At 38.2% G+C, this 144,179-nt stretch overlaps 6 protein-coding genes across 11 annotated transcripts in view; 5 read left to right on the top strand and 1 right to left on the bottom strand.

Moving 5' to 3' along the window:
- Positions 1 to 2,171: 2,171 nt before the first annotated feature.
- rnf165a (ring finger protein 165a) lies at positions 2,172 to 22,055 on the top strand. Its single transcript, XM_053479224.1, has 8 exons — positions 2,172 to 2,300; positions 14,260 to 14,449; positions 14,547 to 14,672; positions 14,770 to 14,896; positions 15,156 to 15,260; positions 15,349 to 15,444; positions 15,549 to 15,652; positions 18,647 to 22,055. Exons 1-8 carry the CDS (start codon positions 2,240 to 2,242, stop codon positions 18,762 to 18,764), a joined length of 927 nt encoding a protein of 308 aa, XP_053335199.1. The 5' UTR covers positions 2,172 to 2,239; the 3' UTR covers positions 18,765 to 22,055.
- Positions 22,056 to 24,143: 2,088 nt separating this feature from the next.
- Positions 24,144 to 32,557, top strand: si:ch211-166e11.5 (sterile alpha motif domain-containing protein 3). Of its 5 annotated transcripts, XM_053478064.1 has the most exons (8): positions 24,144 to 24,185; positions 24,316 to 25,266; positions 25,890 to 25,946; positions 26,800 to 26,894; positions 28,360 to 29,423; positions 29,518 to 29,673; positions 31,671 to 31,760; positions 31,844 to 32,557. In XM_053478064.1, exons 5-8 carry the CDS (start codon positions 28,368 to 28,370, stop codon positions 32,132 to 32,134), a joined length of 1,593 nt encoding a protein of 530 aa, XP_053334039.1. In that variant the 5' UTR covers positions 24,144 to 24,185; positions 24,316 to 25,266; positions 25,890 to 25,946; positions 26,800 to 26,894; positions 28,360 to 28,367; the 3' UTR covers positions 32,135 to 32,557. The 5 variants fall into 5 exon arrangements, with proteins under 5 accessions (XP_053334039.1, XP_053334037.1, XP_053334038.1 ...); XM_053478062.1 differs by lacking the exon at positions 26,800 to 26,894; XM_053478063.1 differs by lacking the exons at positions 24,144 to 24,185; positions 26,800 to 26,894 and having other exon boundaries at positions 24,285 to 25,266.
- Positions 32,558 to 34,844: 2,287 nt separating this feature from the next.
- On the bottom strand, positions 34,845 to 38,173 carry LOC128507769 (beta-1,3-galactosyltransferase 9; the record flags this gene model as incomplete). The annotated part of the gene is made up of 2 exons (XM_053478860.1): positions 34,845 to 35,936; positions 38,069 to 38,173. Coding segments are annotated over 2 exons (1,197 nt in total), but the record flags the coding sequence as incomplete, so codon positions are not given.
- Positions 38,174 to 40,640: 2,467 nt separating this feature from the next.
- On the top strand, positions 40,641 to 94,528 carry kcnt1a (potassium sodium-activated channel subfamily T member 1a). The gene is made up of 31 exons (XM_053478522.1): positions 40,641 to 40,717; positions 46,487 to 46,642; positions 51,743 to 51,822; positions 52,712 to 52,814; positions 53,601 to 53,642; positions 53,792 to 53,840; positions 53,943 to 54,002; positions 57,356 to 57,430; positions 57,523 to 57,606; positions 62,425 to 62,519; positions 63,641 to 63,824; positions 65,415 to 65,579; positions 67,167 to 67,303; positions 67,885 to 67,948; positions 68,573 to 68,681; positions 68,960 to 69,068; positions 72,025 to 72,174; positions 73,470 to 73,705; positions 76,321 to 76,531; positions 78,002 to 78,107; positions 80,668 to 80,840; positions 87,305 to 87,376; positions 89,397 to 89,531; positions 89,621 to 89,732; positions 89,914 to 90,015; positions 91,562 to 91,645; positions 92,162 to 92,290; positions 92,824 to 93,142; positions 93,299 to 93,361; positions 94,194 to 94,278; positions 94,459 to 94,528. Exons 1-31 carry the CDS (start codon positions 40,641 to 40,643, stop codon positions 94,526 to 94,528), a joined length of 3,636 nt encoding a protein of 1,211 aa, XP_053334497.1.
- A 24,774-nt stretch (positions 94,529 to 119,302) lies between these two features.
- notch1a (notch receptor 1a) lies at positions 119,303 to 140,825 on the top strand. The gene is made up of 34 exons (XM_053478469.1): positions 119,303 to 119,517; positions 121,421 to 121,493; positions 124,838 to 125,100; positions 125,540 to 125,878; positions 126,239 to 126,361; positions 126,868 to 127,101; positions 127,202 to 127,357; positions 127,538 to 127,723; positions 127,834 to 127,947; positions 128,108 to 128,221; positions 128,328 to 128,561; positions 128,644 to 128,754; positions 129,652 to 129,844; positions 129,924 to 130,069; positions 130,159 to 130,272; positions 130,667 to 130,786; positions 130,903 to 131,055; positions 131,185 to 131,413; positions 131,541 to 131,742; positions 132,361 to 132,514; positions 132,647 to 132,831; positions 133,163 to 133,295; positions 133,431 to 133,688; positions 133,832 to 133,944; positions 134,111 to 134,685; positions 135,017 to 135,442; positions 135,658 to 135,806; positions 135,898 to 136,108; positions 136,341 to 136,422; positions 136,720 to 136,882; positions 137,147 to 137,427; positions 137,924 to 138,071; positions 138,338 to 138,435; positions 138,610 to 140,825. Exons 1-34 carry the CDS (start codon positions 119,463 to 119,465, stop codon positions 139,723 to 139,725), a joined length of 7,251 nt encoding a protein of 2,416 aa, XP_053334444.1. The 5' UTR covers positions 119,303 to 119,462; the 3' UTR covers positions 139,726 to 140,825.
- Positions 140,826 to 143,052: 2,227 nt separating this feature from the next.
- camsap1a (calmodulin regulated spectrin-associated protein 1a) overlaps positions 143,053 to 144,179 on the top strand; it is a 36,824-nt gene continuing 35,697 nt past the window's right edge. For both annotated transcript variants that reach the window (XM_053479190.1, XM_053479191.1), the window contains exon 1: positions 143,053 to 143,361. The gene's annotated coding sequence lies outside the window, so the exon portion shown is untranslated. The remainder of the gene's footprint in view (positions 143,362 to 144,179) is intronic.

Raw genomic sequence — 144,179 nt, forward strand, 5'->3', positions numbered from 1 at the left:
GTGTAGCAGAGGATTCTATAAAGAAATAAATGTGGTTTTACTCTTTACAATGTGGTTATTCTGCACAATCAAGTCCCAGTTTGACTTGAACACCTCTCATAATTATATCAGCTAATGGAACTGCTATTAGCAAAGAACCAAAACCTACCACAAATTGGTCTTTTTTAAAATTGTGTGTTAAATTAAAAAACACACACACACACAAATGGCCAAAGGTAATTATGATAGGTTCTTCACATTTCATTTTGGAAAAATAGCAAAATGGTAAGACTGTTGCAAAATGGAATTGCTTAATTATTACTAGGTATAATTACACATCTGAAGCTACAGCATACGCAGAAATTTAGCAATAAAGTTAATTCATTTTGTTCCTAGGTAATTATGTTTTAGTACAGTATCACTGTGTATGTGTGTGTTTGGTGGGGGTTGAGCACCATGTGTTGCGTCTGGCAGAAGGAACAGAAGGAGCAGAGATAATCAGACCTCTGTGTGTGTGTGTGTGTGTGTGTGTGTGTGTGTGTGTGTGTGTGTGTAAGAGAATGGGGGATGGGCAAAAGGTGCCATATGGGTTTTGCTGCGGTCAGGGAAGACCACCACTCAGATTTCCTTAGGACATTTCAGTTTCAACAGGCTTCTTATATGCACTTTCAACAGGCTTCTTATATTTCACTTTTTTACAGTTAATATACATTCACATTATACATTGTGTGACTGTGACCATACCTAACTGCCATCTCTCCTCTTCTTCTCTTTCCCCCCCTCTTTCTTTTTCCTCTCTCCTCCTGTCCCCCCCTTTCACTCTTTCTCTCTCTCTCTGTCGAGCTACACATGTCGTTCCTGAGCTGCCAGTGATCCAGACTCCCTCTGCCCTCCGGACCTGTCTGACCCATCCTGGTGCCCCGCTTCTGGCTGAAGATCTCGTCACATGGATGCCCCGTGTGTCTCTCTGGGATGCGTCTGGTGTCTGGGAATGATTCTCTCTACCTAGAAAATGGTTCTGGCCTTGACTGTTGGCAACTGTTTCTCTGGGGACTTGACAGTTCGATAGTTCATGACTGGAACTTCTTACAAGTCTACCTGGGTCTTCAATAACTACCTGGACTCCATATTAACATCAATTAACATCAGCTATTATAGCTGAACTGCCTCCCACCCTACACACTGTATAAATGCAGATCATTTACTGCTTTTTGTTTCACCCAAATGAGGATGGGTTCCCTCTTGAGTCTGGTTCCTCTCAAGGTTTCTTCCTCTTACCATCTCAGGGAGTTTTTCCTTGCCACTGTCGCCCTCGGCTTGCTCACCAGGGACAAACTGACCATTTTGATTCATACAAATTCACATTTCATACAAACCTAAATAATTCTTTTGACTATGTAAAGCTGCTTTGCGGCAATGAAAATTGCTAAAAGCGCTATACAAATAAAATTGAATTGAATTGAATTGAACTTTCAGCTGCATAAAATAAATAGCAATAGATACACACCACTTAAAATAATTTTCACTAGTCCACTGAAAATTAACTTCATCCTGAGCAAATTGGCTCTAGATTTTTTTATTTATTCGCATCCACTTGAGATGAGAGCATTTCTGTCTATTTTCACCCCACCTGTCAGGCACTGAACAAAGCTGAAGATGATCCATTGTTAAGTCTTGTGAACCCTTCCTTTTTTATTAGGGATGGGATATTCCATTAAGACTGATCACTTTTGACACTATCTTCTCTCTTTCAGGTCCTTGTATTTAAAGTAATATAATAGCCTTTTTGTCATTAAGCGCTGATTATAATTGAATCACTTGTTGTTGACTGACAGTAGGTCCTTCAGTATTCTTTTAACCCACACGCAGCTGACGTCATTCACACTAACACGCTGTATTTTTGGCTCTGTGGCTATTTCAACAACACACTCACTGCGCTGTCCGGCAGCAAAAGACGCAATTGGCTGAAACCGAAGCTGCCGGAAGTAAACCCTGGCTTCTGATTGGCGCTCGCTGCCTTTGTGCGCGCGAGCAGCTGCTTCTTTCGGCTGCAGTATGTGGAGCGCTCGAGCTGAATGACTGCAGAGACGGCCAGGGGAATCTGATGATTCTGATTGGCTGGGGCTGGGGTTCCAGAAGACGCGAACGTGCTCGTTGATTGGTCGATGCTCTCTTTGTGCGCGCGGCGTCTCGGCAGCTGCGTTTTGAATGGTCCTGCGTTTGAGGAGCTTGAAGGCGTCCATGGGAGAAAGGAGTCAGGATGGTGTTAGTTCATGTCGGATATCTGGTTCTTCCCGTGTTTGGTTCAGTAAGAAGCAGAGGTATTGTTATGTTTTATTTATTTATTTTATTATTACCATTACCACTACTAACACTCTTATTAAAGAAAGCGCCGAAACGAGCTAGCTAACGACAGCGGCCAAATCCGAAACGGCTGTCTTCTCCCTATTCCAGTGCACTACATAGGGTATGAGGAAAGCGGCGTGTAAACCCTACTTAGTACACTAATTAGTCAACCATTCGGGATTCGAACATTACACTGGCGAAAAAGATGAGGCACGTCGGCTAACATTAGCAGAAGGTTGTTGGTTTTAGCATCTCTAGCCAACAATGGCAAAGTCGATTTGCTCTAAACAACGCATTACATTGTTGTAAAATTATACTGTAGACATGCAAAAGCATTCCAAATCTGATCTGATTCCGTGCTTTCATTTTGATCTCCAAGGCTATAAAACACTGCACTGCGCATCTTTGTGTCCCAGCTGCAGTTTACGCTTTACTGGTTGTTTATTAGAAATAAATCACCATTTTTCGTTTTAGGTTAAATTCTGGTCATTATGCAATATTAAAACACTGAGCACCGCGACCAGGTTGCCCTTAAAACCCCACCATGTAGAGGCTCTTTTATACACAAACCCGCACAAGACTCAGCTGTACACGGAGTGTACACATGCATTCATTATAGCAGCTATATCCTTTTCTTTTCTTTTTTTAAGGGAGACAAGACACAATAGAATATGAATCAATACTCCACGTGCAGGATCTGTGCTGTTTTTCTAATAATAATAATATGATGTACATACTGTACAGGTCATGCAGTAGCATTTCATTGTGCTTGTGTTTTCTGTTTTCTTGTTTTTTTACCCTTCCTTGTTCCATAGTCCGGAGGCCTTCTCTACATGCCGCATCACTCCAGTTCCCCTCTCTCTCTCTCTCTCTCTCTCTCTCTCTCTTCCCCCCCCCCTCTTCCATTGTGTAGCTATAGCGATCGCCTCTCTGCCTGTGTTCTGCCTTCCTCTGCCTCCATCCCCTCTTTCCATCCGAAGACGACATTGGCATTACAAAAAAAAAAAATTATCCCCCCAAAAAACAAAACAAAAAAATAAAACCAACCTTCTTCCCACTCATCCAGTATCCTTCTGTGTGCGACTGCCGAATAACACACTCCTTTCTCTTCTTTTTAAGAAGACACTACCTGTCTTGGTTTCGAAACTGTCATTGTTAATGATAACCCATTGTAGCGGTCTACAAATATCATTGTGATTGTCCCTTTTTTTTTGTTCCCCTCAGAAACAGCATATAAATTTACATCTTTTTATCAGCCTGTAAATTTCTGTGAAGTGGATGTGGTCGTTTCTTGTCCTGAGTAAACTGGCGTTTAATTCTTTCAAATATCTCATAAGTCAAAGGCTCGCATTAATTCCTTTCATCCAGACTTCCAGATACTTATACAATGCCAAGGTCTGCCATCTTAGCCTGTCTTAAGAGATTTGAACTTGAACCTTCCTGTCACAAGCACTGAGTGGTATGGACTGAGCTTTAGCTGTTTGTGTTAAAAAAACACCACACAGGCATATTTTTAACCTTGAACAAGTCTTTGGCTCGTAGTTCCAAATCAGATAAAGCGTTAAGTGGATGTGTGGCTATGTTTACATTATCAGCCTAAAGTGACTAATTTTTTTTAATTTATATATATATATATATATATATATATATATATATATATATATTATTTTTTTTTTTTTTTATTCTAATGTGAGACAGATCTGATTTATTTTTTTTTTTTCTAAAAGCACAATTCTGTTGTTTTTCAGATCGGAATCACTTTAATATGTGGTCCTAGATCGGATATATATTTGACTTGAATGAGAATCAGAGCAGATCAGAATTCATGCAACGTTTTACCTCTATGTGTCCATGGGGCGCTCAGTGACGTCAGGCAGCACCAGCACCGTGGGGATTTTATAGCAGTGTTAGTAACAGCTGCTAAAACAACTAAAGCTTTCTTTCTTCCTCTTGACCTCAACAAATACAGCCGACTGACTGCTTGCCGTTCTCCAGGGCCAAATCCCAAGCATATTTGTTTAATAAAATTGCACTGTTGCATTGTTGAAAATGAACGAGTGGTCACATAAACTTGTGACATATTTTGACCCAGACAGCATGAGCATTGATGATGTTTTAGAGGACAGATGTGTCCATGTTAGAGACGGAGGGAAGTCACTTGTAATTGTGAATGTCAACTGTCATGACCTGCAAATCAGATCTGACTAAAAAATTCGGAATTAAGCGATAGGCTTGTAATGTGAATGTAGCCTATGTTAAATGAAAGTGATCTGTTAAATGTTCACAATGACCCAAAAGCCAACATTCTTTGTAGTTCAGTCTTTTCACTTTAATTTCTTTTTCACCCAACAGAATTAAAGTTGAAAAATTCCGACTTTGTTGCAAATCCATAAAGCATGAGTGATTAAATTTATAATGTTTTAAAAGATCATCATGTCATATGTAAAAATACAAAGCTCAACCAAGTAGTCAGTCATCATGCTTTGTGGTTAGAATAGAAGCATGAGACTGTACATAACGGTAGATATACAGATATGTCAGGGAGAGTTTCCAGTGGCAGAAAACGTAATGTAATAATAAAAAATAGTCAGCACCTCATAACCAATAGGAGTCAAGGTTTCTGCAACATTAAGCGGAAAATGTCTAATAAAGAACCCATAGCCACTGGATTTCATTACAATTCTTGGTGTAGTGTCCTAGACTGTCCTAGTCAGCAGCAACAAAGCAGAATTTATGATTTATTTTTAAAAGGCAGCATCACATATATAATTTACAGCCAACTGTCACTTTTATTATGTTCAGACCGCTGCACCATGAGAAAAAAATGCAGGTATATGTATCATAAAAATCATCAAAAATGAGATTACATGAAAAGACTTTTAAAAACAGGAAGTGTTCAAATTAAAGGTCTTGATTACAGGTTTCCTTAATCACTTTTTTTTTTTAAATTAAAATTTCTGTTTAGCCTTGCATTAGTGTTCCTAGCGCCTCAAGCTCGGTCACAGCGAACGCCATCCACATCACAGGAATCCCTAAAACTGCACTGCTGTAGAAATCTTCCTAGAGTTCTGAAATGTCTTTATTTCCTTGGTTGTGGTTCTTGGCTTTCTGTTTGTGTATTAGGCTTTTCAGTGCATGTTCATGTTTATTTTTCATTACTTTTTTTTCTTTTGACATTTGAACAGCAAATTCCAATGTATCTTTGTGTAGAGATGTCCTGCTGTACTGATATGTGCTGTAGCATACACATCTACCCATTGGATGCTGCTTCTGTTGTTTTAACCTTACAGAGCATGATTGGCTCTTCTGTTTATTTGCATGGTAAAGTTCTTATTATTATTCGTATCACATGGTTCCACTCATACTAATATTTTCCAATAAAGACTGTAGTTTTTTTCCTTAACCTTCAGTGTGTTCTTTGCTGATTTTCATCTGACCTCCCTTCAAATCCCACCCCTTTCCAGTTATTTGGCCTCTTTGGCCCCTCCCTCCAAGATTCATTTGTCGGCTTCTTTCACTTGCCAAGCTGAATCATGGGAAACTTACTGTCACAAATACATAGGCGATCCGTTCACATCCACTTAGTCCACAAACATCTCCATTTGCATCTGTCTCTTTTATTTCCTTAGTTTATCTCCCTATTTCTGTCCTCAGCAAGCACATGATCCTTTAAACTTACAGAGATGGCTGAAATGTTTGGATGCTTTATTTCCAAAGTTAAAGATAATTTTAAATTTTATACATTTAGATCTAGAAATTTTTCTTTATTATCAAAAGTAAAAAAAGATTTATTTCAGCAAAATTTGGTTCAATAGTGTTCATAATAGATGGGAAACATTTTAACATTTTATAGTGTTAAAACCTGGAACTGAAATGGACCTAACTGGGTTTATACCTTATATTGCAAAAAGGAAAAAAAAAAAAAAGTTGTGATTGATCACATATGGTTGATTGTGTTCACCCCTGTTGCTGTGAAGCACCCTAAGTTAGTTTAAGTGCAACCCTTAAATGTCACATCAGAAGTGACTTACAATCTTAATATTTAGAAATCATTTTTTCTTAAAGAAAAAACTTAAACAGTGATGTAAAGACCCTGAAGTTCTCAAAAATATTTTATGACGGAGCTTTAGAAAAAAAAAAAGTTTTATTATAAGCTAATCCTAACAATATTCATTTTGTAAAAAGGGTAATAATGTGGCAGAACTGTTACCATGCTTGGCCTAGACAGGTAATTTCTCAAATATCAGTGATGGAGTATGGAGGGCATTAGACAGAAGCAAACAAGAGACCAATGTGATTCTAAATATGATGCTACCATCACCATGCTTCAAAGCCAAAAAGATTAATTTTGGTCAGACCAGAGAATCTGTCTACGTGTAGGCGGAGTATCCAAAAGGCTTTTTGGCAAACTCTTGTAAAGGTTTCATATGACTTGCTAATTTGCCATTAAGCCCAGCTTTGTGAAGTGTCCAGGTTATGATTATTCCATGAACACAACTTTCCATCTAGGATGTCATTCTTTGCAGTTCCAACAAAGTTACTCTTGGCCCCTTGTTGATTGTCTTACTAATACCCCCCTTGCATCAGCACTGTCATTTCACAGACTATGTCCTCCAGGCATACTTAAAAAAAATTAAATAGTGGGTTTATTGAGGCTTTGTGAGAAGGCTGGGATTTTTGAATAACCAAACATTAACTGGGATCTGACAACTACAATTTCTTTTCTTTTTTTTATTGTGTGAATGCTTATGCAAGTTGTATTTTGCATAACAGTAGCATGTCCTTTAATGAGATGTGATCACCTAAACAAACAGCATCATGAATACCAAGGTGCTATCAAAAGAAAACAAAATTCTGGATATGTCCATCAGGGTTTGGGTAAAACAAATTTCCTAAAGTTTAATAAGTGACAGCCAATAGGCCAATTTTAAAGCTTATTACGATTTCACCACCTTGCTTTACGTTACTCCTTGTGGTGTTCTGAGGGTGATGACTATTACTGGGTTTCTGTCAATTAATTAAATTCAATTAATAAATAATGTTTTTGTTTCATCATACCACAGATTTCACACTCCTAAGAGTATATTGTACAGTACACCCTGGACAGGGTGCCAATGCATCGCAGGGCACACACACAAACACTCACTCACACACCCATTCACACACTACGGGCAATTTGGGAACGCCAATTAGCCTAACCTGCATATCTTTGGACTGTGCACAATAATACACACAAAGTAAAAAAAATATACATAGAGCATAATATTTGGCTGAAAGACTCATAGCACATTTTACCTTTTGCAGATGAATTTATTCTCAGTCTTCTGATAGAATTCTTGGTAGATATTTAATTTAACCTCTTCAATTTGTTGGCTTCCTGACAAAGACCCATTTTTAAAGCACAGTCTAAAATGTTCAATAGTGTTAGAGCTGTAGGAGTACTCAATTTTGTTCAAGTGTCAACTCTCTAACTGACAATTAAAAATTATGTTGAATTGTTAGGTAGTTTTCCTGCTTCATTATTCCATCCATTTTGTGTAATACACCAGTTCTCCTGGCAGAAAAACAGCCCCAAAGCATGACCATGCTTAACAGCCATTGCAGTGTTTTTGGGGTTGAATACCTAACCTTCACCCCTCCAAACATATAGTACTGAGCAAAAGTTTTGAACCACCTCTTATTCCTTTGTATTTCGCTTCTAAAGAACCAGGCTTTCTGGTATTTTTATTGAAGTCTTCAGGCTCTCTTACGGAACCTCACTCAGTCATCTTCTATACCGCTTTATCCTGTATTCAGTTTAACTGAGACCTGGAGCCTATCCCAGGAGGCTTAGGGCAAGAGGCAGGGTACACACTGGACAGGGTGCCAATCCATTGCAGGGCACACACACTACAGGCAATTTGGGAACGCCAATAAGCCTAACCTGTATATCTTTGGACTGTGAGAGGAACCTTACATAACCTTTTTTGCTTTTATTTTGGGCCTTTTTTTTTTTTTTGGCTCTCATTCTTCAGTCCATTCCCTGTATCGACCACTTTCAAAGGAATGTTTTTGTTAAGCCAAACATTGACCAATCAAACAATCTTTTAAGCATAAAAAAACAAACCATCTAACCTAAGGCTTGAATGCTAATGCTGAGTGGGTGGAACAGATGAGGGACTGGTACCATAATACATTTTTTTCCATTTCTTTAATTTAATCTACATCATGTAATTTAATTTATTAAGAATAAATGAGGGTTAGCTTTAGACTTTTGCACTGTCCTGGCCCTTTGGTTAAAACTTTGTCCAGAAGGCTTTTTCACTGTGCTTGTGGTCAGCGACAGTAGGCTCAACAGATGAATGAATAAAGAAATGCCCTAATTACTAGAGTAAAGACAATATGACAGTATTTACAGCATAATAAATAAATGCTCTTTTTAACTGTATTTTAAGACATGGTATGTCTGATACAAGCATTGTGTTACATTATCTCTAAATCCAAGTTCACTTCTTAAAATCTGAAGTGGTTCATAAAGATTTCTACCCTGAATCTTCATTATAAATTTAAAAAAATAATAAAATTAAAACATTAATCTGATGTTCCAATACATAAAGTCCTGTAGAGAAGTACTGCTCATGTACTCATGTGACTGGTTTGCAGATAAATACTTATAAACAAGGTGTATATGTATGTTCACCAAAGACTTTAATCAATTCCATAATAGTAATATCAGTATTACTATTATGGAATTGTATTAGGCCTACTATTAATATTTTTAACCAAAATAGAACCACATAATACTGAGGTCATCATTAAATTATAAAAAATATAATATAAATTGTACATATAAATTAAATATAAAAATATATAGGTGAAGATGTCTTTTCATAGGTATTCTGAAATATGGATATTAAGAACAATATTATTTCAACTTAAGAAGCATACAGGTTTTTGTAAAATAATGTGAAACATCAAATATATATTTTATATTGTAATGAAATTTAATTTTAAGCAAAACTTAAAATACCTACAGTATTATGTAATACTTACCATAATCCTGCTAAATTTTTCTAAATTCAGTTTGCACCACATCCATGTATAATAAAGGTCTACCAGCAAATGATTGCATTCCAACTTTTAAACATGCGAGTTCAAGCAGGTAAGTTTTTTGTTGTTGTTTGTCATTTCTGTCTATACTATATATTAATTATTATTCATTCTGTTATTTTTTCCCTTAATCCTTGTGTACATATGGGAATATGGGAATATACAGTAGTTAAAAGTACTGTAGTGACTGTTAGCAACAAAGAAAAAAAAAGAAAGAAAGAAAAAGCTGCATCGCCTGGCCAAAAATGAGTCTAACATTTTGTTGCATCACTGTTAGCTTTAATTATGGTATACATTTGCCATGGCATTGTTTCAAAAACCTTATGCACGGTCACTGACCACTCTGGAATAAGGTCAATCTGGACTCATCAGACCACATGACCTTTAATCAGCCTGCTAGACAGAACAAATATTGGACTTTGGAGAACTGTAAAGTCTCACTATGACGTGGTTTTCTTATGACCACTCAGCAGTTTAGTCCCAACTTCAAGTGTTTAAATAAGCTTGCTTTTTTCAACCACATTTCTTTCAATAAGATGACTGTCGAGCTTCCAGGTTTTAACAACGTGATGGACACTTCTTATCTCAATTCCAGTTATGTCAGCACATTTTTGTTCTTGTTGCATGATGCAGGCCAACAATCTGACTCTTCTGAAACACACTGAATACATCATCTGACATGGTTGTTTAAGAAATGAGAAGCTACTTACTACATCCATTATTGTTAAAAGAACTGTTGCCAAATAAAACATTTATCACAACTATAATTATCTAATCAAAGGCTCTTAACTTTAAGCTTATTTAAATCCAAGTTGTGCCCTTTCTGGTCAGGCAGTGTAGTGTACGTTTTCAAAAATGTGATTATCAATATGTGCACTAAATGCACATATCTATAACCTATGCACATTTAATATACAGTTATAATAAGTTATATTTTCATTTTGTTTTATTAAAAATGTAAAACTCTCATGTTGTAGACTTATTGTATGTAAAGTGAAATATTTCAAGTTTTCGTTCGTTTTAATTATAATAACTTACAGGTCATCAAAATTAAAAATCTAGTGTCTTAAAATATTTTATTATTAGCTAAGATAAAAAAAAAAACAGTAGAGAAATCCTGAAGTTGCTTTGATAGCCTTTAGATCAGGGTGTTTCTCATATTTCCTCTTGATGATAGAGATTCTCTGTGAGGTAAGTTTGCTGACCAGTCAAGCACATGGTCAGCAAGCCAGTTAGCACTCTGAGCAGGTGCTAAGTCTTAGTGAAAAAGTAAGTAATTGGCTCCATAAAGCTGGTCAGCAAGCAGAAGCATTAAAGCCGCTGACATCTTATAGACAGCTGCTTTGACTGACTTTCAACTAGATTAAACACAGTGGACCAACACTGGCAGATAACATTATCAATTATCACTGACTGAGTAAACTTCACAGTTGACTTCTGTGTCTCTACACTGGAAAGAATACTTTGGACTGCTGAGTAATGGTCCAGTTCTATTTCCCCTTAGCCCACGTAGGATGCCTCTGATGTGCATCTTCTCCTACCATACACTTCCCTTCCAGTCAACTTTCTGGTAACATGCTTCAGTATAGCACTTCTGTAAACAGTCAGCCCTTTTAGCAATGACTTTCTGTGGCTTACCCACCTTGTGGAGGTTTTAGATGATCGTGTCCTGGGACAACTGTCAAGTCAGTAGTGTTCCCCATAAATGTACTGAATTCTAAAAAGATCATAATAATGCTGTATAGATAGTAATTTACTTAAACTTAAAATTATATATTATAATATTTACAGTTTTTGGTTTTTATGAGCTGCAAGCTGAAATCATCAAAAAAAAAAATGTGTGAAATACACTGCCCAGACCAAAATGATGTCACCACCTGGATTTAACTAAACAAATGGGTAAGATGATTTCAATAAATAATAATTGCAGTAATTAATGTTTCAGCTGGCAACAAGGTATTTAACCCTAATTGATGCAGTGAGTAGCTTCTCATTTAATGTATTCCGTGGTCATGGCAAAAAAGTTACTCTGTTTTAGAAGGATCAAGTTATTGGCCTGCATCAAGCAAAGAAAACAACTAAGGAGATTGCTGAGACTACTAAAATTGGTTTGAACTGTTCATTGTATTATTACAACCTGGAAAGATAGAAATGTGGTCTGATTTTTATTTATTTATTTTTAAGTTATCTCTATCAGCGATCACTTATACAGTTTGTTTACAATTTTATTTAACCAAATGTTTAACAGTGAAAGTTCAAGCATTTCCACATGCATCATGCAAAGAAAGCTCGAGGGATTGGGACTAAACAGCTGTGTAAAGAAGAAAACCATTGAGGATATTTGGGTAAAAAACTTTAATTTGCTAAGGACTGCTTTTACCCTGTTTCAAAGTAATTGGTGCATCGAAGTAATAAAAGAGGCGGAAGAGGTGAACTAAGGCATCCATCATGCCTAGTGCCTATTGCACAAGCATGCTGGGGGCAGTGTTATGATCTGAGGTTGTTTCTGTTGATAAGGTCTAGGTTCAGCTGCGTTATGTACCCAAAATGAGATGCACTGACTTCTTGACTATAGTACTTTTTTCTTTTCTGATGGCATCAGGATATTTGAAGATGTCAGGATTCATCTAGCTCAAATTATGATTGTGTAGTTCATGGACCTTGAGACCTGATTTTCTCACATGGATTGACCACTAAGTCCAGACCTTAACTGCATTAAGAATCTTTGGGATGTGCTGGAAATCTTGCATCATAATAAAAGCAAGTTGAATATGCTTATGAAATTGATGCCACGGCATGCCATAATTAAAGCAAAGGGTGATCAGATGAAATAATAACATTTGTGACCTTTTTTTTGTCCGGGCAGTGTATTTTACCTCATATATAATTAATCAAGAATCTCGTTTCACTTTTTGAAATTTAGTTATGATTAAATTAATTTTTTCATGATATAAATTTTTTTCAAGATGCACTGTAGCCTTAATTTATGTTAAATGCAAAATTGACTTAGTCAGGAGTTCTGTGGTCTACAGTCACACTTCAGTTAATGCATTTAAACATGAAACTGGATTTAAGCAACCATATTCCTGATTAGGCAACTGTAATAATTATTAAAAATGAGCCTTCATGTGTTACTATTATTTATGAAATAAAGGTAATTAAGAAAGTAACAGTGTATTAGTATGATCTTATAATATGACTGAAATTGAAAATTAAGTCATGACCTCTGTTTTATCAAAAACCTCTGTTTTATTCTCAAACCTCAACTTTTACACATCAATTTTAAACATGCCAATTAGCTGTTAGTGGCAACTTCTAATTTTAAATCGAGTATAGCCTAGTATTTCACAGAAAAATGTGCGAGTCGTATGCAAAGCTAATAGTAACTTAAAGCAACAGCTGCAAAACCATATGCTTTGTTGACCCTTCCCCCTCTCCCCTTTTTCCTTTTAGTCTGTCTCTCATTCTTCCTTCACCTGTTTCCTGCTGTCTGACTCACACTTACAGCTACTTTTAAAGAAGGACGGATTAATAAATGGTTAATTAATTAGATAGACTACTAGACAAATGACACTCAAATTTGCTGCCCACTGTCATGTTTACAAGTGGCCAGACACTTAATTTGTTAGTTCAATGCATTTATATGAAACAGATACATACATTAATTCTTTTAATAGACAGCAGACTATGTAGCCTTAATCCATATCCTAATAGTAGTAGTGGACCATTTGATATACAGTAGAATAAGCAGCCTTGAAAAAAAAGGATTTTCATGAGAAAATATATTATTGTGTCTGACTAGCGCATTTATTATCTATTGATCAGACCATGGTAGAATTATGTGTTTAGCGTAGTTGTTACATATTAACAGCATGCAGTGGACTTTTGTATATCAGCCACCCATAAGCACCAATTAATCCACTAAAGTCTCGTTCATTGTGAGACTGTAGACTTTTCCAGCAGATGCATGTGCTATAGTTACAGCATTACCACCATGAGGCATGTACAAACCAAATAAAAAAAAAAAGTTCTCTAAAGGTCATTAGGAAGGGTTTATTTTCCTTATTTGGATGTTAAAATTTAATGTATATTTGGAAACTAAGTTTTTGTAAGCACCCGGCCTAGTAATTTGTTCATTCCTAATCAAAGATGATTAATACATTTAATAAAAAAAAATACATAAAAGTATATACTTTTAAATTATATGCAAGTATGGTAAATTTATAAATGTTTGCATCTGAGGTGCTAAAATTAAGCCATTCTTGTATAATAGCCAACACTAAACTATTCCCACATTAGCATGCAGCAAAGCTAAGATTGTTTAGAATTGTAAAACATTTTTATTAATAATAATAATACCAAATTGGGATATTTATAAACTCATGATACTCAAAAAAATGCAATAAAAATCAAATCAGCCCCCGGGCAACATAATAATACCATGATACACCTCATGATTCTCATTACTGCTCGTTAGTGGGATTTACAGGTCCACAATTTAGTCTGGGCTCACATTGGAATTATGTCTCTTTCTTAAAGAGTAATTTGCACAACACACGCAAACTCTGCTCTGTATCTGTTTATTTGTAAATCTGTGTCAGATCTCTTCAAACATGACTAAATCACATCTTTACTTTTCTTATGCTTAAAACTGTGGATGATAAATACTTTTATGATGGAAGGAATAAAGTATAGCTTGAGTCCTTATGTATTAATGGTAGATGGATAGATCAAGAACCTGATAAAATTTGAGACACCTGGAGGCACACCGTTTCTGAAAATGTCTGTGCTCTTAGAACTCCTTTCTGTATTATTCATCTCCAAATGTTTTTTTTTTATGTACAGGTACTCATTTCAGCAGGCACCAACACAGCCATGCTACATCCTGCCGACATTTCCATCTGGCCACACCCCTTCCTACCGAGTTCCCACCAACTGGCCTTGCGGCACCACAGTACCAGGAGGTCCCACCCACTTTCCTACCTCAGGCCTTACAGCAGCAATACCTCATACAGCAGCAGCTACTGCAGCGCAGGTACACACACCATCACAGAAGCCTTTATTATACAGTCTGTGTACACACACACATATATATTATAAAAAATAGTAATGTAATTATATAATTTTGCCAGACGCACACAAGAACGTGTTCCTCTCAACACACATCGGTTACGCCCAGGATATGATTATTCTCCACCCATGCACATTCCTCAGCCAATCACACAACAGCCCAGATATCTGGCAGAGGGCACAGACTGGTGAGTTTTAGACAAATGTGTGTATATAATTACAAGCTCTGATGACTAAGGAGCTCTGGTCCACACTTATTTCTTTTAATTTTTGTCTTTTTGTCAGGGATTTGAGCGTGGATGCAGGTTTGTCCCATCAGTACTCGCTGCAGCAGATTCCACAGCCGTACCAGCACTACTTAGCCTCTCCTAGAATGCACCACTTTCCCCGGAATACTTCATCTACGCAAGTGGTGAGCATTAGTGTGTGTATATGAGAAACGCAAGTGGGTGTGAAAGGACTCATAAGTGTTACTGTATTTGTATACAAATGTACAGTATGAGGGCATATTCATCAGATGGAAGTAGTGTAAAATACATTGCTTTTACTTAGGGTATTTACAGTTACAGTTAGAGGTTTACATTACCCTTCATGAACATGAATTTCATGGCAATATTGGGATTGGGGGGGTGCTTATTTCTCTTTTGGTTGACCATGACCTGTTTATGCAGGTTGTTCATGAGGTTAGGAATTATCCATATCCCCAGCTGCATCTACTGGCTTTGCAGAGTTTAAGTCCCAGCCGACATGCTTCTGCTGTACGAGAAAGTTATGAGGTAACACAACTACACATGTACCTTATTTGACACATTTTACAGTTTAATTAAAATAAAAAATGCATTCACTAATAAATGCATGTGTTAGGAGTTGCTTCAGCTGGAGGATCGGTTGGGCAGCGTGAGCCGAGGTGCCATCCAGACCACCATTGAGAGGTTTACCTTCCCTCACAAGTACAAAAAGGTACACACATACACACATTTTGCAAAGAAATGTACAAATATACATAAATCTAAAACTTTTTCCTAATCGTTGATGTTCCCATATCTGTACCATTCTGTTTGCAGCGAAAGCCGTTGGAGATGAAGCTGTGTGATGATGATGAGGAGTCTGACGTAGATGAGAAATGCACCATCTGTCTCTCCATGCTGGAGGATGGCGAGGACGTCAGGTATGAAGTATACTCCTGGGATAGTAAATTGTCTAACTCGCATACTACAGTTAGCACAATCATACTTGATGCTAAATTTATTTTACTACAGTATTTCTTGTTTTTTTTTTAAATCCCATCAAATTCACATCAATGCCAGATGAAGCTGGACACAACCATGCTAATTGGTCTTACATTAATCAGCACAAAACAAACCAGATGTAACCTGTTCCATTTTAATGACAGTGACTTTTCAGCACTGCAGAAATACTTTCAGTCTCTGATGAGCTAAGCTTCAAAACAGCTTTTGCTTAAGTCAAACTAAGTTTAAATAAAGATGAACTTTATGAACTATATATATTTATATGTATTATACATATAATACATATGAATGAATAAAGGTGTGGAGTGTTTTAAAGCAGTTGAAAAGATATAAATTTTAAAGGTGGATGTTAGCAGGGCTGTGATGCAACCTTAGGCATTAGGGATTGATGGTTCATGAACGATTCGTTATTTTTGAACAAGTCTTTAACGTGACTCGGAAGAACGAATAGTCTCAGAGTGATTTGTTTATTTTCTACTAGGCGCGCATGCGCAAAGCATCGCAAAACCTGCGTAGCTTAAGTACAGGAAACAGAAACTAGTATTACCTTTGAGTCTTTTGGTCCGGACCGTTCGTTCTTTTGTCACGTGACTTCCATAGACGCTATGCAGTGCGGTAGATTCAAAATAACGAACGACGCAGACTAGAAGATAGGAGAGGTAAGCCGCTTATTCTGTTTATCATGTATAATAAGCTACATTGTAATATTTTCATTACAGGAACTATAGCCAAAATATGTATGTAGACGTGTTGTGGCGATGTTTATTGAACATGTAACATTTTATTTTATTTCTGATCAAAAGAACGAAATTACTCAAAAAAAAAAAACATTTGTTCATTTTGATGAACGAGATTCAAAGAACCGAGTCACTAAAATGATTCAAACTTCCCATCACTAGGCATGAGGGTGCATCATGAGTGCCTATGTCAGTGGTTCTCAAAGTGTGGGGCGCGCCCCACTAGTGGGGAATACAGACATGACAGGTGGGGCGCAATGAACGGGAGGGAATTAGTGGAAAATAATAGGAAAGTACTTCTAATTTTTGAATAAATTCTAATTCATGCTTTTCTTTATTGACAATAAAGATCGGACACTCGAAACTAAACAATCACACGCAAAGATAATACAAGTAAATTAAAATAACATCAGAGAAAAAGTGGAACCATAGTGCAACAATAACGGTTTAACGTCGGCATGTTAATTGCAGAGGAACAATATATAAGGAAACATTCGGTATTATATATGTAATTTTATTTATTCCAATGTGTATGCTGATGTTTCTGTATTTTTGTTAAACATTACTATTTTATCCGGCAGTACTAGTCTGGCATTTCTAGTTTCCAGTGCGGTAACAAAGTTGCTTTTTGATCCTTCAGGCGCTGAACAGAAGGGAAGATCAATATCGTTCTACGCTTTTTGTTGGTGTGCGGCATTTTGCGATGATCCCTAAATCACTCGTTGCGCTGTAGAGAATAATGGTGTTTATGCTTTTAAACTTTTATACTTTACGGCGGATGTGGCTTAAAGACAGTGTAGAGAGGAAAAATATGTGGGTCTTATTTGCGGGTTTATTTACGCAGCTATTGAATTCGGAGATGCGAATATAAAACTAACTTTACCGCCGTCACAAACAGGTGTTATGCGCTGTTTGAGAACCACTGGCCTATGTTAAGTTTTGGGTTCCAAGGTTAAATCCCAAATAGCGTTTAATAGAAATCTAGTTCACTAGGATGTACAATCACTTGTTCAACACACTAAACGGTGCCCCTGAGTAGGGGTTAGAAAGGAATTTGGGATTCAACCTTGTGTTGGAAGCTAGTAGGCATTGTAGCTCATCTAATGCTTAAATTAAACAATATGGCGGCAATTTGGTTTAAGTAAATTATTAAGTAGACATAGTCATTGTTTAAAATAAAACCATTTTCAGAGGGGGTTTTCTTGCAACAAATTTTCTTTCATAACTGTGTTCTGTTATTATGCACTATCAAAAATCCTGGTTCGCCCTGAACGCCCCTCGGAGTTAGTAAACATTATGCCCTTGGATAAATTACTGAATCAAATACAACAAATTATGTTGTGGGCAGAAAAATTAAACTAAGGAAAAATATTTCAATATTAGAATTAGAATAAAATATACTTATTACACACGCTTACACCAGTCTCAAACCACTGCGACCGCTAATTAGACGACAATCGCGTGCATTAGAAGTCCCGCGTGCCCGTGTGAGAGGGCGCACGCATCCGCGTGCTCACAGCCGCTCAGCCCGCGCGCTTACTTTTGAGTTTTTAGACTTTGGAGGCGTTAGATGAAGTAAAACGTTACAGTGTCTTTGTAATCCTACAGGTTAACGATTTCCACATTTTCATCCTGTGCGGTGAGAGTGTTTGGAAATAATAATTAAGGTGGAGGACAAAGATACGTACTGCTTAGTTAAATGTTAAACTATTGTATTTAATATTAGTGTCTTGTTTAAACGCTGCTCTTGTTTTTTTTTTTTTTTTTATAGTGAGAACTGTTATAAGGAACCGGATACATTTAATTAAGCATTAAATTAAAGGTGTAAAATTGTAATAAAATCGGGTGAAAATGTAATATCCTGGTGGGATATTTATAAAATCGCGATACTTGTAGCGTGATAATATCTTATCGGGAGGTGACTGGTGATTCCCATCCCCAGATAAATACATGTATTAATCATATAATTGGTTTACTGTAATCTTATAAACAGGAACACTAGATGCATTTGACTTATTTCAAAATACTTTAATTTGCTAATTTCTATTTAATTCAGCAGTGTAGGTGCAAGTTATGCTAGAAATGAACTGCATAGCTAAGTTGATGCCTCACACACTTTCATGTAAAAACATTTTGTCTTAATCAACATTTTCCTCTCTCTCTCTCTCTCTCTAGGAGATTACCCTGCATGCACCTCTTTCATCAGGTGTGCGTGGATCAGTGGTTGGCCACCAGCAGGAAGTGTCCCATATGCAGAGTGGACATCCAGACCCAGCTTACACCTGAAAGCTGAAACACAGACACTGACTCAGTTCACATTTATGAATTGAAGCACATAGACACAAAAAACAGCTCAGAAATGAGCACAGGAACACACGCCTAACGGCAACAGTTTAAAGACATCTTCACATAGACACAAAACCCATGTATACTCATGCCATCAAAAGCCTGAATACCAACACACACATACACGCACACTCGCATGTACACACAGGCAAAACTTACACACACAGAATTACTCTCTAGTGTACATAGTGGCCTACACTACATTCTCTGCCTATATACACAGGGTCAGTTAAGCATTATACTTATACTTTACATGTACAACAGTCAAACACACACAATCCATTAAGTCATACATACATTCATACATACATACATAAATACATACACTTTACTGAGACAATGAGACTCTATTACTGTTCTCTTGTACACACAGGTTTTGAAGATAAATGTAAGGATGATATTAAGAGAACTCTGGTCTCTCTCTGTGTGTATTAGTAGCATATGTGTGTGTGTGTGTGTGTTTGTGTAATTCTAAAGCCATGTCCCTAATGAAAGACTTTATACAAGCTCTCGTCAGGGTCTGCAAGACTCAGAGCTTGCAGACAACACACACATATGCTTAACTGCTACTTGAGAGCAGGTGTGTGCACATTTCTTTCACACTGGAGTTATTTCAGTAGTGTGTATGTGTAAGACTGCATACCTTGTATGTGTGCTTCAATGTGGATGATCATAGAATTTAGTAAGCTGTGTACTAACAAAAAGCCAAAATTACAACAACAAAAAAAACAAAGAAAAGTAAGCAAAAAAATTAAACGCAACAGAAGCATCTCTCAGAATTACTGTAATTGAGGGGGCACACAAACATCTCCAACCTGGGAAGTTAGGAGGCAAGGGGATATTGTGATTGGTGGGTGTGTAGATAGGGGCGGGGCTCTCCAGTGTAGTAGCTGCATGCCTGTGTTTGGGCTGTTCTGTAAGTGTATGCCTCTGTGTGTGTGTGTGTGTGTGTGTGTGAGCAAGAGAGAAATTTGGCATGAGTGTAAAATAGCCCCTTTAAGCTGTGATGATCTGTAATACTAGCAGACTGATGTAGCGTGTGTGTGTGTGTGTGTGTGCGAGTGCGTGTGTAAAACCCTGCCATGATCTTTGACCCAAAATGCCTACTGAAGAAGCACATGTGAGCGTAGCTAAAGCGTCCAGCCTCTCTCTGGTGCTTTATTGCCATGGTTAAACTATTTATTATTGGTATTTAAACATGCAGTGTTTTGAAGGGGTGGGGGAGAGGGGAGGGGCAGCAATGCTTGTACATTAAATGGTGTGCGTTTCTTTTTTGTGTCTGACGGGTCTCCCCTCGTGGTCGCTATGCTGGTCGCTATGCTGGTTGCTATGTTGGTTGCTATGCTGTATTGCTAGAACAACTGTTTTAGAATGTGCTGTGATGGAGGAGCATCCACCAATGCTGCAAGCAAGGGAACGGAACGAGGATCGAGAGTTGTTGACTGCCTTTAATTTTTTTAACTTTTAGTATTTGCATTTATTAAAGCTGTCACGATTAATTTATATGGTTGCGTATAAGATTCAATGCTTTTGGCTAAAGGGGCCAAATAACACTACTTGGATTTTTGTATGGAGTGTCACATGTTCTTTTTTCTTCTTTGCCAAAACATTCATGTAAATGAATTGGCTATGCTCAATTGGCCCAAGGTGCAAATGATTATGTGAATACGCATGTGCATGGTGGCCAACCATGGGCTGGTATCCCATGCAGGGTGTATTGCCACCTTGTCCACACTATCCCTTGGATGGGCTCGATATCCACTGATCTATATGACAGTATTATTATTCATGCCATATTTCAATGTCCGGACCATCCAATATGGCTGTATTAAACTTTTTTTTTTTTTTTTTAAACAAACGTGCTTCCCAACACTACATTTTGTTTGCTGCCAAGGAGGTTCTAATTTGAACTCGATCCCTTCCTGTCCAACCTTGCTTCTTATGTGCTGATTGGTGGATGTTGGCTCGTGTTGATAGTTTACACAGGGTTTTGTCCGTTGAAATGCCTTAAGTATTTAACAATCATAATTTATTACTAACTGTAGATATTGTGGGTACATATTTAATTTTGTATAGTTTTTTTTCTTTGTCATTTTTTGTGATTTGAACCATATTTTATTTATTTAGAGAAAACACAAAAATGGAGTCAGACTCTTACCTCATGTTTGAGTTGGTTTTGCAGGAATGCTTTTCGCATGCGGGTGGTCGTGTTTTTGTGCGTGTTTCTTCCTTGGTGCTGTGACCTCACTGACATTCCGCTTGCTGATTGACCATATACGGTGGCGGAGTGCGAGTGCTCTGGGTTTTGATTCGCTGTCCTGTTTGCACTCTTAGTTTCCTCGAGGCCACCCTCTCACTGGCATATTTCCTACCACTCTGGCAACCTCCATTATGGTTTACTTCTACTTTTCTCTTTCTCTTCTTTAACATAATCATATTATGTTCTTACATTAATGCTTTCTTCTTAGAGTTGCATTTGCTCACGTTCTTTTTCCCTTCTTACTACTCTTACACTTTCTGCCTCACATTCTTGCACTATCTTCACCTGTCAATGCTTCATGTACTCTTCTTTCACAAAGGCATTTTGACAACCTTTCTCTCTCTCGTCTCTCTCTGTCTCTCTCTGTCTGCCAGAGGACATCAGCATTCTATAGTGCAGGGTCAGGATTAACATTAAAAGCACAAATGATTTTTAAAACTGCATGTTTTACTCAGGTTTGAATATATTACACAACAGAAGTAGAAATGTACAATTAAAATAAAAAGCACAGATATTCTACTACTAATATTCCAGAAGATTATTATTATTGTCTTTTTTTTTTTTTTTGCTGCTGCTTGCATTGAATAAGAAAAAAATTAAGGTGCCAGTGACAGGGGTGCCACATGCTGTCCAGCTGTGGGTGTTTTTTGTTTGTTTATTTTTGTTTTTACTAGAGGATTTTCTAGCAGAAAAAAAATAGAATTAGAATATTTATCATTCATATTAAAGCAATAGCGCCTCCTGCTGAAGAGACTGCTGTTAGATGTCTGGTCAAGTAAAAAGCTCTGCGTGAATTTATCTTTTGGTGGAATTTTTGTACCTTATTTATTACTACTACTAATAATGATTTTAAAAAGTTGCATCGCTAAACCCAAAATGTTTTGTTTGTTGGTTGTTTTTTTTCTTTTCTTTAAAAGCTTGTACATTATCCTTTTTGTATGTGCTCTTTTTATAATAAAATAAAAAAAATTCTCAAAAGTCTGAATTAGTCATTTTATATAATAGGGTCAAAAAGTGAGACCACATTGAACTTTTGTTTGTTTGTTTTACGTTATAAAAACTATTTATTTATTTATTTATTTAAAACAAAGCTAACATTCATTATTATTAATATTCAAGCTTCTGTATTATTTTCAGGTTTCTATTTAAATTTAAGCAAACGTGTGATATAAACTCTTTGTTACAAAAGCTTGGATCCTCATGCCTAATCTCTTCTATTGAAGCTAGATGTTGAAAAACCCTCCAAATAGGTGTCAGATTATAATGTTTTTTAAAAATATATAAAAAATTATATTACATTTAGTATGCAATATAGTCATTTGTTAAGCTCTGAAATAGGTGGTTCAGCCAACCACTGGTGAACATTTTCCAGACCTGCAGGATATTCAGTAAAGCAGGTAGAAGGTAAGCAGGACAATCAAGGACTCTATTCATTAGAATCACAACCTGTTTATATACTGAACTCAGGCGAACACCACCACAATATAAGCACCAATATGAACTTTACAAAAGGAGTTCTCATGAAGATCAGTTTCCAATGTAAGCAGTAAAATGGCTTAACATATTGCCAGTGCTGATATTTGTGACAAACTGAAACTGGATCTAAACCTGCCAGCCAAGCATACTGTATTAAAATGATGCATACCAAGACACTTGATGATGTCTATCCATAGCTTCTATACTCTAAAAAATAATTCATGGTGTTTGTTGGTAGAACTTAGCATAAAAGCATTTTTCAACATAACAAAATTGAGTTTTCTACAACTGCACCACAACTTATTGACAACTTATTTAAAAAAAGTTAATGCATCATAAAAATAAAAAACATCCCCTTCACTTATATATTTGAGTATTTTGAACAAATACTTTTGTCACCGCTCAACAACAAAAAATATCAAGTGTGCAACATGTAAAAGTGAATTTGAATCGACCTCCTCAATGTTTGAAGTGCCCACCAGAAGAAGCAGCATCTTTTCCTGACGTCGGTTACATTATCTGGTAAGTTTACAGCGTTTTATTCATGGCAGGTAATAGTTATATCACCATACCATGCATAATATTGTTGTCACAGAATACGTGAATTGGTATTAAATGTTTTAACACCCACACTTTTCCCGGTTAGAAGGTTCAACACCCACACTTTTTCTACATTTTTTTCCCGCAGTTTTGATCAAACGCCTTCGCATTCGCTCCTCCGTTTCTCTGGCCGCTCTGTGTCTACACTCGCTTTAGCTCTCCTCTCTCCTCCCTCTCAAACATGACACCGGCTGATGATTGGCTGTTCTGCCTTAAGTCCCGCCTCTCTTGGTGTGTTAGATTTATCGGCCAGCTCGTGCAGAGGAGGCGGGAACTTATGGTTGTTATGATTATTTACATCTCCGTTTTCCAGGTACTTTAAATGTTTATGCTTTTGAGGTTTTTAAATAAGCTTGATATATGTTTGGGAAGATGTTCTGTTTATGTTTTGTTGACATGTCGAATGTTTTCTGTATTATATTTCGTTTTTTAGACGAATGGCAATTGCTAATTGGGATAGTGTTCAGTAGCTAACTGAGCTAAATTCGGTTATGTGTGTGTCATGCAATGCATAAAGTAACTGCGATGAAGAAGGCAGGAAATTGATGAGGAGGGACAAATTGACAGTGTTAAGCAATGTATTTATGGGTTTATTGCAAATGCAATTGATTTTGATATTTTGAGCATTGTTTGTTCATTAGCTGACTTGCCTGTTGTGTTTGATTGTATCTGTTGAGGAGGAAAAAGTGAGAAATAATGTCAGTTTGCATACCTGTTGACTATGGAAGAATATTATTTTAATGTGTATATAATGTTTAAAAACAGTAAATTGTTAAATTATTTATATTATTATACTTTTGTTTATATTATTATTATTATTTAGAAAAAGCTTTTTGTGAGGACTTTTTTTGTTTTGTTTTATATCTTCATTGCTTACTTGCTTATCTGCAAGTAAGCAAAATGTAGCAGTATCAGTCCTGTCAGACCCATGCCACTATCAAGCTTACCACTGTCCTTTTGTCACGCTGTATCATTAAGATGCAGAAAAGAAAGAGGCAGGAGAAGATTGACACCTTTTCCAAGAGAAATCCTGTAAGTGAAGTTGAGAGATTTAAGTTGAAAAATGTTGACATTAAACAACAACTATTACCATTAGATGGTGTTTGCATTTATTTCATTGTATTACTTTTCAATATTCACTGACCCAAACTCGCCTTAACAGTGTTGCTGTGTGCCATGTACATAAAGACAAGCTGGACAGGGTAAACAGAAAAAGGGTTGCTGAGCAGTTTGTCTCTTGTAAGGAGAGCAGAAAGAGCTCTTTTGGTTCTTATAAATGAGAGATATAGTTGATAATATATTATTTGGTCAGTTGTTGTTGTTGGTTGCATTTATATATGTACATAGCTGTTTATATTTTTGTTCTGAATATACAGTATGTTGTTTGTATGAAATGTTGTCTGTATATTTGGAGTAACAAAATAATTTCTCCGAGATTATTAAAGCATTTCTGATTCTAAATCGTTAGCAAGTCTAGCAAGTGTGTTCTGAGGTTGTTTTTAGCATCACTATCACTCATTTAAATTGAAAGCTTTTTATATCTTGTATGTTAATACCTTTTGTACCCTTCTGTCATTGTATTTATCATTTTTATTGTTAACAAACAAACCACATTCATCCCCCACACTTTTGAAAACGCTTGCCAGCGCAGGGGTGCTACTGCTTAACAGCATGATTATAGTTGTGCACGCATCTTTCACGTAAGTACTACAGTGGAAAAAATGTTGTGCAACCCTACGAAATATAGTCCACACATGACAAATGAGGTAAAAAATCAATATTTCAGAATAATTCAAACTCAGCTATTGGTGTGTGATATCTGAGTTTTAACTATTTGACTACAAATCTCACATTCCTTCCAATGATTATTTCCAGGATAAACTGAGATGCCCTCAAGCTGGCTTCTTAAAACTGACTAAATATTTAAAAAGAGCCAAAAGCGGCTCTTTGAAAGGAATGGATCGCCAAGATCCGAATCCCCTCAAAGAGCCATAAATCCATCACTAGCAGAAAGCAAAGGGAAAGCCCGTAGTTTTTTTTTTTTTTTCCAGGATGCACCTGTGACCGTTGTGTCGGAGTACATGTGCGTTTCCACAAGACAAGGTGGTGTTCGGTAAGTTAACTTCGTACTGGAGTCAAAACAGATGATGTTTCTGCCCAACTAAAGACTATTTAATCAAATATATTGATTTATTGATGTTCTAAGTGTAAGATGTGCCTGAGGTAAAAACAAAAACAAAAAACATTACCTGTGTCCAGACACGACTTGCTTCAGTTACATTCAGTAGTATTAGGCATAATAAGAAACGTGGGATTGTAGCATTTTAAGCTTTTTAAGTAAAGCTTTTGCATTAGCAAGTTACACAAAATTGAAAATGACTTGGACTTGTAAAATGTGCAATTTGGAAACACCAAGGAAGAATGAGCTCTTAAAGCATTATAGACATGGCCATGGAGGAGTGTTAATGCCTTGTCCATACTGGGAATGTTACTGCTCATTTAAAACATGGAGCAGTCTGCGAACCTATTTGTCAAGAAGCCATTCATCCAGTGATACAGTGACAGGTTCAGAAGTCTTAGCTTTTAAATGTCTTTGTTGCTCTTTATGCACATTCTCCACTCAAACTGAATATTTAAAGCATCTTAGCTATCATTTAAAAAAAAAAAAGGAAACTGTTGCTTGTGTTTTTAAAAACTGTCATTTTAAAGCGTTCATTGAACATATGCTTCTCATAGGAATCGAAAACGCACTCCCTACTCATTGGATGACTTCAAGCCTGAGGTGTTACAGAGGTATGTGAATCCTTTAAACACAGGAGATGATCCTCTTGAGGAACATAATGTAAGTGCAGCGTGTGTAGTGAATGCAGAGGATAAAGAAATTGCTGAATTGCCTAATTTAATTGAACAAAATTTAGCCCATCTACTGCTAAAATTGGAAAGAATATACAATGTTCCTCACAGGTGTATTGATGAGTTAGTTGAAGAATTACAATTCATTTCTTCATCTGCTTCAGGTCTTATCCTAAAAGATATTTTACAGTTAAGCCTAAAGAAGCATAATTGTGAAGTTGATTAATCATTTCAGATATGGTGGCAGACCTCTGTCAGTTCAACCCAATTACAGTCCTCTTTCTACCTCTTCCAAAAGAAGCCAATATTTCAAGGAGCATTTTTATTTAGTGGAACCTACTGAGTATTTGCTAGGGAATATGTACTGATTTTAAAGTCCCTGCATGAGGTGTTATTTGCTCAGTCAGACCTCTAAAACAGATGGCTCTGAAACACAATACAAGTCATTTCATCATGGCACTCATTGTAAAAACAATAAATTATCAGTAGAGGGTTCAGCCATTTCTCTCATTTTGTATGTGGATGACTTCGAAGTGTGTAATCCACTTGGCAAGAAAAAAGCACAAAATTACGGCAGTGTATTGAGTTTTAGCTAATGTACCACCATTGCTTCGATCCTAATTGACATCAATCTACCTAGCCATTCTGTGCAAATCTGATGATATAAAACAGTTTGGTTACAGTGCTTTGTTTGAACCACTGCTAAAAGATCTTGCCAGCCTAGAAAAAAAAGGACTATACATTCCTTCATTCGGGATTCGGGTAAAAAATACTGTGTTTTGTGTTGTTGCAGACAACCTTGGTGCACACTCACTTGGAGGGTTTGTGGAGAGTTTCTCTAGTACACATGTCTGCAGGTTCTGTCTTGGAGAACGAACACAAATCCAAGTAAGTAAAGTTAGAAGTGAAACATTTAGTCCGAGGACAGAAGAGGAACACATGTTAAGGCAGCGAAAAGTGAATCTCACTGTTATGGAGTAAAAAAACTTTGCCCTCTGACAAAACATCGAAATGTTTTAGTTTTTCTATCTGGCTATCCACATTTGCTACATGACCTCTTTGAAGGTATTGTACCTTTGGAGTTAGCACTTTGTCTAAGTACCTTTTAATAAAGGAAAAATATTTTACTCTGGATGAACTGAATAAGTCAATTAAAGAGTTTACATACAGATGGGCCGATAAAACTGATGCCTCACGGACCAGTTCCATTGAATTTTGTGACAAAGAAAACAGTTGGGGGGAATGCGCATGAAAACTGGGTTTTGCTTCGCTTCCTCCTTGTAGGAGAAAGAATAATAGAGAATGAACCAACATGGCTGGTCCTTCTGAATCTGAAGGATATAGTTGAACTTGTTCTTTCGTCTGTTCATACAGATTCAACTATCTGTTTTCTTGACAGCAAGATTTCTGAGCATCGGCACAGATTCCAGGAAGCTTTTCTTCAGGAAAGACTTATTCCAAAACATCATTTCCTAGAGCACTATGCGCTTTGAAGCTAAACACAGCTTTTTTAAGCGTGTGGTGAGACATACTCACAGTTTTCGAAATATTTTATTGTCCCTAACGGTAAAGCATCAGTTAATCATCTACATGGAAATCAAAAAGCCCAGCCTTCTCTACAGGCAAGAAAGCTATTGACAGTGAATTTGACTGTGCTGAGGGAAGACATTAGAAAAGCAGTGAAAAATAAGTTTCCCAGTGAGTCAGTTGTGCACATGGCAAACAATGTGTTATGTAGTGGCACCAGTTACTCCACTGGAATGATCCTGGCACATGGATCAACAGGTGGTCTGCCAGATTATGTAGAACTAATTCAGATTGTTGTAATAAATGGAAAAGTTGGCTTCATTGTGAAATGTTTGAATTCATGGTATTCTGAACATCTTAGAAGTTTTGAGCTTAAAAACACAAGAAGTGATTTTTCTGATATTATCCCATTGGCAGCATACACTGTTGCAGGGAAGCGTATGGTAACCCTAAAGCACTACATCTATTTACCATAGAGGGCACAGAAGCCATTACACCTTGCCATTTGTTGGCATAATTAGAAATCTGCTTCTGCAGCCTTTTCATATTTGCAGTTAAAGTTTTGTAAAGGAAATGGGTGCTTTGAGATAAAAAAAAAAAAGTTTATTTAGTTTTATAGTTAAATAGTGATGTTGTGGATCAGTGATATTTAATAAAAAATAAGACATTTACTAGTACATCTTGCTCTACTGCTCTTCCCTGCAGAAGTGGCCAATCGCTAGTGGTGATAATCTAGTGTGGTATTTATGTTTATGTCCAGGGTATGGTTGGAGGTATATTCTGCTGTAAGTCAAACTAAAGTTAGTTTTTTTTTCCTTTTATACAGACACATCGATGTCTCATCCTGCTAAACTTCGGATCATACTTAAGGACCATGACATTCGAAAACTGGATTTACCACATGGAATCCCTGAAACAGTGGATGAACTTGAATGTATTGTGAGAGAGACTTTTGAGCTTGATGGAAACTTTACTTTGCATTATAAGGATGTAGACTTTGGAGAGGAATATTTTTCTCTGACGTCAACAAGCGACATCAAAGACAAGGACACAATCAAGGTGGTTCAGATTGTTGAACCTCCCTCAGTTACTCTGACATTTAGTGATGTCGACAGCTCATTTGACTGTGCATCAGAGACCTCGGGTAACATTTCAGCGTCCGTAGAGAAACTGAGCAGGCCCTGTGGCAGCAGTAGCTCATCTGGATCTCAGGATATAGTAATTCTGTCATCACCTGAACATATAAATCAACGTTTACAGCGCTGGCCTACTAATTTTCCTGTTCCTCGCTTTGCCTATGAAACAGAGCTTTTACTTGCTTCAGCAAATGAAACTTTCAAAAAGGATGGAACTAAACTGAACTTTACTGCAGTTCTTTCAGACATCCTTGAGAAACTGGCTGAAACAATTTTTCAGTATGTTGCCTACCCAACAAGTGCACAGTTGTCTGATGTTGCTGAAGCTCTTGTTCAAGAACATCCATGCCTAAAAGAACCAGGATCCTATAATGGGTTTTATGGATGGCAACAAAGACTGAAATATAAAATGGGCAATTATAGAAGTAAACTCAGAGGGCTTGGGTGCCCTGAGCTTGATGTGAACTCTCTCAAAAGAAAACAAGCACATGAGAGGACACCTTCAAAGAATGTCAAAAAGCCTAGAAAGGCTGAGGTGAACTACTTGCCACCTTTCCCACCTGGAGAAACAGAAGAAAGTTTGGAAACGGAAAGATTACAACTGCTCGATGAAGTAAAGAAGAGGAACAACTGCCGGATCATCGGTAAAAAAATGGCAAAAACATTCTCTTTTCGCAGACAAGAAGTTGTCAATCTGGCACCACCTGTCACTGACTTCAGAAACAGATGGCCTGCACTTTTTGATGCAGCACAGGTAATTTTTAATAATTAAGGATAGCTTGTGCTATTTAAGACATTGTGTTTTATATAAAAAATTGTGCTGTTTAATTGTTTCTTGTAATATACAGATAAATGACGAATTCCAAAGGATCACTACTGTCAATCTGGAAACCACGTTCATGTCAAAACTGGACCAGTATTGCCCGAAAATAATGTCCATGGTATCATCAAGAGGAGGGGCTATAAAAATGAAGATCCAGCGCATAAGGGACATGATTCAAGGGGTATGAATAAAGAAATTTAACTTAATTGATATTTCAGTTTTAATGTTTTTGTAAGGTTATCTAATCATGATTAATTCATTATCTCAGGAGCATTGTTGGCTGTCCTTTACTGAAGAGTGAATAATTTAGTTAAAATCTTAAATGAAAAACACACACAGTCAAAATGTTTTTACACTTCTAAGAAAAAAGTAGTACTTAGCACGTCACACTTAAGTCAATAATACACTGAGGTAGTTAGGTAAGGTAAGTAGGCTAGTATTTGTGACATAACTGGTAACTGAGGACAGTAACTATTAGAGTAAATATTTAGCACGCTACATGTAAGTTGAGAATAAATTAAGGTAACTATTGGTCACATACAGTAAAGGGTAACTGAAGAGAAAAAGATTTAGAGTACAGTGGAACGTCGGATTACGAGTAACGCGGTTTACGAGTGTTCCGCAAGACAAGCAACGATTTTTAGTAATTTTTGACTTGAAAAACAAGCATTGTCTTAGTTTACAAGCACCGAGTATCATGTTTCACGCATGCGCTTCTTGTTTGGACACCGAGCGTCACGTCATCACAAGTGAGCCAACGGTTTTTCTCACTCTTGCAGCGGAATTGTAGGTAATCGTCTCTCCTGCTGGGTGAATACACACACACACACACACACACACACACACATACACACACTGGGGAGCTGTATATCCGAGATCTATTGTCTCCCCTGCTGGGTCTTAGTGCTTGCAGTGTTTTTGAGTGTGTGTGTTTGTGTCTGTGTAAGGCAGAGAGTTTGTGTGTTTGTTTGGCAACCTAAAAGAAGAAGCCTTTAAACGCGAGCGAGCCCCTCTTCTCTCAGGTTGCCAAACAAACACACAAACTCTTCTCTGTCGCGATTGTTTTCAAAGGTGAGAAGCTGTTTAATTTGTTTTTTGTTGTTGTTGTTTTACTTTACAGCAGTGATCCTGTTAGTATGCGCTCACATGAGTGTGACTAGGAATGTTCCTTGCTAATTTTTTTAACGGTTTTAAGAACGGTCTCTCCGTTAGTGTGTGTGTGTGTGTGTGTGTGTGTGTGTGTGTGTGTGCACGCACATTACACACACACACACCCTGCGTGCACAAACGGGAACACTTATCTGTCGGGATTTATTTTAAAAAATTTTAAGGTAAAGTACAGGTTAATTTGTTTTATTTTTACTTTATATTTTGTATTAATTATTTTTATGTATTTTTTGGTGGGGGCTGTAGAACAAATAATTTAAGTTTTCATTATTTCCTATGGGAAAATTAAATTTGGTTTACGAGTGTTTTGGAATAGGAGCCCGCTTCCGCAACGAATTACGCTCGTAATCCGAGGTTCCACTGTATAAGTAATTTGTACGTTGCAAGTTGAGAAAACATTAAGGTAAGTATTGGTCACATTACAAAAGAAAAACCTGAGGTAATGATTTGGAGTGTTACACATATCTTTAATTATTACTAAGGATGTCAATTTAGCTGTAAGTTTTTTTTTTTTTTTTTTTTTTATATAATGAAGACTACTAGGAAGTATATTATAAGGAACTTACTCAAATACATTAAAGAAGGTGGTTGTGAGCTTTTAATCATTTATTCATGCAGGACTATTATTACAGGACTTGTCCACATATGTCGTGTTCCAGATCGCATCGTAAATAAAACAAAAGTGATGCTTAGGTCCATAACTAAACGCTCACTATGTATAACAATTGTTCAATAATGGTTGAATCCTTGAACACAACTCACATAACTATCTATAATAGTCTGTAATTAGAGGTTACATTCATTGTCACAGTGACCTCATCCTACTGCTAACACGGTGCAAACAAAGCAGACCATTAAGTAACACAGATGACATTTGAGTTCTCTTGTATTTTTAAAAAATCATAAAAATTAATAATTGGAACACTGCACGTCTCATAAATGTAACATATCTGTCTCTTCTCCTAGTGAATTCTAACCCTTTAGATTTGTTTTTCCTTTTTTATTCTCCAGAGTTCAGTGGAAATGAGGAGAGAGGCCGCTATCCGTTGCCTAATGGTGCATCTGAAAGAGAGAGAAGAGGATCTCTTTAGAGAAAATGTGGTAGGTAAATCTCACATTATTTTGTGTTACACTTTTAATATCACACAAAATACTGACATGTTGCCTTCTGACCTACTTTCCAGGATGGTAAGGGGCAGTTTCCCAAAGAAGTGGTAAAGATCGTGGTCACCAGAGCTGCAGCAATATCTGACCCAGCCGTCGCTAAAATTGTCATTGAAGGAACAGATGTCCTAGAAGACCTTAATGTGCCCAGAGCCTGTGCCTTACTGATGGGCCTGATATATGCTCTCAATCTGAGCTACCCAAAAGAAGTAAAGAACACTCTTGAAGTATTCCAGAAAGTTTTCTTGGAACTTGATGGGCTTAAAGCCAGCCCAAGGGTAATGTCTCTAAAGTGTAAACTGCTCTCGTAAAACAAATGTAAATTAGGCTGCAGTGTTCTGATGCGCCTCTTCATATTGTTCGTTTCTTGACACCTTGACACACACTGCTGATTACCTGGACCAGGTGTGTTCAGTCAATTAGGAGCTGAATGATACCAATTTATTTTGTCTTTCCCTATTCCACACTCTTCTGAGATCATATCTTCCAACTTCTGATTGGCTGAACACACCTGGTTCAGATAATTTGCATACTACATATACTTTTTTTTTTTTTTTTTTTTACTGAGGTTATTGTGGGTGGAGGAGTTATAGTAGTGTATTAAGCTCTCTTGTTTTTGGCCCACTCATTTAGTATTTATGGAATAGATGCTGTAGATGTATTAATGTCATAGGTTTACAATACTAATAAATAATGTATTATTTGGAATTTTTTGCAATATACTGTTTAATCTGTTGGCAAAAGTGAAATGGCTGTGTGTGATTTATGTGATTAGATAAGTTACTTTTATAGCTTACTCAAAACAATTTAGCATGGACATTTGTGAGTAGAATATATGTAAAAAGATAACTTGGAGTAACTTAAACAATGTAATTTCTCAACTAAATATTATCAGAACATCTAAATGAAAACTAAATATAAAATACGTTGGTTCGCTAAACCAGTTGCGTTAGCCAGACTTAAAATGACATGTAGAACGTACTCAATAATAGAAAAAGTTGGTAACTTAGAAAACTGAGTGGAAATTGTTACGATAATTTTTTTTTAAGTTGAGCCAACAAATGATTTTTTAGAGTGTAAGGGATTTAAGACCATTACTGCATTAAAGCAAGTGTAAAGCGTTAACCAGCCTGGTTTGTGAACAAGCAAAGGCTACATTACATAATGTCAAACCAGCGGCTCCAGCCCTAAAGCCACTTATTAATGGTTCAAGTAAATCTGCAGTCTAATCTAAAAACAATGTATAATTTAAAGAAAATAAGAAAAAAGTCTAACAGTATGTATCCACATGCCTGGTACTAGCCTCAGTGGCAAGGGATGTTTAATACCCAGAGTAACTAACAGTTCCAGAATTGTTTATTAGCAGGTCTTGGTTTATTATTGAAATCACATGGCAGTCTATCCATGCTAGTGCAATGTAGTCATAGGGATGCTAATTACCTAGATGCCAAAAGTTGTAAGATATTTGGAGGACATAAGGGTTAAAACCAATTTAAAGCTAGCAAGTGCCAAAGAATTTCACAAGAAAAAAAAGTGTGATTATATAAAATATACACTCATGCCAAAAAGATAAGAGAAGGCTATCTTGCAGACTTTAAAGAACTGCAGTAAAAAGCTATAGTATATGCAATGGTGTATGTATGGTTTAACATGCACAAGATAAGAAAATAAAAAGGACATATGGGTGTATGACCGTAGCATTTATTTCAAACACTGCACCACTTTAGGTAGTTCATGGAGTTGGAGAACTACTACAAGCCATGCGAGTTACTAGAAGAAAGTATACGGTTAAAACAGATCCACTATTAAATAAGGTCTTTAATACACATCTTTATATAGCCCATAATACAATGTGATCTGAAAATATTGCACAAAGAAAAGTTAAAACTTAAAAAATGTAGATACACTATATGGCCAAAAGTGTGTGGACACCTGTCAATCACACCCATGCATGGGTTTTCCTTTAATCTTTGCCATGATTGCATAGAAGGTTTTTGTATGCTGTAGCATTGCAAATTCTATTTTCATTGTTACCAACAGGCCAGTATGTTCCAGCATAACAGTGCCCCTGGGCACATGTCAAGGTCTATAAAGACATGGCTTATCTAGGTTAGAGTGCAAGAAAGTAAGTGGGCAGCACACATCCCTGACCTCAACCTCACTTAGCACCTTTGGGACTGCTCCCCAAACCTTCTCATGCTAAATCAATACCTGACCTCACTAACAGTCTTGTGGATGGATGGACAAATCACCTACAGCAATGCTCCAAAATCATGGGGAAGGTCTTTTCAGAAAATTAGAGATTAGTGGGAAGAAAGACTTAGCAATCAGCAAGTTAGTGTCATGATTGAATGTCCACAAATGTTGCCCATATAGTGTATTTATAAAAAAAAACTAAATATCAATTGTGCACACACACACACTACTACACAGTATCATTGTGTCTGTAAGATGAGTTATTTCCTTAAAAAAAAAATCGACTTTGAAATTCATTCATTCATCTTAAAAATCAACAGATGGCATTGTAAATTTTTTAGAACGTTCTTATGAGTGTGCAATTAAATTCCATGCGAGTGAAGTTGCAGGCACATCTAAGATATTATCACAATCTTGAAGAATAGGACAATTTTGCATTTTTGATTTTACAAACTAATTTCAATTTTAAAAAATTATTTTTGATCTATGGTCACAATTCTAATCTTGAATACTTTTCTTACTAAATTTTCTTGTTTTTCCTCCAGATTTTTTTAGTTATAAGATAATTTATTTGTGTAGGCTATACTTCTATAGATTCGTCAAAAGCAGTGTTTTCCTAACCATGGTCCTGAAGGACCTCTTGTCCTGCATATTTTAGTGTTTTCCCTGTTCTACCACACCCACATCGACATGTTCAGAAAATGCCGTTAATTAGTTTATTAGTTATATCATTTGTTCTGGGAGTTGAGAAACCGCCTCCAGGACACTGCCTGATGAACCTCACTCTAAAGGCTATATTAAATATGAACATTTACATGGACATATTTAGACTTTAGTGTTGTTTCCACTGAAAAAGGTGACACTGTTTAGATAAGTCACAGTTTTGCATACTACCAAGCTATAATATGTTTGTAACATGCTGCAGTGCCTTCCTCTTCCTTTGCCCAGATCTCTCCAGGCCATGGCCATCAGTTCTGCATCCACTAAGGCTGAGCTGAACAGGAAATTGTAGCAGCAGGGGTTGTAGTGCACATGCCATTCTCCAGAAAAGCGTGCGCTATGAGTAGCCACAACACCCGCTGCTCTTGCGCACAAACCAATCAAGACATCTGCTGGCAGGGCTAAGGCTACATCCTTAGAGGCAACATAAACTTTACGAACTACATCTTGCGACATCAGGAAGGCAGGACCAGAGCAGTAATCAGGGAAAGACCGGTCTGGATAGAGGTGGAGGGAAACATAGTGAGGCTTGATATAATTTCGTTCAGGTGAGGCATGATGAATGACCCTGCCCAGGTATAGATCTTCAGGGTGGGTACGGAGTGTAAGCAAGTAGGTGCCAAGTGCTGGAACATTTAAAAAAACTGTATCCTCTGTCAAAACCACAAATCGGGCACGAGGACAGAAAAGCAAAACCCAACGCAGAGCTAGTTTGACCTGACCCCAGTGATCTTGTGACAACGGCCCTTCACATTGTACTATGTCACCATGTCGAGCAGACTCGTCCCAAACCACCTGATGCTCTGTCTCCAAAGTGGATGGGTTTAGAAAGAACACTGTTCGTACTGCCACATCTTGCACCATTGTCTGGTTGGCCCATGAACTTCTGATTGCGTCTCTGTGACTGGTATTATTTGGGCTGCTAAAAACAATAGTAAGGAAAAGGAGGTCTGGGTAATAAAGACAGGGCTTGGAGTTAATAGGGTAAATCTGCGAGGAGTTGGGTATGGTGTCGCTCAGATCCAGTTTGCGTGCATGCTCACGGAGCTCAAGTACGGCACGGTCGGTATAAGCAACTGGAGAAGACTGGAGCAGGAACTCTTCCACAATGTCACCACCAAACAACAGTGCATGGAAAAGCACAACATTACAGAGTAGGAAACACCACTGATGGGTGTGCAACCTGAACACACACACCTGAAAAGAGAGAGAGAGAGATTTTATTCATTAATTAAGACAAAATATGATGCAAGAATATGAAAGAATAAAAATGAGAAATAAAAGCCCAATTCGCTTACAAACAAGTTTATGAATTAATGAGGAGTTTAACAAGAAGAAACAAGAGAAAGAGAATAAATTTCATGGTTGGTTACCTAATTTGTTACAGTAAGTAAATAGGATTTTTTTTTTCGTAACACATGTAGAATTCATACTGAAAAATGTTGTGTGACCAGTGTACAATTTTGCTACAAACCCTTTTTCTTGACGATAAAGACTTTATGCTGTTTTTTTTTACAAAAAAACCCTCTTTATACAGAAAAGGTAATGATATTACAGAGCTGTTGGATGTTAGACACATGGTGTTTCTCCACCTTCTGCATGAGGATGACCCGCAGGTGCTCAATAGGCTTCAGGTATTACAACTGTTTTGACAATAATGGCTGCATGTTGAGATATTTTCAAAGGACAGTAAATTTGTACTGTTATACAAGCTGCACATTGACTCCTCTAAAATATATCAAAGTTTCATTCTCCTTTAAGGTGAGTGGGTGTTCAGTCATAATATTGATGAGCAGATATAATCAAATCAATCACCATTTAAATGAATTTACAGATTTAAAAAATGGTTTACCAGCCGGAAAATTAAAAGAGGAAGAGGATGAGGAACACGCATGGCTTCTGAGACGTATTATTATAATAAAGGGGGTGATACATGTGAATAATTACAATGACTTTAAAACATTTGCATTAAGTTTAATCATATACAAAATAGTGTATGATTATTTTCATTAAAACGCTTAGAGGCTTTAAGAGAAAACACATATATCAGGACATTTGGAAACAAATGTTATTTTAAGAAAAAGGGAAAGAAAATTAATGGTCAACGATCAGATGCTGGTCATGAACAGTGCTGGGTGAAGTACATAAATCCTGTATTTAAATAAACATGGATAAATATTACTAGGTTACTCACATAAAAGTAGAAATACCTATTTAATTTAGTACTTACTGTAGGCTTTAGGTCATAGTATATATATATCTCTCTCTCTCACACACACACACACAAATTACTTCCTCACCTCTGTTGTTAGGTAACACAACGCAATGCAGAAAAGTAATGAAGTAGAAAGTACAGATATTTAATATTGGATGTAGTGAAGTAAAAATATCTAGTAATAAAACTACTCAAGTTAAGTACAGATACATGAGACCTGTACTTGACTGACAGCTATAACAATAATACCTAGTCAACTAGATGATAGCCACAATACTCTTGATGAATAAACTAAATGGAAGTGCTTCCCAAATTAATGGACCTGCATCTCTGCACAAGGTTTGCTGATGATGGGTGCGTATAACAGGTTATGTAATAATTCAAGTACATTAAAACTGTATTATATGGCGAACCAAAAGAAACCTAGTTTTTTTTAAAATATATTTTCTTTTCTTATTTTTTTTTTTACTTTATTTTAAAGGTCAGCTATTACAGTTTTTTTTTTTTTGTTGCACGCACCATATTTATGGAAACCCAGGATCTACTCTGGATCTACTGTATGTTGGTGCAGTAAATGTTTATTACTACGTATAAGAAAATTATTAAGAATATATTCTTCTCCAAATCAAATAAAAAGACAAATTCTATGTGTAAAGAAATAATAACATAATACATATTTAAACATTTTTAACAATTAATTAGACAAGTATGAATTCCATTTGATTAACTGAAGATATTTGTTGGAAAAAGTAAGACTGAACATCTATTAAAGTAATAGAGCACACTGTGACATGTAAGCAAAACTGTTGAAAAGCTTCTGCATATGGTAATTATTTTCCTAGATTATATAATTAGAACAGAAATTTCACAAACAAACGGTGTGTTTGACATATGGTTATGATACACAAAAACTGCCTTCTAAAATGTACCTTTTCAAAATGCATCATGGACTAAATACTAATTTTTCAGTTTTGTATTCTCATTATATATTGAAGTTAACTGTATTTCACTGCAGTCTAACACTATAAAAGAAAAAGAAATGGGGGAAGACGTCTTTAGAGAAGGATTAAAAAATGGTGAGATCAAACAAAAATAATTTAAAGGTTTTCCTCACCCTCATGATGTCCCATGAATAAATACTTTCTCCTTCTTTGTCTCTGTTTCTTCTTGACCTTCTTTGGCTGTCTCCCCGATAAACATTCTGTGTGTGTGTGTGTGTGTGTGTGTGAGTGAGTGAGTGAGCACAGAACATTCACCTGAGCTCTGTTTCCATGTAAGCTAACACCACATTGGTTACACTATACATTTCTGGATACAGACAGGCTGCTCTGAGTCATTAATGAAATAATGAGGATGAAATACAGACAAGTTAACAGCAGTTAGCTTAGTTTGGCAGATTATCACAGTGGGAAATCAGATCATGTTTTAGAGCATAACTTTATTTGACTTACAGTTTATAAAATCAATGTGCCACTTATTTTGGTATATCTCATAATAACCAATTAGTAATGCATCAGGATCAGTATGCAATGCATGCAGTGGCAGTCACAGTGGTTTTGTTGTCCTAACACTGGGAACATTGGGAACACTGGGGAGAGGAAAAAATCACCCTTGATGAGAAACCCAGTTGGAGGCCATAATGCATGCATACAGTCATACACCCCACCACACACCTACAGAAAACCTAGCATAGCAACCCACCTACAGGCATTTTTTGGGGTGTTGGAAGGAAATCAAGGAAGCTCAATGTCAAACCAGAGATCACTGAGCTGGGAGATGGAAGGCAACCTTTTTCACCAGTGTGCATCCAACATGTCAAATCAACTAAAATAAACAAAACAACCTTTCTTTTCAGTGGATAAATTCCTTTATATGACTGGTTCTGCAATAATCCTGTTTAGTTTTTCTTTTGTATTACATTTTGTAAGACTTTTTGCAAAATGCATTTGTGATGTAGTTGTAAAAGAAGTGTGTCCTTCGCAAGTAATATACACTGCCTGGTTCCCCAAAAATGTCTCACATTTTAAGATTTCATTCAATCACCTTTAACTTTGACTACAGCACACAATGTGGTTGCTAGTTCCTCAGTTCAAATAATTCCTCATGGACTTCGAGCGCTATGTGGGGTACACTCTGGACAGGGTGCCAGTTCATCGCAGAGCATGTATCCACAATCACACTATGGGATTTGGGAATGCCACTTAACCTAATCTGCATGTCTTTGGACCGTGGGAGGAAACCGGAGTACCTGGAGGAAATCCACCACTTTTCCTTTTAATCTAATGCATTTTTAAGCCCTTTTTCTGATTACTCTCACTAACAAGTGGTTTTCTCATGGCCACTCAACTGATTAGTCCGAATCCTGTGAGTTCGCATTACATTTCAACAGTTCAGTACTAACAATCCAGGTTTTGTTAATGTGTTGAAGGGTTTTTAAACCTGTTCCACTTAATAAAATAAATAAATGAATGAATAAATAAATAATAATAATATCTTAAATTTTATTACAAGGGATCTGGTATTTCCAATTTCAGGTGCAAATATAATATTTTTGAAGCTATTGTTCGAACAAGATTTTTGTACAACTTTCAAGCGTTATGTTTAATAATCTTATATTTGTTTTCTTGTAATCTTATAATGCTTTGGGGGCCTATTTATTATGCTTTGGGGGCCAGGTCAGTGTGTGTTGGTATAAAATAATAATGACTTAGGTGTATGTGTGTGTGAGAGAGAGTACCAGAAATAAAATAAACAGAATCCAGACATTACTTAGGGTTGCAGGTTTCTAATTCAGCTTAAATGGAAATGGTTGCACTCGTGCACCTTGTGGAGTTTAGGGTCCTTTAGTATAATATTGGATATACAGTATGTAGTCTTATGTATTTCTGTGTTTTGTGTAGTATTGTGATTCCACAATGACTGTACATAATGTATATGGTTGAGACAATAAAAGCTATGTTGTTATATATGATAAGAAATAAGGACCCAGATACCCTATTTAATACACTATAAATGCAGTGGAAACTTTAGTGATTATGCACTTTAGTGAATACATTTAGTGAGCTGAATCTGTGTAAGGTGTGTGTGTATATACTGTATATAGATATTATATTCTACATAATGTATGCCTATACTGTACATTGTGATGCTGACTGTTACATTTAAAGTTAGTGAATATATAACAGGCTTAAAGGTGTACTGCATAGGGCACAGGGGTCGAGAAATTCAAGAGAGACTGCGCACTTGATTAGGTACTGCTTTTCTTACAGTTGCAGTTTATGTAATAAATTGTGATTGACTGAAAGGAACAATCTGCTGCTGTCCGCAAGATGGCGCTCTTTGTCTCTAATTAATAGCGCAGCCGAAATCCTTATTGGATATACTAAATGCTGTACTAAATGTAGTTTGCCTGAAGTATTGAATTTGGGATCGGGCAGCGTTTGCGCTCCTGCTTTATAGTGAGCAAGTCAAAAAGGGTTCACTGGCGCACAATTCGGTTATCAATTTTAGCTTATTTACAGATTAAGGCAGAGTGTTGGACCAAATAGACTCCACTTTACATAAAAATGATGTGAAAGTATTTGAATCTCGCGAGGAAAAGCTGCTGTATCGCGAGGAGACACGGTGCCGCGCGCATCTTTCTGCGCGCGCTAAACTGCGGACAGAGGGAGCTGGGAAAACCGGCCATGCGCGGCGCGTGCTACACCAACCGCACTTTCGTGGATGATGACGGGCGCGCAGCGCGAGACGCACCGGCACCGAGGTACCGCGCGCTCCACGACCCCACTGCACCCCGCCCTCGCGCCTAACTGCTAAAAAGTTGTTTTATAAATTGGCATTTTTACTGGGGGTGGGGGTTTATATATAATTTATTTATATACATGCATATTTGCTTTAAAAACATATGATCTAAAAGTATATTATAGCTGTGGCGATTGCGTCAGTATTTTTTCATTTCGGTACATTATCAGATGATGGTTATTTAGTATTCAGTATTTATTTAACTCTCCCATGGATGTGTAATATGTAGAACCGAATGTTCTATTAGAGAAAAGTCTGTCAGTGTGTGTGCGCGCGCGAGTGAGAGAGAGCCCAGATGTCTTTGCAATGATGTGAATTATTGATAGGTATTATTATTATTATTAATAATAATAATAATAATTATTATTATTATTATAACAATAATATATTGTTAATTAATTATTAATTAATTAATATTTTATTTAAAAATATAGATTCATGTTTTTGTTACTGACATTATGTGCCAGAAGACCAACAACAATAAAATTATATTGTTCAAGTGGCATAGCATATTTAGCTGCAATAATAATTCTATGTGTGAAATATGTGAAATAAGTAATATGACACAGGGGGATAATTAGGCTTTCTGGTGTACAAAAAGCAGCAGCATTATAACTCAAAAATAAACAAATTGATAAAATAAAATGTTTAGTTAGTGGTTAGCACTGTCGCCTGGCACCTCCAGTTTTTGGGTTTAATTCTAGAGTTTGCATGTTCTCCCTGTGCTTGGTGGGTTTCATTCGTGTACGCCGGGTTCCTACCACAAAGCAAAGACATGCAAGTTAGATCAATTGGCCGTAGTGTGTGACTGTGTGTATGTGTGCCTTGCGATGAATTGGCTCCCTGAGACAGGGTGAACCCTGCCTCAGGTGTACCCTGCCTCATGCCCTAAGTCCCCTGGGATAGGCTCCAGGCCCACCAAGACCCTGTATACAGAGTAAAGCAGTATAGACAATAAGTGATTGTGTGATATTACTGTAGCTAAATATTGTTAAGTGCATTTATATTTATTCATTAGCTTCTGAGGTGTGTCATTATAAAGTTACAGCTATTAAATAACAAAATGCTTGCATTCAATGAAGTGGTCAAAAATTGTCTATTGGGTTTATGAAAATTTGAGTCAGCAGGCAAAAGTGTAATAAGTAAATAGCCAAATGTTTTTTTTAACGAGCAAACCAAACAAACAAACAAAGCAAGGCAAAACCGTATCCAAACGCAATAGATATATATATTTTTTTTTATAAAGTTTGCATGTTCTCCTTGTGCTTGGTGGGTTTCCTCCGGGTACTCCGGTTTCCTCCCACAGTCCAAAGATTTGCAGGTTAGGCTAATTGGCTTTCCCAAATTGCCTGTAGTGTATGAATGAGAGTGTGAATGTGTGTGTGTGTGTGCCCTGCGATGGATTGGCACCCTGTCCAGGGTGTGCCTTGCCTCGTGCCCTAAGCCTCCTGGGTAGGCTCCAGGTCCCCACGACCCTGAATATAGGCTAAAGCGGTATAGACGATGAGTGAGAGTGAGTATACATTTTGTTAATTCACAGTTGTGTATGTATTAGGGGTGCAACGATTAATCAATGTTATAGACAAAAGGGTTGTCCACACGTAGCCGAGTATTTTTCAAAACAGAGATTTTTATCTGCGGTTTTGGCCTTTCGTTCACATTCAAATACAGTTTTGTTCATTGAAAAATAGGTTTTTGGAAAACTCCATCCAAAGTAAAGATTTTCCAAAACTCCGTTTTGAGTGGTGTTGTGTGGACAGGGGAAACAGAGATTTTGGCTTGTTGTAGTGTCACCTTGTGTGCAGATGATGTCAATGTCTGTGTGCTAGTCTCCTTGATTTGACATCAGCTTTGTATTTTGTATGAGGATATTTTGTGCAATGGTGGACTTAAGTACAGTAAATTAGTGACTGTGTTTACGTTGCGTTAACACATTTTGTTGTGTTAACAAAGTAGAAAAATCTTAATTTTTAAAAAATACCCGGCCACGTGTGGACATGGCCTGAAGTCGTTGGCAATCACATATTCACTTCTAACTCAAACAAATCAACCACCAGTATCAGAGGGAAAGACCTTGTGCTAGCGGGGGGTGTGGCCAAACTGTGAAGGATGCGAGAGTTAGCTAAGTGGCAAAGGATTCACACCTGAAGAGAATGTGAATAATTAGTGACTGAGTGTTGCTGTGAGTTTGGTTATTTTCTGTTTTCCTCAATGAACCTTTTAAGTGAAATTCACACACACACACACACACACACCTTATTGCTGTCTTTTGAGCTCTGCACGCACGGTTTCTCTCGGTCACACTGTTGCACTGAGCTTTCTCAGCTTTTTTCAGCTTACAGCAGCACACACACATACTAATTAGCCATATTCTCCTCAGGTGTGTGTCCTTTTCCCACTTACTTCACCCTCAGGCCCTTTACGCTTCACTTCGCTTGGCCACTGACTTAATCTCAGGTTTCTTAACATTTCAGCCTAACTCCCATAATTGCCTTTTACCATTCTTAAGCTTTAAGCTTTAGAATTTGTTTCATCAGGATTGTATTAGTATTCATCTTATTTGTATTGTCTTAATTGTAAGTTACTACATGCAAAAAACAATGTTAAGCTAAATTGAAATGCAGAGAGATAAACAAGAGCTATTGAGTTATTGTGCCAGATAGAAAAGATTACTCAATATCAGGAAAACATTGTGGAGTACTTTGTATAATTAGCACATTACTAGCAAACCAGATGGCACAACAAATGTTAATGAACTTTTAAATATAATAGCAGTCAGAGAATATGAGATGCAAAGTCCATGCTGAATTGGGATCTGCATTAGGAGAAGAGAATCCTGGCTTAGCAGGGCACACTATTGAGTGACAGATCAACAACCTATTTGGAATAAGTTGTAAAGATCTTTATGTTGATGGCGGTTTATATTTATAAATGCCATTATTTATTCAAGTCTACTTACATCTATCTACAGTGGAACCTCGGATTGCAAGTAACGCGGTTTGCGAGTGTTCCGCAAGATGAGCAAAGATTTTTAATACATTTTGACTTGAAAAACGAACAAGTCTTGGTTTACAAGTATCATGTATCACGCATGCGCTTCTTGGTTTGACGCGGAGCGTCACAAGATCACAACTGAACCAATGTTTATTCTCTCTCTTGTGTTGCGGAATTGTGGGTAATTGCCTCCCCTGCTGTGTCTTAGTGCATGTCTCTCACTGGTATAATTAACATCCGTGCACACATGTACTGTTTTCTTTAACACTGTGACATGTGCGCATAAAACATAGTTTATTTTGTGTTTGGAAGTGCGTGTGTAGAGCACGCATGTACTGTTTCTTATAACACACATGTGTGCGCGTGTGTAAAGCAAAAGAAAGTTTCATTAGAGAGGTTAAAGATACATTGTTCCCTCTCAGAACCCTCACAGAAACGTGAGGCGGGGGGGGGTTGATTTCTCCTCTCCTCCTACTTTAGATTCACACGCATACACAAACACACACACACACACACACACACACACACACACAGCGTCAACACTTATCAATCAGGATTTATTTTAACTTTATATTTTGTATTAATTATTTTTATGTATTTATTTTTTTGAGCTGTGGAATGGATAATTTGAGTTTTCATTATTTCTTATGGGAAAATCTGTTTTGATTTACAAGTGTTTTTAACTACAAGCCCACTTCCATAACAAATTATGCTCATAATCCAAGGTTCCACTGTGTTTATTTTTAATGGCGAGGGTTGTGGTGGCAGTTTGGTGGTGCTGGGATTTAAATCCTAGTGCCTGTGCCACCACTGCCCACTAATATTTGGGCATATGGTGATGCCTTTGGTACGACTATTTAGCTGTTACAGTTAGATTGTGCTGCTAACCTGCTAACAAAATAAACGTAAAGCCTGTGAATAACAGCACACCTCTCCACCAAGCTGACCTCCGAGAAGGATATCGAGGTGTGTCTGCAAGACTTTGATGGGAACTCATCGATGTCAAGAGATTTTGAAAAACCTGGAACTATGAATATGATTACACAGTTAAGGACCCCAATATACCAGGCAACATTTTTCCAACTAAATCAAAGGTTCGGCTCTGTGAATGTTCCAGTTACTCCCCCCAGTCTAAAGACATGCAGAATAGGCTCACTGGCTTTAACTGTTTAACCAATTCTGCTTGTGTATGTACCCTGCCAGACCAAAAAGATTTACTTCAGAAGGTTTAAAACATTTAAGCATATTTGAAATCGCTAGAATTGGGCTAAGAACCTGTGCTGAACCTTTAACATTGTGGAAGAAATGTGATCAGGAAAAACTACTGAACGTATAGCACTTAAATATTTAGTAATGTTGCATGATAAAAAACTGACAGTATAAATCACAGCAATGTTTAATAGTGAAAGTAAGAGCATTTCCATATGTACAATGTGACGAGAATTCACAGGATTTGGACTTAACAGCTGTGCGGCTTTAAGGAAATCTGTTAGTGAGACTAATCAGGAAAAAAACAATTAAAATTGCTAGGGAGCAAAAGGAGTGGACTTTGTAGCAATGAAAAAGGTAATGTGGTCTGATGAATCTAGATTGACTCTATGCCAAAGTGATAGGCACATCAGGGTAAGAAGGGAAGCACATGAAGCGATGCACATATCATGCACAGTGCCCACTGTACAAGCCTCTGAAAGCAGTGTTATGATCTCGGGTTGCTTTAATTGTTCAAGTATAGGCTCAAGGGTGTCATGTGGCAATGAAAGCAAGTAAGCTGACTACTTGAATCTACTAAATGATCAGGTTATCACATCTGTGGACTTTTTTCCTTTCCTTATTGAATGGGCATGTTCCAGGATTCAAATTGTGAAATTTTGATTCTGTGGGGATGAGGAATCATTTTCACACATGAATTGGTCACAAAGCGAAAGTTGACTAAAGCTAAAGGTAATCTTGGAATGTGGAACTGTTTATTTTTTGCCCAGACACTTAGATATACATGTGTCCAGACACTTAGATATACATATTTGCCTGCTGTCAAAAAATGCCTCAGCTGTTGGAAGAGTAAGATTACACTTACAGCATGCGACGTCTGGTATGATTTTTCTAGACAATGAAAGCTGTTTTATAAATCAGTTTTATTTGCCATTTTATTTGAACATGCAAACTCCATGCACACAGAGACGGGAATCGAGCCTGGCCGGGACCCTGAAGGTGCAAGGCGACAGTGCTAACCACTACACCACTGTGCCGTCCACCCGAAATTATTTATATGTAATTCATCTTTCTGTAATTTGTATAAATTGTCCTTTTACACAGCTAAACATTTTTAAATGGCATACGCACGAATCAGAATAACTTCCACTTCTGTCTAAAAAAATTATTTGTTTAGTGCACTTGACCTTTTATGAAGTTATGTAGCAGACGCTAATTAAAAATAAGCTGTGTCAAGAATATATTGTATGGTGATTTATGCCTAATGGGTACACGTTACAGCATACACTTCAGAATTAAATGAAGAAATTCAGCATTTATTTTTTTGTAAATCTAGCTGAAAATGTTCATTGTTATTATTATTATTATTATTTATTTTTTTTGCAAACTGTATGCATGCAATTTCACAACTGATAAATGAGCCCATCACATGCACTTTTCCATTTTCTAGTAGTAGAATTTATTATTTAGATTTTCCTCTGTTACCGATCGAGCTTGTTTTCTGTTTCCTGATTGCTCCCTCTTTTAGTGTGACTTCTGACCGCTCCCAAATGCTAAGTGGGGTTGTGCTCAATGTTCAGGGACTGAAGATGGCCACTGGTGAACCTGATGTCCCTCCCCTTCAGGGTCGTGCTCGCTTCCGAGAACTGTTGCTGGGTGAACAGCCGTGTCAGAGTGAGGACAGGTATGGCATTCTTGTTGCATTAGCAGTGAGTTAGCATGGCACTCACACACTCATGTCATTTGCAAAAACGCACATTCAGCACCCAAAAACTTAGTGGTTTCTAATGGCATGATTCCACAATCTGTCTAATTCTTTGCTTATGGATGCAGTGGCTGTGCTTAGCGCTATACACCCGCATGTTATAGCTTAAAAATACTATCTGTATGGAATCCAACCAAATAATACAAATTCAAAAATTCAAATGTTATTTGTCACATACACAGTCATCCACAGAACGATATGCAGTGAAATGCTTATAGATATGCTTACAATGACGTTTGCATAAGATCAAATGTATGACAATGGCTTTATCTCCTAAATTCATGAATTACAGCATTCTCTTGCGTAATATGTGGCCCAGCGATTTTGTCTGCATGCAACAGTGCGCGAGCTGTTAAGGCAGAACTAGAAGTGTAACTAATTTATTAATTTCAGGGTGACTTTTCAGGATGAGCTTTGTCAAACCGTGAAAGAAAAAAGGATGATGGCCGTGACAAAGTCACTGATTGCATCCGCAACAGATACTTCAACCTAATGCTGATAGCAATGCATCAAGCACGCAAGCTATGAGAAAACCTACCCCATAACCTTTCTCCATAGGCCATGCTTATTAAATAACAACTTTGTTATTTGTACTTGGCAGAGGAGTAAAAACATGGCGTGCCTCCTGTAAATTCAAAAGAAAACCGACTTGGAGGTCAGGAACATAAAAAAGCAGAAGCATGGTTACTAGTGGTGTAATGTGTGCACTGATTAGTACATGACTTCGCTTTGTTGTGCTTGTGATCTTAATTTAACTAGTTTTATTTGATTGTCTCTATCAATTTACTTAATTAGAATTAATGTTTAAACATGGTTTGCAAAATTTTTTAATCGAGATTGTATATGTTCACATGTACTGTATACATAATTAAAATATTAATTCATGAATGATGTTTAAAAATTTGAAATCAATATAAAAATAAAACAGTTTCTTTTTAATCCATTAACCAGCTCCTTAACATCATGTTTCTCCCAATTACTGCACACATTTAAAAGGGTAAAACTCAAGATCCATTACTTATCTAAAAGCTAAAGATTCAGGTATCAATTCAGAGATATGAAATTTTCAAAGTCAGTTAAGCAAATTGTATGTAAAATATATGCTGCATTACATATATTATGTATATATGATGAAATGTAAAGGTTTTATTTTTCTATGTAATAAAGTATATGTTGAATTTGTTTCAATACATTTGAAACAACAAAATAAAAATAAAAATATACTGTCCAGAAATGACGCACATTTGCATGAAATCTGCAGGAACTTGGTTGGAGAAAAGAAGCAGCAGGTGCTCTGCACTGATGAGTCAAAAAACCTGTATGACCTGTATACACCTAACGGCCACTTTATTAGGTCTACCCTTCTAGTATTGGGTTGGATCCACTTTTGCTTTCATAACTGCCCTAATTCAGGTGCACATTGACATGATAGCATCATGCAGTTGCTGCAAACTTGTTATTTTATGTTGCAAATCTTCCATTCTATCACAGTCCAAAAGTGCTCTATTGAATTGAGATCTGAAAAGCAGTTTGTGTTGATTTTAACTTTGTGACATGATGTGTTATCCTCTGGCCATGAAAGGATGGACATGGTCAGCAACGATATTAGGTAGGCTGTGGCATTTAAATGATGCTCAATTGGTACTACGGGGTCCAGAATGTGGCAAAAAATATATATACCCGATATTATGACATCACCAGCAGCCTGAACTGCAAGACAAAATGGATCCATGCTTTAATGTTGTTTACGCCAAATTCTGACCCTAGGATTCGAATTGCACTGCAGAAATTGAGACCCATCAGACGAGACAACATTTTTCCTATCTTGTATTGTCCAATTTTGCTGAGGCCATGCAAATTATAGCTTTAGGTCTTGACAGGTGTGGCACCCAGTGTGGTCTTCCACTGTTGTAGTCTAACAGCTTTTGACAATTTGACGTGTAATGTATTCAGGGATGCTTTTTGGCATACTTTGGTTGTAAAGAGAAGTTATTGTTGCCTTTCTCTCAGCTCAATCCAGTCTGGTCATTCTCTTCTGACCTCAGGTATTAATTAGGCATTTTCTCCCAAAGAACTGCTTCTCACTGGATATTTTCTCTTTTTACAAACCGTTCTCCATAAAACCTAGAGATGGTCTAGCACTAACAACCATGCCAAGTCACTTAAATCACATCTCTTTCTCAATTCAGATGCTCAATTTAAGGAACAAAAAATAAATATATATCCCTTAGGTTCCTGTTTTTGCCTGACAGGATTGGATCCTGGTGTAGTCTTCTGCTGTTGTAGCCCATCTGTTGTGTGTTCCAAGATGGGTTTTTTTTTCTCACCAAGGTTATAAAATGGGTTTAGTTACTTACTTACAGAGGTGGGTAGTAACGAGTTCCATTTACTTTGTTACATTTACTATGAGTAGTTTTATTGCACCATACGTTTTACTTTTATTTGAGTAGATTTGTGATGAAGAAACGCTAATCCTACTCCGCTACATTCGGCTACACTCAAATCGCTACTTTTCTAACCATTTATTCTACACATGCAGCTGGCGGATCCACCACATGACTGTTTCACCAATCAGACACAGCAAAAATAATTACATGACTCTTACATCAACAATAATCACATTAGACCAATCAGCCGCAATAACAATAACCACATGGGAAAAAAAGCTTTAGCCGGTTTCAACACAACTTTTGTAAATTTTTATGCATCCCGGGCATCATATATATATATATATATATATATATATATATATATATATATATGCCCGGGATGATATATATATATATATATATATATATATATATATATATATATATATATATATGATGCCCGGGATGCATAAAAATTTACAAAAGTTAATAAGTTATAAGTTTTATATATATATATATATATATATATATATACACACATATATAATAATTATAATTTCTGGAAAAAAAAAAATCTGACATTGCGATACTCAGTACTTTTTTTATCTGACATAAGTAATATTTTAAATGATTACTTTTACTTCTACTTGAGTAATATTATTTTGAAGTACAGTTACTCTTACTTAAGTACATTTTTTGGGTACCTTACCCACCTCTGATCACTCAGTTGACCTTTCTCATCAGTAAGGTATTTCCACCATTCTGGAGACCGTTGTGTTTGAGAATCATAGGAGATCAGCAAAAATCACTTCTAAAGATTGACATGAACATCAAGTGATGCTCTTGACCTGCCACATGATTTACTTAAAGAACTTTTAAATGTCCAGCTGTACAGGTGTTCCTAATAAATTGGACACACCCACCCACACACACACACACAGCTTCTCACACTCACTGTTTTAGAGTGACACTATGCCATTCTCACGCCCAACTGTGTTGATGGTAATTTTTGTGGAGAATGTGCCATGTTGCTGTGGCAACCAGTCTGAACCTCAGACTAATTGAGGCAGAGATGAAGGGGTAAGGAGAAGGAATCTGTGTTTTAATTCTATATAGATTTTTATCCAGGAAGTTTCAAAATGAAAAAAAGAACCACTTTCAACTATTCATACATTTGTTCGCTGACTGTCTGGAATGCTAGTCAAGCCCGCTGACGGCTCCTGCTGTTATGCTCCCCCTCTCTCTCTCTCTCTCACACACATACACACGTACCCATGTGAAGCAGAGTGTGTGTATTTGTATGTGTGGGCGAGCTGTTCTGAAATCCTGCACTCCTCTGAGTCATTCGCTCCATAGCACTTTTACAGAAAGATGTGATGGAGGTGAAGAGCACCATGCCATCCTGGGTTAACCCTGCTGCAGTCATGTGGAGACTTGACTCGTTTGGCAGTGATGCTGGTCAGAGATCTTGATAAGAATGTTAGGGCATGATACTAAAATATTGTGTGATAATGTGTAACATATCTGTCTTTTACCACATCGAAGCAATCTCAGAAAGACTGGAACATCATTAGATTAATCATTCTGTATTTTTGGCCCCAAACATACAGTAGTCAACACAGTGACAGGTTAGGAAATGACATTTTCAGCAACACTCCATGCCTGATAAGTACCTGGTTTTTGAATTGCAGAGGAATGTCCATGTGTACCAATTGAATAATATCTTTGAGGAGGGGGTTTTAGATTCTTTTGCATGACCAATCAATAGGAACAGACGAATAATACAAAGTTGAATTGTTCAAGGTGAGGTTGTGCCAAAGATTCATCACTTTTTTTTTCTTTAATTATTAATAACACGCTGTACATAAACCTAATTTATGGTACAGTTTATCATAAATCTATATCTGGTATCTGAAGGCACGGAGTTAATGACACATCAGTTAGTGGCTTGTTTCTGTTGCTCAAGGCATTTATAATATATGATTATGTGGCCGGTTTCTCTAGCTCAGGCATTTGTGATGTATGATGTAGGTGTGTGTCATTCCATAAACATTAGGTGTTGTATTCAGTTTCAGTTTGCCTCATATCATTTTGTTGAGCAAGTAATTGATATATCACTTTGTATTAGATTTTAAAAACTATACAGTGTAGTGTGCAGAAGCATCCTTTTCTCTGTGGATAATAACTACAAAGAGAATGGCTCAGGCACTGTTTTATATAATCTTACAAGTTGAAACAACACAGAAAGATTCTAACCGATAATTACTTTATTAAGATGCGTTAAAACATTTGTAAGTTTGCATATGCTAATAAAAGTCATGTTTTCCAAATGGAGCCCCCCTCAGTCTTTTCTACATTTGGGTGAAGTTGAAAAGGTACAAACTCTGGTGCAGCAAGAAGATAACCTTAAATAGGCACATCTTTGAATGCATGATGTAATGACTTCACTGGAATCAGTTTGAGGTCCAGGAATACACTTGACAAGAACAGGACATAACCAGAGTAAGTAGGATCAGGACTGATGGCATAGGGAACAAACTCTAACTAGGATAGTGACCTGATCAGAGGTGGATCATATTGGTGTACACTGACAAATATTTCTGACTGAAACAAATACAAATGTTCATATTGCTGTGTTGTCTCTCCGTAGGGTGCATGTGGAGTTCTATGTGAATGAGAACACCTTCAAGGAGAGACTCAAATTATTCTTCATTAAAAATCAGCGCTCCAGTAAGTTGACATTATATTTGATTGTTGTTATGTATATTACAACAAAAATGGTCAAACCCTAGATCTTTATTTTAGCTCAAGGATAGCCCCTGAAGGGTATGGAGTTTTCTCCGTAGCACACTCCAACCTCATTAGCATTATACTTGTGCCTCCACAAGGATTTGAGGATGTCACACTTACAGTACATCCCAGTCTGCCAAGCATAGAATGACATGCTCATGTCCATGCCATGCTCGCTCCAAGCCCCAGCTCCATTCCTGTGCCAAGTCTCTATCCTGTGCTCGTGCCAAATTCCACAGCCACTGTGTTAAAGAACCTGACAAAATATTTAGTAGCACCGGTTTACATGTCAGAGATAACCACTGGAGGGTGCTCTGTTCCCAAGGACCATATCTTTGTGGTTTTTGGAACTTTATTATAATAGGGACTATAAGATCGATTCCATTTTTAATGTTGATTCCAGACTTCACACCCCTGCATGCACTGCACTTAAGTCACATGTCAATTGTATTCACCTGCACCTAGTTGAGATGTCTAATGACTTTGCGTAATTATAGGCTGTATTTCAGTTAGACTGTCTTGCTGTTCAGTTTATCGCTGTTCTGTTTATTGTCCTGGTTTATTGTTTTGTGTTTCATTTTATTAAAGTATTCACTTCTGCACTTACTGTGTGCCTTCGGCCTCCACATATTTCATTTGATGACGGTCAGACGTTACACTACTTGTTATTTTGACAGAGAAATGACCTTTTAAACCTGACTGTATGTATTTACAAAAAATGTTTGACATCCATTAGCCTCCATAGGAAAAGCCTTCCTAGCAAAACTCTTACTAGTTTTTAGATCATGACTCATGTTTCATCAGAATTTTGCCCTGTTTGGTCATGCAGGTCTGCGCATTCGAATCTTTAACTTCTGTCTGAAGGTTCTGACTTGCGTGCTTTACATCATAAGAGTGATGACTGATAACCCAGCTCATCTTCGCAACACAAGGTTAGTGTGTGTGTGTGTGTGTGTGTGTGTTCAGTAAATTAAAGTGAAACCTTGGATTATGAGCACAATTCGTTCCGGAAGCGGGCTTGTATTTCAAAACACTTGTAAATCAAAGTCCACTCGTTAATCAAAAAAATTCCCTTTAAGAAATAATGGAAATTCAAATTATTCGTTCAAAAGCACAAAAAATAAATACATAAAAATAATTAATTGAAAATATACAGTAAAATTAAAACAAATTAATTCGGGAAATTAATTTTTCTGTATAGAGCAGAGAGTGTGTATGTGGGTGTGTGTGTGAGAGAAGTCGCAAGGGTCTGTAAAGGCGAAAGGAGGGGTGTGTGTGTGTGAAGGGGCACGTTGTCAAATTACGAGCACGGCATGCTGACCCAAGGAGAGAAAGAAAATGGATCTTTAACCTCTCTAATGAGACTTTATTTTGCTTTACATGCACGCGCACACGTGTTATAATAAATAGTACACGCGTGCTGTACACGCGCGCTGTACACATGCGCTTACAAACACAAAATAAAATTTGTTTTACGTGCACACATGTGACCACAGTGTTATAGTAAACAGTACACGCGCATGCATGATACATGATACTCCGTACTCGTGAACCAAGACTTGTTTATTTTTTAAGTCAAATTTTATTAAAAACCTTTGTTCGTCTTGCGGAACACTAGCAAACCGCGTTACTCGCAATCCGAGGTTCCACCTATAAAAATGTTTACCTATTTACTTATATCTGTCTTTCTTTTTATCCATCTGTTGTTTTGTCTCCAGTATGAAATGCAACAACACTTATCAGAATGATGAGATAAACTGGTGAGGGTACATTGCTTCATTGTATTTAAAATAGCATTAGATAAAAATATATAATGTACGATATGCTTTCTTTTCTCGGCCCCTCTTTCTTGCTGCTTGCATGTGTGTCTATTTCTGAATTTGTTTGTGCTTATTCTATTCTTCCTCAGGGAGCTGATCTTGTGGGTGGATAGAAAAACTCCTGTGTGGGCAATTCAGGTAAGATGGAAATTATAAATGTCTACGGCTCTTTAATAACTATGCAATTTAAAAGCTTACATTTGATCTTCCTGCCCTTTATTGTGTTGTTGTACTTGGTAGGTCATAGTAGCATCAATCAGTTTCCTGGAGGCAATGCTGCTCATGTACCTCAGCTACAAGGTAGAGTGAGTGTGTGTGCATATGTGTGTGTGCTCCTGCAGAGTTATCCTTTTTTTTGTCTTTGCATCAGCTAATTGTGTTACCACACACAGCAACTCAAGTGATCTATTCTGTGGTTTATTCGGCTGCTTTGTGCTAAGCAATTTTCACCCAAACCTCAGGCGCTGAAGGAGGTGTGGATACAGATTTTCCTAATATTAAACATAATCAAAGCAAATCACAAGCGGGCGCAGGGGCTAGACTGTGGATTCAGGATCAAAAGTTGATAGTGAGCTTGAAATCCCCACTTTAACTCCAAGAACATTAACTTCAGGAATTCTCCAATCACAGCGAAACCCACTCACATTTGTCTAATCATTGTACCTGATATATATACAGCTGGGTCCATAAATTGTGGAACAAAGATGCGTGTAGAAGTTTTTTGCCATTTAGCCTCTATACTCCTTCACATTAAATTTGAAATGAAACAAAGTCAGGAATTCTAGCTTTAATTCAAGAGGCTTTACCTATTCAGGAATTCCAGCCATTTTCTACACACACCTACCCAAGTCTAATCTGGCCTTTTTGTTCTTGAGTGTTTCCAGTGGTTTTCACCTTGTAGTGAAATGTCTGTATTTACTTCTAAAGCTGTCTCTTGACTTTAGACTTTGATAATGTCATACCTACTTCCTCAAGAGTGTTCTCGGCTTGACGAGATGAAGAATCTTTCTTCACCTTGGACAGATTTCGTGGTCTACCAGGCCTTTTGCTGTTTTTACTTGCCAGTTGGTTCCTTTCTTGGAAGAGAGTAAAAACAGTTATATTGGCCATTCCCAACGTTTTTGCTACGTCTCAGATAGGGTTTTTTTTTTTTCCTGTTTTTTTTTTTTTTTCCTGATTTTGTCTCCTGCCATAGACACCTCTTTAAACCCCATTCTGAGAGTTCAAATGAACTGCTTCTACCAAATGCAAATGGAACACTGTAACCACCGCCAGGCCTTTCAATGGAGTTTTAATTTACGTATCAGTGCTCTACAGAATATGCATTAAGGAATATCTGTATTTTAGAAACAAAATTCTATATTGACTTAAAAGCATTCCACTTATCAAGAGGCTCTCTGCTTTTCCGGCTTCTCCTCCCAGTATGAATGAAAGGTCAATCGACTTCTCAGTCGAGCTTGCTTGCTGTTCTGCCAGTGTTCCTTTGCACGCCACAGGAAGTTGTCTATAAATCCTTTAACAAAGGATCATAATTCAAGCAGTGCTGTGACAAATTCAAGCAGCTTTTTTATTTATTATTGTTGTTATTAGCAAGTTGTTTCATTACTTCACATTATAACAAGCAGGTTTTGTGTGCATAGTGAGAAGGTAACACTGGAGAATGTAACTGTTCAAATTTGTATTGACGTGCAAGGCATCTCCTATGCTAAAAGGCAGCACGGTGGCGTGGTGGTTAGCACTGTCACCATTCACCTCCAGGGTGCATGTTCTCCCTGTGCTTGGTGGGTTTCCCCCAGGTACTCTGGGTTTCCTCCCACAGTCCAAAGACCTGCAGGTTAGGCTAACTGTTGTGTTGTTGTTAGTCTTTCGGCTGCTTCCGTCAAGTGGTTGCCACAGTGGACCTTTTGATCTGCCGGATGTCCATCCTGATGCAAACCTTCCATTTTATTGGGGCTTGGGACCGGGAATACATCCAGTGGCTAAGCGTTTAGGGACTGGCTGGGAATTAAACCCAGGCGTTCCGCATGGCAGGCGACAGACCTACCACTGAGCCACCAATGCCATCCGGTTTCCTCCCACAGTCCCAAGACATGCAGGTTAGGCTAAATGGCGTTCCCAGTTTTTCCGTAATGTGAGTGTGTGTGTGTGTGGACTGTGATGGATTGGTACTCCGCCCAAGGTGTACCCTGCCTAGTGTCCTAAGTTTTCTGGGATAGGCCTAAAGGCCCCCCGCGAATCTGTATATAGTTTAAAGTGGTAAAGAAATTGAGTGAGTAAGTATCGACTAGAGTGAGGAGCACTGAAAAGATCCAGCTTTGTTGTCTGAAAATTTATCACAATAAATCACCTTGAAATTCATGAGTTTGGGCTTGTGAATACTTTTTAAGAACTGTAAAATTTCAATTAACAGCATTCTTAAATACATTTTGTATAACACTGGTCTAGGTGTTATTTTTAAACAAAAGATCAACTGTCAGCAAATTCCACCTCATGCACGACTTCCGAATAGGGTTTATGACCGCAGATTAATATGAGGTCTTAATAAAAATGTGTACAAGTTCAATATTAAGTCCCCAGGCTGTGCCTGTAATAAAGTTCTAAATGCTGCCCATAGTGCTGTTTAGTTTTGTCTCTCTAATGAAAACATCTCAGGCTTTGTAAAGTCGTTAAAAGATTTTAGTAAAATTTTTTTTTTTTTTTGGAGGGGGGGTGTTGTATGTTGATAAACAGATTAATATTATTCATGCCGTAAAAGGCATGCCAAGTTCCTAAGTATTATTACATGTGAAGAATGGTTTAATTAGTATTACTAATGAGACACAAACAACCCAACAGTAAGCCAATTAAAAATCTCAAATATGTATTAATCAATTTAGACATGTTATGAGAAAGCTGGAAAGTAACATTTGGCTATTAGCTTAGTAATTAATATCTAGTCAGACGAGGCTTCATTGTCTAATCGTCCGATTGTCTGATAACTGTAAACAATGAAAAAGCATTTATCAGGAATATGTTTGTGTAATAATAATATTTTTCCTTGCTCAACTTTTTCACAAGACAGAAGCAATATGTTCTTAGCAAAAAGTTTAGAGTGGAACCCTGATAAGGATGAGTCACTTGTGCTCATGACACATAATAAGAAACAAGCACAGTAAAGAGTGCAAGGAGTAGGCTTTCTACAGACACTGACGACAAACTCCTAACAGTTCTTCAGTCACCAAATCAACTCAGACAATCATATCTGGTGCATCTGCAAGCTGATTTAGAATAAATTTAATAAAGGTATAAATGTTACGATGGCCGGATGTAATATGTATTGTATATTTTATGGTAAAATTTAATATTCTCAAAGCACATTTCCCACACTGTTACAGAATATTAGTTTTGGGAAAAGATTCAGAATACCATAATATTCATCAAAGCCCATATTGCCCATGCTTACTCAACAGTTGCCACAGACAACTACACCTTGTGTGATGAAATATTCATTGACCAATAACACCCACAATGTTGTCATAGTAATAATAGGTGGTTAAAAGTAATGAGTATATAAAAAATGATTGAATTATTTTGATGTATTAAAACATGTTGAGGTTATGATGGTGAAATACCGACAGTCAGTATAGTTACTTGTGTGCGTTTGTGTTTCTCAGGGTAACATCTGGGAGCAAATATTCCAGGTGGCATTCCTACTGGAAATGTTAAATACCGTCCCCTTCATAATCACGGTAACCAGCAGCTCTCTTTAGAGATGAAAATAAATCAGAACATAGATGACCTGATGCAAATCTCCAAGACAAGCTCTCATGTCTGTTTTCAGATCTTCTGGCCGACCCTGAGGAACCTCTTTATCCCCGTATTTCTCAACTGCTGGCTGGCCAAGCATGCTCTGGAGAACATGATTGTAAGTGTGCACATTTATAGGTGCTGCTGTTTTTCTTTTTGGATGTTGTGTTATTCTTCCATATGTGTGTAAATGCTTGTGATTGTATGTGACATGGTGGATAAGTAGGATAGCACATAGAAGTTATTGTTATACATTTTACTTACAGTATACATGTCTACAATACAACAACAGGACTGGCATTTATAGACTGTAGGAACAGGAGAACCAGTAAACCAAGGCAATACGAGAAGTAGTCTTACCTAGGAGAGAGAGCATGGACGGTGCCAAAGGAATGAAGATAAAATATAATAAACTAGGCTTAAATATAGTGTTTTTAAACCAAGGGAGGTAGTATGAAGTTGAAGGGAAAACAATCACACCATACAAACATTGGGCTTTTGGTCAGCTTTATGTGTTCCTATTGACCAAGTCCTGTCCATCCAGTTGACTGAGACTGACACATGGATCCACATATAGGACACGTCAGATGCATACACTGACATGTAACTGGGTCATATTTAGAGTCAGAGATTTTACCACAAGTCTCACATTACCTGCCTGAGGTGACTCAATTCTGATTTCCCCCCTAATGTGGCGCATATCTTTTTTTTTTTGTGGCTGTCTGATCGTGCAAATCTGATGTTTTTCATATCAGAGTCACTTTTGTATGTGTACAAGTATAGCGATCCGCTATGTGGTTATACGAATTGAATGAGAACGGGCAGATTGGGACTTTTTATTTCTTCTACAAGTCATGCGACTTTTTACTTCTGTGCATATGTGGTGCGCTTGCTAACGTCAGGAAGCAGCAGCAGTACTAGTAAGAGCTGCTAAACCAGCCAAAAAGGGGGCCGGCTTTCTTCTGTACCTCAACAAAATTTGCCATCCTTCTGATAAAGAATACTAAGCATATTTTTTGATGAAATCACATTCATTGATTGAATTGAATGAGGGGTTGCATAAACTTGTATTTTAACCCAGATGGCATGAGCAAAGATGTATTTTGTGCATGTTCTGTCGTTTCAGAGGATCAGTGCATACACATTAGAGTCAGATAAAAGTCACTTGTAATTAGAAATGTGAACTGTCGCCTCTGAGTGGCGCAGTGGTAAAGTGCTCGCCCTGTCATCCGGAGATTGCGAGTTCGTAACCTCTCGCAGCCGGGGGAGCTGATTGGCCGAGCTCTCTCACAGGGATGAGAGGTACTTTGTGCTCCCACATTAATCACGGCTCACGGAGTCACGTGGTTCGGAGAAAACACGTGATAGACTTCGGCCCTCCCGACTGAGTCGTAGTAGTAGCCTTAATGTGGGACGGGGAGGAATTGGACACGATTAAATTAGTGGAGAAAATTGGGGGGAAAATCCACAAAAAAAAAACGAAATGTGAACTGTCACGACATGCAAATCTGATCTGACCAATAAATTGGAATTGAGCGATGTCATATGTAATGTAGCCTTATTTTAAAAAGTTTTATCAATATTTACGCAAGCTCATACATATATTAAGAGATTCTGCAAGCACCTGATTAAGTTGTTTTCTAGGCACCTAGTTTACATAAGTAGAAGCTGTAAAGTTGCATGTAGATTTTCTTTTCACAAAACGTAAAGACACCTATTTTCAGTAAGGTTAACCCAATCACCTTTAAACACAAGCAAGTTCCTTTAAGCCTTTCAACAATGGAATAGCAAATAGCCTAGGCCTAAATGTATTAAATAATAACTAAATACCTTACTAAACAGTACATGGTAAGCCAATTAGCAACATATAGAAAACATATCTCTGGTTTTATATTTAAAGCCTTTTCAATAGCTGTTTGCAGTAAATGTTCTAGATAAGCTTTGTTCCAAACAGGGACCAAGAATATCACCATTCTAAAAACCCTTTAAGAAGGAGCCGGATACATTCATTCCACAGACGAGGTGTGGGAACAGAGAAGCGGCTTAATGCTTGTCTTTCTTGAGCCTCCATGAATGGTGGGCACTGTCGAGTCATGCTGAGGCACGAAATTAATGTCTTACACATCATACACATCAAGTCTGATAGGTACCTTGAGGTAGGAGTGGGCTGGTTTATTTTTAACTTTGTAGGTAAGCTTTATTGTTTTAAATCTGATACAGGCAACTTAATGAATTCAGTGGGTGGAGGGAAGTAACTGGATAATGTGGGAGATCCAGTGACAGAAGAGTCTGTCTATCCTTTTCTGTTGTGAAAAGGATAGTTGGTTGAACAGACCTGTCTCGTAGTTGTGTTTAGTATCAGATGGCTGATCTGAAAATTGTCTATGGAGATTATAAAATATTAGCTTGGGGTGCATGTTCAGGGACGCGCAGCAGCTTATTCCTGCTGTGATTCATTTTCAGATAATGAGCTACCATCCATGACAAGAGGTTTGCCAGAAATACTGACAAGAGAAATACTTTTCTCATAACATCTGTCCACTGCTCATTCTATGAAAAAAAAAAAACAACAGCACCTGGGGCTGGCCACACTCTTTGTCTTTGTGTAGAAAAAGAGGAGACAAGGGCAGAAAGAGGTCTTTGCTGTGATAGGTGTTTCAGTAATCGTAATGGAGTTTTAAAAAGATAAAGAAGTTTCCTCTTAAGAAAAAAAAAGTTTCCTAACAGGGTCTTTGTGGGTCATAACTTGTAAGGCTGACTGAGCTAGACGCTCAACTCTTGATGATTCAAGGCTTCCCTATCCAGACGGTGAAAGACATGAATGGTCTAGCACCATAATGCAGCTCTTTGTTGTAGTTCATGTTCTCCTGTTTCTGTTGAATGCTTTGCAAGTCCCTTTGTTGTTAAGTATTTACAGTGAATGAAAAAAACAGTCTTACATGTGGTTTTGTGTTGATGGGGTGCCCAGACTAAAGGCCAGCAGGTAATATGATGGTCACAGCATGAGGAGTTACTCATTCAGTCATAAAAATAACTTTACTTTTAATCTTGTAGGATTGCAGTTTGTAGGCTTTGTTTGGTCCAAAGCAACATTTTTTTTATTATATTCCTGAAGGATACCTTCGCTTCGATCCCACTTTCCTCTACAGTTAAAAAATGAGAATAATAAAGAAATGTTTATTTTTCTTATCTAGATGTTCTGGCGCTTTCAGTCGTAGCCATACTGTATGTAAAATCAAATACATGGCTTTTTCTGATACTGTGGAGGATAACAAATATCCAAATATTAAAATTTGTAAAGTCATGTAAAATGTTACTTTTCATCTGAGTTTAAAGAGTTTATGTTTGATGTTTAAATATTGTGATGCTTTTGTTTTAAAAATGTTTCCTCAAAGTCTGAATGCCTTACATAGTTTCTGTCTAAAAGTAATTCAATTAAGGAGCATTGTGCCATAACAATTGCAATCATGTAATCATATACAGGTTAATGTTTTTTACAATCAGATCTGAATTATATCTGTCAGCGTGCTAACTCAAAGTAACAGTAAGCATTTTTACATTTTTTTCATTAATCTTTCATTTAAAACAGTTTATATTTAATTTAAAATTGTGCTGATTTAAACTTAACTTTTTACACTTTGACTCATACTGATGATGATTTAAAATCGTGTGGTTTTAAGACCAGTTGTCAGTGATTACTACAAGCAAGGAAATTTTTATTGCTACTGTACCTCTGACCAACTAATGTGTATAATAATTAATGAGTGTTGAGGCAAACTGGCAGCCACATGCATTAGTGTGGAAAGGACTCATGAAATCAGCTGCTATTTTATCCCAGGGATCATTTGAGGGAACGATTAAAGTTGTATTACAGCCTCATATGTGATCTTATCACACTAAATCTACTGTGCTTGACGTGATTTCTTTTCTTTCTTTGCAACCTTGTAACCTGTTCCCATCCAGCCATTAAATAGCACAAGGCATCACAGTAATGCAGACTGGATCTTGTGGTGAAAAAAACAAACAAACAGCGTGGCAGACAGTCAATAAATAGAAGCAGACATTAACGAAAGAAATAAAAGTGTACTGTGTTAGACTGCAGATATGTAAAGCTACAGTATATGATGCCAATCCACAGTTACCTACATCAGACAATGCTGTTAAGTCCTTTTTTTTTTTCGTTTGTTTCATAGGACATTTCACATCCATATTTCACATTTAAGCAGATTCCCCCTGGGATTAATAAAGTTCTTTGAATCTTGAATATAACTTTGTACGACATGTGCGTGGGGCTGTTGTTCAATCCCACTTCTGATTGCTTTCAAATTAATTCTGACTAATCCTGTCCACTGTGGCAAAGTTAATTGCATCAGTGCCAGACTGTATTCTGTGCCACTTCATCATCCACTTCCACTCACGTAGGTTATGGTGACGCATGCAAGCTGACAGAGGCTGTTAAACATGGTGGTTAGACTTTTAAGTAATCATTAGCCTGCACACACATCTTGGATGCTGCAAGTGATGTAACATCCAAAGATGGCAGGCAATTGTGATATAAGGAGTGTTCTGTTGAAGGACATGAGCTTGATCTATGCACACTGCATTTTAAATATAAGAGTAAGTATGTTTGTAAATAATGCCATGTGACATAAAGATTGATTCATTTGTATTATTTGTGCTTTAACAATGGAAAAGACAAATAATCTGTAAGATGTTCTTACTCATAGGATCTATACAGTCGCAGACTTTGGTGTTAGTTCACTATTAATTCCATTATTAAATAAATCTCATTGTTAATGCTGACATAACCTTCATTACTATCTTTAACTGTGCAACTATGTGTTTAAGATAAAAATTTGGAAACTTTTATTTGCAGCAATTTGACACATGATGATGAAGGATGATTTTTTTTTTTTATCAACATTTTGGTTTCCAGAATGATTTACACCGAGCCATTCAGAGGACACACTCTGCCATGTTTAACCAGGTTCTGATACTCATCTGCACGCTGCTCTGCCTTGTCTTCACTGGGTTAGTTTCCATTTCTTTCTACAAGCTAATTCGAATAAAACACACATTGAAAGAGACCTGTGTTAATCTTGTATGTTTGGTTTGGGATAAAATGGTGCAATAATACAGATTTGTGGTTGATCTATTCGAGTGACCACACAAAAAAAATCTTATAGCCACTATCATGTCTCCAATTACACAAGCAGGAATTAGTTCAATAAGTTCCGGAATGAGCATCAATCAGAAGTGGTTTTTGTTTGGTGTTTATATACCATGCGAAAAGAAACCTCAAGTTAAAATTTCTGGAATAGTAAAAAAAAAAAAAGATTTAGTTAATGAGAAAGAGTCTTAATATATACACTATATATATATATATCACAAATAAATGAGACAGGAATCATTTGTATTAGATGAGTGTGATCACAGGAACATAATATTACATTTCAGTATTTTAGAATCGTGCATAGGTTTACAGTAAAGTCACGGGCATTATGCCATAAACTATACCATTATTCTTGTGTCAAGTGATTTTTGTCAGTTTTGCCTCTTCAAGCCAAGTAATTAATTATAGGCCAGTTACATCACCTCCAAAACGTCACTTTGGAGTCTTCGTCAGTTTTTTCTTGCCACCGTCATCTCCTGCTTGCTTAGTACAAATGGAAAACTGATAAAACTATTTTTTTTCTTCAATCTGTATCCAGAAGTTTTATTTCTGTAAAGCTACTTTGTAACAATTGTTAAAATGTATTTTAAAAAATGCCTTCCTAGATGGCATTCTGCAACACTATATATTAACTTCTTTATTTATTTACGTGACTCTATTTCTTAAAAATATTATTGAATATTTTAAAATTATATTCAAGGTGAAGACATAAAATATGAAGACATTCATGTCATTATGAAGACATGCATACATGAAAAAAACATGCCTATTTGCATAAACATTGAATGTTAATAACTATGCTAAGATGTTATTGCTAATGTCTTTCTTTCTTGTTGCATATGTGCATTGGCAAAATTGTTTGGGTGGCAAGTTTACAGTGAAATGAAATCATTTCAGTCCACTGAAATGCTTTTTGGACAAATTTTACTGTTTGACAGTGTTTCTGATGTTTGTGTGTGTGCATGTGTGTCTTTTTCAGCACGTGTGGGATTCAGCATTTGGAGCGAGCTGGAAGAAACCGCCTTTCTCTCTTTAATGCTCTTTATTTTTGCATTGTCACTTTTTCCACGGTGGGTTTTGGTGATGTGACACCACAGATTTGGCCTTCACAGCTGCTTGTGGTGGTGATGATATGTGTGGCGCTGGTGGTGCTTCCCCTACAGGTCAGAAGATGCACATGCACACACAAACCTATACAGTATGTACATACCACTGTCGGATCTTTGTAAGAGATAAATTACTTCATTTTTTTTTTCTTCTTTGTCTTTCATTTTGATATACATGAATTCTCTCATTTCCAATTTCACTCTCACTTTTTAATATAACCCCTGCTTACTAGCTTTTACTGAGTGTTTAAACACTCACATCAAAGCATGACTGAGCTACACCCCATGTGGGAAGGATGGGAACAAAATGGTTACACTAGTACAAGCAGCCCAGGTTTACAGAAATAACTGGCACATCATTATGACAGCACAGATTAGTTAGTGCACCAAAGTGATTGATTAGATTAGATTGAAAGTGATATATTAACATCAATTAACATCAACTGTTATAGCTGAACTAGCTACCACCTAACACACTGTATAAATGCAGATCAATTCCTGCTTCCTGTTTCACCCACATGAGGATGGGTTTCCTGTTGAGTCTGGTTCCTCTCAAGGTTTCTTTCTATTACCATCTCGTGGAGTTTTTCCTTGCCACTGCCACTGCCACTTGCTCACCAGAGACAATCTGATCATTCTAATTTAATACACATTCACATTCCATACAAACCTAAATAATTATTTTAATTGTGTAAAGCTTCTTTGCGAGCAGTGCTATACAAATAAAATTGAACTGAATAGATGCCACCCACTTGGTGCACTTGTCTAAGGAAGATTAGGGGCGACAAGTAGCTAACGAAAGATGCATATGGTTTGAGTTTTACGCCACTTTTATAACAAGCGTATAATGTTTTGGCAAGTTTTTAAACCTTTTTGTTTCCTGTATGCTTCGCATGTTCACTTGCGAAATTTATGTGTATTATACAGGTTAGCTAGCTAGGTTAGCTAGCTACTGTAGGTAAGCTAGCTAGGTTAACTAGCTAGGTCAGCTAGCTAGCTAGGTCAGCTAGCTAGTTAAGCTAGCTAGCTAGGTTAGCTAGCTAGGTAAGATAGCTAGCTAGGTTAGCTAGCTAGGTAAGCTACCTGCCATTCGTGTAATTAATGTCACATCTTCTTACTAACAATCACATCAGTAGCTCATGTGACTTACAAACGTGCTCCCAGAAAGGCTCTCGATCGTACTCATTTTCATTTTGTTTTTAGACCACATACTTACTACTTTAACTTAAGTAGTGAACTGGTACTTCTATTGGTTTTACATTTTTAGGCAAGTACTTCCTAGAGTTTACTGCCACCACTGGCTATTGATGAAGTAAGTAGCTAGTCCTTGAGCTACATAATGAGAATAGCTAACTACAATGTATGTAAAAAAGAAAAATAGTTGTCAATTCTTTGAGAGTAGCTCATTAGTGGATAAGTTATAATCATTTTAAAATTAGCCTGACTGCTTCAGTACTACTAAAAAGTTACTTGTTGATTTGATACTACTCCACAACACTATCAAATCATTTAGTTCAATTCATTGATTCGATTGACTGCACTTGTTTGTGAGTGAAGACAAGCGGAGGAATGTGGAAAGATTTAATGCATTAAGATTTGCCCATTACACTTGTCTCTCTCTCCATCACTATTTCTTGTTCTTTGCAGTTTGAGGAACTGATTTATCTGTGGATGGAGCGGCAGAAATCTGGAGGGAACTACAGCAGACATCGTGCACAGACGGAGAAACATGTTGTTCTCTGCGTCAGCTCCCTTAAAATTGACCTGCTCATGGACTTCCTCAATGAATTCTACGCTCACCCCCATACACAGGTATTTGTCCTGTCAAATGAAACAATCTACTGCTACAGGTATATTTTTAATGTTATGTAATACAGTTGTATTGCACAAATACTTTTATTTAAGAAAAACGATACAACTGCATAAATCTCTCACTATTCTCTTTCTAAAGTACAGAATAAGAATCTCCTATGAAAGTACTGGAATAGCAGGGCCATCAGGGCCATTTGAGTTCCAGAGATGAATATCAGACAATAGATAAGAATTTCAGCTTTCTTTTTCTGATATTTATATCTAGATGCATTAAAAAGTCTTTACTGACAGAGCATCCAAGGTGAGCCAAGTGTATAGTATTAAGTAAATTAAAATAAAATACTTTTCTAAAATGTTTTGGATCATGGGCAGATTTTTTTCACTCTTTTCCATTAGTTTGGTAGAACCTAATCTTGATTCCAGAACTTTATGGCTCATCCCACTATTTCTTTGCAAATTGCATTTGCCCTTTCGATCATTACTGCTTATGAGTGGTCTGGATTTTGTGGTATGCCCTTTACTGTATGTCTCTGTTCTTAAAGACTTATTTGCATGGTGGGTTTTCTTTAAAGCTCTCACAATGTTTGTCTATTGTTTCCTTGGCCAACCTGTTCGATGTAGGGTTTGTACACAATTAGGTTCTGGGTTGTAGGGATTTTCTTTCAGCAATATGTTTATTGATTTAAAACAGGGACATAAAGTAAACATGTAGTGTAAACAGAGGAAATTATCTATAATATTTACATCAGGAGCCTTGCGGAAATTGGGTTTTGAAGTGCTAAAGTGTCAGAACAAACAGAACTTTGCAAAGCTTGATGTCCTTACTGTACCATTCCTAAAACACTGAATCATGTAAAGAAGGTTGAAAGAGATGTCTAGAGACGATAGGACTGCATAGAGAAAAGCCACAAAAAACCCTTAACTGAGCTCATACTCTCAAGGTATTCCACCCAGGGAGGCTGATTAGGTTGGTTATGGAAGTATGCCCAAAAGATGAAACATCGAATGCTTGCTGCCAAGTAATAAAAACGAAAATTGGCTAGAGCCATGCCACCATCTCCTTTAGATTTTTAAAGTAGGGACTTCTAATTAAGGATGCTTACCTTTCCAAATGTAAGATGATATAATTGAATCCAATGCATCAAGGTAACATTTGAGAATAAAAACATGTACAGACTGAAAAAGATGTAGGAAGTATATTCATTTGGTTGTAGGGACATTTGACTGCGGAAAAGATGTTATTATTATGGTTAAAATTGGACATGGTGAAAATGCTATTACGTAGGATATGTAAGGTTGCCCTTACAGTGGAAAAAGCTTGATGCAGTACCCTATAGAGTTTCCTTGTGTGTAAGGAAACATGATGTAGTACAGTAATCTGTACCCATCCACTGGAATAAAGGAGATGCATGCTTCTATACTTGTGAGAAAGTGAGATGAAGTGCTGCTACTTCTCTGAACGAGTGGCCTCTAGTGTGCCTCTATAGTAGAAAAAAAAGATGAAAAACCTGGGTGGCCTTTTTTGCCTCTGCTTTTCAGACAGCTCGAAACAACTTAAATTGTGTGTGTGTGTGTGTGTGTGGGCAGGATTACTATGTGGTGATTCTGTGTCCGTGTGAGGCTGACAGTCAGGTTAGAAGAGTTCTCCAGATTCCACTTTGGTCTCAGAGGGTCATATACCTGCAAGGGTCCGCCTTAAAAAATCAGGACCTCCTTCGAGCCAAGTAAGTGACAGCTTCATCAGGCAATTACATCACTGCATACCATGCAATCAAGTTCCTCTTCTCAACAAAAGACACTTTCTAAAAAAACACTCTTTCAGGGATTCCCTTAAAACTATTGTGTATGTTTAAAGATTCTACTTGGAGATCCCTTTTGGTAGGAAACCGTACAGTCCTTTCTTACTGTTTCTGTTTTTTCTATATCCAATTTCCACTCTCCATTTCTGATTCCTATATTTGTACTTTCTCTCTTTCATCTGTTGCCATGGTGTTATGTTCTTACAGCCATGAAATGTTAATAACAGTGAAGAATTTTTAGCATCCAAGGTCTTACTGTATAATACACGTTTCTGTGTGTGTGTGTGTGTGTGTGTGTGTGTGTGTGTGTGTGTGTGTGTGTGTGTGTGTTTGTGCGTCCACTTGTTCAGTAAGAGCTTGTTTCTGGTTCAGAGTTTAAGACTGTAATTTGCCCCCTGATGTGTCATTTCTAACCCTGACTAGGTAATTGTCAGTGCTCTTTTATGTTTATATTCCTCTGAGTGTTTTGTTGTGTTGACATCTTTTTTTCCTCTTTGCTGCTGTAGGATGGATGATGCTGAGGCTTGCTTTATTCTGAGCAGCAGGAATGAAGCGGATCGAATGGCTGCAGTAAGAATAGATCGGTCTCAGTTCTTATTTACAATACTAAAATGTAAAATTGATAATCAAACTGACTACAGTTAAACCTTGGATTATGAGCATAATTTGTTCCAGAAGCATGCTTGTATATTACAGCACTCGTATATCAGCACACACACACACTCTAACGGAGACAGTGCTCTGTCAGGTAACTTCTTTAACAATAAACCTCTCTAATGACACTCGCACACACACTAACGGAATCAGTGCTTTCTGACAGAGAGAGACTCTGGCTCTTTAGGGATTAGGGATGATTATGCATAACATTATAATCAAGTATGTATTAGGCATTGTTAAAGAAAAGACCAAAATTTACCATGTGTGTTTGGAGTCATGTCATACTGTATTATAGTATGGCAGAAGAATGATTTAAAAGAAATAAAGCAAATTGGATTTAAACATGATATTTAGATATTTTATTTTTCTTCGAAACAGGGAGAGTGATGTTAAATTTTGTTTTAAAGTATGAAGCGAAAGGACAAGTGTAAAGCCTAATCATACCTTTTTAACCTAATTTAAACATCATATTACTTGTTTTCAGTTTGCAAGCATGAAATTGTGTCATTTTATATGTCTTTAAATTGACTTTGTCAGGATCATCAAACAATACTGAGAGCATGGGCAGTAAAGGATTTTGCCCCAAACTGCCCCCTCTATGTCCAGATCCTTAAACCTGAAAACAAGTTCCATGTCAAGTTTGCGGGTGAGTCTTGTAATCCAGTTCTGATTTTAATACAAACTTGTTAACTTGTCTTTGTAAGCATTTAGTTTTGCTTAATTTAATAAGAATTTTTACAAAGAGCAAAATTGCTGTACTTGTTACCAAGGTCAGATTGTTTGTATGAATGATGATCATCACTTCCATGTTGTTATGGAAACTGGATGGGTGTCATGAGACAGTACAGGAATATAATGTAGAAATATTATCCATAATTGTCTACCATTTTGTCTCTAAGTAGAGGGGTGTGTTTCCTGCTGTAGACCATGTGGTGTGTGAAGAGGAGTTCAAGTACGCGTTATTAGCTCTGAACTGCCTGTGTCCGGCCACGTCCACTCTCGTCACTCTGCTTGTCCACACATCCCGTGGACAGTAAGTAGCCCATTTTCTCAACATTCATAATCTTTATATTATGCTCTCTTTATTCCTATCTGTCCAGCAAAATAAAGTGTTGTTACCATGGTAGGCATGTATCAACTCTACGTTTACATCCTGGACCAGTGCACAAAGACACTTTAATAACCTCTGCACAAAGACACTTTCTTCTATGCATATTTGCACACCAGTACAGTATATTTCAATTTGTACAGTATATTTCTATTTTTATGCACATCTTATTTCTATGTACAGTATATTTCTATTTTTATGCATATCATATTTCTATTTTTATTTTTAGTTCCATTTTTTTTTCTAGCACATTTCTATTTTTATTTTTAGTTCTATTTTTTCCTAGCTTAATTTAATTTTTTTATTTAATTTTTTTTATCGTATTCTTTTATTTATATTTATTTCTTATTTGTAAACTTTAATTCTCTTTTAGGGTCAATAGCAGTCGTATAATACATTTCACTACATTTCGTACTGTGTATGTTTGTGTATGTGACAAATAAAATTTGAATTTGAATTTGAATTTGATCTAGGTATGACCACGGTCTTTGTGACATGGGTAGGTGCCTTCCTGTTGGGAATGTGTCGGATTAATCGGATAATGTAAATTTTTTAACCTGGCTTTTATAAAAAAATTGCACCATATGAGGATTAAAGCCCACCTTACTTGTTGGGCATTCAGTTGTTTGGCTAATTAAGCAAAATCATGCAAAAGGAAATGCTGTTGTACTAAATATCAGCACGGCTGTGATATTGCTTTTATAGAACAGAACCATAAATGCCATTAATTATCATCGATTTGTGATTTGTTCGCTTATTTAACCAATTATTTTGCTCCACCAACAAATATTCTTACACGACTGCCAGAATTAGCGTTGAGCTGGCGATTAACTGAATGTAATTAACAGGCATGAATGTAGGTTTAAATTCTAAGAAGATAAGGAATATAAACAATGAAGGCTGTGAACAGTACTGAGAACTCTATGAGACTTAGATTACATTTCCAAATATTCGGCTTTAGAATATGAGCCAACTCTCGGGGCTGGTGACATGGACTGATACATTCATGGAGTTCGCAATGCTGTTATGCTCTATTATCACCACTCATGGTGTGCCTTTCGTCCAAACAGCTTGCTCGGTCAGATCTAACCGTTGTATAATTTTGCATATTCTAGGTCATGGTGGTCAGTGAGGATAGTGGATGCTGAGCTTCTTGTAGGTAGCATGACAACTTTTTCATGGCTATCGGCCAGCAGGTTACAATTGCAAACACTGTAATTCCTTTTTGCCTGCAATAATTTTCTAATTCACTTTGTGGCCAGAGATTCCCCGCCTAGTCTCAAAGGCATCTACTACAAAGATGCTACAAATAGCTTGCTAGGATCCAGGTGTTGCACACAGGGCATGAGTAGTAGTGGAGTTCCACACAAAGTGTTTCTTACTATTCTTTAGCAATTGAGGCGATTATTGCGGCAATTACACTGAATACCCTGATCTAAAATAAAGTTTGTGACTGCAAAGGAGCACATGATTAATTAAGCATTGAAATACAGTGGGAGAAGAAGATAGCCCATATGGCATTATGTGGTATTTATAGTGCCTTGTAAGTGGGGCTAAATGTAATTTTCAATTTTTGCTGCTCTTTGTTGCATGCTAACCAGTAGGCATTGTGAATGTCTAGTTCAGTAAAACCTTAGATTTGCGAAGTTGATTAAGGTCAGCCAGAATCAGTGACAGTTGTTAGGTTTAGTCCATGATAATCAACACTGGGTTGTCACAGGCCATAAAAAAAAATCCTGAGACAGGTCGATGTACCCTTATTGCAGTGTTTGGGATATGCATACTTTTATGACTCTTTGGCAAGTAGGTCTATTCTCTAGCATGATGGTGTGGTACCTGCAAGCAGTTTCGTGATGCAAGCATAGGAGCAGTGAAGTACAAGACATTATATTTGGTTTTGCTGAATAGAACCCAACAGGCTTAAATCTGGGGCCTATGACACATCCAAGGGAGACCCAGAATTATAGGGAATTTTATTGCTACCATGATTACAAAGAAAATATCTTCTTGATGAAGTGCTATATAGCGAAGTAAAACTGGCTTTGTGTAGTGAACAATGCTCCCAGTTCAATTGGCCCACACATTTAAAATATTGTTAAGGAACAAATTTCAGTAGAGCTTGGCTACAGTGTGCCGGTCTATAAAATTTCTTTCGAGCTGTTGCATCCAACATGTAGAACTCCTGAGCATACTCTGCTGTGCTCAGCTAATCTTGTTGAATCCAAGCAGCTTCTCATTCATCTCCTAACTCACTAAAGGATGAATGAAGAATCTCTTAAAATGATGAATAAATTGTTCGTAGGAAGCGTATCCTCTCCACCATGTTTCCAGACTGTATTGGCTGCCTTGAGGTCACTGTTGGAAAGCTGTTGGTTTTGTTCCAAGACTCCCTCCTGACCAATGAAATAAAGGAAGGATTGCAGTGAAAAAATCACCACAGTTTGTGACATCTCCAGAGTATTATTTCAGGCTGGGAATCTGAGTAGACTGCATCCATACTTATATTCCTTGCTGCATTCTGGGAAATAGAGTCAGACCTTGACCCTAGAATGGGACTGAAAATTATCCAATCAGCTAATAATGTGGCAGCAGTGCAATGCATGACACCAAGAGCATCAGAATGTGGAAAAATGTGATCTACATACTTAAGCATGCCATTGTTGCTGGTTGTCAACATTTTAGCAACGTGATCATTATCTGCTCGATTTTATGCATTGTGTTGTTGAAATGATGGCCTAATTGTTTAATTGCATGAATGAGTAGGGGTACATTTGTTTCTCTTACTGTATTACTTTTCAAAAACTACACTGTTTATCGTTCTTTATTTCAGGTTCATAAACATATAATATGAAGTGTAACTAAATGTTTACAATGTCTATAGGGAAGGTCAGCAGTCTCCTGAGCAGTGGCAGAGAATGTATGGCCGCTGTTCCGGGAACGAAGTCTATCACATCCAACTCAGTGACAGCATGTTCTTCCGAGAGTTTGAGAATAAGAGCTTTACCTATGCTGCTTTTCATGCACACAAAAAGTGAGCACACACACACACACACACACACACAGACACACATATACACATAAAACTGAGAAGACAGACAGAAAGAAAAGCCTGACACAGGGCAACATACTGTATAGTTTCCAATGGCACATGGTCTTTCTTGCTGCAATCCTGTCAGAACATAAATAATCATGTCAAATGGCTTTATTGTGACTTCATCAATGTATAGCTGGTTCTGTACACGGTAAACCACAACAACAGTCCTCTAGGACCATAGAACAATGATATAGAACAGCACAGATCTACCCAGAGCTTCTTACAGTAAAGTGCCTGTATACTAACTAGGGGAACAACAATACATATACATTATCAACTAAAATTGATAATCAAATTAGTTGGCAACAAATTTAATTGTTGATTCATTTATGACATTATTGCACTTGATTCTCGCACGAACTGTGAACGCTCTGAAATGTAGGTGTGAGGCTTACTGGAGTGAAGTGAGTAATAGGCAAACAACTTGACGAGCAGAAATCTCCTAAGTGTGGGAACATTCCACTCTTAACTCAAGCAAAACAGAATCTAGCTAGAATTAGAGAGAGTCTCTCTTAGTTGTTACACTCTTTACTTTTTTTCAGCTCCAAGCAACACACACACATGCATACACACAAATGTTGTTGGCTTTTGAGCTTTGCATGCGTGTTCGCTCTTTCTTTTTCTCCTACGCCTTTCTTCATACACATACATACACAGCAACATACACATGCACATGCTAATTAGCCATATTCCACTCAGGGGTGTGTCCTTTTCCCACTCTTGAGCCCTTCATCACAGACTTAATCTCAGTTTTCTTAACATTTCAACTCAACATACATAACTGCCATCCACCATCTTTTATCTTTATTTCATAGTTATATTTTACTACACATTTTATTATATTTTATTACTACTTTCTTGTTTTTAGAGTTTGTTACATCAGGAAAGTTAATTAAAAGTGGGAATTAATTTTTAAACGAAGTAGTCATATTTATTATCTTCATTGTTAGTTACCACATGCACAAAACAACTTAAACTTCATTTAAAAGCTGATAACTAAATAAAAGCTATTAAGTGAATGCAGCAATTATAATCCAAATAAATCAATTAATTGTTTCAATAATCGAAGAAATTAATCCGTTATTAAAATAGTAATTAGTTGCAGCTCTAACACCAACATATACAAAAGAGTTTTTAGAATATCATTGGATATAACATAATATATTGATGTAAACTGTGTGTGTGTGTGTGTGTGTGTGTGTGTGTGTGTGTGTGTGTGTGTGTGTTTGTAGGTATGGTGTATGTTTGATAGGAATAAAGAGAGAGGATAATAAAATCATTCTACTGAACCCTGGTCCCCGTCATTTAATGTGTGCTGCGGACACCTGCTACTACATTAACATCACAAAGGAAGAAAACTCTGCATTTACTGTCAGACAAGAAACACAACACAGGAAGAAACAAAGTAAAAGTAATATTCTGAACAGCCCGTCTGAGCTTCCAGTTCACAGCATCATTGCTAGCATGGGTAAGATAAAGATTTTTATGTAAATCATTTTCATATAATAGAGCCTGAATGGTAACATGCCCAATGTGTGGAAAAGTGCCATATGGATAAAGAAAAGATCTTAAATGTGACAACTGGTGCATTTTTCAAAAAAAGGGGAAAGTGTGTATATCAGCCTGGTGTCTTTTTTATTGATGGCATTATTGGACAGTAAGGAGGGAGAGGTGGATCTGTACAGGTTGTGATTGGTCAGATGGCGCGGTCCTTTATGATTGGTCCACCGCTACAGAGACCCGTCAATACATAGAAAAGATGGCGTTGGTTTTACCGTGTAACGACCAGCTAATTTTATATTAACTGTGGCTACAAAAATCAAGAGGTCTTTTATCTTTGTGTTGGTGTTACGTTAAAAGGCTGGCGAGCAAAAAGGACAAACACAAACAATTAAATAAAGCAAACGAAGTCCGTGTTTATTGTATGTGTGTTAACCGAGTATACCGAGTATGGTTCGGTCTCACCAGGGTAATGAAGTCTGGGAGGCCGATGACAGAGGGTGAGAAGTCCGGGGAATATGTCCAGTCAAAGATAATCCGGTTAAAAAATCTTCGAAAGAAAATAATCCACAGCAATCTCTCCTTCTCTCGTCCAAACAAATAATGCCAGCGCATTATTTTTTTTTATTGTTTTTTTATATTACAAAGTGTTTAATCGAACCCGGCATGAATGCTCGGTCACATTAACAAGAGGGTGGTAAAGTTAATTGTAAGATTAACGTTGCAAGTTGTTCGCGACGTAGAACGTGGGCGGACATTCTGCAAATATGTTACGGAGTGACGTGGATCTGTAACAGAGTAAAAATAGATTTGCTAACGACTTGTTTAGGCGAATGTGAGCCAATTTTTTATTTTATTTCATTTATCGTGCACTGTCAGCGTCGCAGATAGTTTATGTTCACATACAGCTACATGACACACTGCATGAAATATCATATTTAAAAAAGCATAATAGGGGCTGTTTAAAGATAGGGATGGAAATGTTGTTTTATGTTGTTTTAGTCAAGACCTTTATAATTATTCTACCATCATCACTCCGCGAAGTTTGACTCATAATCTGTTAACTACTAATACCCCTGTCTCACCTACACGGGTCCATTCATCATGATTCACCGCGAGTTTTGGCGCTGTGATTATTTTCCATCTTTCTGCGCGTGGGTCCTCACATAGTCAAACTGCAGAGATGAGACGAATAGGTGAGATAGGGGGAACAGCAGGAATAACTGCGGGTGGGGCTTGCAGGACGACTTTCACACACACACAATAATGGATTGGGAACAACTGCTGTCCGGCTCACGTTACACCCAACACTGTTGGAGAGTAAGAGGATCCCAGAGGATTAGAGAAAAAGTGTATTGGTGCCAATTTTTAAAAACAAGGGAGATGTGCAAAGCTTCAGCTACAGAGGAATGAAGCTGATAAGCCATACAATGAAGCTGTGGGAAAGAGTAGTGGAAGCTAGGTTAAGGGCATAGGTGAACATTTGTGAACAGCAATATGGTTTCATGCCTAGAAAGATGACAACAGATGCAATATTTGCTTTGAAGATGCTGATGAAAAGTACAGAGAAGGTAATAGGAAGTTGCACTGTGTTTTTGTAGGTTTAGAGAAAGGGTATAAGAGAGTAGCTGTGGTATTGTATGTGGGAGTCTGGAGTGGCAGAGAAGTATGTTAGAGTGGTGCAGGACATGTATGAGAGCTGTAAGACAGTGGTGATATGTGGTGTAGGTGTGACAGAAGAGTTTAAGGTGGAGGTGGGTCTGCATCAAGGATCGGCTCTGGGTCCCTTCTTGTTTGCTCTGGTGATGGACAGGCCGACAGATGAGGTTAGACAGATGTCTACATTGATTATGATGTTTGGAGATGACATTGTGCTTTGTAGCGAGAGTAAGGAACAGGTGGAGAAAAATCTAGAGAGGTTGAGGTATGCTCTGGAAAGCACAGGAATAAAGGTTAGCTGTAGCAAGACAGAATACATGCGTGTGAATGAGAGGGATCCAAATGGAACAGTGACGCTTTTAAAAGCGTATCAGCGAGAACAAAGGAAAGGTGCACCAAGACAGTGGTCAGACCAGCGATGCTCTACGGCTTAGAGACAGTGGCACTAAGGAAAAGACAAGAGGTATCAGATGGGTTTAAAAACTGAGATCATTAGAGGGAAACCCATGTTAGATGTTTTGAAGATAAAGTCAAAGAGAGCCAGATTAAGGTGGTTTGGACATTTTCAGATGTTCAGAGGCGAGATTATGAATAAACTGTATGGGTAGAAGGTTGCTAATGTTGAAACTGCCAGGCATGAGATCTAGAAGAAGACCAAAGAGGAGATTTATGGATGTACAGAGAGGTCATGAGAGAGGACATTAAGTTAGTTGGTGTGAGAGAAGAGGATGCAGAGAATTTATAATTTTATAATAATAATAAATATTTTAAATATTATATTATATATTTTAAAATATTATAATAAACAATTTTGAATAATTGAAATATTATAATACATTTTCATAAATAATCTTTTTTAGCTTATATATGTTTTCATTTCAGGTAGAGGTACAAAATCACAAGGAATTTTTTTTTATCATCTAGGAACTGTTGCAATGGACTTTCAGAACCCCAGTCCAACTGCAAACACCAAATTGGCGCCACCCTCAGAAAATGGACCAAAATGTCGCCGAACCAGTATTGCTCCTGTTCTGGAGATTGCAGACTCTGCCTCTTTACTGCCATGTGACCTCCTCAGTGACCAATCAGAAGACGAAACTGCACACTCGGATGAGGATGTTCCCTCTGTCTTTGAGTGTGTCTCTTTATTTGTTTGGAGCTTTACCCAGTATCATTGTGGGTTTAGTCCAGATTTTTCTCTTACCCCATATAAATGCTAGGCGCTGGACTGGACTAGGTACACTAAATTGTACCTAGATGTGATTAACGTTGTAAATGTATGTGTGTGCCCTATGGAATGGGTATCAGGAAAGCCCTGTGCTGTCCTGCAGCTATATTGCATTATCTGTTTTTTGCTTGATATGGGTGACTGTTTAAGTTCTGTGGTTAGTTTTTAGTCTTTTGCTGTGGATGTATGTTTTGTTAACCTTGTGTGCTGTTTATTCACATTGTATGTATTTCATATTGTTGTCACCACACCTGTTATGCTTGTGCTACTGCTATGCTAATGGAAAGCTAAGGTCCAGTTCATAGTTCTGTTCCAGTGTCTAAGTTCTGTTTTTATTCACTCATCTTATCCCTGACAGAATGCAAAGTCCCTTTGAGAATGCGGCAGATGAAAAGAGAACACGCAGTGCTGGGAATTATATGCCAGCATGCAGAGCAGTTTGCTTTCCCCAAAAACAGAGCTCATGGACATTCCATCCCATTTATGACAAGTTCCAATTCATCCCGGATGGATTCCACTGGCGGGCCAGTTCTCTCAGGAGGAGCTGGCAAATCTGGAGCCAGCGGAGTGGGAGTAGATCCTGTTCATGAAGTTCTGATCACCAACCCAGTGGGTCTTTAAGCAGAATGTTTTATCAGCCAGGGACATACCATTTAGGAGAAACTTGTGGAGTTAATAAAACATGTTAGCCAACAAATTGGCCATGGGGCATGGGCAGAGCAGCCTGGTGTTGATGGAAGGACAACGGAGCAACTCCTCGCCCAAAATACAGGTTACAATCTACTCCACCCTGGCCTACCACACTGTCCCCTTCTAACTCCAACCCCTCTTGCACTGTGAGGGACATTGTCCCCAATCCCCCCTCCAGGATTCTTTGGAATCCAATGTTTCTAGTCAGTGTTCAGGACCACCTCTTGAATGTGCTGTGCACTGCACTGCTATGCTAATGCTTACATGGTGCTGTCTTCCATTTCATATATTTGTCGAAATTGCATGTTTACTCAGTTATGCATGTCTAATAAAGAGAAACCTGCACATTCAAGCCTGCACCTGCACTTAACATTCTTGGCACTGACAAAACCCTGCACAGGATAAAGTGGTTTCTGAGATAAATGCGTGAAAGTTATGAAGATTTTTAGGGCCATAAGATTACTTGGGTGTTATTTAATTGGAGATACAAAACGAATGTTTGCTGAACGTATGAATTAGTCACCTTGCTAGCCAGCTTCATGAACTCCCTAAATAGTCTTAATTACATTCAGCTAACAAACATTACCACACAAATATTAAATTCTTCCTTCTTCTCTACAACAACACCATTTTAATGTACTTGTTTTTAATACTTGTAATGTGCTTGTTTCAAATGCCTGCCTGCAGCTGTGTGAAGGGTTATCCTCCTAACTCACCCTACATAGGAAGCTCACCAACCCTGTGCCACCTCCTGCCCAATAAAGCTCCATTCTGCTGCTTGCGTCTTGACCAGGTTAGCCACTGCTATCAGTTTTCATTTCTACAACAACTTAATTCATGTTCATGTAACCCCTTCCTAGACATTGAAGTCAAATTTAAGTCCAGTACTCTTGCTTAATCTAACATTAAGTGTTAGTAACTTATAACCAAGTATCCTATTTATTTATTTATTTATATGAATATAAGTTCAAACTTGTTGGCCTAAATGGTATTTGTGATTTTTTGTTGTTGTTGTTGTTGTTGTTTGTTGTTGACATCTTGTTTTAATTCAGGTATACACAAATGTTTAGGTGGTTATTTGTCTTATTATTAGGGATTATTTTGCACACTAAGTGCAAGAACTATCTTTATTATATACCTTTCATGTCTAGGTGCAATGTACGCACAAAGGACCTCAGCTAGTAAATGAACAAGCAAAAAAGAGAGTGACTGGTTCATGTTTTTTTGCATATTACTGATACAACACCACCATTAAACTGATTACCCTACCACATGCATTTCAAAGGCCAGAATGTGAATTACTGTTTTTTAGATCTTTATTGCATAAAACAGGTAGCTTTCTATTTTCGGAACCTTAAAAATGTTAAGTTGCCCTCTCTTTTGCTTATTTCTAGGCTATTTATTCGCTAACACACATGATAAGCTACATGTGAAAAAAGCTAGAAATGTGCTTTGACCCCAAGATGCCAATGACTTCAAACTGACCAAAACCATTTAAAAAAATTACACAAAGTGTGTACAAGCTCACGGCTGCCAGCACACCTTTTAGTAACATTACTTAAAAGGATAGTTCAGGTTTTTCCAAGTCTGTCTTAAATCATAATTGGGGTAAAAATAAGTATATTAACACTAGATGTGCCCGTGACTTCACTTGCGTGCTATTTAATTGCACACTCATAAGCGTGTTTTCTACAATGTCATCTGTTGTCCAATGTACAACGTCATTTGCTGAATTTTGAAATGAACTAAAAGTATATAAAAGTATATACGTACTTGAAAATTTTCCTCTAGATGAAGTCCTTTGAATTGTGGCCAGTGTGTTTTGGGTGGTTGTCCTGCTGGATGATCACATTCCATACAAGTACAAGTTGAAAAGTAGCTAGGCATTTAAAATTGGTAATAAAGTCCATATTTCTACATGCACTTTTTTACATAGGAAAATTCAGGAAGTCATTTGGGGTATTGTTGAGAACTTCTTTCAACAATATTTTTTATTGATTTTAAACAGGGATATAACAGAGTAAACATGTAGTGTTTCAATGCACACTTTATAAACCCCTATAACACCCACCCCACCCCTCCCTGACTCCAAGCCAGCTTTACATACTGTATGTAAAAAAGGCTAGACACCAGGCATATTAGAAGGAAAGGAAAAAAACGAAAAAACATGGAACTGGAAGTTTGGGTTCTGCGTGCAAAAACAAGGAAAAAAAGAGAAAAGATGGATGTACAATGTAAAACATCATTCAATTTCAGGGGCTGGTTTGGAATGGGTCAATTATTATTGATCAACATGCTTTTTCCAATGTAGTAGAGATGTCTGAGACATTCGATGTAATGTGTATTGTTTAGGGGTGCAACAATTAATCAACATTATCAACTATAATCAAATTAGTGAAGTTAAATGTGTAATAGCGAGATAGCAAACACGAGCAGAAATCTCATAAGAATAATTGAATATTTGTGATGGAATTAATCTGATTAATTGATTAATCGTCTAAATAAACATTAGATGATTACATGATGGATTATCAAAATAATTGTCATTGGCAGCTCTAGTTTTGCTCCTCAATTGCATGGAAAATGAGCAAGCTAAGGTTGTGCCAAAAAAATTTTTGGCACAACTGCTAAACAAATGCTTATAGTTTGAAAATGTATGTTCAACAAAAGTCAACATTTTTCATATTGCTCAGGAGACCTCGCTAAAACTCATAATAACTTTCGAGGGGATACATGCAAAATTGAAGGAGATACAGTTCTCTACCCTGAATCAGAAAAACTGGAATTTTGGGAAAACCTTTGGTCTGATTGCTTTGGAACATAATAGCACCTGATTCCTGGGAGAGGAGGTATTGAGCTACGAGGAGGGATTGGGCTGGTACCAAAGTTTTTGCTATATACTGTAAAACTCACCCTAAGGTTGCCCCTCATAATATGTGTATGTGTACAGTATATTTCTATTTTCAGATTCTATTTTTTCTAGTTAAATTTTATTTAAATTTTTTTATTTAAATTTTCTATCATATTTCTTCAATTGATATTTATTACTTATTATAAGTTTTAATTCTCTTTTTAAGGTCACTGGCGGTCGTGTAAGCATTTCACTACATTTCGTACTGTGTATGACTGTGTATGTGACAAATAAAATTTGAATTTGAATTTAAATTTGAAATGTTCGCTTTAATCAAAACATAATGTTGGAAAAAAAATCTTCCTTAAAACAATGTCATTTTCAAAACCTTGCCAAAAGGTAAAAAAGTTCAAGGAGTATACATACTTTCGCAAAGCACTGTATACTTCTGTTAGAAATGTTTTGTCTTGATACATCTATTTTTGTATTTTTTCTATTTCAGGCATGCAAACATGTTAGCTTTGAGGAAGCGAAAGCATACGGCTTCAAAAACAAGCTCATCATTGTATCAGCTGAGACAGCTGGAAACGGCCTGTACAACTTCATTGTCCCTCTGAGAGCCTATTACAGACACAGAAGAGAACTTAACCCAATCGTTCTACTGCTTGACAACCTGTGTGTACCCACTCATACATACACCTACAGTCACTCAAATACACAGACGTACATAAATACACAGGGAAATTTAACAGGTGCATACATATATATACATCATACAGCTAAACTTTTTGCAGACACCTCATCATCACATCCACATGTGCTTGTTGAACATCCCATTCCATTTTAGTCTGCTTTTGGTGTTATAATAACCCTCACTTTTCTAGGTTTTTCATTCGATTTTGGAGTGTATCTCTTGGGATTTGTGCTCATTCAGCCAGAACATTTTCTTGAGATTTGGCCCTGATGTTGGGTGGGAAGGCCTGGGGTGTAGTCAGCATTCCAGTTAATCCCAAAGTTGTCTCGTTTGGTTGAGGTCATAGCATTTGAGTAACCCTTTGCAATTTTCGGCAAACTATGTATCCTTGGCACTCACCTTGTGCACAGGGGCACTGTCATGCTGAAAGCCCTGTGTGACTTTTAGTTCTAGTGAAAGGAAATTCTAATGTTACAGCATACAAAGACATTTTATATAACTGCCCAAGTGGAAAAAAAAAACTATGCTAAGTACTGTATATTAAATCCAAGCATATTTAAGTATGCTTGCAGCAGATTGATTAGTAGATTTGAAGTTTGCTATTTTGGAACTAATAAAGTGTGTTTAAGTTGTAATTAAATTGTACACAAGCACAATTTTAAGTGTATTAAGTATACTTTTGTGTGCTAAAGTGGACCAACTTTAAGTATACTTAGTACACTTAAAGTATATGGCTGTGTGTGTACTAACGTACATACCTGACAGTAATTAATATAATTTAAATATATATTTAATGTATTATAAGTACATTACAGCTATTTTTACTATGTTACAAATACATGATTAATATACTATGAGTATATTCTTATTGCAGCAGTAGCATGCTGTTGTACTTCTGGCCAATTACAAATACTAAATAAGTACTAAATTATAAGTATTACAACTTATTCAACTTATTTAATACTAAATAAGTTGTGGTTAATACAAATATACGTTATTGTATCATACAGTACACACAACCTTCTATACTACAGTATTGCAAATGTATTAACAGTACACTAAAAATGTTTAGGATCATTTACAAATGCTAAATGCATTTTCTTCACTATAACATGTTTTTGAAAAGCATTAAGTCTGAAATTATAAAGCAGATTTTATTCATGAGTTCAACAGATTTAATTTGCACAAGGTTACAAAAAAACACTACTATAGTTTACAAACACACAAATTAAAATTTTAACTGTAGTCTGAACATAGACAGGCATTAGTATTAGAGTATACAGGTACAGCATTAGTATAAACCTGGTGAGTTCATTCTAGCTGTTACACAGAGACTGAAAACAGGCCGAGAGCTACAGGGCTATTATACCACAAGCAAAGTACATAAGATTTGGCAACAGCACATTAGGCAATACATTATATAGCTTAAAGTATCTACTTAATTACAAATTACCTAACAAAAAAAAACATAAAAATTACCTTGTGCCGATGAAAAAATAATAACGATACGAACTAACGCACGCAATGAGAGGGAGAGATTCAGCATGCAAAAACGAGTCTAAAAGCGTGCACGCACACACGAGAGAGTAGTGCACTAAATATAAGTACATATGAATAAGTACATTTCAATTTAACTGATAATATACCGAGACTACTATATATTAAAAATTGTTTTCTAATGTATACTTTCTGTACATTTGTACAATGATTATTTTGAGGATATTTAAAAAAAAATATGCCAAAAATACATTGAAAAACAAGTTTAAATAAGTATACTTTGGAAATTAGACCAACCTTTCCAATAATATATTTTTGGAAAGTGTACTATAATACAATTATTTTGAAGTATATTGTAAGTTTAATTAGAGCATATGAGGACTTGTATGCTAGGCTAGACAGTAAGGAGGGAGAGGGGGATCTGTACAGGTTGGCAAGGCAGAGAGATAGAGATGGGAAGGATGTGCAGCCGGTTAGAGTGATTAAAGATAGAGATGGAAATGTACTGACAGATGCCAGAAGGGTGATGGGAAGATGGAAGGAGTACTTTAAGGAGTTGATGAATGAGGAAAACGAAAGAGAACAAAGAGTAGAAGAGGTGACTGTTGTGGAACAGGAAGTAGCAAATATTGGTAGAAGTGAGGTGAGAAGGGCGTTGAAGGACGATGAAGAGTGGAAAGGCTTTTCGTCCTGATGACACACCTGTGGAGGTATGGAAGTGCTTAGGTGAGAGAGGTGGCAGTAGAATTTTTGACAAGTTTGTTTAACAAGATCTTGGAGAGTGAGAGGATTCCAGAGGAATGGAGGAGAAGTGTATTGGTGCCAATTTTTAAGAACAAGGGAGATGTGCAAAGCTGTGGCAACTATAGAGGTATAAAGCTAATGAGCCAGACAATGAAGCTGTGGGAAAGAGTAGTGGAAGCTAGGTTAAGGGTAGAGGTGAGCATTTGTGAGCAGCAATATGGTTTTATGCCTAGAAAGTGTACATCAGATGCAGTATTTGCTTTGAGGATGCTGGCGGAGAAGTACAGAGAAGGTAACAGGGAGTTGCATTGTGTCTTTTTAGATTTAGAGAAAGCGTATGACAGGGTGCCAAGAGAGGAGCTGTGGTATTGTATGAGGAAGTCTGGAGTGGCAGAGAAGTATGTTAGAGTGGTGCAGGACATGTATGAGAGCTGTAAGACAGTGGTAAGATGTGCTGTAGGTGTGACAGAAGAGTTTAAGGTGGAGGTGGGTCTGCATCAAGGATCGGCTCTAAGCCCCTTTTTGTTTGCTCTGGTGATGGACAGGATGACAGATGAGGTAAGACAGGAGTCCCCATGGACTATGATGTTTGCAGATGACATTGTGCTCTGTAACGAGAGCAGGGAACAGGTGGAGGAAAATTTGGAGAGGTGGAGGTATGCTCTGGAAAGCAGAGGAATGAAGGTTAGCCGCAGCAAGACGGAATACATGAGTGTAAATGAGAGGGACCCAGGAGGATCGGTGAGGCTACAGGGAGCAGAGGTAAAGAAGGTGCAGGATTTTAAGTACTTGGGGTCAACGGTCCAGAGCAACGGAGAGTGTGAAAAGGAGGTGAAGAGGCGGGTACAGGCAGGTTAGAATGGGTGGAGAAAAGTGTCAGGTGTGTTGTGCGATAAAAGAGTATCAGCGAGAATGAAAGGAAAGTTGTACAGGACAGTGGTGAGACCAGCGATGCTCTACGGCTTAGAGACAGTGGCGCTGAAGAAAAGACAGGAGGCAGAGTTGGAGGTAGCAGAGCTGAAGATGTTGAGGTTCTCTTTGGGAGTGACAAGGATGGATAGGATTAAAAATGAGTTTATCAGAGGGACAACCCACGTTAGATGTTTTGGAGATAAAGTCAGAGAGGCCAGATTGAGGTGGTTTGGGCATGTTCAGAGGAGAGATTGTGAATATATCGGTAGAAGGATGCTGAGGTTGGAACTGCCAGGCAGAAGGTCTAGAGGAAGACCAAAGAGGAGATTTATGGATGCAGTGAGAGAGGACATGAAGTTAGTTGGTGTGAGAAAAGAGGATGCAGAGGATAGGGTTAGGCGGAGGCAAATGATTCGCTGTGGCGACCCCTGAAAGGGAACAGCCGAAAGACAAAGAAGAAGATTGTAAGTTTAATTCCAAAATTTGCTAAAAGCATAATGTCAGTATACTTTTTATATATTAACTGATGGTACAACTTTTTGTTAGTATATTTGCAATGTACTATCGAGGATTTCAATATATTTGTAATACACCAAAGTGTATTTTTTTTCACTGGTGTGTGTGTTTGAAAGACCCACAATTGGCTGCGATAGTCTGGAATCTACAAACTTTTGACCATATAATGTAACACTGAAATAAATGCTATCTAAACCGAACATCTTTCACTTTAGTAACCAAAAATTAACACTTAACATTTTTTCCAACATTCCATTACATATGGGAATCAGACAAATGACCTGACAGGGTTAAACATATCCGATTCTAGATAGTGCTATCCTTTTCGGGACATTTAGTCCCCACCAAGATTTAAAGAAAAAAAAAGTCTTCCCCATACACACGCTCGTCAAACTCTTCCTTGTGTCCTTAAACTCGGAAGACATCTAAGAGAAAAATATATTGATATTCTGAATGACTCAGAATATGTTTGTCCTTTTCTTGTCTGCATGATTGTATGTGTGTGTGGGAAGAAACTTCTTTTAACTCTCTCTCTCTCTCTCTCTCTCTCTCTCTTTCAAATGCATCATCGTCAGTGTGCCCTAAGTGCACATACAAGCAGGGATTTGCAATATTTATAAAGCACAGTTTACCTTGAAATATACACTGAGAGAGAGAGAGAGAGAGAGAGTGCAAGCAAGATCAACTTGAAAAACTAAAAGAAATTAGAGAAAGGCCTTCACATGGCATAGGTTGTCTTATAAATTTTAAAATCTCATTATCATTACTGTCTCTATCAGTGTACAGTTAATAACCTGACAGTGGACGTTAAATAAAAAAAAGTTATACAATTAAACTTTTTTTAAGTTTGTACTATCTGGTATCAGTCCAATAAGAAAGGGTTTGCTTTAAAGTCTGGTTCCTCCTTAGGCATTTGCATTTAATTTATGTTATTTCTTGTCAATTTGCTATATGTGAGCTGCGGACATGCAATACATTACAGATAAATATTGCTAGAACTTTTCCCTTCATGAAATACGCTTCTATTATACTAAATTGGTCTTGGGTACAAATTCAGTTCGAAATCTGTACACTTGTGCTCAGACTTACTAAAGCATGCTATTCATGCAGGGCGATTTAAAATACTTATATAGCAGTTTACCCCAGCAATGTGAATTACGATGACTGAAAGTCTATTTGGGTCCATTTTACTCCCTCACTTATCTTCTATACCGCTTTATCCTGTATTCAGGGTCGCAGGAACCTAGAGCCTATCCCAGGAGGCTTAGGGCACGAGGCAGGGTACACCCTGAACACCCAATCCATCGCAGGGCGCACACACTCACACACCCATTCACACACTACAGGCAATTTGGGAACGTCATTTAACCTTACCTACATGTCTTCGGAATGTGGGAGGAAACCGGAGTACCCGGAGGAAATCCACCCACCATGGAGAACATGCAAACTCCATGCGCACAGAAATCGAGCCTGGCCGGGAATCGAACCCGGACCCTGGAGGTGCAAGGCGACAGTGCTAACCACTACACCACCATGCCGCCGGGTCCATTTGTTAGATACTAGATATTGAACATAATTGCATTGTCTTTAATATTACCCAAGCAACTAAAATCAGACTCAAGTACACAATATCATAAACAAGAGAACAGGCAAAGGGACTGAGTAAAATCCATGACCTGGGCTGATCTTTGTATAAAACGAAGCAGGTTCAAACACACTAAGGCTAAACAGTAGAAAAGGCTTAAATAAATATGAAAATACAGGGTGTGTATGTCTTAAGTCTTTATATATTGCTTGTAATAGAGTTTGGGTGGTTGACTTTGGTGTAGATTTAACAATAATTTAATATCAGCATAGTAAATTTATACATATCCTACCTTTATACCATATACCTATATACCATAGCATAAGTACGTGTCGTTGACAGGAAAAGAGTTTTTAGAAATAGTTACTGTAAAAGGTTAAAGCTAGAAAAAGCTAAAAAAAAATTCACTTATACCACTTTAGCACTGAAATATTAAATGATCCCAGTAAAAATATTCAGTTTAGCTTTTCTAATTAATATGTATTGGTGCAGGTGTTTGTTTACTATTGAGCAAGTAGCTTATCATAGGTTTTATTTTAAGTAGATTATTAGTACAAAGCATCACGCTGTCTAAACTTCTAAACACATAACTGCTCATAACATCACTTCATCCGAACATTTTGATTTGGTTTATAATGCAGGTGTAATTTAAGACATACAGACAAAATATTCTGAGACTGGTTTCATGTCCTTCAGTGAATACAATACAAATACCATTGAAACATACAGAGTTCTGACCAATGTACTGTACCGACAAAACCTTTCTTTCATTTATACAGAAATTTATGTCTATTTGTCTTATTTTGTATTCATGTGTTACATTCTTAATAGGTTTTTGACATTTTCTTTTTTCAGTTTAAATCTTTTTGAGATCTAAGCTTATCATCACCAACAATGACTCTCACAGTAAACTGAATGACACATTGATAGAAAGTTCAGTTACAACACAACTTGGTCAAATCAACACCCAGCAGCTAAAGCGACATACACTCATACTGTATCAGTGAATCAGAAAATATGCATGTTCTCTACCAGTATCTCTCTCGCTCACACACACACACACACACTGTGCTAGTGTGCAGCGAATAATGACAAAGAAATCTTTATGCTGCCCTTGGGTCAACTTAATAGGTGGCATATTTTATGCTTAAATTTGTGGATAATTTGTATGTTTGTTCCTGTTCTCTGTAGGCCTGACGAGCATTTCCTGGAAGCCATTTCTTGTTTCCCAATGGTCTACTACATGGTTGGAAGCATTGACAAGTATGCAAGTCTGTTGCTTAAATGTATAGCTATATCTATATCGGCCAATTGAAGCTGCACATATATACACACAGAGTCAGCCAAAGAAATGTATACTACCGTTCAAAAGTTTTAGAACACTTTCAAATTTCTTTCTTTTTGTTTAGTGATTTATTTTCTACATTCTACAACAATACTGGGGATTTCAAAACTATAAAATAACATATAGGATTAGGTAATTACATAACAACAACAAAAACAACAGTTAGTTGTTATTTTAAGACACAGAGGTCAGCCTTTCTGTAATAGTTCTTGCAAGAACAGTATTGTCAAGTGCATTTGCAAAATCCGTCTAGCACCATAATGAAACTGGCTCTCATAAAGACCATCCCAGGAGGGCGAGACCAAAACCTACCTCTGCCCCAGACGAGAAGTTCATTTAGAGTTATCAGCCTAAAAAATGACCACATAACAGAACCTCAGATTAGAGGTGAAGAAACATCTCAATATTAACTGTTCAAAGGAGATTTTTTACGCCTTCAGCATTTACAATGTAGAAAGAAATAAAAATCAGGAACCATCATGGAGTTAGAAAGTGTTCTGAAACTTTTGAACGGTAGTGTATATACACTTTGCTTTATGTTATATATTGATATATATATATATATATATATATATATATATATATATATAATAATATGATACTTTTAATATTATATTAATTTAATACTGTTTACATCATACTATTTCTCTTTTACTGAAGTGTTTATAATTTTTTTTCTTCAGGTTGACTCTGTATATACTATATACAGGTGCATCTCAATAAGTTTAAATATCATTGAAAATTTGATTTATTTCAGTAATTCAATTAAAAATGTGAAACTCATATATTATATACAGTAGATTCATTGGACACAGACTGATATATTTCAAGTGTTTATTTATTTGAATCTTTATGATTATGGCTTACAGCTAATGGAAACCCAAAATTCAGTATTTTAGAAAATTCGATTATTGTAAAAAGTTCAATATTGGACACTCATGATGTCACACTTTAATTAGCTAATTAACCCTGCAAAGGTTTCCTGAGCCTTTAAATGGTTTCTCAGTCTGGTTCAGTAGGCTGGCTGCTTACAGAGTTCTGTTTCCAAGCACATTAATTGAAAGTTGAATGGAAGGAAAAAAATGTGCTCTACAAAAAAAGGTGCTCAAGCAAATGGGATAACCGCAGTCTTGAGAGGTTTGTAAAATGAAGCCCATTCAAGAATTTGGGGAAGATTCACAAGGAGTGGACTGCAGCTGGAGTCAGTGCTTAAAGAGCCACCATGCACAGACATATCCAGAACATGGGCTACGAATGTCGCATTCCTTGTGGCAAGCCACTCTTGAACCAGAGACAACATCAGAGGCATTTCATCTGGAAATCAAGGTCCCAGAGTCTGGTGGAAGAGAATCAAAGTTGCTTGAGGTCCAGTGTAAACTTTGCACAGACAGTGGTGGATTGGGGAGCCATGTCATCTGCTGGTATTGGTCCAATGTGTTTTATGAGGTCCAAAGTGAGCCATCTACCATCTACCAGAGTTTTACCTGGGCTTCAATAACACCTCAGCAGTGACACAGATTGATCGCCTCCATGCCACGCCACATTGCTGCAATGATTTCTGCAGAGGAAGCCCGACCAATCATTGAGTGCTGCATACTTTTCAGTACTCCAACATTTTTGTGTCAAAATAATTTTTTTATTGGTCATTAGTAATATTCTAATTTTCTGAGATACTGAATTTTGGGCTTTTATTAGCTGTATATATATTAAAACCTTATAGCTTTGGGTGCCATTGTGTCACTGTCATCCTCGGGGTGTGGCTTTACAGGGAGTCTGGTGTAGGCCTTAGCGATTTGTGCTGTATTTAATTTTCTGTGCAATATATATTACTGGTATTTTAGGGATGTATGGGTATGTGTTACAGTTTATTGATTTTTAATGAGCACCTTGGCATGGATGCAAGATTAAAGTCTAATTGGTTACGTATGTGATTGACAGCTTGGACAGCCTTTTACAGTGTGGGGTGCTGTATGCTGATAACCTGGTGGTGGTGGATAAAGAGAGCACAATGAGTGCTGAGGAGGATTACATGGCTGATGCTAAAACTATTGTCAACGTTCAGACCATGTTCAGGTGGATGCACACTGGAAACGTTTTTATGCAACAACAACAATAATAATAATAATAATAATAATAATAATAATAAATAAAACTCTTTCTAGGTTGTTCCCCAGTCTTAGTATCATTACAGAGCTGACTCACCCATCCAATATGCGCTTCATGCAATTCAGAGCAAAGGACAGCTACTCGCTTGCTTTATCCAGACTGGAGAAGGTGAGCAAAGGTTATACAGTAGGTCAGAGAACAAGGCAAAGATGTTGAGAAACACTTTTGTTTAAATATTTAGCTATGATCCTATTTGAATAAACTACAATGAATATTTGAATATTTTTCCTGTGTGTGTGTGTTTTTTGTTTGTGTCTTCTTTTGTTTTGCTTGTGAGTCATTTCTTTAGAAGGAGCGTGATAAGGGTTCTAATCTGGCCTTCATGTTCCGCCTGCCATTTGCTGCTGGCCGAGTTTTTAGCATCAGCATGCTGGATACACTTCTCTACCAGGTGGGAGTTTTAATCGAAACAGACTGCTTATGTGTTTGTGTGACAGGACAAAAAATACACACTGTAAAATCGAATTATGTATACGCGTAGTCCCCGACTTACGAACAAGTTCCTTTTCGAGAGCACATTCGTATGTTCGATTCATTCTTAAGAACGACAAAGAAAGTCTTATACGCCTTTGGCACAAATATACAGTGTGAAGTAGTGATGGGTCGTTCTCCTCAATGAGTCTTCCTAGTCCTAGTCATTTGCTCTTTTGTCACTTGACTTCCATAGACGCCATGCAGTGCAATAGGCAATAGATTCAAAAGAACGAACGACTCAGACTAGAAGATATACTCATTCTGTTTATCATAATATGTTCTTAGCTGCATTGTAATGTTTTCCTTACTGGAACTATAGCCAAAATTTGTGTATTTAGACGTGTTTTGGGTCTATAACTTTATTTTATTTCTGATCAAAAGAATGAAATGAACTAAATAACTCAAAGGAAGATTCGTTCATTTTGATGAACGAGATTCAGAGAACTGAGTCACTAAAATGATACAAACTTCCCATCAGTAAAGCATGACAATCCACTCGACTAAATCTGTCCTTGCGCCTCGTGATCATACTGTAAACACGCTTAAGAAAATGAACCTCACACTAAAAGGTTGTCTCTGAGAGGGGAATCTCAGACACCGTTTTTTTTCTCAGAGCTGTTTTCCACTGTATTAGACTGTGAAATCTTTGTTTTGACAAGGATTTTCCAAAATTAGGATTATTCACCATCGGCCCAGCTTTACAGGACAGCCATTTTCTATCATCGTGTTTTTGGTAAGATTCATTTAAACCGATGAGGCAGACGCATTTTCCCCGAACCCCCACACGGACTATACCGAACTTTTATATATCACTTACACACTGAAATGTTGTATATAATTATAAATATTGGTATTTGGTGCACTGCATTTGGTCTATTTTTTGTACAATACACATGAGCTACTTTGTGATTGAACCCGGAGTAGAACCACCGTCCGTTCGGAAATTGAACTAAGGGCTACCTGTATAGGGTGCACTGATTTGTCTAGCGCTTTTACATTGAGTGAGACAGCGTCCTCTGTTGGACGAGGGCACCACTAGTGGATGACATGGAGTGTGTATAAGTGGAGTCAAAAAGGTATCAAAATGATTGTTTAGTAATACTGACAAACATATTAACTGTGTTTTAATATTAAAACACCTGCGTTGGAAGGAACAAATGAGTTGGATTGTGGACAGGTAGTTTAATGAGCAGCAAAAAGACTTTTGCTAATAAAATCTAAAAAGTTTACTGTCTTTTATACTCTTCTTCAGCTATGTGGAAGAGCAATTTCTTTAGTTTTAGTTCTTAATAACTGTTTAATTGTTGGTTATCGAATGTAAAATTATAGTTCTGTCATGCCATTATCTGCTATTGCATATTTAACTGTATGTAACAAAATAATGTTTACTGATGGGACTGTTTCATCCATGGATTAGATGATTAAATGCTGTCAGGTACATGTTTTTTCCATTTGTTTGTTAGTGTTTCGTGAAGGACTACATGATCTCAATTACACGTCTGCTGTTGGGGCTCGACACAACACCTGGATCAGGATACCTGTGTGCTGTGAGTCAGCAATACCTCTGTGTTTGTGTAGAAGTGTGACTGTGAACATGATCTGTATGGAGTCAAAAAAGATGATAACTCAAAAAAAGTTTTATAATAAGATAAAAAAAATTATAATACTGACGTTACCGAAATATGCAGTTGTATTTTTGCACTTGCGATACATGTAAAGAATGCATAAAACAATCGATCAGCCATAATATTATAAACATTAACATTAAAAACACCCTGGGTTTGGGTTCTCTTTGATGCACTGGGTGTTTTGTTACTTTTCTCCTATGACCAGCAATGGTTTGTGAATTTTCTATCAGATGAAACTGGATGGGCTGGCCTTTAGTCTCCACTGCGTGCCTTGCGTGTCCAGGATCTTATCACCTCTTTACTGGTATATAAATTGGGATTAGTGTTATTCAAGTCACCTCGCAGTGGTCATAATGTTATGGCTGATCAGTATAAATCAGAAGGCGTAGTTGATTGAATATGTAAAAAAGTGTTTGTGTCTTTATGTCAATCCAGATGCGTGTGCGTGAGTGTGACCTGTGGATTCGTACATATGGAAGACTATTCCAGAAGCTTTGCTCCACAAGTTCTGAGATCCCTTTTGGAATTTATCGCACCGAATCCCACATGTTCCTGTCATCTAAGGTGAGACACACACTCACACACACACACAGACAAGTATGATGATCCCTTTGCAGAGATTTATTAAATACTACTCAATATTGCCACAAAACTAAGTGAAATGTATTACACCATGTTTTTTTATCATTTTTGTTCTACTGGTAGGGTATTTTCTGAAAAGCTTTCAGCTCATTCGAGTTCATGCTCTGCCAGGATGTCCGTATGTGTATTGCATTGCACATTTTGCCAGAATTATCAAATGGTCATATGGCAACATTTTAGAGATCACTTGTTTGAAGCCTGACAGTGTCATAGCCAACCACTGGCCAGGAGTCAAGGGAGTGAACTTGGACATGTCCTTTGGATGGCATGCTTTTTCTCCAATTAATAATACTGAACTTAGTAAACTGTATTCATATGTATTCTCATGTATGCAGAAGAAGGCTGATAATCAGAATGGGTACAGAGAGTGAACAAAACAACTAGAACTTCAGCAAAACTGCCCTCTGATGACTGGGCTATTGGTAACATAACCTTTTTTTTTTCCTTTTTTCAAGTCTCAGTTTTCAGGTAGCGCAGAAGGATGGGCAGACTCCAGGGATAAGGAGGAGGAGCCAAAAGTACTGATTCATAATTCTTCAGGAAGTGACCAATCAGAATACTCTCTTTTGAGGAGGAAGAGCATGCACTGGACAAGGCGTTTGAGTAGACGGGCCATGAAGAGGAGCGACTCTGCTTTTTCTTCCACTCAGCCCAATCATGGCGTGTCACGACTGTCAGAGAGGGCAGAGTTAACGGAGCTTGTCAGGAATCGAATGCAGCATTTAGGCCTACACACTGGATTCAGTAAATACCTATTGAAAATGCCCTCTACCAGTAATTAATTTGGTTTTATTAACAATTAATATACATTTTTTATAAAAGATATATTTGTCCACACAAGATTCATCCTTTCACATTTCCTTATCCTTCACTAACCTGTTCTCATTTTTCCCAATCTCTCTTGTCACCGTGGTTTGTTTCTTTCTGCAGAAGATGCCACAAATCTGACAGCCAGTGATGTCATGAACAGAGTCAATTTAGGTTACTTACAAGGTAAAGCTTCAAACCTCCTTGTGCGTGTGTTTCAAGCTTTCAACAGAGCCACAAAGCGGCATGGCACATAATAGAAATTGAATGCTTAGTGTTGCTCTTGTCCAATTATGAACCCTTTAACCTATTGTGTGTGCTTTAACATGAGCTAACAATCACTGCCTAACACACCCAAAACTTTCTCTACCAAATCTATAATGCTTTCACAACACCAGGGCCTCTCTAATGTCTATGTGCACCAATCTCAATCATCTCAAGTACACTATAACAAGTGAAATTAAATCTTAGAATAGAACGATAGCTAAACATTAAATACACTAAGTAAGATGTTACTTGCATTTATCATTTTTCCTTAATGTAGGATTTCAGACAGCCCGAATGAGAAAAGTCTGGAGAAAGGGCATACTGACATTCGGGTAGCCGCAGCACAGAATTCCTGGAGCATCATGCCACTAACTAAAGCTCAAGCGTAGACACTACTTGGAAAGGGACATGTCGTTATAGAGCTGAGGTGTGCAGCCCAGATTGTTATCCAGCACCCAGTATGTCAAACTAATCATGAACAGAAAGATGGTTTTCAGAGACTTTTCAGTTTCAGTTTGGCATCTTTCATAGGCACATAATGAAGAACCGTGAGGGCAAGGAGAGATCCCATTTTGGAAATGTCATAAATATTCTATAAGTTCCCAGAGAGGTGTGTATAGCAGCCACGTTTAGTGTAGGACCTGCTGCTGTCAGGCAGGATTAGGTAACCTGTGTCATTGAAAATATATGAATATATATGAAGCATACGTAGATACATACAGATGTGCCAGATGTCCATTTGCTGTTGCAGGTGAGCTAAATGACCAGCAGAATTCTCTCTCCTACGTGCTCGTTAATCCTGGGCCTGACACACCTCTCCAGCTACACGATGTCGTGTACGTACCAAAAACATTCACATTGTACAGTTGGGATGGGATATGAAGCTGCTGAAAGCTAAACAAACTAAACAAACTTTATGACTTAGATTTGATAACCTGTTTAATAAAAGATTTTATTGATTATTTTCTTTTAATTTAGATGAAATAAATGTAAAGTGCTGCCTTGTGTTCTGACAGGTTCCTGATTCGGCCAGATCCACTGGCTCACATTCCAGATGAAAACACAACTCGGACAAATCGGAGCTAAACTACATTTAACCAGTTACAGTTTTTTGTGAGTTTAAATTGATTTAAACTGTGCCATTCCTGTAACACTATAACAAAACTGCTCAGTGAAATTAATTCCAGCTGGTCATACTCGGTTTCAAAATAAATCCCACTGCTTTGGATTATATGAAAATAAATTGTTTTACGAGTAACAAAAGCATTAATAATGTGGACGAAAAAGCCAGGACTCAGGAAATTTGTTTTGCACATCCTCAACTCCTATTTTAAATTGTCTATCCAGAGCTTTCCTATATTTTGTACATTTTGCCCTCTCTCTCATTTTTTTTTGTTTGTTTGTTTTTTTACTTGATGGTTCAGGCCTACATGTTGACTATGTGACCTGACCCCATGATGGTAAGAATGTTGCATTTAAATATCTGTCCCAAAATGCATAAAAACAAATTTAGGATGTACTTCCACTGTACTGGCCACTTCATTAGGTACACCTTCCTAGTACTGGGTTGGACCTCTTTTGCCTTCAGAACTGCCTTAATTCTTCATTGCATAAATTCAACAAGATGCTGGAAACATTCCTTAGAGATTTTGGTCCATATTGACATAATAGCATCACGCAGTTGCTGCAGATTTGTTGGCCGCACATCCATGATTGTGTGAAGAGTACCCAAAGGTACTCTAGTGGTTTGAGATCTGATGACTGTGGAGGGCATTTGAGAACGGTGAACTCATTGTCATGTTCAAAAAAAACATTTTGAGATGGATTTAGCTTTGTGTCAAGGTGTGTTATCCTGTTGTCATGAATGGATGGACATAGAGAGTCAGAATACTCCGGAATGCTGTGGCATTTTGTGGAGGTCTGGTTTCTATCCCAGGAGACTGGGGGCACAAGACTCCTCAAACTAGGAAGCCCTATTTCCTGTGCTTAGCTGACAGGAGTGGCACCTGGTGTGGTCTTTTGCTGCAGTAGCCCAACAAGGTTTGTTGTTTTGTGCTGTCAGAAATGCTCTTTGGCATATTAAGGTTGTAATAAGATGTTGTTATTTGAATTACCGTTGCAGTTAACCCATCCACTCATTCCATCCTCCTCTCACCTCTGGCATTTTCAACCAGATAACTGCCGCTCACTGGTTATTTTCCCTTTTTAGACCATTCCCTGTAACCTCTAGAGAGGGTCATGCGTGAAAATCAGCATTTTCGGAAATACTCAGACCAGCCCGTCTGGCACCAACAAGTATGCCACGTTTAAAGTCATTTATATTATATTTATTCCCTATTCTGTTTCTTGGTTTGAACTTCAGCAGATTGTTTTGACTGTCTTCATGCCTAAAAGCATTGAGCCGTTGAGTTGCTGCCATGTGATTGGTTGGTTAGATATTTGTGTTAACAAGCAGTTGAACAGGTGTACCTAATGAAATGGCCAGTGAGTGCATGCGAAAGCGATGGATTTAATACAGTACTAATGATGCTTGGATGAGGTAAAGTAGCATTAATTTTAAAGAGGGAAAGTTGGCTACAAAAAGTATTATTATTATATAGCCTTCTGGCATTATTTATAAAAAATTATCTTTAAAAAATCATGGCTATAACTGTATGACAGTCTCCTTGTCATTATGGCTTTTAAATCACCTTCTTGACTTGCCCATGATATTTTTCCTCTCAAGTGAAATTCAATAAATGACCAGTAGATGTCAGTCAAGTTAACATTATTGTAGACTTTGTCAGGAGAACAGTAAACTGTGGCCTCGCTCAAATATACACTATTTAAAATTTTGAAAGTGTCTTTATGATAAGCAGATGGATACAAATACTTATATTTATATGTACGGTATATTTATATTTATATTCAAAGTCTGAAATGTTTACATCAATGTTTTGTGTGACCAGGAGAGGGCGCCAACGAGTTCAGAACAGAATTCAGGAACACGTTACCTCATATTACTGCTTCAGTATTAAAATATAACATCTTATAAATATATTATTATATACCTAATATTTTTAATAGTCGTTTTACAAAGAGTGGTAACAATAAAGCCAGAGTAAACTTATCTTAGATTAGCGAAAGAAAAAAAAAACATGATTCTTTTTAAGGATTTATTACACATTCCATTTGCTGCTGGTGACAAATTTCATTAGTCAAGTTAATGCTGTTGTTGTTATTGGTAATAGTGTAATAGTAGTAGTGGGAGGAGGGGAAGAATAAGTAGTAGGAGTATTATTAGTAACAGTAGTATTACTGTTATTATTCACTATTATTAGCCAGCATCTATTTTTGTTATACTTGAGTATTTAAAATTGTATCTTTATGAAACGGGTAACTATGTCATTATTCTTGACTTTCATGTTCGTAATTAAAAGAAGAACACTTTTAATTGCTGCTTGTTCATGTGTTTTAAAGGTACATTTAAATTTACTGTACATTAGCTGTTGTCAGTTTCACAGAGTTTTACATTTGTTTGTTTTTTTAAGTTGCTTTTGTAGAGTACATTCACAGAAATGAATGTAACAACTTGTAGTAATTAATGGTTGTTGATTAATAAGCTATAGGTTAAACATGTTAATTTAAAAATCGTGCTGCTACTGTGAATAATATAAACTGTTATTAAAAGGTTGTAGTTAAGAGCTGTGGATTATTAATTTATTATTACATTTATATAGTTATACTATATATAGACCTAGAAGTAATGAAACAAACTGATTTATAATGTTTATTTAGGATTGGCAGTTTACACTGATCAGCCATAACATTATGACCACCTGCCTAATATTGGGTTGTTTCAATAATATCTCAAAGTTTATAAATTAATTTGTGACGTGTAGTCAGTTTAGAAATACATATAGCTTATGAACTGATTAACCTTTTTTGCTATATAGAGCATGTCCAGATTATTCATACGTTATTAATATAAAATTAGAGCCTTTAACAGTGGTCCACGTTTTTAGACCTTCAATGGCCAGATCTTGGCAAGTTACGTAAAACAATAACCATAGATGACCAAAGATAAACATGCTTACCATGATTTGTCAGGTTTGGACAAGAACTTAATGCAGATCACTTAATGCAGGTTGAAATCCAGTAACAGTTTAACATAAATAAGTAGTATATTCATTTTTAGTTCTGTCAGATTCAGTTCCTGTGACACAGCTATTTGAATTCTCTGTATCAATAAACACAATGACCTCACAGCCTAAAATTTACAATGTTGCACTACAGTGCTACCAATAAACTGAATGAGCCAATCCAAGCAGAGGGAGGAAGTACTACATACTGACTAAACTTCACATCTCTTTAAATCTTTACATCTGGTTTAAAAAAGCAATTATTTGAATGTTAATAATCTCACAAAAAAATGTTTAAAGTTCAATGATTTAAGATGGACCGATGTTTTGTTTACATTTCTGGTATTTATGTTGTTTATTATTGGTTGTAAGTTAAAACTATATTATAAACTGTACTATTCACTGTAATAAATAAAGTAACATTCCAACAGTCTTCAATATTGTGATTTTGTGGCGTCACGGACTGATTTTTTTATATATCTGTTTATAATTACTCCATGTGCAGCGTTTCCTTGTAGTTTATTCAGGGATGGAAATGTTATATGAAAAAGAAATATGAAATGTAGCATTTAAGCTCATGCAAGGCTGTTGTCGTGTCGTATTTGTGATTATATAAATATTCAATTTAGTGGTAATATGTTGGTTGAGTTTTAATTATAATAATGTATGGAAATTTTATGTGGGTAATGTAATGTATATAAAAATAATCTGCAGAAATGATGTTTATAAAGCCATTATGGTCAAACTTTGTCATTTTGTCAAATGATTAGTTTGGAATTAATAATGCGGTAAAATTTCTAAATTAACGCATAAATATTTACAGCCATTAATCATTTTTATATGAATTATTTTGGGTTGTGAAAAATGTAGTGGATCATACTGGCAGAAAATTGGAACAAGGAAAAAAATTGCTGCTTAAAGAACACGCCCCATATATTCATGGGCAAAAACATTTTTCCCATTTGCTAATGCCTAATGTAGAAATGAAACAAACTGTCAAAAAGTTTAAATATCTATTTTTCTTTTAAAACTTTGTCTTTGCCAAATGGGTAAAGAACTTTTCAAATTTCACAGAACATTGCAGGTTGGTTCAGGGCCTCACCACTCATTACATCAGTTTACTTTTAGCTGCCCAAGTGAAAACAAAGACCTATCTGAATCTATCAGAGATGGCATCAATAAGGTGCAAGCTCCGTTCTCCCGATCTATTCTACCATGTACTGTAAAATGAAAAAACAAGCATGATTTATTGGTTACTGTAAGTTACTATTTATTATGGATTCATTTCAGAATAAAACTCTCACATTGTTTTCCTTTAAATGCAGGCTGCAGGTCTTTCATTGACTGCAGGTCTTCTGTGTGAAAATGTCTTTCCAGTTGGCATTTTAAACCTTCACACAACATAGGTGTGGAAGATTTTTAAATGGCTTTACTTTTAGAGGACTTAGACTTTCCCCACAACTGCTCAGATACAAATAGGCATTGAGCTCACAATCCCATCCCTGTAACCTTACCCTGTACCTGGAGTTTACAGATGATCGCCTTCATGCCATCTCACGCCACATTAATGCAGCAATTTGGGCTAAAGAGCCCTGACTAAGTATTGAGTGTATACATTAACATAATTTTTGTATTGTAAATACATTTTTGATTGATCTTAGAAAAGATTCTACTGTTTTGAGATATTGAAATTTCTGACTTTCGTGAGCTGTAAGCCATAATAATCTAAATTAAAACATTAAAGGCTTAAAATATTTTACTTTACATGGAATTAATCTACAGGGTGGGCCATTTATATGGATACACCTTAATAAAATGGGAATGGCTGGTAATATTAACTTCCTGTTTGTGGCACATTAGCATATGTGAGGGGGAAACCTTTCAAGATGGGTGGTGACCATGGTGGCCATTTTGAAGTCGGCCATTATGGATCCAACTTTTGTTTTTTTCAATAGGAAGAGGGTCATGTGACACATCAAACTTATTGGGAATTTCACAAGAAAAACAATGGTGTGCTTGGTTTTAACGTAACTTTATTCTTTATTTATTTACAAGTTTCTGACCACTTATAAAGCAGTTATTAGCAGTTTACATACTAATGACACGTGAGTAGCGGATAGAAAATGTCTGGTGAACGTAGTAACCGGGTCATTGCAGCAGATTTTAATGCAAGACAGCCTACGAGACCACCCATCTCCCATGCTACAATTAACAAACTGCTAAGAACTGCTTTATAAGTCGTCAGAAACTTGTAAATATAAAGTTACGTTAAAACAAATTTTAACGATTTGTGCAACAAGTGGCAAGAAGGCATGGGACTGCATTCCAATACTCTAAAGGTATTTAGTGGGGTTAAGGTCAAAGCTCTGTGCACCCCACTCGTGTTCTTCTACTCCAACCCTCCAACCCAAACATGATTTCATGGATCTCGCTTTTTGCACAGTGGCATTGTTAGGATGGAAAATGTTTGGGCCCCTTAGTTCCACTGAAAAGAATCTGGAGTGCTACAACATATAACACAAAGTAAAATGGAAAGGGCAATTGATTCGCACTTCATTTATCAGAAAAATATTGTACATTATTCTGGTGGGTTTCATTCTAAATTTGTGTGTTGTGCTTTTGATTATGGACACATAAAACGTAGGTAGAAAAAAAGGAATAATCTAAAATAATCAGCTTGTTGCAACTTTTCAGTATTTTGGGCTGTGTGCAGATATGCAGTGTAAATTTCATAGCACATTTATGCTTAATACTGAGCACTAATGCAATAAAAGCAACCGAAACCTGAAAACACCCTTATCTGCGTACACACACACACACACACACACACACACACACACACACAGCAGTGACTAAAAAAGTATATCATTTCAGGTCAAGACAGAGAGCATGATGGGAGTGTGTACTAAGTGCCAAATGGATCTAAGAGGCTCTTCTATAATACTCCCACACACACGTATACACATGCAGACACTATTTTGCATGTAAGTTTCGGTCGACAGGTCTGAGCAAGAACATGAGACTGCAAGGTTTTGATTTGTGTGTGTTTTAGAGTGAGCCTGGGATCAGTGGTATGGCTTAATTGAACCATTCAGTGAATCCAAATGTGTGGAGCGAAGAGCAAGATAAACACAGCACTCAGTAAGTCACACAGTTATACACACACAATCACCAGATAACACAATCACACAGGCTCCAACATGGGGATTTTGTAAAGATGGACGTTTTGTTATTACTAACATATCACAGCACAAGATGTTGCCAGTAAAATTCCAAATGTGACTGTAGTTCTATTAACCGAAATCACCAGGGGAGGTAAGCAACACCCAGTTAGTACCATGTGTCCATGCCTGCACATATTGGTATCTCCTAAAAAGCCCCAAAAATCTATCCCAGGAAACTTTCTTTAGCATTAGTTCTAAATAACTAGATCCCTTGGGTTCTTGGAACAACAGTAACATACAGTACACATCTAGTGCTCTGTTTTACCCTTGTGTGGGGTGTAGCATCTGGATAAAGTATTTATATGTCATCAGGAACAGAACTCATCTTAGGAGTAAACTTAGAGAGTAGAGTTGCAGTCATACATTACACTAGATAGGCTAAAGTAGAATCTAGGGAAAGTGCATGCTGATGCTTATAGGAGGCCACAACCCAGATTTCCTGGAGGAAGACATCTAAAGAATGACCATAAGAAGGAGACACTACTCATCAAGTTGCATGTTAAGGTAACAGACAGAGCGACAGATTGGTCCAGCTTTGTTTAAAACAAAGGCAGCACCTATGTTTTGACTCCACTGCAGAAAAAACATTATTGTGACGATTATAAGGCCACCAAATGGTCTGTTTTTTGGGTAATGGAGACATAAAAATAACGGCATCCACGAATAAACCAATGTCACCCTTAACATCGTAAAAGGGAGAGTCTTTAGAAACCGGAAAGCTATAGAAACCACTCAAATCCAAAACTGGACACAGACTGACACAAGGAAGTAGGTAGGACTTTTTAGTCCCATTGGAAACAGACTTCTTGGGATATTGCAACATCTGCTGGAGTCATACAAGGCCTTAAACCCGCCCAAAGACAGTAACAGAATTTTTCGAATGAATGGAAGTGAGATCAGGAAGTTCTGCCCTGATGCATGTTCAATAATATAAAGCATCCTATTGACAGTGCCTGACCTTAAGGGTCCATGCTCAGTGAGTCTTGCTGGAAGGGTTGTCTAAAACCCATTTTGGTGGGTTGCATCCATCAGAGTGTACTATCTCATTACACTTGTAGTGTATGTAAACCATGGTAATAGAATCTAATTAATGCATCTATATATGTACTCCACACATTTAGCTATAGCACTAGTGGGATCATACAACATAGGCATATATGGCAGGCACTTAAACATACCCAAAGTGCTTATCATTTAACACAGTCAAAAAAAATTATACAAACTTGGGTGCTGTTCATTCATCTAAAGATTAACAAAGGCTGCTTTGTGGGATTCTTATTGGGTTTATCTCCAGCAGGAGTTGGCATTTGCAAATAGTAAGCTATTTAGGCTGTTGGGTAATGGCCCAGTTTTACCTCAAACACAGAGATGTGAACATCAGTATATCCACACCTTTATAACAGGTCATGTCCAAGTCAGACACCCCATTTTTTATATGATAATTCAAGCCAGTAAGCACAAAACTATATCCTACAGTGCATCCGGAAAATACTCTCAGTGCATCCCTTTTTCCACATTTTGTTATGTCACAGTCTTATTCCAAAATGGATTCAATTCATTTTTTCCCTCAGAATTCTACACACAACACCCCATAATAACAACATGAAAAAGGTTTACTTGAGGTTTTTGCAAATTTATTTTAAACATTTAGAAAGCACATGTACATAAGTATTTACAGCCTTTGCCATGAAGCTCAAAATTGAGCTCAGGTGCATCCTGTTTCCCCTGATCATTCTTGAGATGTTTCTGCAGCTTAATTGGAGTCCACCTGTGGTAAATTCAGTTGATTGGACATGATTTGGAAAGACACACACCTGTCTATATAAGGTCCCACAGTTGACAGTTCATGTCAGAGCACAAACCAAGCATGAAGTCAAAGGAATTGTCTGTAGACCTCCGAGACAGGATTGTCTCGAGGCACAAATCTGGGGAAGGTTACAGAAAAATTTCTGCTGCTTTGAAGGTCCCAGTGAGCACACTGGCCTCCATCATCTGTAAGTTGAAGAAGTTTGAAACCACTAAGGTTCTTCCTAGAGCTGGTCGACCATCTAAACTAAGCGATCGGGGGAGAAAGGCCTTAGTCAGGGAGGTGATCAAAAACCCGATGGCCACTCTGTCAGAGCTCCAGAGGTCCTCTGAAGGAAGAAAAGAGAGGAGAAACTTCCTGTAAAAGGCACATGTCGGCCCGCCTGGAGTTTGCCAAAAGGCACCTGAAGGACTTTCAGACCAGAGAAACAAAATTCTCTAGTCTGATGAGACATAGATTGAACTCTTTGGTGTGAATGCCAGACGTCACGTTTGGAGAAAACCATGCACCGCTCAACCATGATAGCCAATACCATCCCTACAGTGAAGCATGGTGGTGGCAGCATCATGCTGTGGGGATGTTTTTCAGCGGTAGGAACTGAGAGACTAGTCTAAAGGATAAAGGGAAGGATGACTGCAGCAATGTACAGAGACATCCTGGATAAAAACCTGCTCCAGAGCGCTCCTGACCTCAGACTGAGGCGACGGTTAATCTTTCAGCAGGACATCGACTCTAAGCACACAGCCAAGATATCAAAGAAGTGGCTTTAGGACAACTCTGTGAATGTGAGTGGCCCTGCCAGAGCCCTGACTTGAATCTGATTGAACATCTCTGGCTGTGCACTGCCGCTTCTCATTCAACCTGATGGAGCTTGAGAGGTGCTGCAAAGAGGAATGGGTAAAACTGGCCAAGGGTAGGTGTGCCAAGCTTGTGGCATCATATTCAAAAAATCTTGAGGCTGTAATTGTTGCCAAAGGTGCATCGACAAAGTATTGAGCAAAGGCTGTGAATACTTATGTAAATGTGATTCCTCAGTTTTTGTTTTTTTTGTTATATAAATTTGAATTTATGAATGCAAGTCATGTAACCTGGCTATCAGTGTGGTTTATCTATGTAGCAGGAATCATGCACATGTGAAAAGAAAAAAAAAACAGTAAAAGGAAACTTTCTCTTTAACCTCACAGACATACACAGATCAGCCATAACATTAACACATTAACATTGATTATTACTAATACCAGTAAATTCGTGACAGGATAATGAGCACCAAAAGGCGCAAATTTAGCACAAATCACAGAAAACGTTAATGCTGCCAATGGTGAAATGCACCAGAACAAGTAATGCACCTAAACACACAGAGTCCAGCAGGCAAAAACTCCAAGACTGGTGACCTAGCTTCCAAATCAGCCAGATCCCAATCCAACTGAGCGCCCAATGCAATGCGCTGGACAAACAAATCTAATCTATAGAGGCCCACCTCTCCACTCACAGCATCCTAAAGATCCCCTCCGATGTCCTGGTACCAGACAAAGCACACTCCCAAAGGTCTTGTAGAGTCATGAGGGCCAGGCAGTACAAGAGGAACTACGCAATACTGAGTGTTATGTTGTGTGTTTTAATTAAGCAGAATCAGCATTAAACAGTGTTTTATATGGCGAACCAAGAACAACTCAGCCATGTGGGCAGGACATTAACCACAGTCATGTTTTTTGGCTAGATAATGGATTTGAGGAATATTTAGCCAAATGCAAGCTTGTGCAGATAACACAGCAAATACCATGGAAACTCTAGCATTCTATCCTTTTAAAACAAATGTGTAATATACAGAAATAAAAGCAGATCAAAGAGAATCTGAGGTGGCTAGGCCTAGCTCAAGCTCCAGCTATGATTACAACCTGCTAAACAGATAGCTCATTACTGTGTACAGCTGGTCTGACATGCATTAAATGTTTTTCCTCCTATGCTGTGGCCATCGTTTCTATAGCAATTATGGTTTTTATGGGGCCGAGTTGCTAGCCCAAAACCGAACGCTCGTTTCTCATCCAGGCTTTGAGAACAGCAACAGCAATGAACTTTTAGGTCAAATTAAACGAAATAAATTTTTCTCTTAAATAAATTTAAGAGTTAACAGTTACCACTTTACAGTATATAAGAATACATTGAAACATTTGATATCACTACCCACTCATTCAAGAGCTGCAGGCAGGAACCGGGTATTCTATTCAATTGTGGGAAACTGCCTGTTTATCTCTTTTCTGCCCTCATGCATGCATGCTTTTGTGTTTTTGTTTTTGCAAATGTGTATGTTGTGTCATCAAGAAATGTAAGTAGCATTACGCCCTCGGGGCTAAACCTGCATGTGCTAATACACTGGGCCTGCAGATGCACAGACCAGCACACACATGCACACACTCTCACACACACCTCCTCCTTAACATATCTGAGACTGGAAGATATCAGAAGGCATTTCACACACAAATGAAGTCCTAAGTCAGCTATAAACATGATTTTATCAGAGAGCATGAGTGTGCAACTTTTGTGCACACCCACGCACACACACACACACACACACACATACACAAACACACAAACATAAAAAGTATTAATCAAACACTTTTCGGCTTTTCCTCCATTTTTCTCTTCTTCTTTTCTCTCTCTTTCTGTAAACACTTGTTCACATCATTTGTTCACATTCAGTTGTAAAATGACCCCCAAAAAAACTACTAAAACTCACATTAAAAAATGTATGAATAAGCTAAGGTTTTTAACCATCTGAGAAATGTTCAATTGAAAATTATGTGAATATTTTGTATTTACAACATTTATACTGACTTCTCTTTTTTTAATGGTAACACACACACTCCTTACACACTTTACATTCATCACTGAATATCTTACATATAAGAACACTTTATATTTTTACTTACATTAAAGAAATCTGGAAAATATGGTAGAAAAGCCTGACTTGTACTTGTTGTTGTTGTTGTAGTATTAGGTGTGTGTAGATGCAATATGAAATTTTCATGAGGTAGCAGGACGAACCACTGTGTGTAGCGAGACTCCAGGACGCCTGTTGGCAAAATAAACAAATAACTGAACTGGACTTGAACTGACCACAATGCCCTCTAACAATGGTGTGTGTGTATGTGTGTGTGTGAGAGATAAACATTTTCCTTTATAATGACTTTATTCCAATTAAACTTATTTTTTATTCAACAAATGTGTTTTTTTATTGAAATAAAAATGCTATCAAATCTACAAAATTGAACAATGACGGCAGAAAAGTTAAAGGAAATATCAGTTTCTCAAATACTTGCATTCGAGTTTTGAATTATTTACACATTTATGAAAATGAACAAAGTGTATAGAATATTTAAAATAAAAATGACACAAGTAGTGGGACATTTGGTGACTTTTTGAACTTCTTTGAAGTTTTCACATCTGAAGAATTTCATTTAGCTACATGTTCAGAGAGTTCTAAGCTTTAAGTCAAAATACTTTTTTTTAAATAACGCCCCTTGTATTCTACATCCAGACATTTCAATGGATTGCTTAAGAGGAAAATGTAATCAAGGGTCGTAATTGTGTTATTTATTTTTTTTTTTTTGGATATTCCATGATCATACGCTAGTGTGAGTGAAGGATTTGTGAGGTGTAATAGTTTAGAGGCTATGTAGTGTCAAATACCGTTCCAGAAGGATGTAAATGAGAATCCATAGAAAACAATTCTATAAACTTGTTTCCACCTTGTTAGTGAAAGGCTGCAAAAGTCAGGGGTACCACTAGGGATTCTGGGCCCCTAACCTTGACAAAGCCAACCCCTAGCCTTTTAAGGAGCCTCTTTCACTTTGAATCATCCTTTATTTATAACCCCCTCCCCTTTACTGCACCCCTGGCTACTAAACACATTAAGCTTCAACTAAAGTCCAGTACAAGGAATTAAAAAATATCTATCAATAAAACAAGCTGTTACTTTTGGAGTTAAACCTGTTCACACTGCCCATGACTCATTCTTCAATCTACCCGTGACTCTTCAATTCCCCCTAGCACTTCATTTGTTCAATGTATCAGGAAGTTTAATTTTCCTGTGTTTTCTATCAGTAAACATCCCTGTACAGTGTGCAAATATATTTTGTCCCCTCTGAAAATATTAAAAAGACAATGCCAATGCATTTATTTTTTGCTTTTGCTTTACACTAAAGGCATTTAAGTTTGAGATCTACAGAAAAATATAAGACAAAAGATCTTTGATTCTAGACGTGTTAACCAGCCTAAAACATGGCACCTTCAGTGGCAGATCACCAAAATTTGGGGAGCAAAAATATTGAAACAGATCAGTCAGTAACAGGTAAAGGCCTTCAATGTGTAGCAAAAATAGAGGAATTGGCCTTTCTGTTCCAATACTTCTGGAAGGTACCATGTAGTGTCTGTAATAGACTGTTATTTAAACGTTATTTTAAACCTGTATCACCACTGCATACAAAAATAATTGCTGAACATAACAGGATAATTTTTTTAATTTACTTTTCTAATTTGGGTAAATTTTAAAAATATATTTTTTATGTTTTAATGACTTTCTGTTTATACTAAATGTATTTTTGTACTTATGGAATAATAAAGTGTGTGTGTGTGTGTGTGTGTGTGTGTGTGTGTGTGTGTGTGTGTGTGTGTGTGTGTGTCTTGTCACATCTGTCTCTATGTCCCAGGGGATATTAGGCCATGAGAACTAACTTCACGATTGTACACACACACACACACACACACACACACACACACACACACACACACAAATAACACACCCAGTACGAATGAATTAAATTCAAGACGCATATTTCAAAAAAATAATTTAAACAGTCTGAATACATAACAAGCCTAAAGTTTTGTAAAGTCAAATATTTTCCCCTCCACCTCGTTTGTTCACTAAAATGATACAGCAAAATCTATTCATGAGAAAATGTATGAGATTTGTGTAATGCCATGCTTGCTTTGCTATGTTTCACAAAAGATGCAAATAACAAATGTGGCATCTATTTTTAACAATATCATACATTACGATGCCTGAGCCTTCCTTCTTCATATTTTGCTTTCAAAGTGTAAGCAATGTTTTTAATGTAGTCATGAGGACTAGTTCTCCAGGCTTCCTGAACAACTTGTTTGGCTCTTACTTTCAGTCCGGTAAAAAACACACAGTGATTTATGTATTATTTAACAAAAAAAAACATTTAACTTAAGTCATGAACCAGTGAGAAACAAGTGCAGATGATGGAAGATGATCAGGACAGTGATTAGTAAACTGGTGATGCTGAATGCTGAGTGATTAGAACAGACAAGAGGGGTTGCTCAGGTTGTTACATAAAAAAAATCCCATTTCTTTAATTTAATCCAGATAATTTAATGAAATTTTATATAAAGGAATGATGGCGGCACGGTGGCGTAGGGGTTGGCACTGTGCGCTCTCACCTCCAGGGTCATGGGTTCAGTACATGCGCTGGGTCTGTGTGCGTGGAGTTGCATGTTCTCCAGGTACTTCAGTTTCCTCCCACAGTCCAAAGACATATATTAGGTTAACTGTCATATAGGTGAGGGGTAATGAGGGGTAACCAAAGACTTTTGCTTAGTACTGTAGATTAGAAAGTGAAATCTATTTAATGAAATTGAGTAATATTACCTACATTTATTGTCCATAAAAAAAAGTTTTTTAAGACATACATTTTGCAATATTACTTTTTTGCATTTAATAGATACAATATTTACATTAGTTTAACTCCATCCATCATCTATTTCACTTATTCTGTAGTGTATAAATAGTATCTATTTGAAGAAACTGATGAACCTACGCCACATGTTTTTGGACTGTGGAAGGAAACCTACGAAACAAAGTTCCCATTAAGCTACCATGCTGCATGTAAATGCATTTCAACTCTGTTTGGTGACGTTTACTTTGATGCAGAATTGTCCCTGATGAGCAAGCTGAGGGTGACGGTGGCAAGAAAAAACTTCCTTGAGATGCCAATAGGAAGAAACCTTGAGAGGAACCAGACTAATCAGGGAACCCATCCTCATTTATATCATAAGCGTACATTCCTTTTAATTTTATTTGTTTAATGGAAGCCTAGCTCTAACAAACACTTTTTCCCTTTTTTCAAATCTTGGTAATATTTCAATAATATAATTATTATTAATATATAATAGTAATATTCAATACACTGCTATTGAAGCCACACAAGTATAGCCATATGTGTGTGTGTGTGTGTGTGTGTGTGTGTGTGTGTGTGTCTGTGTCTGAGTGGGTGGGTGGGTGTGTGCGTGGTGTCAGATCTGAATAGCCGTCAGTTGGTGTAATGGTGGAGCGTTTGCCTGCACGACACTGCCATTAGCGATTTTTCACTCTTTAGCACGGTTATCATATCACCAGTGCAGCTGTCTACACACACGTGCACAATAATTCTCCCTCTCTCTCACACACACACACACACACACACACACACACACAGACACACACACACACATTCTCTCTCTCTCTCTCTCACACACACACACACACACACACACACATACACATTCTCTCTCTCACACACACACACACACACACACGTACTCTCTCTCTCACACACATACACACACTCACACTGCAAATGAAGCTGAGCAAACTATTTGATTGTTACCTGTAGTGTTCAGGATGGAATGGTTGCCTGATAAGTGCGGGCAGATGCACATCCACTGAATACCTTTAACTTCCAGCAGCGGCTTAAGGAGAGCCACAATATGGACTCATGTTGCATGAGTGAAGACCACACATGCCACACATGCACTGGGCAGATGATTATATCCAGAGCAACTTACAGACGTGCTTTGCATCTATATCCAATATGTTAATCTGGATTTAGACAATAGGTCATGGTCTAAGAAGTTTAAACCCAGTTATAGAGTGACTTGAAGTAAAGTTGATTAACAGCACAAAGAGATCTGAGAAGGCTGTCTGTGCATCACTTGCAGCTAGGAGCTGAACATGGTCCTACTCGGACACCATGAAGTTGCACTTCTCTACACAAGCTTCCTTGCTTGTCTTTTGTCTCAGGGAGTTTTTCTTGCTATTGTAAAATCTAGCTGGTTGACTACAGATATACAGCTATTGTGCAGTACTGTGCAACGATCTCGATCTTCATTTCTTTATATTAAATTAAATGGATTTATATAGATTAAATTGAATAAATATTTCACTGCAACTGGCTGCAAATTCCTAAAGAGACGGATAGAGATTTTAAGAACTGATTGTTTATGTATCAACTTTAGCAGCAACCTCATTTCCCCTCTCATCTGTTCCAACCACTCAGCATTCAGCATCACCAGTACATTAAGCACTGACCTGATCATCTGTCTTCATCTGCATCTAAAACTGGTCAGGAACAGGGACTCGACTTAAAATGGAAGCCAAAAACTTGCAAAAAAAAAAAAAAAAAGTGTCAGTCAGGAAGCCTGGAGAACTATTCCTCATGACTACATTTGGAGTCTCTTTGGAAGCAAAATATGAAAAAATGAGGGGTGGGGCAAAATCGACTTTTGCACTATGCTGTATTACTGTATCTCAATCTTAATTACTGTAAAGCTGCATTTGAAGATATATATTGTAAATAACATTAAATTCAATCAAATCGTTACCTTAAGGTTCCTGATAGACTTAACAACCTTTTTATTTACAACGTCAAGTTGAGCTTGAACCAAAGAGGACTCAACATGTTGAACTGGAGATACAATCTTTTATCCAGGCTGATTTGTTTGTAAGGCATGCCGAAACATGGGCAACTCAAAAAATATTGGCACTGTATAAATTAAACACTGATATAATCGGCTTCCTTTTTCATTAACAGAATCTCTTTTTCAAAAAAAGAGAATTCTCTTTTTTTAAATAATATTATTTATTTTTTATTTATTATTGTATTAAAACATAATATATTTGTTATAATCATCAGTATCTCTAAACCTAGTTAAAAAAATGTAGATAATTTGTCAACCCTGTGTTTTGCATTTATCTGGGTTTGCAGAACTTACTGTACAAATGTAAGTAACGATTGTGAAAAATCTTGAGATGTACTCTTATATAAGACCCCTTACAGATACCACAATGTGCGTAGAATTCATCTACAGTAAAACATGCTCACATTTCCAAGAAGGCAGATGTCATGGACAAGCTGTCTGAGATCCTTGACCTCAGCATCCTGATTCGCCCATTATAGTGTTACTCTGTGACCTCGCCACATTACCAACATTCAAACGTATTAAAGCCTCCATAGAAATATCACTTACTGTCGCAAAAGAAAAATAGATCATGTTACTCAACTGGTAAGAGCAAACTAAAATAAGCACTGCCTTTTTTTTTTTTTTTTTTTAAACTAAAAAAAAAGGATCTTAAAAGCTGATTTCTTACTGTAGAATTAAGTTCTGATACATTTATGCATGATCTTTTAATCAATATTATAATTGCAATGTGCAATTGAAAATGTCATTGACATGACTGCATTTATCATAGTTAAACAAGCACACAAAATACAAATCGAGACTGGAGCTTATCCAAGGACATGTTGGGCGTGAGCTGGGGTTTTTCCAGACTTTTTCCCGGGACAGGGTGCCAATCGCAGGGCACGCACATGCACACACACAACTCACTCAGTGTCTATACTGCTTTATCCTGTATACAGGGTCGTGGGGGGCCTGGAGCCTATCCCAGGAGACTGGACACACCCACCCCTGGATCCCTGGCCAATCCATCACAGGGCGCACATACACACACTCACATGCATATTTATTCACTATGGGCAATTTGAAATCACAAATTCAATTGCGGCTAAGCTGCAAGTCTTTAAACTGAAACCATAGTACCCAGAGGAAACCCACAAAGCACTGTGAGAACATGCACATTCCATGCATGCAGGCACTGAGGTGGGAATCGACTCCGGAACCTGGTGGTGCAAGGCGAAAGTGCTAAACACTACACCACTATGCCGCCTACACATGTAGTTTGTTAACAGCAATTCGTGAGCACATGCTGATGCATTGTTAATTCACAAGTACATAAAAAGCACAAACAAAATTATTTTGTGTTCATCTGAAACACACACAAAGTATACCTTGTATACATGTGTGTTATGAAATGATGGATACACAAACCTGGAAGGTCATGTAGGCCGATCTCTCTCTCTCTTTCTCTCTTTATAGGTGTGCGTGCATTCTCAATTTAAGATGAAAGAGAAGATCAATGAGAGTGATAGAGAAAAAACATATCAAATGAGAATGAGATATGTGAGAATATATGATGTATGAGAATGAAAGTGAAAAACATAAGAAGAAAAATAAGGGCATGGGATTTTTATTATTTATTATATTTTAATATGTATTATATTTTTACACGCTAAATTTCACAGTCTCTCGTGGTTCTTATATAAAGGAAAATAATTACTAACCAAGATAAGAAACTTCTCAAAGTTTGTTGTGGTTATGATTTTAAATAACATCCACAAGCATTTCAGTCTACTTGAAAGACAAGGAAACCTACAGTACCTCACGCACACACACACACACACACACAGGCCCTAAGTTAAACTTTAAGGGGACTGTTTTTGGAAAGTGAGAGGGCGAGGTCAGAGCTGCAGTTGTCGGAGACGCTGTGAAAGTGATACACGGAACAGCTGGGACACAAAACACACCCTAAAAACACACACCATGCGCATAAGTGACAAGCATGCTGGGATATACAGACACACCATCAGATGCCACACATGCCGAAGCTTATGTCTCAAGGTCTGACCCCTAGTGCCTCCAAAGAATGAAGGAAGGAGAGTGGAGGATGTTGATCTTCTAATTTGGAAACACTCACCATCACACACGCGCACACACACACACACACACACAAACATACAGACACACACGTCTGCCCCATCAGCGTCAGGTTAGAGGTGCTGAGCGATGGATTCTGCTTCTGTTGTGCACATGAGGCACTGATGGTCATAATATTGCTGTGACATGCTTCTACATTATAGATACACTATAACTTGATAGATTGAAATAAATTAAATTACATGTTGTAGGGACTGAGAATGAAAACATTCTAGACATTCTAGTGTGATAGTGAGGAAACAATGTGTGAAACTGTTAAATAAACAAAAAAACAAACAAAAAAAAGCTTCTTATTGTTTCTCTTGATACATTCTAAAATTGGAAATTATTTTTTTTAGGATTTTTTGGGGACATAAATTTAATTAGTTAAAAATATATTTGCAGAATGATAGAACTAAGGTAATGAGAGTAAAAACTTCCTTTAATTCGCTACCTAATCCCCTGCTACACTAATGCACTAGAGTTTCACTACTCCTTAGATACCATCAAGGAAGAAAGTTTATCAGTACGCTGGAACCATCATCGGTCTGCCTGCTTCACGACTGAAACACTGGCTTTCTAGGAACTCCTTTAATGGAGCAAACATGTGGAAATGGCTCGGAGGTCAGGATTGTATGTGGGATGTGGCAATAACTCTCAGCCAAGTACCTATTATATGCTGTTCGTAAATTTGTACAGTTCCCACAGACAGATGTGTCTCTTCCAAGTTGGCGACAAGTCATCCGTTGATTTTCAAGGATCAGGCATTCCACCCACTGAATGTCCACTGGAACAACTTCAGTGTGTTTTGAGCTGCCTCAGCAGGGATTGCATTTACATTTACATTTACATTTAGGCATTTGGCAGACGCTCTTATCCAGAGCGACTTACAAAAAGTGCTTTAATGTTTACAACATTGGATACATACTTACACTGGGTTAACCAAGTTAATAACTAAGTACCATTAGTCCAACACAACTGAGTTTTTTTTTTTTTTTTTTTTGGGGGGGGAGGGGGGTTAGTCCAAGTACTGGAGAAACAGATGAGTCTTGAGTCGTCGTTTAAAGATAGTCAAAGTCTCTGATGTACGGACATCTAGAGGAAGTTCATTCCACCATCTAGGTGCCAGAACAGAAAAGAGCCTGGATGAATGCCGCCCTCGATCCCTGAGAGATGGTGGGATGAGGCGAGCAGTGCTGGAGGATCGGAGGCAACGTGGTGCAGTGCGTGGCGTAATTAGCGCAGAGAGGTAAGTGGGTGCTGGGCCATTTTTGGCTTTGTAGGCAAGCATCAGTGTTTTGAATTTGATGCGGGCAGCTACAGGAAGCCAGTGCAGGGAGCGGAGGAGTGGGGTGGTGTGGGAGAACTTGGGAAGGTTAAAAACGAGTCGTGCTGCTGCATTCTGGATCAGTTGCAGAGGACGAATCGTGGACAGAGGCAGGCCTGCCAGGAGTGAGTTGCAGTAGTCCAGTCTTGAAATAACAAGGGACTGAACAAGCACCTGAGTAGCCTGTGAAGAAAGAAATGGGCGAATTCTTCTGATATTGTAAAGAAGAAATCGACAAGAGCGAGTAAGGTTAGCGATGTGTGGGGAAAATGACAGATGATTGTCCACGGTTACCCCAAGATTGCGGGCGGTGGTTGAGGGAGTGATTTGGTTGTTGTCCATGGATATCACAAGGTCTTGACCTGGAGATGAGTCACAAGGGATAAACAACAGTTCGGTTTTACTGAGATTGAGCTTCAGCTGATGAGCAGCCATCCAAAATGAGATGTCTGCCAGACATGCTGAGATCCGGGTGGAAACCTGAGTGTCAGAGGGAGGAAAGGAGAGGACAAGTTGGGTGTCGTCTGCATAACAGTGGTATGAGAATCCATGCGATGATATGACCTTACCAAGAGACCGGGTATAGAGGGAGAACAGAAGAGGGCCAAGTACTGAGCCCTGCGGGACACCAGTAGAGAGTCTACGTGGGGCAGATGTAGATCCCCTCCATGTTACCTCATATGACCTATCTTTAAGGTAAGAAGCAAACCATTGCCACGCTGTTCCACAAATTCCAAGGCTTGTAAGAATAGATAATAGAATCTTGTGGTTCACGGTGTCAAATGCAGCTGACAGGTCCAGGAGGATGAGGACAGATGAAAGTTTAGCAGATCTAGCAGCATGGAGCTTCTCAGTGACTGACAGAAGGGCAGTCTCTGTGGAATGTGCCACTTTGAATCCAGATTGGTTTGGGTCATTAAGGTTGTTCTGTGAGAGATAAAGAGACATTTGATTATAAACCGTTCTTTCAAGAATTTTGGAAATAAAAGAGAGCAGTGATACCGGGCGATAGTTGTTAACTTCTGATGGGTCCAGGCAGGGTTTCTTGAGGATGGGAATAACCCTTGCCTTCTTAAAAGCGGCAGGAACATGACCAGATGATATGGATTGGTTGATGATGGCTGTGGTGAAGGGAAGGAGGTCACGTGAGATGGCCTGGAGCATTGTGGAAGGGATTGGGTCTAATGAACAGGTGGTGGGGTTAGATGACGAGATGATCTGTTGAATCTCGTCAGATGACAAGTTGGAGAATTCTGCTAAGGGAGGGAAGGAAAGGTCCTGAGGTTCTGCCGTAGGACTGCCATGCACGGATGTACTTTAATACATTGCTATCATTCACATATTTTACTGCAGAATAAAACCACTTTATTATACCGTGTAAGTCTTCTGAAAACATCATTTTTACATCATCATTTACAAGAAATTTAACCAAAAGTCCCGGTTTGACTTGAACACCCCTAGGTATTCATAAATGGCATTTATTGTATATATTGCATACTGATAATGTTGTTTTGCCAATTATTTATCATTAACTATTATTTTTAAGCAATTAAGCAATTTTCATACTTCTCGTTTATCTTTAGGTTTTTTTTTTATTCTGATCAGGAGCACATTGTGTAAAATGAGAATACAACCTGGATTTAATAGCAGTTGATCTAAGGGTAACTTGCACACACTTGTTCAGACATTCATTCACACTTAAGCGTGTGACGTTCAGCCTAGCCACTTCACCTACCTGCATGGTTTTTGGAGATGGAAGGAAACTGGAGAAACCCCCATATATACAGTATGTGAGAAACATACACATAAACTCCACACAGACAGTAACTCTAGTTTAGGACTGAAGCTGAGATGGCATTGCTTTTAGCTGCCTCACTGTAGATGTTATGATCACATTTACAAAAATTGTAATCAGTTTTTTATATAGATAATCATACAAGTAATTAATAAATAAGTTGTTAATGGAATTTCAACATAGGTCTTGCTTGATGGTAAACAATTTGGGAGCCCTACAAGAGCCATAGTATGAACAAATAGTAGTGTTTCTGAAACAAATCTTTGAATTCATGCTTCATACATTGGTAGGAGAACCCTACTTAAGATATTCTACGCTATACTTCTCTGAGACACAGTTCTCCCAAAAGACATTGAACACATACAGTATACACACATACAGTACACACAGCACCCCGATTTCTCACACTCACATATTACTTGCCCCATGCAGGAAAACAAGTTAAAGTACATGTGTGGGAGTGTGTGGGTTTGTGTCTTCTTCATCCTTTCTGTCTGGTGTGAATTGGGCCCTATTTCCTGCCCTGACACTCAAGGCGTCTAGTTTCTCACCGCAGCACCGCTATCAGGTATGTGTGTGTGGAGTTGAAAGAGAAGACCCTGGACTTTCCTGAGCCCTATTGTCTCAGGCACATGTGTAAGACCAGTTGCTAACTGTTGGTAATTAACCCCCATCCTCACCCCCCTCACACAGTGTAGGCATGTGCAGCTCAGAGCTGTGATTATTCAAACAACTACCATTTGTGTGCCGCCTGCTTTAGAGATGCAAATAGAGCTTTATTCAAACATCAGCCGAGGGGGAGGGGACAGACATATGCAGCATCCTCAAGGCATGCCTGGACCTGTGTGGGTGTGCGTGTGCGTGCGTGTGTGTGTGTGTGAAAGAGAGCGAGAAAGATAGACAGAGGGAGAGAGACAGATAGACACTTAGATATGTGTGTGTGTGTCTGTGTGTGTTTTGAAGGGCAAATAACAGGGTAAATAGGAGGTGCACCAGTTGAATAGGTATTAGGTAAATATTTTAGTTGTGTACATTGCATGTATGTGTGTGTGAGAGAGCGTTAGAGAGAGTGACAATTGCACGTGTATGTGATTCAAATCATGCATAAGCATTAACCACCTTCTCTCTCTCTCTCTCTCTCTCTCTCACACACACACACACACCCAACCACACACACATAATTGCACACACTGTATGTGTCCTGCGGGTATAAAATCCACTAGAAAACTGTTCCCACACCTTTGTGCATACGCACACACACGCTGTCAGAAAAGATGAAACGTTACTACTATAACACCTGAGGGCCTGAAACTGTGTTGTAAGTTTCAGGGTAAAAAAAAAGGATCTCTTTATAATTTGATGTGTCTCCACATGTTTTTTGTTTTCACTGCATCATTTCACTTTCTCACATTTAAAATGTTGTACTTTGCAATGTGTGTGTGTGATCTCTTGTTTTTCATCACATCATTTAATACAGTATATATTTGGCATGTCTTGCTGTGGTGTGTATCTGACGGTTTTAATCTTTTGGGGACATTTGGCCAGTTCCCAGAAAAGAATGTTAAAAAAGGGCCATTGATTTTTTTCTATTAGATGGACGCATAGTATTAATTAACTGTATTAATGATCAATTATATAAGTTGAATGTCCTATAGAACAATATTCTGTAGAATTTCTAGAGAAATTGAATGAAAAGCCTGCATAACTTTGGTACCAATGTTGTATAGAAAAAAAAAACAAGGGAACATTTAGAACATTTAGTCCTGTGCAGTGTTGGGTGTAACGTGTAACAAAGTAATGTATTAGAGCCTTTGGATTACTTTTTTGATGTAACGAGTAATCTAACGCGTTAGGTCCACCATCCAAGTACTTAGTTACTTTGTTATTTTTTTCAAAAATGTAATCCGTTATTCAGCTACTTTATGTAATCTGTGAGCCAGACAACAGTTATTCCTAATCCATTAGTGTGTGTGAAAGTCGTCCTACAAGCCCTGTCCCCGATAAGGACCGATGCGCGGAAAGATGGAAACCTAATCACAGCACGAAAAAAAAACATTCTTAGGTAAAACAGGGGTATAAGTAGTTAACAGATTATGGGCCAAACTTCGCGGAGTGATGATGGTAGAATAATTATAAAGGTCTTGACTAAAACAAAATGCATCAAGGAATCACAAAGGAGTTTTCATTTTCTGCAATGGAAAAGTACTCTAACTAGTTACTTTTATCAGAAAGTAACACAGTAATGTAACTAATTACTTTTTAAAGACAGTGATTTTGTAATGTAATTACTTTAAAAAGTAACGTCCCCCAAGACTGGTCCTTAATGCCCATGTTATACATAAGGGACATTTGAGTCAAACTGGGATTAAGAGTTTCTGTAATTTTTTGAGCTGTAACGTCCTGTAGAAATGGTTTAACAAAAAGGATGCTTTATTTCCAATTTCCAGTTCTACTTTACTGATCATAGGGGGGAAAACTCATCTTTTTAAAGTTTTAAGTTCAAGTTTAGCTATGGACCTAGTGTGTCCATAGACTCTGTTTGTCAAGAGGCAATGCAGGAAACTGCTTGGGGCTCCAGGCCTGTAGGGGGCCCCAAGGGCAGACAAACTATCATTTATTAGTTATAACTTAAAGGTGATGAATGCTGGTGAGGAGAGACCCCCTGCAAATTTATTCCTAGGGTTCCAACAGACTCTAGGACCGCCTCTGAGTGCGTACACCTTCCTGCTTCCTTCACTTCTGTTTCCTCTCTCACTGCTTGGTGCAACTCTTTCGCCAGGGTAACAGCTGCAAGCGATTAAAAACCTAGTGTATGATTAAAAAAAAAATTCTTCTGTGTAATTCTTGTTGCTTGGCCATTTTTTAAAATGATTTAGTCCAGTGCCATATTTCAGTTTGTGAAAAATTCTTATGCACATTTAACCAGCATAATATCCAGAAACTATTAATAAGAACAACTACCAAAAAAAAAAAAAAAAACCATATCATGCCACCATATTAAATAATTAAGTTCATAGGCAGATTTCACAAGACACAAATGGTTTGCCACCTACAGTGATATGTTGCGCAGTATGGCTTTTAAGAGAAACTACATTTAAAAGATTGAGCAATGATTTTTTAAGTATTAGCAGAAAGAGATATTGTTGTAAAGATAATAAGATTTTTTTTGTTAATATAAATGTATTGTTTTTTTTATAAAGAAATATAAGAAATTCTAAAAGCAACAACTATTTAAAGCAAAATTAAAGTATAACATTACATCCATAGAAGTAAGTCGGAATTCTGCAGAATATCAGGGTCATAGCAGAAGATCCACAGACCCATACTGTAGGTCTAAAGAACAATCAGAGAAAGAGAGAGAGGCTCGGTTGATTTCTTAATGAGGGACTACTTTCTTTGTGCGCAAGTACCTTCTCGCCTCCCTTCATGAATAAAATAAAAAAACCTTTTTTCTTTTCTCTCAGTATAATATAAATAGCTAGTCAGTATGTGGGCGTATAGTTTGAATATTTAAAATAAAGAGCTTTACTTTTTAGTTTGTGTTTAGTTTGAGGTGTTGGTCTTCCTCACACGCTCTCTGCGGAGGAATACCAGAGACCACAGAAAGGGCGGGACTTTTCCATCTCGCGCGTGAGACGTCATTCAGAACTTTGGAGTCCCACGCGCCAGCTTGCCCGCGCGCCCTACCTACTACAACACACGCGCACGATCTGAGCGGAGTTTCTCACGCGCTGCGCTGACGAGGAACGAAGCGCCTCTTGGAAATAACGTTAATTTATTTATTTAATATATTTATCTCTTATTTTTGGAACCGGAGAAAAAAAACTTTTGGATCTATGAAAACTCTGGGTGGATTTGAACAGCATTTGTGACGGGATGAGCCGTTTGTTGTTGATCTCCCTGTTCGTCGGGACACTCTGTGAGGGGAAAGGTAACGGACCTGCTTTCTGTTCACGCGCACTTAGGCTACTATACTTTACACACATCATGTACTTACTTTCAGAATATTTATCGTCAAAGTTTTAATAACTTTGACGATAAATATATTAATAACTATTATTAAAAACGTAATTGGCTAAAGATGCACTTGTTGCATACACACACTGTACTCATATTAGATGTGCCAACTCTTATTACCTAATTTACTTGAGAAAAAAAACTTTGAGATTTACTCATGTCATCATTTCCCACACTGTGTGTGTCTAACCGTGCTGGTTTAACCTATATACTGTGAGTAATATACAGAAGATATGATTTGGGTCACTGGAAAGTGTGAACGATACCACGTTATTTACCTTCATTTATTTACAGTGGTTTTATTTCCCCGGATTATATGCGTGTGTGCGAAAGAGAGATAGGGAGCTTAATGGGCTTTTATGGCAGAGTGCCGCAATTGTGTGTGTGTGTGTGTGTGTGTGCGCGCACGCGCGCTGGGGGGACGCCGTGTGAACAATAGCCGGGCAGCGTGTTTTATGGCTCGTGCTGCACTCTGATGTCTTTTGTGCGCGCGACTCTCTCCCTTGCAGCTGTCGCGCTTTCTTCCCACGGGGCGCGTGCCCCCCGGATTTACCGCGCATGCCCAATAGCGACACGAATCACACTTTCTTGACCTGACCAGTGACAAAGTAGATTTCTGTGTGGCGTGGGCAATAGATCAGCTTATCCCTAATATATTCCTACTATACGAAGTGTTGGATTGTTCTGCACATCAGCGCCACTGATAAATAATAAGGATGACATCCTGAACAGTATTGCTCTCTGATATTGAGCAATATGCAAATGAGCACTCTTACACAAAAAGCATACCAAACATTTTTTGTGATTCTTGAACAATTGCGTTACATCCCTGTGAAATTGATTATATTATTTGTCCAGTATTATACTGGTTACCTACCATTCAGGTACCAATAAAAAAGGAATGAACTTGTGCATCCTATGGAGAGCAAACATGCACTCTTTATGCAGGTACTAAGGGGTCATGAAGTTTGGAATAAAACAGAGAAGGGTGGTTATGATTTAAGGTTTATTGATGCATCAGGGAGATTCAGGTCTTCGTATTGGTGGGATAACTGTACATATCTAAATTGTTTTTTCTAAAATACTACAAAAAGCCACACAAATGTATCAGGCTAGCATGGACATTCAGACACTTCCTGGGTGACAGTGGCTTTACACATCAAAAATATGAAGCAGTCTTATGTTTAAAAACATTCTGCTAAAGTCATTTTGTATGTTTACTCATTTGGGGTGTATGCAGCTTATACATTGATAATGAAACATTCCCGTACCTGGCTCATCTGTTCCAAAATTGTTAAACGTTACTAAAGGTTCTAAAATGATATCTATAATTTAAGATAGACTATTCTGTCCTGAATAGTGCTTCACCGAGAAAACCACAACCACAGCAAACAATGAACTAAGACAACCGGGAACCAGTCAACAGTCTCATTTGCATGATACCAACAGGCCCTGCTGACTTTCATTCATTATTAGTGACACAAGCATTTCTTAGTGTAGAACTCCTTTAAAGTGTGCTTCTGAAGCTCCGAATGCTAGTTAAGTGTTTAAAATGAAGGTGTGTGTGGCCTCTGAATGTCCAGTGACTGAAATTAAAAGACAGAGCTGCTGGGGATGAATACAGCCTCATCCATCTATCAAAGAGTCTTTCAGGAGCTGAAACAATAGCCCGATCTTCTGTGAAAGACTTAAAGGAAGAAAAAAAGACGCCCTTTCTCTTTGCAGTACATTATGATCATTCTGATTGTGTGTGCTTCTGTAAAATGTGCCTAAATTGTTTTTTTTGTTTTGTTTTATTTTATTATGAATGTGTGTAGGTCTCCGGTGCTTAGAGCCATGTCAGAATGGAGGAACGTGCGAGCTCACAGGAAGTGGAAAACCAGGCTGCAGGTGAGTCCCAGCTTTTAATTAATAACTAGAAATTACTCAAGAAAATCAATGAGGGAGAGTAAAAGAAAGCAGTGATGTAGTGAGAGATCAAGGAATCAAGACACACTGCAGCTGTGGTGAGTTTTCAATTCGAATGAGGCTCCACGCTGAGCGCGTGTGTGTGCGCGTGCGTGTGTGTGTGTGTGTGTGTGAGCGTGCACGCGCCCATAGACATTCTCCCAGAGGCTCAGTGGTCCGTTACTCCTGAAGCCCATTCAGCTAATTCAAACCGACAGCTGGCCTTCTCTCCCTATTGTCCTACACCCAGACACACACACACTCTCGCGCATGCACGAAAACACATAGAGTGAACAGACACACTCAAACATTGAGTAAGGTCTTTTTGTAAAGACACATAAGAATATAGTCATATTTACAATGTGCACTCACATCTCCCTTGGTGAATATAACATATTCAGAGTTATTCACACTTTATAAACACCCTTTTTTCACTCACTCATCCATCGCAGGGCACACACGCACACTCATTCACACATTATGGGCAATTTGGGAATGCCAATTAGCCTAACCTGCATATCTTTGGACTGTGGGAGGAAACCAAAATACCTGAAGGAAACTAGCAAAGCACGGGGAGAACAGGCAAACCCCATGCACACAGAGACGGGAATCAAACCCAAGTCCTGGAGGTGCAAGGCGACAGTGCTAACCACTTTACCACAGTGCCGCCTACACTTTCTCTTTTTTTGATTATTCTTTGCACATTTAGGCGCTTCTATTTTCCTCTCTTCTGTCCTCGCATTGCACTCTCACCTAACCTCTGTTGTTTTAGTCTCCCTCTCTCTCTTTCTCTCTGTTGCTATGCTTAGTTTCATCCAATCTTATTACCTCCACAGCCATCTGCCCCAGAACAGGACACCATTCAGACTGTGCGTGTGTGTGTGTGGAGGGGGTCAGCTTGGGGCTGGGGGTGGGAAAGGGGGGGTAAAGATTTGAAAGCAAACAAGTGTGAGAGCCTTTTGGCCACATCCCACATGAGTTCTTCCTTTCCTCCTCCTTCTCTCTCTCTCTCTCTCTCTGAATGAAAGAATAGTGAAATGTGGACAGGTCCTTGTGCTGATGCAGTGGCGTAAACTTTAGTACAATAGGATGAAAATAGATACGCTGATTGAATATCCTGCTGAATGTGTTCACAGCTAAACAGGAAACACAAAGATATATTTGTATTCTATTCTCTTAACATATTTCACAGAAGTGACCTTTTCCTGCATCATTTCACAACACCAAGAAGTTCCCACTGAAAACTCGGTGTGTGTATATATGTGTCTGTGTGTGTGAGTATATGTGTGTTGGTAATTGCACAAAAGCCATTAAGCTCTTTTTTTCTGAGAGTGCTGAAGGACAGCAGCCATGTATATTTTAAAGCTCAATACATGCGCCCTCTGCTGGTGTAACATGTTGGCACCGGCACTTTAAGCACGCAAGTGAACTTTTTTTTTGTCGTTAAAATGTTTGCGGGTTTTAAATTGTGGTTCAGTGTAAAGTTCCATCACAGTGGTTAATTCCAGCAAGTGCATATAGAAAGGAGTCTTGTGTAGCATGTGGTCACGAACACGATGTCACCATTGTTGTGCGTGTGGGGAAAAATAAGCTGCTCAAAGTAAATGTGATTCACATAGTCCATTAACTGTTGTTTAAATATTCTGGAAGGAAACAGCAAAACAATGTTACCAGCATTAAAATTCACCGCTTCAGCATCCGGGTTCCTCGGTGGCAAGATCAAGCATCCCCTTTCACCTTAGTCTGAGATAAGGCCTCGCTGACCTTGCATTCGCTTCCTTCTTGTGCTTTGTTTTTCTAGACTTTTTTGTGCATTTGGCATTAAATAAATTGCGAATGGAGACTGGATCACAATTTTTACTCTACCATTGTTTGTCCCAAAAATCCTTTTCCCAGCAATCTTTTTTCCTTATTAAACAGATAATAGCAGCTCAGAGTGAGTCAGGTTATTTCATAGAAAAGAATATAGGAAATTAAAGAAGTGATCTGTGATAAGTTTTAGGTATTAGGAATGGCAGCAGTAATTTTTATTTTTATTTTTTTCTAAATGAAATATCCCAAAGACATCTAATCAGTTTCTAAGCAAATCTCAATCTCTTTAGGACTGTTTATACCTTAGTAGTTTAATTTGTGATATGTAAATGGGATATAATGTGTTTGCAGAATTCTTGAAGATCTTGTGTGTGTGTGTTGTGTGTGTTTCATGGCCTGCCTTAAAAAGAACAACTGACTAAGCCAGATTCAAGAAAATGAAAGTTTCTTGTTCGGTTTCACACACTGAGGCAGGAAACGGGAGGTGTGAACACACACATGCACAGACTCAGACACAAACACACACACGCACACTCATTGAGGGCAATCGGTAGCAGATGGCAGACCAGTCCCCTGTGAAGGCTGTAGCCTGGAGTCACAAATGTGGTCATAGGTCACCACTGCATCTGTTCTCACACACACACACACACACACACACACACATGTTGCCACTGCAAGCTACAGACGCCTGCTGCTGCTGCAGAGCCACAAAGACAAAGAGTGTTTATCCAAATCAATGCTGAAAGTAAACACACACCTTTTGAGGAAAGTGTAAATAACATCATATCCCAGTCGGTATAGTGGCTGGTGGAAACATTTATTAATTCTAATCCTTAGAAAGAGAAAGAAAATGAGAACGAGACAACTTTATACATATTAAAAGAGACAAAAAAAAGTCAGAAGTTGAGGAAGTAAGATGGAGAGTATGAGACCGATGGAACTTAAAGCAATTTTAAAAAATCTTTTTTTTAAATCTTTTTTAATTTTGAGGTGAGGAAATCGATGTAGTGGTGGGAGAGAGTTGTATTGGTCTGTGAATGGAGGGATGACAGGAGGAGTGTGCTCTCTCTGGGGATCAGCCCTGGTGACCTCACGCCACTTGCCATAGCAACAGGGTTCAGGGTAGAGGCAGAGCGTGGGGGTGGGGGGTGGATTGTGGGCTGCCTCACAACTGCACTTATCAATGCACACACCTGCTGCATGCACACACACACACACACAGCTCTGGTCCTATGAATGCCAAGCATTTTGTGGGTGATAGCTTGTGGGTAAAATGATTCAACCAGTAAAGATTTTATATTATTGCTTAATTACTATAAAAACCTTCACATCACCTGCAAGCTTATTCTCCATGGCCATATTTAAAAAGTCTTTCCTGAACTTGTTCAAAACGTTTGTTTCCACATTTATTTTCACCGTTATAGAAATCTTTGATTGATTTTCTGTGTCTGTGTTTTATTTGTTGTATCTCTTAGCTGTCCAGCGGACTACGCGGGCGCCCAGTGTCAGTTCCCTAACCCATGCAGTCCATCACCATGCCGGAACGGCGGTGTGTGTCGTCCACGCACACAAGGAAATGATGTGGAGTTCACGTGTGACTGTACGCTAGGTTTCAGTGGGCCGCTGTGCCTGACCCCGGTGAACCATGCCTGCATGAGCTCACCGTGCCGCAATGGAGGATCCTGTTCACTCCTTACACTCAGCACATACAGCTGCCGCTGCCCGCCCGGCTGGACAGGTACTTACATATACAGTGGGGCAAAAAAGTATTTAGTCAGCCACCAATTGTGCAAGTTCTTCCACTTAAAAAGATGAGAGAGGCCTGTAATTTTCATCATAGATATACCCCAACTAGGAGAAACAAAATAAGAAAAAAAAATCTAGAAATTCACACTGTAGGATTTTTAAAGAATTTATTTGCAAATTATGGTGGAAAATAAGTATTTGGTCAATAACAAACCTTTATCTCAGTACTTTGTTATATACCCTTTGTTGGCAATGACAGGTCAAACGTTTTCTGTATGTCTTCACAAGTTTTTCACACACTGTTGCTGGTATTTTGGCCGTATTTCCTATGTTTCCTATTTTGTCCTCAGGTTCAAATATGTATTTGATAGAGTATTCACATTCATTGTGTATAGTGCTATCCTGAGAGTGTGTGTGTTTGATTTGTGCAGGTAAGATATGCCAGCAGGCAGACCCATGTGCGTCAAACCCCTGTGCCAACGGCGGTCGGTGCTCAGCATTCGACTCTCACTTTATCTGCGCATGCCCGCCCAGCTTCCACGGGCCCACATGCCGCCTGGACGTGAACGAGTGCGCCACGCTTCCCTCACCTTGCCAGAACGGTGGAGTGTGTATAAACGAGGTGGGCTCGTACCGCTGCCGCTGCTCACCTGAGTTCGCTGGCACACACTGTGAGCGCCCCTTCCAGCCCTGCCAGCCTTCTCCCTGTGCTAATGGGGGCACTTGCACACAAACCAGTGACACTAGCTACGCCTGCACCTGCCTGCCAGGTAATGGAGTGTGTGGGTGTGGGTGTGTCTGAATGATATGGTGCAAACAATAGGTAATTGAATGAGTGTCGCTGGATGTGTACATAACTGTGCATGTGTGTGGGTGGTTATAGTGTTACTAGAGGTGTGTTCTTCTGATGTGCAATGCGGTTCTTTTGGTCTCTAAGTTTATGATTAACCCCAATAGCTCATCCTGATTGCCGTTGTTAAATGTGCTTCCCAATGTGCCCACACTAAACATTTGTTGTGTACCGGTCGGGGCGGGGATTTTTCACACACTCACAGAACGGTTCCCATATCCTATCTGTCACTTGGTTTATTCATTTACTCACCGTTTACCCCCCCCACCCTTGTCTTCAGGCTTCACCGGGTCGGACTGCGAGCATAACATTGACGACTGTGTACAACATGCTTGTGAGAACGGAGGAAGGTGTATGGATGGTGTGAACACATACAACTGCCACTGTGACAAACACTGGACAGGTACAACACGTTACACAATACTGGACAGGGCAACATATTACTACACACATTACTGCACTCCTGAGAAGTTGGCATTTTTTACAAGTAGGCTGACATTATAGGGTTGTTTTATGGTGCTTAATAAAACCATTACAGTTTCGTTTAGGGTAACAGATGGAGCCTTTAGTTCCATAGTATATACACAACACTGCAGGTAATATTGCACCTTGGCCTACTGCAGACTCTACCACTAGAACTTGGTACTGCACTAGCCGGTGGTACTATGTCTCTAGTGGCAACATGTGACGATTGCCCTCTACATTGTGTTTGTACAAGTTGTTATATAACACTCCATGAATTGACATGAACTTGGGTACAGGTCTACTATAATACACTATACTAAATACAATGTGAAGAAAGCTACACACACTCGTACAATTTGCTAAAATACTCTAAATACATTTGTATAAATCTTCACCTTTTAAACCTCTACACCTCTGACCTCTAATCCCAACACTCGCACACAGGTCAGTACTGCACAGAAGACGTGGACGAGTGTGAACTATCCCCAAATGCCTGCCAAAATGGCGGCACATGTCACAATACAGTGGGTGGCTTCCACTGCGTGTGTGTGAACGGCTGGACAGGCGATGACTGCAGTGAGAACATCGACGACTGCGCCAGTGCCGCCTGCTACCACGGCGCCACATGCCACGACCGTGTCGCGTCGTTCTACTGCGAGTGCCCACATGGGCGCACTGGTGAGTGTGTATGAGTGTGTGTGTATGTGTGTATGATTGTGCATTTAGTATGCAGCTGAAATTCCTATACAGAGTATTTTAAAACTTGTTTAATTCACAGGTCTGCTATGTCATCTGGATGATGCGTGCATCAGCAACCCATGTCAGAAAGGCTCCAACTGCGACACTAACCCCGTCAATGGCATGGCCATCTGCACCTGCCCTCCTGGATACACTGGGTCTGCCTGCAACCAGGACATTGACGAGTGTTCCCTAGGTAATAGCCAATTGCAGCACAGTATAGTAGGGAGGGAAAAGGAAACAGGCATGAACGCTGATTTGGTTAGTGTTGGGAGAATTTAAGCGTTGTTTAACATTTAACCTTGTTTATTAATTTAAAATGAAGAAAGAAGCTGTTCAATGATTGGCTGATGTTTACAAATGTTGTTTTTTCCAGGAGCCAACCCATGTGAGCATGGTGGCCGGTGTCTGAACACCAAGGGCTCGTTCCAGTGCAAGTGTCTCCAAGGCTACGAGGGGCCACGCTGTGAAATGGACGTGAACGAGTGCAAATCTAACCCATGCCAGAACGATGCCACCTGCCTTGATCAGATCGGTGGTTTTCACTGTATTTGCATGCCAGGTAAGGATCGTACCGAAATGCAAAGTGATTGGTCTGTAAGGTTTCTGTTTCATAAAATATCTGTTTAGCATTTTGTCTTTTCTTACCATATTTCAAAACTTTGTGTGTAGGGTATGAAGGCATGTTTTGCCAGATCAATACAGATGACTGTGCATCGCAGCCTTGCCTTAACAATGGCAAATGCATCGACAAGATCAACTCTTTTCATTGCGAGTGTCCTAAAGGTAACTCCTGATTGCTTATCTAAACAAATAGCAGTGTTTTTGTGCACTGAATTTTAATTGAGATTATGGTTAAAGGACAGAGGGTAAGGAACACAGCGCATAGAAGTGAAATTATAAGCAGGTCTAAGGAGAGTTGTACCAACCACATTTTATTTCTCAGGATTCTCAGGGAACCTGTGCCAAGTGGACGTAGATGAGTGTGCCAGCACACCGTGCCAGAACGGAGCCAAGTGCACTGATGGGCCAAACAAATACACATGCGAGTGCAAAGAAGGTGATTGTACACAAATACACACACGTAATTAACTGAAACACATAAATCGAACCAAGCATAATAATTGTAATCTTAATAATCTTCTTTCTGTCTCTTTTTTCTGCAGGTTTCACAGGCGCTATGTGTGAGATCGATATAAACGAGTGCACCTCAAACCCATGCCATTATGGAGTGTGCAAGGACGGTGTGGCTTCTTTCACGTGTGCGTGTCGCCCTGGATATGCTGGTCGTCTCTGTGAGATCAACATCAACGAGTGCTTGAGTCAGCCATGTCGCAATGGAGGTACCTGCCTAGACCGAGAGAACTCATACACCTGCAGCTGCCCTAAAGGAACCACAGGTAATCTAGACATACGTACACACACACATACACACACACACATCTTAGTCAGTATACCCTCTAAATCATGTTTCATGTACAGGTCGGAACTGTGAGATCAATGTGGATGACTGCAAAAGTAACCCATGTGACTTTGGCAAGTGCATCGACAAGATCAACGGATATGAGTGCCTGTGTGAGCCTGGATACACAGGTAAGAATCTCTGTGTATGTGTGAGTGTGTAACAGGTGGTTAGCGAGGTGCCCGGCTTTGGTATCGGATATCATTAGAGGACAGAGACGCCCTTTTCTAACTGGGACACAGACACACACCTGTGTGCTTTGCACTGATGTCCTCCTAAGCGCTCACCTGTCCCTGGATATCTCTGGATCTCTGCCGGCACAATCCCTCCTCCCCCCCCCTAAAAAACACACATGCTTTCAAAAACTTTTTTTTGCAAGAAGAACAGCATAATATGTGTGGGAGAGAGAAAAGGTGGGGGGGATAAAGGGCTATTGTTAAAGCAGAAGCAGGCGGTTAGGTGACACTGTCTGTCCACAGAGGTGGGGAGGAGGGGGGGTAATTAAGGGGCGGGGTAGTAATTGTTACTCAGTCATGTGTGAAATATGGCTGCCTCCTTTGTGTTTGTAAACGTCCCTCTCTGGGACACCACCTCCCCCATCGAAGAGTGTGTGAGAGAAAGAAGGCAGAAAGGAAGGGAGGGGGAGCTTCTGTCTTTGTCAGTCACAAGGCCTGTCATTCACATGGTCCGTCCTTCCCCAGCTGTTCAACATCGTCAGGATATACACACACACACACACACACACAAACACTTTTGTAGAGAAATAAGTTGATTTAAAGCATCTCATGAGTCATATAATGGGTCTTTTTTTAAAGATGACATTTGTAGGAAAAAAAGTATTTTGTTTTTATTTGCTTGGGATAAACTGCCTGGCTATGTCCTTATTTATATATAAGATGATTAACAGTGCACATATAGTTTATAGTTCCTTAAACTAACTGTATCTCTTAAGAAAGAAGTGAGTCAAAGTTTTTCTATTTTTATTTATTTTTTTTACACTTCTCTGCTTGCCATTGTCTCTATTTCAGGAGCGACATGTAATGTTAACATCGACGACTGTGTACCAAACCAGTGCCGTAACGGCGGCACCTGTGTGGATGGCGTGAACTCGTTCACTTGCCTCTGCCCTGAAGGCTTCCACGACACCATGTGCCTCTCACAGCGTGATGAGTGTGCCAGCAACCCCTGCATCCACGGCAACTGTCAGCACCAGGCCAATGCGTACGTCTCTCCATCTCTCAGAAACATGTTATGCCATAAGTTTTTACACACTCATGCTCATACACATTTTTCCCCACAGCTATGTTTGCGTGTGTGAGCCGGGCTGGACAGGCCGTAACTGTGACCTGAACGTAAACGAGTGTTTGTCCAACCCGTGTGTAAACGGTGGAACATGTCGAGACATGACCAATGGCTACATCTGTAGCTGCAAAGCCGGATTCACAGGTGAGTGTCTATCTCTCTGTGGGAACCTGTTTGTGTGGGTTTCTAAATGAAGTTGTGTCCTTTTTATTTACCTATAATGTCTTTGGCAGGCCCGAATTGCCAGACTAACATCAATGAGTGTGCATCCAACCCCTGCCTTAACCAGGGCACCTGCATTGATGATGTCGCTGGATATAAGTGCAACTGCTTGCTGCCGTATACAGGTATTGAACACGCACTCATTCTTCCTCTCTCATTCTTCTTCATTCTCACACACACAAACAAAAACAATTGCACAGGAATTGTTCAGACTGCTTCACATGGCATTGTTTGGAGTTTTTGCGTTTGTGGTGTTTGTGTTTCCCTGAATACCCTTTGTGCCTTTTATCAGACTTGGAACTTTTGGTACATTTCCTGCATTTCTACTTCCTATTTCCTGTTAAGGGGGAAACTCCGAATGGCAGGAAATTGCTGCCCACTATATTGTGCGCCCGGAAAGTGTCAAGGAAATAATAGTGCGGTTTAACAATGTGTATGTGTGAGAGAGTAGGTGCGTGTGAAGTTTTGTGCTTCATTAGTGTGTGAAGTAAATTAAAATGTATTCTTTGTGTCGTCTAGGCGAGCTGTGTGAGAGTGTGTTGGCCCCCTGCTCTGCACGGCCGTGTAAGAACAGAGGTGTGTGTCGTGAGTCTGAGGACTACCAGAGCTTCTCCTGTGCTTGCCCAACTGGCTGGCAAGGTAAGCATGGATACATGTGTGTGTGTTTGTGTACGAGTCATGGAACCATCATTAACAAATATGTTAACGATGTCATCATTTTCATCATTTTAAAAATATTTTGTCATGCTCTATAGGTCAGACATGTGAAGTGGACATCAACGAGTGTGTGAAGTCCCCGTGCCGTAATGGCGGAGTGTGTGTAAACTCAATGGGTGGCTTCCAGTGCCGATGCAACCCAGGATTCACTGGAGACCTGTGTGAGACCGACACTGACGACTGCACTCCAAGTAAGTTGCCCAAATACGCCAAACACACACACACACCTGGCAGTTCACCCCAAATACACACACATCACATCCTCTTAAGCTAGCGATAAAATCTTACGGATCATAAAATCTCATCTCTTTCTGTATCAGATCCCTGCAGCAATGGTGGTGTGTGTGTGGACCGTGTGAACGGCTTCACATGTGTGTGTGTAGCTGGATTCCGCGGCGAGCGTTGCACCGAGGACATCGATGAGTGCGTGAGCGCCCCCTGCCGCAACGGGGGGAACTGCACCGACTGCGTGAACAGCTATACCTGCAGCTGCCCAGCCGGATTCAGTGGCATCAACTGTGAGATCAACACACCTGACTGCACTGAGAGGTAGCATACATACACACGAATACACACGCACCCATCTTCGCACAAATATACTATATGTGTAAATATAAGGAAAAATAAATACTGTGCCCGCTTGTGCTCAAAAATTCAACCTCTTCTGTGAGTGCAGCTCCTGCTTCAACGGCGGCACATGTGTGGACGGGATTAACTCATTCTCATGCGTCTGCTTGCCCGGCTTCACGGGCAGCTACTGCCAACATGATGTAAACGAGTGTGACTCAGGCCCATGCCTTAATGGCGGAACGTGCCAAGACGGCTACGGCACCTACAAGTGCACCTGCCCACATGGCTACACGGGCACCAACTGCCAGGTAGACACACAGCCACTTCAGTTATTAACTTCAACTGTTTTTGGATACTTATTTACTTTATGTAAAGAATATTGGAATATTTAAGCTTTAATATAAGAACAGAAATCATCTCATATGAGGTACTTTTTATTAAACACCTTTTTATATACATGTTCTCATAGAGTGACTAACTGTTATTAGGGTTGCTTGACAAAAAGAAAACGATGACCAATCAAAAGTATATCACATAACGGGCATGATTTCTAAAGATTGGTTCCTTAGTTTATATAGTTTATGCTTGCTCACCAGGGACTAATCTGACCATTTGGATTCATACACATTCAAATTCCATACAAACTTAAATAATTCTTTTGATTGTGTAAAGCTGCTTTGGGACAATGCCAATTGTTAAAAGCGCTATACAAATAAAATTGAATTGAATTAAAAATTATTTGTTAAATATATGGATATGTAAGTTTCAGATTAAATCAATATTAGCTTCGCAAACAATAAAAAAATAAATTCCCATTTGTATCAGTTCAGATTATGCAAAATGTGTATAATAACAAGATTAAAAGCAGCCCTGGTATGAAAGTATGTTCATTAAACAAGTCTGTATCTTTGGGTGTGGTTTTCCAGAGCCTGGTGCGCTGGTGTGATTCATCTCCCTGTAAAAATGGAGGATCGTGTTGGCAGCAGGGTTCCTCTTTCACATGTCAGTGTGCCAGTGGCTGGACTGGCCTCTACTGTGATGTGCCCAGTGTCAGCTGTGAAGTCGCCGCTCAGCAGCAAGGTAACGCCAAGAGAGAATTTGTGCACATGCATAGTCTCTAAAAACACAGTTTTCTCACAATGCTACGACTGTCTAACATGCACACTTTGCTCTGCTTTCTCTTTCCGTCTGCTCACTTGTCTTTTCTCACAGGTGTATCTGTGGCAGCTCTGTGCCGTAACGGAGGCCAGTGTGTAGATGCAGGCAGCACACATCTATGCCGGTGCCAGGCAGGCTACATGGGAAGCTACTGCCAGGAGCAAGTGGATGAGTGTGTGCCAAACCCCTGTCACAACGGTGCAACCTGTACAGATTACCTTGGCGGATACACCTGTGAGGTAGGAAACAACACATATACTGCCCTCTACTAGCTGTTTGTATTGTGCTAACAAATGATTTGTTTATTAAATTTGTGGCACAGTAACGTTAGAGAATGAGTTATACAGTATTGAGTGGTGTCTAAAAACAACAGTGTATCTAATTTAAAAAAAAAAGGTTAAGAATTAAAATCATGCGTCCCATTTCTGTTAAACTCTATTAATGTTCCAGGAGTTGAGTCTAAAAAAACAATGTGGTGGAAGACGCTACTAATAATGCAGAATAATGCTGGAACTGATTTTGCATTTTTTCCCTTATTAATCTCTCTCTCTCTCTCTCTCTCTCTGGAAGTGTGTTGCGGGATTCCACGGGGTAAACTGCAGCAAGGAGATAAACGAGTGTGCGTCTCAGCCTTGTCAGAATGGAGGCACCTGCATTGACCTCGTCAATACCTACAAGTGTTCCTGTCCACGAGGAACACAAGGTGCGCATACACACACACATCTAGTATTTATAATCCTGTTGTAAATTAGCTAGGGATCGACCAGTTTTCCAGACAGATCAACTTTTGTTCATTGCATACTAAAGCTGTTTCATTAAAATTTTGCTCACTCTGTAGGTGTTCACTGTGAAATCGATTTGGACGACTGTTCCCCGGATGTGGATCCTGAGACCGGCGAGCCACGTTGTTTTAATGGCGGCCGCTGTGTGGACCGGGTGGGCGGCTATGGGTGTGTTTGCCCGCCAGGTTATGTGGGTGAGCGGTGCGAGGGTGATGTGAACGAGTGCCTGTCTGACCCTTGCGACCCGAACGGATCCTACAACTGTGTCCAGCTGGTTAACAGCTACCGCTGTGAATGCCGCACAGGATATACAGGTATGCAGACCTGCATCACTTAGCCGCACACACACCCTCAGACACCTCTTTTATAGTGTTTGTCTATTCTATTTTTCTTTCTCATATTTTGTTAAAGTGGTGTCAGTTTTAAGCACTTATATGTGTGTTTTTTATGTGTGTAGGCCAACGTTGTGACACTGTGTTTGACGGCTGTAAGGATAAACCCTGCAAAAATGGTGGAACGTGTGCAGTCGCAAGCAACACCAAACATGGATACATCTGCAAATGCCCACCTGTAAGTGCACACCACCTATATCTGACACATTTACATAAAGTCATATCCGTAAATGGATGTAATTGTATTTTAAAAGTATACAATTAATAAAAGTATTTGTACATAGAGAGCATTTGCAGAAACACAGCACATGACTCACAGCCAAGTTATTTCTCCTCTGCTCTAGGGTTTTTCAGGCTCATCGTGTGAGTATGACTCAAGCGTATGTGGCCCGCTGCGCTGCCGTCATGGTGCCACATGTCTCCCAGGTCCACGCTGCCTTTGTCCACCAGGTTACAGTGGACGTGAGTGCCAGACACGCCTCGATTCTCCATGTGCTTCCAATCCATGCTACAACGGTGGCACGTGCCAGACGTCTGCAGAAGCTCCGTTCTTCCACTGCCTGTGCCCGTCACACTTCAATGGCGTCTTCTGCCACATCCTAGACTATTCTTTTAACGGGGGCCGGGGTTTAGACATCACCCCTCCTCCGGCTGAGTCAGAAGAGGCAGAGCCACGTTGTGAGGTGGCACAGTGTGAGCAGCGAGGTGGCGACGGTGTGTGTGATGCAGCATGTAATAGTCACGAGTGTGGCTGGGATGGTGGAGACTGTTCACTCAATTTTGATGACCCCTGGCATGAGTGCAGCGCTGCCCTGCAGTGTTGGAGGTACTTCAATGATGGCAAGTGTGACATGCAGTGTCATAGCGCCGGCTGTCTGTACGACGGCTTTGACTGCCACCAGCTTGAGGGCCAGTGCAAGTAAGTCTCACACACAATATCACATTCTTACTTACTTACATATCACATTCTTACTTACTTACATATCACATTCTTACTTACTTACTTCAGCAAAAATATGTTTAGCATCTCACTTATTTAAAAAAGAAAAAGACAAAAATATTCTTGTTAAAAGGAGTGGGTACTTTTTACTGATTACTTCTATGTCAAATTTTTATTTCGTTTTAGTAGTTATTATAATTTACTAGTAGTTATGTAAACAGCATAAAATAAATGTAAACAGGATTTATCCTTAAAATTTATAACACTAAAAATATATGCTTCTTTACTAATTCTCTTTCTGTCCCTCTAGTCCCTTGTATGATCAGTATTGTAAGGACCACTACTCAGACAGCCACTGCGATCAGGGCTGCAACAGTGCGGAGTGTGGCTGGGATGGTCTGGATTGTGCTGAGGACGTACCACAGCGTCTGGCAACTGGCATCCTGGTGCTTGTGGTGCACTTGACACCCAGCGAGCTGCTCAACAACTCTTCCTCCTTCCTGCGCCAGCTTAGTGCCCTGTTACGCACTAATGTTGCCCTCAAGCGCCATGCAACCACAGACGAGCCTCTAGTCTACCCATACTACGGCAATGAACATGAGCTGAGCAAACACACACGTACTGCACACGAGTGGAACACAAACCCTGGGCATCTGCTGCAGCGCACCGCAAGGAGCCTGTCGGCGTTACTCAAGCCTCGCCATCGGCGTGAACTGGACAACATGGAGATTAAAGGGTGTGTAATAAACGATTGTTAATAAAATAAAACATGTCTTTTAAATAAATAGCTGTTGTTAATGTAGTAGATTTAGTTTGGAGAGAGATGACAATAAAGCAAGGTCACAATACTGTGCTATATATATATAAAACATACCAGTATGGCGAATAAGAGTACAAAGCAACCTTAAAACGTGTACCATGTATGTTAACGTGTGTGCGTGTGTATTACAGCTCCATTGTATATCTGGAGATCGATAACCGGCAGTGTTACCAGCAGTCAGAAGAGTGTTTCCAGAGTGCAACAGATGTCGCTGCATTCCTGGGAGCACTGGCTTCCAGCGGCAATCTCAACGTTCCCTACATTATAGAGGCTGTTACAAGTAAGCACTCACACTAGTATACATTACAAGAGAAATACTGACTCATATAAAAACAGTCCTCATTCAGGTCATCTCTCTTTCTCGTTTGTAGGTGAGAATGAGCCCCCTGGTCGTGGAGAGATGTACCCCATGTTTCTGGCTCTCCTGGTCCTGGCCGTATTGGTCCTGGCTGCTGTCGGAGTTGTGATGTCACGCAAGCGGAAGCGAGAGCATGGCCAGCTCTGGTTTCCTGAGGGCTTTAAAGTGACTGAAACCAAAAAGAAACGCAGAGAACCTGTAGGAGAGGACTCAGTTGGACTTAAGTGAGTGTTTGTTGGTGTGGATCCGGGGCCCTTTTAATACATGTGAATATAAGGTAGCAAAAACATGTGTGTGAATTATGGATCATGTGTCCTAGTTCTCCAGCAGCCATTTAACCAAGTGTATTATTAGTTTTGGAATATGACTAATATATTTAAGGTGCAGGCTTTTAGCATCTGTCTGCATTTCCGATTTATTATTTTATTATTAATTATACATTTTCACTTTTCACAGGCCTCTGAAGAACTCCGATAGCACTCTGATGGATGAACAGCTGAGTGAGTGGGCAGAGGAAGACCACTGTAAACGCTTCAGGGTAAGAGTGTCTGTCTGGGTACAAACTTCTTGCACCACATTTTTTGTTTACTTGTTCTTTAAGGGGAAAAATTAAAGGTTCTTAAGAAAAGTTTCCATCCAGACTTAGAATTATATATAAATATATTATACTTACTTTCAATGTAAAATCTCATGCATTAAACAAATACCTTATATTATCTCGCATAACTTATTCCAATTCTAGTTTGGTGTGTGTACATTTTAAGTAGGGTGTTTGTGATACCATGTCTGTGCACAACTAATGATATAATTATTTATTTTTTTTTTATACATGCAGTTTGATGACCATACCACACCAGACATAGGTATTCAGCCAGATCCACGTCAGTGGACTCAGCAGCATCTCGATGCGGCCGATTTGCGCTTGACCTCTATAGCGCCAACACCACCACGGGCAGACACAGACACTGACTGTGTGGATGTGAACGTACTTGGCCCCGGTAAGTGACCCATAACCTTACCTCCCAGTCCCATCACAGCACCTGATCTTATAAACAAACAAATGGCCACTTCCTCTAAATTCCAAGCATAAAAATGTCTAGAAGAGCTGATTGATGAATAATACCACTAATGAAAGTGTTTATCATTAATCTTCTTCTATCAGGACCTACACCTAATTCTAGGAGTCAACAAGTTAACCAAAGCAAGAAGTAGATTATAAAGACACATCCTGAGCCTAGTATCTTTCTTGTTCTTTTTCTCAGATGGCCTGACACCTCTGATGATCGCCTCATGCAGTGGTGAGACTGGTGAGGAGGAGGAGGGGGAGGAAGGCGTCATTGCCAACTTCCTCTGGCATGGCGCCGACCCACACCAGCGTACCGAGCGTGCAGGTGAGACAGCACTGCACCTGGCTGCCCGTTATGCCCGATCTGACGCTGCCAAGCGCCTTCTAGAGTCAGGAGCGGATGCTAATGCACAGGACAACGCGGGACGAACACCACTACATGCTGCTGTGGCTGCTGATGCACAAGGAGTCTTCCAGGTACAGACATTTCAAAATAATATCCAAACACAATCCTAGCTTAAAGCTAAGTTGAAAAAAAAGTGTGAAATTAGGAAGCTTTAATGTGAGGGTAGATGTGGCATAATACAGTGGTTGCCGCCATGCACATAGTGTTTTAACTGACTCAAAATGAGACAAAGGCGGATGCCTTTAGACATTACAGACTGTATATCATCAGCAAAATAGTTTTAAAAAATGTGTGTAATGCTAAGGATTATGCAGTGGTAAGAATAGGGAGTAAACTATTAAGTTAAAAGAAGGGACAGCTCTATAACTGCAATATGGGCTATTAGATATCATACGCAGTTTTATCTTTAAGGGACAAAATCATTTAGGCATATGTCAAACAAATACTACACCATTTTAGCCCAGTTTTTCTTGTAACTGAAATTAACCAAAGTGCTTCTGTGGATTGGATGTCAAATGGTCAGCGTGTGGTTGGGCTGTGATTAAATTGTCTGAACTTTTGTTATAGATCTTAATCCGGAATCGGGCTACAGATCTGGACGCACGCATGAACGATGGCACAACGCCACTCATCCTGGCCACACGGCTAGCAGTGGAGGGCATGGTTGAAGAACTCATCAACTGCCATGCCGATGCCAATGCTGTTGATGACTCTGGTACGTCTTCATATATACGTATACACATAATCATTACTGAAGAAAGAAAGGCAATTTATACAAATTAATTTGACTAACTAGTACAGCAAGAACTCATGATCAGCATGATCTGAAGAAACTTTCTTATAGAGCAACTTAGAGCAACCCCAAAAAATCCAAATTGCAACCAAGAGATCTAACTATAGAAATAATAATGTTCACCAAGTGCAATTTTTCCTTTATTAGGAATGTCTTTAAAATATTTCTTCCTGCTTCTCTGTATATAGGAAAGTCTGCTCTCCATTGGGCCGCTGCTGTCAACAATGTTGAGGCTGCTCTTGTGCTTCTAAAGAATGGATCCAACAAAGATCTTCAGAACAACAAGGTGTGTACATGTGTACAGTGATGGGTTTTAGTTAAGAGTTGCACAAAACAGTGTAGATGATTTTGTAATCTGTTACTGTTTGAAATATTTCTATATCCAAAAGGCATACCATTTACTGTGCATTATCCGGATTTTTACCTCTGTTTAACATTGAGATCTTGTATACCTTTGCAGGAGGAAACGCCACTTTTCTTGGCAGCTCGTGAGGGCAGCTATGAGACGGCAAAGCTCCTCCTCGACCACCTGGCCAACCGTGACATTACTGATCACCTGGACCAGCTGCCACGTGACATTGCCAACGAGCGGATGCACCATGATATTGTTCGCCTGCTAGAAGAATATAACCTTGGTCAGTCTCCATCCACTCATACTCATTCACCCCCGATCTGCTCGCCTGAGGCTTTCCTGGGCATCAGAACTAGCCCGGGTGGCACCAACAACATGAATAATGCAAAGAAACCTCGCAAACCTGGAGGAAAGGAGGGAGGAAAGGAGATGAAAATGAAAAAGAAAAAGAATGGAGAGACAAACATCCTCTCTCCAATGGAATCGGATGTCTCCTCACCTCCAATGATGACATCGCCTTTCCAACAATCTCCACCTATCACACACCACCTGCAGGGGTTGGCTGACTCTCAAATGGGTGGGCCTCACCTGGGAATGGCAAAGCCATTTGATTCAGCTCCACCACGTTTGTCTCATCTCGGAGTGCCTAATAATGGTGGTGGAGTGCCAACAGGGCCATGTGATTGGCTGGCAAGGGCACAGCAGCAGCAACAAGGGCCTTTTTCGGCTTTAATGCCAGCAATGCATCACGGAGCTGGTTTGCCCCAGGTAATGGGCTACCCCACAATGCAAAGCAGCCACCTGGGCACTCCAGCTCACCTGCTGACTAACCACATCCATCAAACCCATCTCCAGCACCAAAACACAAACTCTGCCCCCAATCATGGCCTCTCTCAGCACTTCCTGGGTGACATAATTGGGGCAGAGCTTCAGTCCAACTCAATCCAAACTGTGCTGCCGCAGGAGACGCAGCACCTGCCCCAGCCTATGTCCAGCACGCAGTTTTTAACTCCTCCGTCTCAGCACAGTTACACCACGCCGATGGACAACACTCCAAATCACCAACCACAGGTCCCCGATCATCCCTTCCTGACTCCGTCCCCTGGTTCTCCTGACCAATGGTCTAGCTGCTCTCCACATTCCAACTTATCAGACTGGTCAGAGGGAATCTCGAGCCCACCCACCAGCATCCATATGAGTCATATCCCTGAAGCATTCAAGTAATATAATGACAACAAATGAGGACAGTAATAACTGACTCTACTGCCAAAACATTTTGACTACTTTTGTATTAATTATACTTTATTCCCTAAACTGCTTATTTTTATTTATTTATGTGCTTTTGGACTACATATATACTTTTTTTTTATTTATGCATTTAATTTGTATTTTATAAACAGAAAAAAACTACTGCCTGCTGAGCAAATATAAAATTTCCTATTTGTGTTAAATGCTTTGAGCTTTTTTTTTTTTTTTTTAATAGATTTTCTTTTGAGATTCAGTATTAAGTAAACTTGATGTAAGCTTTAGATGTCTGTAAACATTTGTAGAAAGGGTCTTAAGGTGTCAGAGGTTTTTGAGTTTTCAACAGAGGTTCTGGCCTGTGATGCATCCTTCCCTTTTTCTCCCTCTCTTTGACTCACACACACACACTCAAAGACTGGATTATGATATTTTGTGTTAATGACTCGATGTTATGAAACTAAATAATGTCTGTGGATGACACAAAAATTGAAGATTTCTATTTAAAATGTCTTAGAATGGACAGAATGCACCGTTTTTCTTTTTGAGTACACGGTTTTCTTCGCAAAACAGTGTGTACAGTTTGTCTTTTAATGTTGTGCAGTCACTGCTATGTTGTAATTTTGCAACACCTGAGTTGAGGTCAGGTGAAGTCTCTGTGTATGTGGCAAAGTGATTTATTTATTTCTTTTAGTAGATATGTGTCTTCCTTTTACACCTGTCACAAAACTGTTATGTAAAATTGTAAAAGTTTTAATTTTTATTGTTTTGTAAATTTACACTGGAGCCAAGTTTGCAACTTTCATGCTGGTTGTCAATGGCTGAATATCCTAGAATATGTACTAGATATATAGAAAGGCGTGTGTGTGTCTGGGTAAGACAAAGAATGTACACAGTTGTGTATGTGTTGCACTGTGATGACATCGTCCATGGCTGTGTAAAGCAGCTGATAGATGTCCGACATGTTAAGTTTTATAAACACTGATCAAATGTTTTACTACTGACAGAATAATGATATATGCATTTGTAGCCTGTGAGAAGAAATAATTTTGTCGCATGATATGTACAATATTTTTCTTGAAACAATAAACATTTTGCTTTTACAAGTCTCTGCCCCACTATTGTTAAAAAAAATCACATTTTTAGTCCAGATAATTTAGTATACAATTCAGTTCATTTTATTTCTATTGAATCTAATCTATGAATCACAAATAGACCAGAAGAACAGTCTTAGATGGTCTTCAGGATGACTTAATTGTGAGCATGTGTGGGGTGTTACATTTTTTGGGCCTTAACTGGTCCTGAAGAAGTCTGTAGTCTTGAAGACATTCTGCAATTCCATCTGCACCAGCTTAAACTGGAAGGTTTGATTTGCAAGTAATATGCAGACAGAACCAAAAGATACTTAAAACCATAAAGTATACATCATCACAAACGTCCCTTCTTTGGGCCACTATTATAGTTGTCGCCAGATGCAGTCAGCAGGTTACAAATAAATATAACCTACTATCCTAAGCAATAATAATAATAAATATATATTGTATAAAAATATATATATAATAAATAAAGGATTTTCTTTAAGATTTATTCTGACAAGCCACCACTAGAGGGAGACAGACACTAGCTTACATGTTATGTTTGATTAACTTGAACAGCTCAGTTAAGTGAGAATTAAAGGGTTGAGTTTTCTGGCATTTACACAACATAGAGCATGGATGAAAATCCATGTAATGTTTGAGAAAATAATAATGTTAAATAGAAATATTTGATATTTGGCATAAATAATTTAGAAAATTACCTTGAATACAGGATAAAGCAGTATAGACAATGAGTCAGTTACAATTAGAAAAAAAAAAGTCACCTAGTTCCATGGGGGAGTACAACTATGGAGTATTAAAGGATTTTCAGTGTTTGACAGCTTTGTGCACATAAAGATTTAGCAGATTCCACTCACCAGTTATAGTCACTTTAATGGGAATAGTTGTATTGTTCCATAGACTGAAGAATCAGATGAAATATCTAAATCGAATGGTACAGCTGACTGTCCTCAGTAACTGACTGTAACTTTTGTAAAGCATTCCTGTTCTAATGCAGTCTCTGGAAAGTGTTTTTTGTGCTGAGGTACAAATTGAACTATCTGATAATTACTGTCTTTGGCGTAAGAACTGCTGTTGTTGAGCTGACAGACTAGCTGCCATCTGCTTCACAGTTTGCACTTGTTCAGCTCTTGTTTATTCCTATGTAGTAGTGTATTTATTACATTTACAACACACTGTACTGTACTGGGGTTTGTTAGATATTTCAATTTTTCAATTTCAATTTCACTTTTCAGTCTATATAGTTAAAAAGTGATAATTCAGGATAATTGTGTAACAGTCAGTGGAGTCATCAGGATTGTGTACTTTCTGTATATGAACAGATTAATAAGACAATTGAAAGAAGAAACAAGAGTTTTAAAAAGCACAAATGATTTAAGAAACTCCATTTTCCACAGTTTAATCAGCTTTAAGCATCCAAGTTAGCATCAATAATATATTAGTTGAGTTTTAATAAAAAAAAATTTATATAGTAATCTCATGCTTTGACTAAAACAGAAAAAAGTGGCAGCAAAATAGAGGAATAATGTGGTATGTTTTGAAAAGCTTGAAAAACATTATAGGCAATACAAAACCTTTAATTTTAGCATCATGTGTCTCCTTATCTACGAGTTTCACTTTCACGTAGGTAATTACTATCATAGTACAGATATAACAACTGCTTGTGCATCAATCAACCTTGTGTCCATCATTCATCCCCTACATATATAATATACACAACAATACTTATAAATAAATCTTATATTATTTATGTTACAATATTATAATATTAATATTATCTGATATATATCATATTAATATTTATTATTTATTACATATTTATGTTTAAGTGATTTGGGTTTTTTTGTTATAAAAATATGTTTAAAAATAATATTATTAATATTAATTTATAATAGTGTTAAACGTTTTATTGCTATAAAGATTAACACTAAGAATATAATTGTGAATAAGCACCTTTACACGTACATCCACACAAGTGGTATTTTCGCTTCAACCTGAACAGACAGTTTTGGAAAGCTCTTAGACCTACAGCACAGTATGTTAACTTGTTAACATTAAGGAGAATGATATGCCGCCTCTAAATGTTTGTTGTCCTCATAGGCTATCCGTAGAAATGAATCCAGAGCGTGTGCAGTCCGCGGACAATTAAGCGCGAGGAAGCGTGTGACCCCGTTGGCTTTCCATACTGAAGGAACCTGTTCAATCCAATGGCGAGTCGTTTTCTAAAGCCACAGCACCGCTCAATTCATCCTTAGCGACCGGAGTGGACGAGCTGCTGGACAAGATGCAGCTTCACTGACATTTTAGCTTTTATACTGGAAGACGTTTTTATTTCCTTTCGTTGTATTTGTGTGTGTAATTGTCATGTAGCGGAGGCCGCAGTGCTGGGAGTCTGTTGCTAGGCGGACAGGAGAAAGCCTGCTTTACAGTGTTATTGCGTTGTAACATTGTAACAGGGAGTGTTAAAGACTCACAACGGCGTTTATTCAAATCCTGAACAGTGGATTGTTCACACCTGGAGGTAATTCGACTTCTGCGTGCTTTTCTCACCTTGATTTGTTGCTGCGATTTCGACTGGTTGTCAGGTGTAGCGTTATTATTTATCCATCCCGTCAGTCCAACGTGTGTGTGTGTGTGTGTGTGTTCATTCATTTATCTATTTATCTGTTTATTAGGACAGAATGCACATACAAAATATCATTCTAATGGATTAATATCCTGTTAGTAAAGGCATTCAAAATTAACACTAGTACTGTATTGTCATAAGTTAGCCATCTTAGCTAGCAGTAAGCCAATTAGATGCATTGTGTAATACGATGAACAATAAAACATATCAAAATGTCCAAAAATGGCTATATAAACGAATCAGGTATTAAATATTTTAATTCATATACTCGGCATATATGGAAATAGGATTTAGCAGAGGTTGTGTAAATTATACTGTATATACATATACAAGACACTGTCCAATAATCTAAATCATCAGCCTATAAACATAACATCATCATATGTAACCAATGGTTTATGTGTAACTAATGTTTTTATAAATTACACACTTTTATATTCTGTTATTAGCCAGCATACAGTCCACTATAAACTATAAAGAATGAGTTATTAATTTAAAGTATACTTATCGCAGTTTAAATCACAATCGTAAGAAGTGTCAAAATAATACAATTTATTCAAAGTTTTCTAATGAAAGTCATATGTAGAATATATATACAAGTCATGTAATTTATCATCCAATAAACATGATATATAACCAATTATGCTTGTATTTCTAATGTTTCCTATTTGAATTTACACACTTTTATTTTCTAGAGTCCATTAGAGTCCATA

This window comes from Clarias gariepinus, chromosome 19, assembly GCF_024256425.1.
Source record: "Clarias gariepinus isolate MV-2021 ecotype Netherlands chromosome 19, CGAR_prim_01v2, whole genome shotgun sequence".
Classification (NCBI taxonomy): Eukaryota; Metazoa; Chordata; class Actinopteri; order Siluriformes; family Clariidae; genus Clarias; species Clarias gariepinus.

Coding starts and splice junctions, on each gene's coding strand:
- rnf165a (XM_053479224.1), top strand. CDS start 2,240: ATGGTGTTAGTTCATGTCGGATATCTGGTTCTTCCCGTGTTTGGTTCA. Junction 14,450..14,546: donor CAGCAGCTACTGCAGCGCAG/GTACACACACCA, acceptor TAATTTTGCCAG/ACGCACACAAGAACGTGTTC. Junction 14,897..15,155: donor ATACTTCATCTACGCAAGTG/GTGAGCATTAGT, acceptor CTGTTTATGCAG/GTTGTTCATGAGGTTAGGAA.
- si:ch211-166e11.5 (XM_053478061.1), top strand. CDS start 25,529: ATGACTTGGACTTGTAAAATGTGCAATTTGGAAACACCAAGGAAGAAT. Junction 25,947..28,359: donor AAGCCTGAGGTGTTACAGAG/GTATGTGAATCC, acceptor CCTTTTATACAG/ACACATCGATGTCTCATCCT. Junction 29,424..29,517: donor CACTTTTTGATGCAGCACAG/GTAATTTTTAAT, acceptor TGTAATATACAG/ATAAATGACGAATTCCAAAG.
- kcnt1a (XM_053478522.1), top strand. CDS start 40,641: ATGCGCGGCGCGTGCTACACCAACCGCACTTTCGTGGATGATGACGGG. Junction 62,520..63,640: donor CTCTGCCTTGTCTTCACTGG/GTTAGTTTCCAT, acceptor TGTCTTTTTCAG/CACGTGTGGGATTCAGCATT. Junction 67,304..67,884: donor CAGGACCTCCTTCGAGCCAA/GTAAGTGACAGC, acceptor TTGCTGCTGTAG/GATGGATGATGCTGAGGCTT.
- notch1a (XM_053478469.1), top strand. CDS start 119,463: ATGAGCCGTTTGTTGTTGATCTCCCTGTTCGTCGGGACACTCTGTGAG. Junction 126,362..126,867: donor CTGTGACAAACACTGGACAG/GTACAACACGTT, acceptor ACTCGCACACAG/GTCAGTACTGCACAGAAGAC. Junction 128,755..129,651: donor GTGTGAGCCTGGATACACAG/GTAAGAATCTCT, acceptor TCTCTATTTCAG/GAGCGACATGTAATGTTAAC.